This window comes from Pinus tabuliformis, chromosome 9, assembly GCF_031772625.1.
Source record: "Pinus tabuliformis cultivar Carrire ecotype Pingquan chromosome 9, CPIR1, whole genome shotgun sequence".
Lineage (NCBI taxonomy): Eukaryota > Viridiplantae > Streptophyta > Pinopsida > Pinales > Pinaceae > Pinus > Pinus tabuliformis.
Window position 1 is genome coordinate 968,775,809 of NC_142307.1, and position 144,179 is coordinate 968,919,987.

Consider the following 144,179-nt stretch of genomic DNA (forward strand, 5'->3'; position numbering starts at 1 on the left):
GGAGACATAGTGTTATAGGGAAAAGTGTCTATGCAGAACTACTAATCCCACTAAGGCTGGTAGCTACCTTAGAAACAAACAAAGTAAAACTACTTTCGTTTTCCTTTATGAAAGTTAGATGAAAGAAGAATAAAGGAGACCAACCTCTGTCTTGCACTTGGTTCCTTGCTTGATTCCTCTCTCTTCTGATATTCCTTTGCTACTTGTTTTCTTGTATACCCAGCTTCACAGAGTACCTGCAGAATCAAAGCAGCATAACAATATACGAGAACATGGATCTATTATCATAAACAATCTAGGATTAGATGTAAATTGACCATACAAATGCATAAAAACATAAATCACACAAGAGTATGGAGGAAAACTTGAATAGCTTTATTGATAATCAAGAAAGAGCCAAGAGAGTTACAACCAATTGTTCTGACCTAGCATTATCCTCTCAGCAAGTAAGCCCTTCTTCACCTCATGAAAAGCTTAGATCACCCAACACTATGATGTTACCTCAAGAAACCAATAGTCATTCCTTACAAGATGCAAAATTCCCGCCTCTGGATCTCTGGGATGAGGGATCCATATATAGATGTCTGTAAGGGAGATGAATCAGCTTGTGATTTGTTTAGTGTCTTCCCTCTGATAGTTCTTGCTTCCACTTGGAGATTGATGATCTCTTACTCATCCCTGGTCGAATTCAGAGAGGCAAGTGTCACAGGAGAAGTTTCTGGAAGATTCCATGCTTCTCCACCTCGTGAATTGACACTGCCATTTGTCTCTTCTCGCCCATCGCACCCAATAGAAGGGCTTTTTGAAATGCAACGCACCCACTGTGTGTATTTATGCCTGCAGGTGAAGAAGGAATAGTGGATGACCAGATGCCAGATGAACATGTGTTTGCTATCTCAATGCTCTCTCTATGGTTTGCTGATATAGCAAATTACTTGGTCTCAGCACAGTTCCATCCGCATCTATCCTCAAAGGAGAAGAGCATAATTGTAAGGAAAAGTGCCCCATTCACTTGGATCGGGGGAAACCTGTTTAAACTTGGCCCAGATCAGATCTTGAGACGGTTTGTTAGGGAGGAGGAAGTCTTTGACATCCTCCTAACCTGTCATGACGGACCTTGTGGAGGCCACTTTGCAGCAAAAAGGACTACCTTCAAAATTCTACAGGCAGGCTACTATTGGCCTACCCTTCATCAAGATGTCAGAAGATACATCAGCCAGTGTGATTGATTTCAGAGGATGGGGAAACCAACTCCAAGGGATGAAATGCCTCTCCAACCTCAAGTGACCTTCGAGCCATTTGAGAAGTGAGGCATGGATTTTTTGGGTCCTATCAACCCTCCTTCAAAGCAACGGTCTTACATCATTGTGTGCATCGACTATCTGACCAAGTGGGCAGAAACGAAGACAATCAAAGTAGAAATAGAAGAAAAGGTGGCTGAGTTTCTGAGGGAAAATATCTTCTACAAGTATGGCTACCCAAGAGAGTTAGTCACAGATCAAGGAAGCCAGTTCACCTCCAACCTGATTGAAGATTTGCTCTCTCATCACAAGATCAAGCACAAGACTTCCACCCCCTATCATCCTCAAGCAAATGGGCAAGTGGAAGTCACTAATAGAGCATTGGAAGGGAATTTGACTAAGGTTGTGAGCAGCAGCAGAAAGGATTGGGAAGATCACCTGGTTGAGGCCACCTAGGCCTACAACACCACTTGGAAGACCACAACCAGTTTCACACCTTATGAGCTGGTCTACGGGAAGAAAGCTTTGTTGTCCATAGAGTTCGAGTACAATACATTAAGGGTGGCAGCTCAGTTGGACCTAGATCTCAGCCATGCTCAACGTGAAAGATTATTGCATCTAAATGGATTAGATGAACAAAGAATGCAGACCCTCCTCCACTCAGATCTAGTTCAACTCCAGAGGAAGATATGGCATGACCGGCACCTTAATGAAAAGCAATTCCAGCCGGGAGATTGGGCACTGCCGTATGACTCAAGATACAAGGATTTCAAAGGAAAGATGAGGACAAGATGGTTAGGACCATATACAGTGTAGAAATGCAATGAAAATGGTTCAGTCCTTATCAGGACCATTGATGAAGAAGCCATCCCCATGCTTGTCAATGGGCATCGATTGAAAATCTACAAGAAACCCCTTTCAAGGCAGAAGTTCATTGAAATTGTGGCAAAATCAGTGTTGGTAATAGAGCAGGGTTCTGCCTCTGTTCCGCCCACACCTTGATCATCAAAAAAAAAAAAGATCCCTGGACGAAAACCTCTCTGAGGCGGCCAGGGCAGGCAGTGAGGGTGAAAACCTCAGGGAGGCGCCCCTGTTGTCTCTCAGAAAATAACGAATTTGAATAAAAAGATCCTTGGGTGAAAACCTCTCTGAGGCGCCCAGGGCAGATAGTGGGGGGTGAAAACCTCAAGAAGGCGCCCCTGCTATCTTTCAAAAAAAAAAAGAGAGAAAAAGAAAAAGAGGAAAGAGAGAAAAAAGAAAAAAAACAGGTCTAATCTTTGAAGAATTATTGCAGGTTGCAGGGAATGCAGTGCAGATAAAGGAGGTCGCACAAAACAAGGACAAGTGTCCATACCAAGTTACGAGACATGCTCACAAAAGCTCCCTCCATGGCCACTCACTTTTTCCAGGATTTGGACACATTCGGGTCAAGATTCAACCTCCTACAAGAAGTTTCAAGGCTTTCTACGGGAAGTTCTGCATTTCTACAAGAAACATCTTGTAGAACCTTTGGGCAGGCCAAAATTGACTCTGGAGAGGGATTTAAAGCTTGAAATCTGTTGATGAGGCATGCAACCACCCCTTTCTTCCATCCATCACCTGTTTCATCTCTTTCCACCACCATTACAACAATCTAGACCTGTTTCCTGCACAGTCATGCAAAGAGTCCTGTTTTCCTCAGATTGCAATTTTTTTCAAGGGACAAATCAAGTACATGAAGGCTCGCACACTCTACCTGTTAAAGCTTCATCAGGACCCTTCAATCATGAATACATCCCTGCTCATTTCAGCATGCATCCCAAGAGGAGAAACAACTACAGGATGTCCTACAGGAATCCTGTAGCAGCTGATCCGCCTGGAGTACACACTATGGAGTCAATAACAGTTGAAATCAACGCAGGAGGCATGCAACCAGCTTTGCTTGATCGTGAACACCTCCTCGACAACTGAGAAAAGACAGAGCCGTGCATGCAACGTTCACCACCAGTGGATCGGGTCCCGAAGCCTTGCATGCAGCATCAGCCAATGAACGAAGGAATTCCAGCGCCTGTGCACAAAGTAGTAGTGAGAAAAGCCATCGTTCAACGTCCGGAAACCTGCAAAGCACGTCCATGGCCACACAAGTAAGTGCCTAACCTTATTTCATCAAATTTCATGGACTATACTATGAAAATTGCATGTCTGTGAATGGTGCGGATTGAACAAATTCAGTGGCCAGTCAACTGGCCACCCACAGTCAGTCGAATGGCCTCGTGGGATCCAAACGAGCTCGGTTACGCTCAAATCCGCCAAAGGGACATGGATCCAACACGTGGGAAGTGTCCAGTCGAGGAAAATCGGTGGATTTGCAGTGAAATCGGCTAATGGGCAGTGATGATAGTGGGTAATGGCAGAGATAGAAAAATGGCGGTCAGAGACACGCTGGAGAATGATGGCCATGATGTTGGCTAATGGATCGGCCTAGACACCTCACCCCCGTGCCATGAATTGTGCCGTAATTCAAAATCCTTCGGCCATAACACTCACATTAACCACTATCATTTACTATTGCAACCAGTTTTCAGCAACGTACGCGTCCTCCTCCTCTGCAGTTCGTTATCATGAGCTTCTCGACCCGTTTCAAACTCCTCCCGCGTCCCAGGCTTGCTCAGAAGCGCTGTGACGTCTTCCAGAAGCCGGCAAAGCTCTCTACAGGAAGGAGCTCTACAGGAAGCACAGCATAGCCTCCCAGAGCAGAGAAACCCGGATCTTCTGCATCGGAATTGGAGTTTTGAAGAGAGGTAGGCTCGAAAAATGCCATACCCATGCATGATATTTCAAAAGGTGGTAAATTAAACTGTTTGGAGTAGGGAAAGTTAAAACAAGTCTGCCTGTGGGTCAAGAATGGTGGTTTTCTTGTATGATACACGAAATTTCTTTCAAATGATGCTGCGTCACATTCTCCTCCATCCTGTTAACGAATTCCTCCTGTAGAAATGATAAACCTCTATAAGGACTGATCCGTGCATAAAAAATGTGACTTGTATATGGTTGGTGTGAAAATTAAGCTCTGCACTCTGTCTGTGAGAGCCTAATTTCCTTTTGACAGTCAAGTTTTGGGGTAGCAGCAACATTATAACCAGGGAATTGGTGAAAAGGGAGATACAAACATCTGAGAAACCCTATCCTGAGAATCAAAGGAGGAAACCATACACAGAATTCCCCTTCTGATCAGAACACAAGCCAAAACAGAGTATTTTTCACCATGCCAGGAGGGTTTATCAGAAAGGAACCCTCGGATTCCAAGAAATTGCGAGAAACTCCTGAGGTGGTAGACCTATTTACCCGTGCAAATTGGATGACCTTCTATGATAGAATTCAAGGTCATGATGATGAGATAACAGAGGAGTTCCTAAGGTCCCTACAGCCTAAATCCAAGATACTGGCCACTGTAAATTTTCAAGGATGGACCTTAAAACTCACCCCACAACTCATTAGTCGGGTCACTGACTTGCCATTGAGGATACCCTGGGATAAAGAGGAAAGGAAATTGGGCCAGAAGGCAAAAAAGGAATTCTTCCTACCAGAAGAACAATTTTCAGAGGATAAAAATGGGGTCCGGAGAGCTAGCCTACATCCATTTTGGAGCGAGGTTAGCCTTCAGATTATGAAATACATTACCTGTGAGGGGCGATTCAGTATTGTATACAGTTATCACTTCCGACTGCTAACTGAACTCAGACATAAGATGGATTTACCCACAGAACAAAAGCTAAGCATCCCCTACTTCCTCTTACAATAATTGATTGAGTGTGGCACAAAACTGAAGGAAGGGACACCATACCAGCTGGCCCATCATGGGCTTATCAAGCTTCTAGTAGAAGATGCCCTCCATACTTATACTGTCCCTCTCTCCTGGGAGATTTTTCGCAATGTGTCCAAGGATGATGATATCCGAATTCTGGCTAAAGAACTCACTTCATCTAGCAGTGAGGAAAGGGAGCATATTGAGGCAGAGAAGAAAAATGAGGGTAAGGAAACTAAGGGTAAAGAAACCCAGGACAGACCACCACAAGGAGAGCAAGAAGAGAAACGAGAAAAAGGCCAAGCTACTGAGGCCAAAGTTGTGGGTGGAGTAAAATCACAAACACCAAGGGAGAAATGGTTGCAAATCAGGGCAGAAAGGACTGAAAAGGTCCAAGCAAGTGAGGGCACATCCAAGGAAACCACAGCAAAATTGAAGAAGACACCCCCAACCAAGTAGGCCAAAACAGTGAAAACTGTTTCTACAAGAAGCCCAAAAACTGCTTCTATAGGAAGACAGAAAACAGTCAGCACAGGACTTTCTACAGGAAGTCTAAAGACAGAGCAACAGAGGGAAAAATCACCGGAAATTTTAGCTAGGGAGGCAGCAGCTGTGCTGGCCACCCTAAGCACATCTCCCAAGCAGAAGGAAAAGCGAAAGAGGGAGCCTCCCCTGTATTTTAAGGCAAGAAGGAGTGTGAGGATTAAGACTGGCAGACCCCAGCCTCCGTCAAAAGAACCAATCACAATTGTAGACACCCCTACCACACAAAAGGAGAGGTCCCCCTCCAAGGCATCCATCACTTATGAACGGGGAAGCCCGAAGACATCCACCTAGAGGGAGAGAATGAAAATGTTGGACACAAAGGCCTCTCTATAGGATGCTGAGACTATTCTACAGGAAACACTGGCTAGGCTGAAGGAGACCGAAGCAATGGAAGGTGAGGCAGCTAAATCACCACAGGTGGAAGAAAAGGTGGAGAACATTTTGGAACATAGCCCCCAGCCCAGATTGGGCTCCTACTATAACTTCTTGGAGGCCGGAAATATCATTCCTCAAAAATTCGCAGTGCCACTTTTCCTTGCACTAGAAGAAGAGAGAGAGAGGACCCACACTTGGACGAAAATCGCTAAGTCCAAGGGTGTGGCGGATATAAGTCCTCTGGAGGAACAACTCAAAGAGGCAAGGAGGGAATTGGCTATGGTATGACATGTGGAGAGCAGCCAGCGGGTCAAGCTACAGGAAGAAAATGAGATGCTTAGACAGCAACTACAATTACAGGGACAAAGGAAGGAAGACATGCCTCATATCTTGGGAGAACAATAGAAATAGGAGGAGCCCACAATAGCCAAAGATACCCCTGATGAACAACAGAGAAAGGAAGGGATGTAGACAGAAATTGAGACACTGAATCGACAGCTACAGGAAAAAGAATTGGAGACACAGTCTCTGAAACAACAGGTACAAGAAAAGGAGGCCCAATTGGCCTGCATGGCTAGCTGGGCAATGGAAGCTCTGCAGTGTAGGTAGCCTGCCAAATCCTATGCCCTATACCTCAGGGATCAGTGGTTACAGTTTCAGATCAATACCTTGGCTCAAAGGGGCATCACCCCATTCCAAAATTATCATCAGTTTACAGCTTTATGTGGCGGTGGTTCATCTGAGGATAGGGCCAAATTATCAAAGTTCTACTTGCACAACTTCGCCCTTTCAGACATGAACGCATGGGATCCCAACACGGTGATAGGAGATGTCTAGCTTATGGCCATGGCCTCTTGGATGAGCCATGAGGAGAAGAGAGCAACAAAGGTCTGCAGTATCATAGGTAGAGAGCTCAGTGAGCCTCTCATGATCAGAGCAGAGCCGGATGACCCATCAGCAGTGATAAGCACCCACCAGCACTTGGCCAACAGTCCTCAGGAGCTACTGGAATACATTGAGCAACAGGCTCAATCCATTGCCCACTTTGAGGACATGGAGAGACTATTGGGAGAAAACTGCATGCATGCCTGCACAAGGCAGTGGAACACACTGCCTCACAGCCTGAAGATAAAAGAATACCACTCTCCCACCAGGATGAGGGAAGCCTTGGCAAGGGTACCCCTCTACAAACAGTTGATGCAGAATTTGCAGGCCAATTGGATTGGCTTGAAATTCAGTCCTCCTTTACTTTTGGGATTGCTAGAAGGAGTGAAGGAAGAGGAAGAAGGTAGACAATGGGAGGAAGTGGAAAGGAAGGCAGGATTCCACGACCGGGAAGAGGATATCACAGCAGAGGCTTGGGATGTGAGGGAGGTGATCAAAGCCATAAAGGATGATGAGCTAGACTAGTTTCTCAGAGGATGAGCAACCAATTTAGTAGGGGGGTGATGATGAGCCCTGAATTGGGTAACTTATTGGGCTCATTTTGCCTAATTTTCCTTTTTCAATCCTCCATTTTTAGATTATGCATGTTTTTCTAGTATGTTTATGTTATTTGAACGAATAAGGGTGGTCACTCTACCAAGGAGGCTAATACGTGGTCATTTCAGGTTTTTTGGACAAATTTTGGAGCAAAAACCAAGCAATTATGGCCCAGGTGATAGCCAAGCTTGAGGTGAGGATTCGTAGGGAGGTTGTCTGTGGCATTAAATGGCCCTTCCTCGAAATCTCCACCCTCAACTCCGAGCTCAACAGGCCACCAAAACGAGTTCTAAAGGTAGCCAAGCAGCTTTGGGAAGAGTGACTGTCTACTAGCAGTTGGAACAGTCGAGTTCCTTGAATCTAGGAGGGTTGTTAGCCCCCTCGTATTGTATAAATAAGAAGGCCTTAGCCTTCGTACTTTACTTTTGGAACTGTTGGTATTTGCACTATAGTGTTGTCCTTTTTTAGATCGTTTTTCTTAGCTACTGTTGTACAACTTTCTTGTGATGATTATATTTGAGTAATGAGAAGCAGCTTTACCTAGCATCAGATCTAAGTTCTTTATAGGAGCCTACAGCTCTTGGGGTTGGGCCCAACCCAAGTGCTAAGGCCTCCTTTATGTATTGTTATTTGTTCTTCATGCATTTGCAAAATTATTTCTGTTAAGTAGATTAAATCTTGCTGATTAACTAGGTCACTGTTAATGGTTAGAAAGACTTTTGATGCTCAGATTTAGTTGATAGGTTGTTAACAGGGAAAAGCTTCAAAAAAGGGCCATCAAACATCTCTGGTTTCACCTCTCCCTCAGTGGGATCAAGAGCTGGGATCAGGTGACCTTGTTGCCCACAAAAACACTGATTTTGCTTTGCCATGCAATCACTAGTGTTTGATTTTCATGTGTAGAAGTTGGTTACAAGTTCAAAATTTTTCTTGCTTAGTTGCATGAGTTAGTATACATGGTTTCATTGCAGTTCAAACTTTTGTTCATTCTCTTTACTGACAGCTAGATCAGATTAGGTCAACGTAACTAGGTCTTTGATTTTACAAGTCTTCGTTGGTTCAGTTGGAAAAACGACTTGCAGAGCACCTGTACCACTTCTCTACCTGCCCATACTTCATCAAACCCATCTGCTCCATCCCTCAGCTCAGCTTCTAGCCTTACATTTGCCATTTGCTCACATAACCCTAGTTTTTGTGCATCCTTGCTTCAGTCCTCCTTGAACAAATCCAGCCATCTACATCTGTCCTCAACTCCATCCACCAAGTCCTAGACCACCTCCAACCCTTATCCTACCTCCATACCCACTCCTTCATCTTTCTCCATCCATCCATCCTCCAAAATCCCATTTCTAAACATCCTGTAGAAAAATTCCAGACATCTTGTAGAAAATCACAGACATCCTGTAGAACCCCTGCAGACTTCCTGTAGAAGCTCACGAATGAGGTTTCTTGATAGCCAAACTCTGTGAAACTCTCTGGAAGGGTGTTAGGGACCCCTTAGGCCCTCTCTGAACCTTCCCGACCTCATCCAAGCATTTCCTCTCGCCAATCCACCTCTGCACAGTCAAAACAGTCAAATCGCATGCATGATAATTCTGGCAACTTATCCAAAAATACAAAAAGATGTTTTTTTCATATGTTACTATATAAGTAGCTTAGATACATGTATTTACCTTCCTAGAAGTCAATGGAATTTCTTTTAGTAGCTTGCATCCTCTTTCTTGCATCGGTAGGGATAGCTGGTAAAATTAAGGTTTGCTAGGGTTTACGTTTCCTTTCAGCTTTCCAGTTTCTTTCTGCAAGTAGATCAACCTTCTTTGAGTTAGCTTTCTTCCATCAATTAAAAAGCTTCTTCTTAGAGCTCATAGAAGTTGGCTTAAGCCCCTAGCGGACTTGTGCCAGCTGACAAAGTGAAAGTTGCGGCAAGAACTAGTACTTGTGCATACAACACCGTCGCTTCCAAGTTTGATACGAACTACCAGGTTGATAAAAGTAAAGAATGGAGTCCCAGGAGTTGCAGCATTATTGTTGCAATACTGGAGCTCACCAACAACTCATAGCATGCAGGCTGCAGCAATGCGGGAGGCACAAGTGTTTTGCACAGTGCTAGGTGGCACAGAGAGGTGTGCAATGGTGCGAGATGCATGGAGATGTTGAAGTAGCGTAGATGTCAGAGAGGGAGCACTTGTCAGCAGCAGGTAGAGCTTCAGCATCAGAGTATGTTCCTAGCCCAACAGAGTGGTAAGTTGGGAGTGTTTTTGTTCCAAGTGTTGTTGGAGCAAAGTGGACCAGGCAGATGTGTTGCATGCAGAACATTCCAGAGTTACAGGATCGGGTTTGAGAGGAAGCCTTTCTTGTTGAGAGGGAGTGTTGAAAAGTGTGCAACAAGAAATGCTTGTTGATAATGCAACAAGATGATGGAGCTTAGTGAAAAGGAGTCACCTTCACCAAGTGGGCCCGTAGGCAAATTATGGCGCAAAGTCTATTTTTAGACATGTGGATCATGGTCTATGGGTTGCAGGATGTTGTTTAAGGATGATGTTGGGAAAAAATAGATGGACTTCTATTTTTGGATCATAGCAGGAGTGATCAGAGTCTATTTTTAGACTGCTAGTCAAAAATAGAAAAGTCAAATATTATTGTCTCATAATAATATTTGGACTATAAACTTTATCTTATCCTCTTGTAGCACTTCAGTTTGAGCTACAGATGTGGCACATGCAGTTGTCAGAAGGAAATACACTTTCTTTGTGGGTCAGTTGAGCTATTGCATGCAGGACATCAGTTAGAACTCATGTGGTTGAGTTCTGTGGAGTTGGATGTGGAGTTGATGGAGTTGTGTTCAATTTGACTTAGTTGAACTAGTTGTATTTAGTCTAATTGGCCAATAGACTAAGTGATGAGTTGTGTGAATTAGTTATTAATTAATTCACTAATTATTAACTCATAATGCAACTAAAGAATACATCAGTTAACTCAGTGCATGTACAATTCAGTGGAGACAGGTGTTAGAGGTTGAGATTGCTATCAGTTGTGACTATAGTTGTGCATGAGATCTTGCACAATCAAAGGATTGAGTATGCCCATGAGAATTGCATATGCCCAGTGATATAGCCTGTACTCACGTGATTTTTAGTGTGAGTGATTCTCCAAGGTAAATAGAACTTGGAACGAGTCTGGATTCAATTCATTCTCTTGCAGGATTGTGCAGTTGAGGCAGGCAAAGCAGTGGGGGAGATTTGGAGATCAGATCTGAGCTGTATTGTGTGTAACAGGTGGAGATAGTGCTGGATACTTTTGAGGAGTATTGTACTATGTAATGTTACATGTTCTCAATCATTAATATACAGATAGTGTGGGGTTTTCAGCTGTAAGCTTTCCCCGGGATACATATTGTGTTAATGTGTGCATGCTATTGATGTTTCATTGTTTTTAATGCTGCTAAATTGATGATCAACGTAGAGGAGCTTATGTATTGTGCATGTATTCCGCAATAGTGCATAATCAGGATAATCTCTGTTGAATATGTGTTTATTATTCAAAATTTCTACAACCAGGACCTATGTTGTTACACAATATAGAGGTTAGGATTATGCAATCATTAAAGCATGATCGAGACTAATGATAACAATAAAAACAACAATAGTCAAACTTGAATTATAACTGAGAGGAAATCAATCAAAAAACTACAATACCTTCCTAACCAATGATCAATACTAAGAAGGAGGGCCCTTCCTTCCTAGAAGGGGCTGGTAAGCTATACGATAGACAAGCTAGTCAACAGAAAGGTATGGCACCACGAATGATTGAGAAATCATAATAGGAGTAATGGTGGTAGTGGGTAATTACTAATTTAGGACAAGTGTATTGTGCGTTTTCTAGATGGTAATTACCAAATTTGGCTAAAGTCATAGTTTATCGTACAATACATATTGTACACTCCTCCCCCAAACTTAATTAAAAAAGTCATCCTCGGCATGTGTAATAGAAAAATTCATATCCAATTCCATAATGAGGATCAAAATAGGATGTTACATAGGAAGCAAAAAATGAATCTATGAAGGAATCTAAAAAGGAAGCTAAAATGGGCACTAAAAACAATACCATAACTAGGAGCAAAATAGGACGTTACAAAGGAAGCTATACATGGAGCTACATCAGGAGCTAAGGAAGTGGTTAAATAGGATGTCGTGGATAATGCTAAATAGCACCAAATTTAGTGTCGAATATCAGTGTTCGGCGAGAAAACTGCCAAAATTAGCACCATCCCAAAAAATAACGGCAATTTTTTCAAAATGGTGGAGAAAAATACACTAAAACAATCAATGGAAGCAAAAAAAAGGAGCTAAGGAGGAAGCTAATCACATGGATTTGTTGTAGTGATGTGTTTATGTGATGATGGTCTTTATTGATGCAATGTTATATTTAAAATTATGATTAATTTTGAAATTTCTTAAATTGGTTAAACTAGACATTATGCTGATTAACCCCCTCTCTCAGTGTAATCATTATCTTAACATTTTTGTCTCAAAGTAGGTTCCTTCAAAAACAATTAATCACTGGAAGATTGATCATAGGGAACATGTTCAATCTTAGATTCTCAGGTAAGCCTCCTCATTTTGATGTAACAAACTATGCTTTTTGGAAAATAAGAACGGAAAGCTACATCATGTCTTTAGGTATTGGTGAATGGATGATTGTTGAGACTGATTTTCAAGTACTAGAAACTTCTCCCACTAATGCAGATGGTAAAGCTCTCTATACATTTAATGCAATGGAAAAGAATGCCATATTAAGAGGTTTTTTAGATACTGAATTCTTCAAAGTGATGCAATGTGTTGGGAAAAATATTGGGGGGGCGAGGTGAATCAATATTTTAAAACTCACTTAAACCTTTTAATATATTATTCAAATTTCGGTACGCTACTGTCATTAACTAAATCAGTGTATGTGTGTGACTATGATGAAGACAAACAATGTATACCCGGTTAACTAAATTTTCATTTATTTCATCATTTGTTTAACTTGAACTGGTGCATCATTAATTCATTAGACATTAATTAAACATTAACCATGAGTAGTAAGAGTAGAATAAGCCATCACACATAAGCAACACAACAACACATGAGGACACCAGGATTTTAGGTGGAAACCTAATGTGGGAGAAAACCACCACTATCGTTGTCTCTGTCTTCATCTTTTATTATAAAGGAAAACATCTTAGGATCTTGTACTAGCAGAGACTCATATCAGTATGCAGGAACCCACCTGCAAAAGGCTACAACCTTATCTCGTTCTCCATCACCCACTGGAAGGGAGCTCCAACTCCTTGATATCGTTTACTAGCACCCGCCGGAAGGGAGCTCCAACCCCTTGAACAGATTTACTAGCTACCAATGGAAGGAAGCTTTGAATCCCTCACTAATGGCTCCAACCCTCAACACCTCTGTGGACAAAGTTTCATATTATTTCATACTGGATCCACCTGAGTCACAACATCAAACCTGTAGGCCACCTTTCATCATATTTTCATACTAGACCCACTACTGTCATTTAAGCCCAATACCAAATAAAATTTTTGAAACCAATCACTGAACCAACTCACCCAATCACTGAATCAACTGAAACACTATACCATCAACAAACTAATCACTAAATCGCAACCAACCAATATAACAAGAGCAAACCAATTCTTATCAGATCATATCTATGCACAACCACTCATAAGAATACTAGACCATATTACGTTTTTCACAAAAACCAGTTGATATCACTGTAAACCATGATCAAGCATATGTAATAAGGTATACTCTATTGTTGTAAATAATACATGTGATCTACATGCTTCTCCTTAAGAGTACCTACGTACAAATTTCAAAACACTGATAACTAAATCTGAATCATTGTACCACCAAATCAATCACTCAATTGGATATTTAAGCCAACAAAAATCATTGAACCAGGTATGGATCACCACACAGTAGCACCATCACTTAGTCAACTTCTATTTCATAGTCAATTCAACCCAATTAGTACTATCAAACACAAATTATCATAAGAGAGACTTCATTGGGAGATAGTAGCAAACATAACAAAATATATCAATCATCATCAACAACTCATACTGCAAACCCTAGTATGTATATGCGACTATTACAAAGAACATTTGCGTATGTACACACTTCTCATGTTTGACACTTGCGTGCAGATTCTAAACTTTTGTACAATGTATATGCAACTACCTATAAGCAGATCGATGTATGCATTTTCCCTCTTAGAGGAAAACCAATGTACATATATGTACTCACTGAATCATACCTTCGTTGCAACCAAAAATCATACTTCACAATCCTTGCTGTCACATATTCATGTCATTGTATCACTATCACCTCAGATCTATCATTGTTATTCATAATCATAAAAGATCAAGCAAGCATATTCATTAGTCGTTACTATACTTCCAGATTCATGAGATCTGAACCTTCTCCATGCTCCTCAGTGCACACCTATTTTAGATCAAATCATTCATCAATAACCCATCACTTTTACACCCTAACACTTTGATCTCCATCTCCTTATATAGTATGAGCCTTATCCAATACCTTAGGACAATCCCTTAGTAATGTCGATGGTATTCTTTAATGGGGTCAAATATTCATTGTCGCACTCAATACTATGGGAAAATTCCATGGTAAAGACCCATGGTATTCTAATGGTGTTGAATATGTGCGCGACTTTTCTTCACGATACCTGTGTATGTATGCGACCTTTCTTCACAGGACCCACATATACTTTCTCAAAATTTACATTCACCATTCCTCTATCTTTTAACTGATATTCATTTTCCCATTCTCTCTGTCACATGTATAGCAACCTGTGTAATCATCCTGTTACCATAATTTTGACATCTTTATCAAGTAGGTTTCCATCAAGGACAACACATTAGCCATAATGCCAACAATCTCCCCCTTTGGACTTAATGGAAATAATGTTGGTGTTTAATCACCACCATCTATAAATGCCTGCAAATACATTTGTAAGCACACAAATATTTGCTCCAAGCATCCTTCTCCAAACACCAAGCTACTCTCCCCCTTTGACATCAAGGGCAAAGGGCTGACTAACGTTGAATGAATAATTCTCTCTCCCTTTGTAGAGATGAACATTGTACACTGACCATGCTCCCCTAAGCATATGTTGAATCTTCTATAAGATATACAAAGAAGTACATGACTCTATGACTCAACCAAATATGGACTTTCCTACCACCAAGGACTCATGCTTACATCAATCACCCAACACAGTGGGGTTACATATTTTACTCAACATTACAGCAAATTCCCAAAATGGGATTACATACATAATTGACTTGACCCAAATAGTCCAAACATGAATAAATATTACAATTAGTACATCACGGGTCTTTTCATAACCAAAATTGGAGACCTTAATAGTGAGGTAACAAGTCCATGATTTTCATCAACAAACATCAATATATGACCAATGTCTTTCAAGCATTACTAAGCAATTCTTCATCAATGTCAACAAGCAATGTAAAAATATCATAATTTAGCAAGTAGTGCTCAAAATTCGAACAATGTGCTATTAGAAGTATAACATATTTTCCCTGTGAACTTGTGCCCAATATTCTCTCATCAAGTTTATCCATATCCAATTCATTAAGCAGTAATATCATATAATAACTACTTATAAATCGATATCATTTCTAAGTAAAATCTGAGCATCATTAATAGACTGTAACCAATCACTGTCAGAACCAGAAATGATAACTGACTGAAGCATACCAAAGACTTTCCCTGAGTCTGTCCCAATGTTTCTTCATGTCAGAGAAACATACACAACTGTATAGATCAAAGCTTTCGTATATACATGACTGTCCTTCATAAGATCCGCGTACATAAAGTAAAATGTTGAATTTTCATAACCACAAGTCCCCATGATCCTGTATTGTATGTTCCTTTTCATTGTTACTACATCAGAAACATTGTTAGTAATATAAACAACATGAATATCAAAACAACATGGGAATCATCATCAATATATACATATGTATAGCTCCCCCTGATATCATACATCACTGATCCTGATAATATTCTCTTGCTCTTCATGTACCTCACATCACTTCTATAGTCACTATGAGAAGTATTCTTTTAAGAACAATTTACTGCAGTAGATACCATCTTCTTTTAATCTGAGTCTGAAGAAGAGGAACTATCCTTCTCATTCCTGTGAGAATTCATTTCTTTAAGCGTGTATAATTTGTTTGGATTTATGTATCCTCTTGCTATGACCTTTCCAGTTTCTTCATCTATAACCTTGCATTTGGTTGAAGTAAATACAATTACATTTCATTTATCCACCATTTGACCTACACTTAGAATATTATGCTTTAGCCCTTGAACTAATAAAGTATCAACTGCTCTTCTATACTTACTAATTTTGGCTCTACCTTTTCCTAAAACTTTTGTTGGAGCATTATTTCCAAGAATCACCTTACCATCTTTGTTTTTCTTGAGAAATTCAAACTTTTCTTTATTGCCAGTCATGTGATGTTAGCATCCACCATCTATGTACCATTATTTTTCATATTCAAATGAGCAAAGAGAAAGGCTACACCCTTTTTTTCTTCCTCTTTTTGCTTATTACGAGAAATGTTGGTGGATGCACATTTCTTAGATATTTTGACATCAATATTCTTCTTTGATTGCTTGTCATGTTTTCTGTGGTGATCCATTGATTTGTTCCAACATTTTTTTGCTACATACCCAAATTGTTTACAAGCCTAAAATCTTATATGACCATAAAAGGGAGAGGAGGAATCATAATATTTTTGTTTCATATTCCTTCTATTGCAATCAATAGATTTGTGACCAAATATGTTGCAATCAAGACAATATCCCTTAAAGAAATTTGAGTACCTAGGAGCTGATGATCTTCCTGTGAAGCATCTATTTGCTTGAGATTGAAACAATTTGATTCTACAATTGACTGCAACATGTCCATAATTATGACATATAAAATTCAACATTATTGATCAAAGGATAGAATCCATCAATATTTCTATTATTGGGAGCAACTGATTTCTTTTGAAAATTCATCTTCCTTGGATGTTGATCTGGTTGACTTCCTATCTCTTTAACAAGAATTTTACATTTCGTATTGTTATCCTTCAATATCCTTATACAAGTCTGTGAAATAGATTCTCCTTTTATAGTTTCATGAAAACCAAGACCAAATTTAAGAGAAGGAAACATTTGATTACTAAGAATGTTATCCAAAATCTTAGTGATATCTTGAAATCTTAAGTTTTTATCCTTTTCCTCTAATTTACTTTTTAGAATGTTTACCTCAACCTCCATTCTTCGGTATTATTCTTCCTTTACTTGATATTGTTCCTCATTCCTTCTTCAACCTTTCTTCCTTCTTCCAATTTCTCCTTTAATTCGATAATCTCTTTCTTCAACCCATTTTATTGTTCTTGAGATACTTGAATTAACTCTTCTTTTTGCTTGTTTGACTTTTCTAGATCTTCTCTGAGAGAGGCGATGTCAGCTTCAAGTCCTTCAAAATATTGTTTAGATTCTACTACAACATGATTTTTGTTATCATGCCTGCAAATTATCCTTAAGATTAATAATCCTTTTCAAAGCAAGATGAGCTTACTTCTAAGATTAAGAACTTCCTCTAACCTGTCTTCTTCTGAATTAGTAACTCCATCTAGCATGACATACTTATCATTATTTTATTTAGAAAGAAGGTTACCTATTGGTTCTTCTCATGAAAAATCTTCCTTTTTTCTTCCTTCATGGATTTCCTGAAGATTATCCCATACTTCCTTTTCAGTTTCATATTTCATAATCTTTCCTAATGCTAAATCAACTATGTTACAAAATATCTCATTTAATGCACATTATTATTTCATAATTCTTCACTTGATGGAGGAGTTTTAGTGCAACCATTACATACTAAATTCCAAGCATCAGATCCATTCTTGATCATTATTACTACTTAGCATAAACATACCTTTGTTGTCCATTGTTTCTAACTTGCCTTGTTCTTCTGCTTCTAGGGCCATCATTTTTGAATTTGTTTTCTCTTTAGAATGTTTACTTTCAATTTTACCCATGAGAGAAAGTTCAGTTGATTCACTGTCATCTTCACTATCATGATTATTACATAGACAAGGAAATGGACCAAAATTAGAACAAAAACCCATACTTGATAATTCTTTGTTACTGTCTTCTTGATTCTTGATCAATATAAGGTGGGGTGCTCCCAACGCTGAATATTTGCTAACATCTATAATTGTCACTACATCTGATATATCACTATCACTACCATAGTTTTCTGACTCCTTCCTTTGAGCTATCTTCTTCTTTCCCATCATCCTTGATCCACTCCAAGTGGTTAAGCTTCAACTGAAGTGACCTGCTCTAATACCAATTGTTGGGAAAAATACTGAGGGCGGGGGGGAGAGGGGTCAATCAGTGTTTTAAAACTCACTTAAACCTTTCAATTTCTTATTTAGATTTTAGTATGCTACTATCATTAAGTAAACCAAAGTATGTATGTGATTATGATGAAGACAAACAACGTATACCTGGTTAACTAACTTCTCAATTATATCATCATCTATTTAACTTGAACTAATGCATCATTACTTCATTAGACATTAATTAAACATTAACCATGAGCAGTAAGAGAAGAATAAACCATCACACATAAGCAACACAAAAACACATGAGGACACCGGGATTTTAGGTGGAAACCCAATGTGGGAGAAAACCATTGTTGTCGTCGTCTATGTATTCATTTTTTACTATAAAGAAACACATCTTACAATCTTGTACTGGGGCAGACTTGTATTAGTACGCAGGCACCCACCTACAAAAGGCTACAACCTTCTCTCATTCTCCAACACCCACTGGAAGGGAGCTCCAAACCCCCGATCTCATTTACCGACACCCACTAGAAGGGAGCTCTAACCCCCTGAACAGATTTGCCAGCTACCACTGGAAGGAGGATTTGCCTCCCTCACTGAAGGCTCCAAGCCTCAGCACCTTTGTGGTCCTAGATCCACCTAACTCACAACATCAAACTTGCAGGCCACCTTTCGTCATATTTTTAGACTAGACCCATTACTATCATTTAAGCCCAATAACAAATAACAATTCTGAAACCAATCACTGAATCAACTCACCCAATCACTGAACCAACTAAAACAATATACCATCAACAAACCAATCACTGAATCTCAAGAAACCAATGCAACAAGACCAAACCAGTTCATATAAGATCATATCTATGCACAACCACTCATAAGAATACCAAATCATATTATGTTTTTCACATAAACCAGTTGTTGTCACTGCAAACCCTGGTCAAGCACATGTCGGAAGGTATACACTATTGTTCTGAATCATACCCGCGTATGTACGTGATTCACCTTAAGAGTACATGTGTACATATTTCTAAACATTGATAACTGAATATGAATTACTGTACCACTAAATCAATCACTCAATCAGATACTGAAGCCAACACAAATCAGTGAACTGGATATGGATCACCACACAGTAGTATCATCACTTAGTCAACTTCTATTTCATAATAAATTAAACCAAATCAATACTGTCAAACACAGATTATCATAAGAGATACTTCATCAACAGACAACAACAAACATAAAAAAACAGATCAAACATTATCATCAGCGCATACTACAAACCCTAGTATGTATACACGACTATTACAAAGAAAATCCGTGTATGTATGCGCTTCTCATGTTTGATACCTATGTATAGATTCTAAACTTTCACAGAATGCATACGCGACTACCCAGAAGTAGATCCACATATGTATGCACCCTCTTAGAGAAAAAATAGCATACAGATCTGTACTCACTGAATCATACCATCGTTGCAACCAAAAATCCTACTTCACAACCCTTGTTATCACATATTCATGTCAGTGTATCATTATCAACTCAAATCTATCATTATTAGTTGTAATCATAAAATATTAAGCAAGCATATTCATTAGTCTCTACTATACTTTCAGATCCATCAGATGTGAACCTTCCCCACTCTCCTTGGTGCACACCTGTTTTAGATCAAATCATTCATCAATAACCCATCACTTGCACACCCTGATCTCCATCTCCTTATATAGTATGAGCCTTAGCCAATACTTTAAGCCAATCCCTTAGTAATGCCAATGGTATTCTTTGATGGGATCAAATATTCATTATCGCGCTCAATACTATGGGCCAATACCATGGTAAAGACACATGGTATTCCAATTACCATGGTGCATAAAATTTACGTGAATTTTCTTCACCATACCTATGTATGTACACGACCTTTCTTCACAAGACCCATATATACTTTCTCAAACTTTACCTTCATCATTCCTTTGTCTCTGAAATGATATTCCTTTATCCATTCTCTCTTTCACATCTATGCTAGCCCGTGTAATCATCATGTTACCATAATGTTGACATCTTTATCAAGTAGGTTTCCATCAAGGGAAACACATTAGCCATAATTCCAACACATTGCAAGTAAGCTAATGAACTATGGGACAAACTAAAAATTTGTTATGAAGGAGAAAACAAAATAAAGGAGGTCAAGTTGCAAATTATAGAGATCAGTTTGAAAGTTTGAAAATGGAAGAAGATGATAATATTTTTTCATATCTCCTTCAAGTAGATGGTATTGTCAACAGAATTAGAGGTCTTAATGAAGAAGTTAGGGAAGCTGATACTATTCGTAAAATAATGAGATCACTTCCCTCAAGGTTCAATCCTAAAGTATTAGCCATTGAGGAACTATCTTCCTTCAAAATTTAAACATGGATACCCTTCATTGAACTCTTACTGCATATGAAATTAGGATAGAAAAGGATGATACATGATCCAAAGAAGTTGCATTCAAAGCAACCAAGGAAGGAAACAAGAATGGGGCTAAAGAAGAATATATTCATGATTTAGATGAAGAGGAAACCAAATTTGTAAGAAAGATAAAGAAGGGAACTTAAAATTTCAAAGGTAAGATTCCATTTAATTGTTTTGAATGTGGAAGAATAAGACACTATGCATATAAATGTCCTTATGAAAAAGTAAATGAGAGTGATGATGATGTAAAGTTCAAATCTAATTATTATAAAGGAAGATGAAATGCCAAAAGGAGAATCTTGTATTCCAAAGCATAAAAATATCATAACAGCAATGAATGCATATCTTATGATAAAAGAGGAGAATTATAGTTCATAGTCGAAGAAGAGATTGAAGAAGAAGTAGACTATGAAGGAGAACCTATAAGTGCCTTGGAAGAACAAATATATCTAAGAAAGAAGGTATATCAAATAGACTGACAACTACAAGAATATGTAGCTATAGATCATGATGCAAATTCTATCATCTCTCTCAAAAATGAACTCGAAAAAACTAAGTGGATAAAGGATATTATGTCAAAAAAGTTAACAAAAAAGTCCTAGAAAATACTTCAAATCAACATAATTGAAACTTGAATCTCCTTAAATATTCTAAGTCATTAGATCACATCCTCATCCTACTGAGATACCCCCTCATCAAATTAGGCCTTAGTTAGGAAGATTGCGAGACATCCAAAGATGAAGCCCCCTCGAGGACATCAAATGGAAAATAACTTAATACATTCATAGGATCAGTAAACAACACAATTAAAGACTCCAATCAAGGAAAGCATCAACCTAAGCATGTTCACTTTAGCATCTCAAGTAACACTCATAAAGGAACCATGAATTAGTAAGAAAAAACTAACCCAAGCAATGAAAGAAACCAGGTTGAGGGTATAGTAACCACTATAATAGAAAATATTCTCAAGGGATATACAAGAAATAGTGGAATAAAACATCAACAAATAAATGAATCTCTTACAAGGAACAACTTTAGAAGAAATGCTCCATCAATAAAACTTCATTTAGCCAAGTACCAAAATATGTTTTTTGACCATTGTTTCTCGTGCACAAGATTTGAACATAAAGCAAGGGATTGTAGAACCTTTGTCGTGAACGATTATATCTGACATAGAGGATATTATCATACTTCTAGGAAAAAATATATGGGTAATCAAATCAGAGGTTATAAAAACAGGTCATATGGGCCATTCAAGACAATATTTAAGCCTAATACATAATTCTACAAATTCCATAATGAAGGGCATATACCCCATGATTGTAGGATTAATTTGAGATGGTTCAAGGAAGAAGGATTCTATACTAACCCAAGGGAGATCACCAAGGCATGTAGAAGGAAACTGGAAGAGCTAAGGATAGATTTGAACACTCAGATCTAATCCACTAGTCAAAGCTTCTTCAAGTATGTGAATGTTTGAAATGAAACTTGAAGAAGTAATATTATGAAAGATGGATGCAAGAAAAGACAAGATTGAAAGAAATCTTGGGCATAAGGTGTTTAGTCAATTTAGTATGTCCTAATTTGCTACATTAATTATCAATCCGGGAGTTCTAAACTGATGAAGTGTGGCGTGCCATATGTGCAAAGACAACCTCTTTCTTACTTTTTATCAATTTTATCTTGTTTTTGGGGGTTTTATCTTGGTTTGTCTCCTAATGCAAATGATAATCTTATTCCTATGTTTTAAGAATCCTTTAGAAGGCAAGTTTGGGTATAGATTTTAAGGCAATTATGTCCTCTATAATGATTTCCAGAACTTAACACTTTAGAAGGTATTAGAACATACTAGTGATGAAATTAATACTTGAACAAGAATGAAAATGTGCTGCTATTCAAATCAAAAAAATAATGAACTACTGATCATGAAATCATTATATCTGCTGATTATCTAAAGACAGAAAGAAAATTGAGTTAAATACATAAAGAAAACTGAGTTAAGCTACTGCACCCAACAAATCAAAAACTGCAAGCTAATAAAAGTAAAATCAGATCGCATCACTCATAGTTTGATAGCTCGCCAAGTAGTCTAAACTATGGCTTTAGGAGATAACGTCAATGATATGAGTAGTTTGATATCTAATTGCAAAAAAGTAAAACTAAAATCAAATCACATCATTCATAGTCCGATAGCTCGCCAAGTAGTCTAAGCTATGGCTTTAGGAGATAACGTCAATGATATGAGCAATTTGATATCTAATTGCAGAAAAGTAAAACTAAAATCAAATCACATCATTCATAGTCCGATAGCTCGCCAAGTAGTCTAAGCTATGGCTTTAGGAGATAACGTCAATGATATGAGCAATTTGATATCTAAACTAGCTAACAAAGCAAGTGAATAAGACTGAAATCAAAGCATAACTGGAATTAAAAAAACTAAGAAAAGCAAAGTCAGCAGAGAGGCTAATCTCGTGTCACTAGTTATTGCAAAAATTGTATGAAAATGCCCGGGCCTACTCTATCCTGAAACACACACACACTGATCAGTGTTAGCAACAATATACAAAGCTTGAAAAATCATGTACAGGAATGAAATGTTAATACCATAACAAATGAAATATACACAGGTGGATAACTATGAAATATGTGCAATGGAAATCAGGAAACAATACATAAAACTGTACAACAATAAAGAAAACAAAACCTCAGCGTGCAGGGGCCCTCTGCACGGCCTTGGTCAACACGTTATCAGTCTGGAATTACGCTCACACAGTCATATAAAACAAAGTCTTGATATATTGCAAAATAGAGGAAGACTCCTCTCGTTACAACAGCAGGACCAGTTCACGACACAGTACAATGACTAACAACAAAACGACATCAAAAACTAACTAGTTCTATGCGTATGCAAACGCATTATTTATAGGGAAAATTACATAACTGTTTTCTTATGAAACTACTTCAACAGAGGACACGTAAAAGGACAACGTCCATGAGTTTAGCATAATGGTTGCCAAGATTATTCAATCTATCAAAAGTGGTTGTTGGATTCGCATCGTGGGGTAGTCTACAGCTGTCAACATGACCCCAGGGATCTAGGAACGGCCACGAATCCTTCACGTGTTTGAAAACAGAGTCCTGTTGCCGTAGGACTCCCTCGTTGGACCACCATTTGACCACCGTTGACCACGACTTTCCTTAATGAATCTGGCTAAACCAATAGGACCTGATCCATGTCCAGGTCATTCCTGAACTGCCCACGTGTCCTGTTTTTCCTAATGACACTTGCAACCTAGAGTTTAACAAAAACAGCTGCAAAAAGTTGAATCAGCTGTGGAAAGTGGCTGCATTTCGCAACTAATGAGAAAAATCTAATTCAATTAGCAAACACAGAACATAGTTAGAAAACCACTTAAATGCTCTTTTAGAATCAATATGCAATGATCTTTGATAGCTTATGGGGTACTGGTGAGGGGAAAAATTCTAAGAAAATGTATAGGAGAGATGTAGTTTCAGAGCTCAACATAAGGTAAGTAGCTATCAGAAAGAGTAGTTGGGCAGTCCAGGAAAGTTATCTAGTGATCCATCAAGATTGGATGTTGATACACTTGTATTGGAACAATGTTTTATACAAGTGATATGTCAGATGTAAAGGGATTTATGTAGGGGGAGTATAGCCACATGACATGAAGCATTTATAGGAGGAGATTTTATCCACAGGGGGAGAGCTCACTCATAGGGGGATCAGGTCCACAAGTATATATAGGAGTAGTTATAGGAAACACTTAGAAACTTAACATCAATCACATACCCAAGGTCACAAAACAAGTCAAGAAGGCAATTAAAGAGTCCAACATTGATTAAAATTTAAACAAGAGATCAGGGAAAATTTTAAGAACCCCCCCTAAATTTATAAATATAATAAATGGGCGAATCTCCATGGTATATAGGAAAAATGGAAGGCGATTTTATCAATAATATAATATGTATATATAATTTTTTGGCGAATCTCTCACCAGGCATGGTGAATATTTTACTCAATTATAAAATCTTGTAAGATCTTGGCGAGTCTTTCACTAAATAATAAAACTTTGTAAAGTCCTATTGAATCTTAGCATAGGCTACATGCTGGTTTAATTCCCCCATTTAAATAGGCTACATTCCAGGTGAATACCATGGGTCAATACCATGTGCCATTTTGGTGAATACCATGGGTCAATACCATGTGCCATTTTGGTGAATACCATGGGTCAATACCCTATGCCATTTTTATTTTTAATAATTCTAATATTAGGGTTAATAATGGTTTTTTGCATGGTATTAATAACAATCTAGTCCATTGTATTTGTCCCATAGTATTTTGGCCATAGGTTTCACCTAAATATAACCCATTTTTTGAGTGTTCGTAAATATAAGGTGAATTATGGAGTAAATATAAAAAAATGTTTTATTTGTTTACCATACCTCTCGTTTATTTATATTTTTATTAATTTACCATACCTCTTTTACAAATATGGTATTTGGCCCATAGGATTCACTTAAATAAAACCTCTTTCTTGAGCCTTCATAAATAGAACGAGGGTTATAGACTAAATATAAAAAGAGGTTTTATTTATTTACGATACGTCTAGTTTATTTATATTTTTATTTATTTACCATACCTTTTGAGTAAGTATAAAAAGACGTTTTATTTATTTACCATACCTCCACTTTACTTATATTTTTTTTTGTTTACACCCTTACATGTATATAAGGTGACTTATGGAGTAAATATAAAAAATGTTTTATTTATTTACCATACCTCTCATTTATTTATATTTTTATTAATTTACCATACCTCTTTTATAAATATGGTATTTGGCCCATAGGATTCACTTAAATAAAACCTATTCTTGAAAATGGGCGAATGGAAGGTTGTAAGTCCTAATTTCAAGGGCTAAATTTACCTTTTTTACCCTCTCCCTTAAAATAAGGTGGGCTATTTGAGGTGATTTGTAAAAATGTACTATGATACAAAATATTCGCCCACTAAAAATTTAAAACCCCTTAATTTCGCCAAAGGGCGAACATTCGCCCCTAAAATTATCCTTGCAAGAGATTAACTCCTTCCTATGAGGTTATTCCTAGAATATATGGGTTTCCAAAGATTCACAAAGAAGGGACTCCTCTCAGGCCAATAGTTAATACCATTGGATCCCCCACCTATGAATTAGAAAAGTATGTTTCCAATATTCTTAAGCCCCTTGTTGGAAATATTGATTATTTTATTAAATATTCCAATGATTCTGTTAATCTTATAAAAAATTAAAGGGTGGATTGAGATGACATTCTTGTAAGTTTTGATGTGGTGTACTTATTCACCAAAATTCCTTTGGACAAAGTTTTACACATTATTAAAGAGGTTACTGATCCAAAAACAACTAAGCTTGCTGAGATATGTTTTCATTCTACATTTTTTAGTTTCCAAGGAAGTTATTATGAGCAAATATATGGGGTCTCAATGGTATCTCCACTCTCACCAATTGTTGCAAATTTATACATGGATCACTTTGAGAATAAAGCCCTTGAATCCTACCCTTTAAAGACAACTTATTAGAAGAGATTTGTTGATGACACCAACATAAAATGGACTCATGGTAAGGCAAGACTTGATAATTTTTTCAAGCACCTTAATTCCATATCCTTTGCGATTAAGTTTACCATGGAAATAGAGGAGAACATAAGCATACCATTCCTAGATGTTCTTATTACTAGGAAGGAGGATGGTACTCTAGGACATCAAGTCTTCAGGAAGAAAACTCACACAGAAAGTTATCTCCATGTTGAATCATATCATCATCCTTCTCAAAAGTTTGGAGTCCTTAATACTCTTGTTGTTAGGGCCCTTAGAATATCTAACTTTGAACACCTAGATGAAGAGAAGAAGCACTTAATTTATATATTTAAAAGTGTAGGTTATAAGGAAAAGGATATTAAGAAGGCTATAAGAAGAGTTGAAGGAAAGGTAAAATCCCATTGCCCTCAAGCTCGATGTGGTAAGGTATACCTCCCTTACATTCAGGGAGTTACTAATAAGATTGCAAATATTTTGGGTAGGAAAGACATATTCACTCAATTCACAACATGAGGAACGATCAAGCAAAGAATGAGGTTTGTTAAGGATAGTATTGATCAATATCAGTTTAAAGGATTTTACAAAATTGATTGTTCTTGTGGTAAAAGTTATATTGGGGAAATAGGATGCTCCTTGCAAAGAAGACTGAAGGAGCATGGACCTGACATTAAAAATTAAATATCTCGTACTTCAGCCCTTGTTATACACTCCTTGAGTACTAAGCATAATATTTTCTTAGAAAGTGCCAGAATTATTGCTAGGGAAGGACATTATCAGATTAGAAAAATTAGGGAAACCCTTGAGATTATGAAGCATCCACATAATCTCAACAAGGATGGTGGCATTGAGATTAGTGGTAGTTGTATTCCTCCCATAAGACAACTTAGTTCAGCTGACACTTCTCAAGTTTTAATTTCTATCCTTAACTTTTTTTTTTGGGGTCAAGTAAGAAGGAATCTTTATATTAACCACAGTAATAATATTACATATTTTACAAGGTAAACCTTACATTTACCCAAAAAGGTCCTCATGTCCTAACTAAAGCGGAAATGGCTTAAACCTTTTACAAAAAAAGGGAACCAACCCCTTAAACGGGTGAAAGGTCTAAACTCAAAATAATTACATTTTCTACCATGAGAAAACGGCGGGTCCGCAATCCAGTGCATCGCCCTCCCACTGCGCTTACTGAACCTTTTCCCAACAAAATCAGGGATTACCATTTATCGTTGAGATGAAAAATCTCCTCATTTTATCGTTGTGTTGCCATTGATCCATACAGTGATCAATGAACAGACAAACCTGCATCGCTTCCAGAATTGTTCCTCGCGTTGTTGTATCCTTGGTCTTCCTCCTCTAATCTCCACCTTTCCCATTGCTCCATATCTTTGGCAGCCTGACAGAGATAGTCCTCAAACAGTTTTCCTAGGGGTAATAGCTCCCAAACGTGCCGGGTGTCCCTTTCCTTATTAATCACTCCTTCATTTGCCAAATGATCTGCTACCATGTTAGCATTTCTCTTCACATGGACAAAGCTTACAGTCTTTGAGGTTTGCAAGTGGGAGTGAATACGGTGAAAGACTTGCGAGAGCCTCTAGTGTTTTGACACTTTATCCGGTGTTGTACCATTACAAATTTTCTTGGCTGCTCTGATAATCAGTTCCGAATATATTTCAATGATGATATTATGTGAATCTGAATTCACCAATATTTCCAACCATTGCTCTATGGCCATGAGTTCCGCCATGTTATTAGTGGCCTTCCCCAAGTGGCCATGAAAGATTTTCTTTATTTTCCCCTGTTCATCTCTTATAACACCTCCAAAACCAGCTAACACTGGGTTGCCCTTAGATGCTGCATCTATATTGACCTTTAAGAAACCGTGAGGAGGAGGCTTCCAAATGTTTATATCTGAATTTATTTGGCTTGCTCCCTTGGTAATGCCCCATGGGCTTATGGATTGAAGACCCAACTGTAGTAGAATACTTGCATCTTGGGGTAGAGGAGGATCCTTAGGCAGAGCCTTCAGCAAGCTATTGAATGTATCTTTAAGTTGCCTTAAGATTTGGTCAGTTATGTGCTGGGGCTTGATAGCTTTGTTCTTGAAGATCCGACTGTTGTGTTCTTTCCATACATTCCAGATAACAAAGCTTGGAACTAGGGTCTAGGCTCTATTAATAATTTCATTCCCCAAGAAGTTTTTCCTCCATTTCCTTAAAGTTTTGGAGATGCTGAGTCTGTCCCTATCAGTATGTTTAAAGATTGTTTCCACCTAGTCCCACACAGTGGAGGTGAAAGGGCAGAGGTTAAGAAGGTGATTCATCGTCTCCTCTTGAGAGTTGCAAAGGTAGCATTTGGATGGTCCAGTGAAGCCTTTTTTCAGGAGATTTTCCCAAGTTAAGATTTTTCTTTGATGAACTATCCAAATAAATAATTTTATTTTCATCCAATGAGGGCTCCGCCAAAGTTACTTCCAAACTTGATCATGATTGGGATAGTTAAAACCTGTTACTACCTATTTTGCTTCTTTGAGATTAAATTTGCCTTCAGTGTTCTTTCCCCATATTAGTTGGTCAGGCAAGGAGGATACCAGAATCCTTCTATGCTCTAGTTCTTGGGTAAGAGAGTCTGCCTGGGCTCTTAGAGGAATCTCTTCATTGTGGCCTAGATCCTTCCAAGTTCTCCATTTTTCATTGTTCCTTTCCTGGTTCCAGAAGTCTTTCACCATAAGTAGACCTTTGTTGTCTATGTCATTCTTGAGAGCTGCTAATTCATCCTTGTACAAGTTGGGTTCTTGTTGCCAGTTATCCTCCCAAAATTGTGCTAGATTCCCAACTCAAATTTCCCAGAAACTATGTTGCTGAAAAATACTTTTTTTTTCCCAGGCAAGGTGCCAAATATGGGAGCCCTTAATGTCCCTTACATTCTAATGTGATCTTTCTCCTGCCAATTCTTGGTATATTTTTGTTTCCAAAGCTTAGCCCAGGGAGTAGCCGATTCCTTGATCCATCTCCACCAGAGTTTAGCTCCCAAAACCTTGCTGATGGTTTCAAGATCATGAAGCCCCAAGCCACCGTGGCTCTTAGGTTTGCAGATTTTATCCCAGGCTACTAAAGCCCATTTCTTTTTCACTTCTCCTTTGGCCCATAGAAAGTCCCTTTGTATGCTCCTGATCTACTATGTGACTCCTTTAGAAGCAGGAAGAGTAGAAAACATGTAAATGGGAATGGCTTGCAGTACAACCTATGTGAGCACAAGGCGCCCCGCCAAGTTTAAAGATCTGCAAGTCCATTTTCTGATCTTGTCCTGCATTTTATTTATAGTTGGCTCCCACACTTCCTTGCTGAGAGGTTTATCTATGAGAGGTATGCCCAAATACTTGGAAGGTAGCTGGTCCCTTTGAAATCCAAGAATTCTGGTGATATTTCTTTGAATAGCAATGTCAGTGTTAAAGAAAAAAACTTTTGATTTGCTGAGGCTCACCTTTGTGCCAGCAGCCTTAGCAAAGTCATTCAAAATTTGTTTGATCGTTCTGGCCTCCCTGACTATGGGTAAGCCCTGCAGCATTGTGTCATCCACAAATTGCTGATGTGTGTTTGCTGCTCCATCCATGGTGAGTTTGATGCCCTGGATTCTTCCTTCAGCATTAGCTATTTTAATCGCTCTACCAAGCCCTTCCATCATGAGAACAAAGAGGAAGGGTGAGAGTGGATCCCCTTGTCTGAGGCCTCTGGAGGGTGTGAAGAGTCTTGAAGGAGTGCCATTAAGCAGGATGGAGAAACTAGTTGTGGTAACTAGTGCCATCACCCATCTTATCCAGTTTTGGTTGAAGCCATAGGCTTTTAGAACTGCTCTTATATAAGACCAGCTAAGCTTGTCATAGGCTTTCGCTAGATCTAATTGAATGATCATACTAGCTTGTTTTTTGCTTTTGAGCGAGTGTACCACCTCATGAGCTTGGATAATATTATTGAGGATTTGTCTTCCTTCCACATAGCCTATTTGCTCCTCTGAGATGAGAGCTAGTAAGAGTGGCTTGAGTCTGTTGGCTATCACCTTGGAAATAATTTTATACACCACATTACATAGGGCTATGGGTCTGAAGCCATCCGGAGTCACGACATTTTCCTTTTTTGGGATCACAGCTACGAAGGATGCATTGAATGCCTTCAAAACCTTTTTGCATCTTCTTGAGTCTTCCACCACCTCAAGGATGTCTTGTTTAACAGTTTTCCAACATTCTTTGAAGAAGTCTACATTAAAACCATCTAGGCCTGGAGCTTTTCCATTTTGTATTTCATTGATCACCTCACTGACCTCCTCTTCCGACACTGGCCTGTTAAGATTGTGGTTATCTTCTCTGGTGACCAACTGAGGGATGTACTGTGTGAAATGGTTAATGAACCTGGATCTTTCCTCTAGGGGCTCCTCTGCAATACTGAGGAAGGGTTGTACAAGGAGAGATTCCATGTCTTTATGAGAGAAAATTTCCCTCCCTTGAGAGTCTTTGAGCTTTGTAATTCTGTTGTGTGCCCTGTGATCCAAGGTGGATTTGTGGAAGAACTTCGTGTTTCTTTCTCCCTCTTTTATCCACTGTATCCTTGACTTTTGCCTCCAGAAAATCTCCTCTTGTAAGCACCGATCTTCCCATTCTTCCTGAAAAGTTTTAGCTAGCTTTTTCCGCTCCTCGGTAAAGCCCTCTGCGTTGTTGATCCTATTGATTTCCTGAAGTTTTTGTTCAGCTTCTCTTTTGGCTTTGAAGATATTTCCAAATTCCTTTTTGTTCCAACTTTTAAGCTTGGATTTGATATGTTTAAGTTTCTGTTGGAGCATGAACATTTTGGTGCCTTGAGTGTTTAGATCCTCTTTCCACCATTTGTCAATATTACTGTTGAATTTAGGATGAGAGAGCCAGGCGTTCTCAAACCTGAAAGGTTTGTTTTTTGGTATGCCCATAAAAGTGGCTTCCAGCTGAATAGGCCAATGATCTGAACCTCAAAAGGGAAGAATAGAAGTTGTCATGGCCAGGCTTGAGAGAAAGACTTCCTCTGAGATAATAAATCTGTCTAATTTAGAGGCAACTTGTGAAGCCCCTCCCCTCTTGTTGTTCCAAGTGAAGGTCCCATTTATTATTTCTATGTCCACTAACCCCATATTCATTATGAAGTTCTGGAAAGGCGTGGAATCTCTACTTAGCTGCCTGTTGCCCCCTTTTTCCTCTGTAAGAGATTTTATCATATTGAAGTCTTCTGCAATGATCCAGGGCATATTAGGGTATCTTGCTCTTAGTTCCTCAAGGGAGGTAAGAAGCTTGAATTTATCTTCTTGCTTTTAAGGGCCATATACATTAGTAATCATGTCTATCTCCTTATCCCCTAAAGTTTAACATACCAAAGAAAGACAATTCGTAGATGCCTCAACATCTAGTATTCCAATTTTTTGTGGATCCCACAGCATGAGAATCCCCCCCCCCACTGAGTTTTTTGCTTTAACCTCTAGATATTCATACTTGATTAGCCATTTCTTATGTATTTCTCTAATCTTATCCATTGAGCATTTTGTCTCCTGAATAAACACCATATCTGGTTTTTCTTCTTTTATTCTATTACTGAGATTTCTTTGTTTCCTTCTACTTCCTAAGCCTTTAATATTCTAGGTTGTGAGCTTCATTAAGAAATATTAGTAAAGGAGTAGCTGGTAAGCTCTTTCATCTTACCTGAGTTAATCAATAGATTTCCACATTCATTTAACATCTCCTTCTGTCTTTTTCTTCCTCTTTTCCTGCCTGGGTTCTTCGGAGATAGTGCCTGTGTCTCCTCCATCATTTTGACCCCTCTGTATTCCTGGCTTTCATGATTTCTTTTGATTCCATTTCCTTTCGATTGTGATCTCCATAGGAATAGTTGTTGAACCCTGTCATATTCCTCTTTTGGCAGGGAGTCCACTCCTTTAGTCATTCCTTGTTCTAGAAATTTTTCTAGATCTATATTTTCCCTCTCTAGAATCTCCTGCAGTTCATGGTCCTCCATTCTCGCTTCACTTGGAGTCATCTCATGGCCCTTATTTATCTCCATCATGGTTTCTATGATTTCTTCCATGATTTCATCCTTTCTTTCTCACTGATAGTGTTCTCCATTTCCTAGTTCGTTTCTTTGTTTCCGTCTTCTTCTTCTAGGATCTTAAAGCTATTGTGGCTCGATTGTTTTTCCTCATTGATCTTCTTTTGCAGCCTCTTTCCGCCTTTTCCTTTTCCCCCAACCTTGGTGAAACCCTCAGGATTTTTATCCACAGTGGTTTTCACATTTCTCTCAATGTTTTTTGTTGGGAAATCTCTATATAGATGCCCATGCTCATGGAATTTGCGGCACCTAAATGGGATGTGCTCATAGTCTACTGCCTGTACCCATTCTTCATCAAAAACTTCTAAAATTATCACATCTTCCACACAGATTCGGGCGAAGGAGGTGTATTTTCCTTTCAAAGTCACATCTAAAATCTTTAGAAAATGCCCCAGTTTGTTCCATATTGTTTTCAGTGATTCTAGTAACCAATAGTCCAGAGGAAGGGAGTATACTATGATCCATACCAAAACTGATGAAAATGTCTCACGTTCCAGAACAAAGCTCATTATTCAAGGCTGCATGTAGAGACCTGCAGCAGCATAGAAATATGGCCCTCCTTCAAATACTCTATATTTATCATGTAGGCTTGTGAATACTACTGTGAAAAAGCCCTTGGATCCTAGATGAAGGGTAATTTCCCCCTTTCGCTTCTAGTGGCTCCTTATCTAGACATGTAGTACCCTCTCTGTCGGCCATATTCCCATGAATTTGCAGATAATCGCATGTTCCATCATATGATCCCTATTTGCTTGTAGCGCAAGGTCGCTCAAGATGACCAGAGGGATGGTGTCCAACTTAGGTTTGCAAACCCCAGGTGTTCTTACAGAAGTAGGTTTTTGACTGGTATCCCCTTTCTCCTTTTCCTTCCTAGCTTCCTGCTGCTCCTCTGCCTGTTCATGAGGTCTTTTTCCTCCCAAAATGTTCGTGTTACTTTCTCTTGTTGCCTTCTCCAGAGGCTTCTTGAAACAATGCTTTCACGCATCCTTTCTTCTTTCCGTAACTACTTGAATGTAGGAGGGAGCAACACTCCCCCCTATGCGTCCCGCCATGGTGGCCAACGTCAAAACCCTAACCCTAGTTCAAGTTGCAGAGCATTGTAAATAGTTGTGAATAGTTTGTTTAATCGGAGAGTTCATTCCATCATTTTTCATTTCTATCCTTAACTTCAATATCTAAATAGATTATAATATTAATATTAACCCATATAAATAAATAAAACATAAAAAAATATTATCATTATTTGTATTATGAACAAATAATTATAATTATTTATTTATTTATTTATATCAATTTATTTATTGTTATTACTTATTATTTTAGATTAGTGCATTAATATCATTAAGTTTTAATTATTTTATTAATATCATTAAGAGAATCATCTATTTCATTAGATTAATAATTATTTCATTCTATAGTTTACCTTTAGTTTTTATTTTATATATCTTTAGCCGACCTTTATGTTTTTGATTTTTTGTTTCTTTATTATTTATTTATTCCTCCTCCACATGGACCCTTCTTTCCTCATACATTGTCTCGATGATGGATCCTCTTTGGGATTCGAAACCTCGACAAAATTCACATGCCGTTGTGGTAAATATGAACCCTCTCTCTACAAATGAAAACCACATGAGTTTAAAGTCTAGCATAGGAGTAGTTTTGCAACATTGGCTCGACAATAAGCTGTTTCTATACCAACGTCCATTCTCAAAAAGTCCCTTTACCATTGATGTGAAAGGGGGAGAGAAAGTAGCATTGGAAAATGGGAGAGGAAGCAAATTCTAGACCAACAACTTGACAGGGGGAGTTTAGTCCATTTCCATCAATGACCATTAATGTCTGATGGTGTTTCCAACAATGACAAAGGGGGAGATTGTTGGGCATAGTGTTTTCATTGATGACAAATAATGTCATGTCAAGGATGTCAAAGGACATAATATGTTTTGGTTGTCAAAGGAAGGAGATTGCTGGGCATAGTATGTCATGTCATTGATGTCAAAGAAGGTACAATTTTTTGGATGTCAAAGGAAGGAAATTGTTGGGCATAATGGTGTCATGTCAAAGGAAGATCAATGTGCATTTGATTGATACATTGGTGATGTCAAGAAGGTATGATGGATTGAATATTATTGAGAATTTTTGTTGAAGCTATAATGATAAAATGAGTATGTAGATAGTTATGTTTGATTATTCTTTCTAAGACCTTTCCAACGATATATTACACTTGGTCAAATTCCTCCGAAATGAGAAGATAAACAAGTTTGAAAATAACATGGTGAAAAGCACCAATTTTTTTAAAGTTTGTGCATTTTTAGGGAGGATACATGCATTGGTAAGAAATCAATGATAGTTAGCACATGGACACGTGCACTATTTAACAATCTTAAACATTGTGCACCTCAAGGCTGATATGACAATTATGGATGTTATGTATGACAAACGAATGATGGATTGTGTGCAGACCTGAACATAATCTAACAAAGTTGCCACCCCCATTGGATTCCATATGGATATTCTCTAACCAATGAAATGGAGACATGTGGAAGGTTCTAGGTGGTCCTTTAACTGGATGCCACCTAGACCCGTCAGCAACGAGACACATTGATTGATGACGTAGGAGAGTGATGATGTGGAAGCACATTATTGGTGACAAGTAGTAGCACATGTACAAATAGTTGATGACATGGAAGTATGATGTATGGCATGGAAACATGCAAGGTGCCATGTGGCACATCCAATCAACAGTTTTTGGCAACTAATCAAGCCAAATTTGAGTGAAACGTGACACCACTCAGAGAGTTCCAAGTGGAATGATGACATCATATTGATGCCATCATCAAATTTACCAAGGACCCCTAAGCACTAGTTCAAATGGCACGATCATATGGAGGATTGGGAAAGCCATACAGGCTACCCTGGTCATAATATAGGCACCAAATCAGGTCAGACATAAGGTTCTACATTACGATCAATTCAAATTTATGCTGGCCAAAAACTTAAATTAACGTCAGCCCGAGGGCACCCATATGTGTGTGTGTGTGTGTTCATGTTGTGCATAGATTATCAATTGATCGATCGATCAAGTTTGAGACATACATATAATCCCAAAGGCATATTTGGTTTGCATCAAAGTGAATTGATTACATGTGAGATATATGGTGTGGCTCTTGGTACTAGATATATATGACATCACTCTTGGCACTAAAAACTGAAGGAATATTTGGTTTTCTCAATGGTTCATCTGGTTCGATATATATGGTGTGGCTATTACCTTTATGGGGAAGCCCAAAGGCATATTTTGTTCTGTCACAAGTTCATCTAGGTTGAGATATATGGAGTGCACTTGGCACTACGATGAAGCCCAAAGGCGTATTTGGTTCTAAATAGTGTAGATATTAGATATGTGGAGAAGCCCAAAGGTATATTTGGTTTTTTCATGTGGTCTAATATATATCTAGTGTGACTTTTGGTTCAATCACGAAATCAAGTTTAATTGAACCAATGATATCTAAGATACATAGTGTCATTCTTGGCTTTATGGTAAATCCCTAAGGCATATTTGGTTCTGTCACGAGTTTGAATCCAAGTGAATTGGTCTGGTATGAGATATATACATAGTGTGACTCTTTGTTCTATGGTTAATTTTTTAATTCTCTTACTAGTTTGAGTCCAACTGAAACTTTGGCCTATGGCTTGATTCAAGCTAAAGAATTTTTTATGAATGGAAATGAACAAGGAATGTTGAAGTTAAATTAGTAATTGGTTTGGTTATGCGACGAGTTGTCATGGGTTCGAGTCCTATTAGGTTTACCAATTTTTTTTATTTAATTGAAAGTGCATTATGCTGAATCTTTAATCAAATCGGCGTAGTGAATTTTATCGAATGCTCACTAGAAAATTGCATTTTGTAGAATGTGGATTGAAAAGGTGCATTTTGTTGATCAATTCATTTTTATAATGTTTTGTGGGTGATTTTGAGGTGCAAAATAATTTTTGAAAAGGGGGAATTTAAATAATTTGTTTGTAATATGAAAGAGATACATGAAAAGTCACAAAGACAAGTTTATGAGGACAAGAATTTGATTTTTTCCTTTACTTTTGTCAAAAAATTATGGGGCATATAAATATATTTGTACAAGAAATGAAGAAAAGGATGCTATTGATGATTGAAAAACTAGTTGAAGCTATGTTGATATGATCATATTTGGAAGAAGTATTTATTGTGTTGAGCCCATGGATCCAATTTGAAAGATTGTGAAAAGTGGTCTACTAGGTTTTGGTGAAGGAGGTGGGTGCCTCATGTTAAAGCATACAAAAAGTTGGTGCTTGCATATTTCAGAGGTTGGTGTCTCAGTCAAGTTGGAGCATATAACAAGTTGTGCTTGCATATATTTGGGGGTTTGTGCCTCTAGCAATTCGGGGCCTGAAAATAAATTTTTGGGGTTCCTACAAATCTATTTTGGGGGTTGGTGCCTCTAGCAGGTTGGTCCCTGCAAATTTATTTTTGGGGTTGGTGCACAGGGACTTCACTACCACGTGGGTTCATATTGGGGGATATATATTGAGGAAAAAATTACATAATATATTGGGGGGTATATAGGGGTAAAGGGTTTTTATATTGGTAGGTATAAAAAATAGAGCTCAAATGTAATGAAAAAATATAAAGGGTATAAAAAATGTTAATGAAAAATGGATACCTACAATATCTATTGACAATAGAGGTTTTTTAATTGTGAATTTGTATTGGGTTCGTATTGGTAGGTGGTTAAGTAATGTGATTTTTAGTGGTATTTTCCAATATGTAGTAAAATTAGGGGTATTCTTTAGTATGCAACGAACGCACGTGATATGTCATAGATTCATTGAGTAAACCACCAATGGTTTGGTGCCGACAAATTGATGTAATTAAGCATTAAAGAAGATAAAATATTTGTGGTTTTATCCCACAAATGTTTCCACATACATTAGGTGTTTTCATGTGTTTATGTGATGGGGGTCTTTATTGATGTATTGTTATGCTTATAGTTATGATCAATTGTGAAATTGTTTAAATTGGTTAAATTGACAATTACACTTATTCACTCCCCCTCTCATTTTAATAATTATTCTAACATATTGATCAAAATTTCATGCAAGTCAAAAATCCATGTCATTTCTATAGATCATTTTACAGTTTGGATTCTAGCAATAACATCTGACCACATTCTGGTCTAACAATCAAAGTGACATTCATCTTACAAAATATCTACTTCAAAATTAACACCACAAACAAATTGAGCTACACATGCACTTCATGGATAATCTTCTTCAATATTGCATCCTTGGAGTGCTTTATTGTTGAGTATATGATCAAGTTATAGACCCTTATAGAAGCCAAGTTTTCAAAGCTTCGATCTATGTTAGGAGTTTGGGAAGTTTTCTCATTCCTTCTCCCATTGTGTCACCTTTGTAAATCCTTCAATCTTCTCATTGTTGTTCTTAAGGGGGGGTGTTATGGCATTTATATAGTTAGGAGTTATTTAAAATCAACTTAGTCTAATATGACTTTAGGTAAATGTGTTTTTTAGTGTTCTTTTGTAACTAATTGATTCGATAGTCATGATTTTGTTCGAAGAATAAATTGATTTTATTGCTCATCTTCTCCTCAGTATTAATGAAATTTGATCCATAAGTCAACATTTAATTGGTCCATGATCTATATTTAAATACCATGGAGACCCCTTTGTTGATGATCATTTTTGTGAGATATGTTCATGCCATACATTTTGTTTACATTAATATATTGTGTCAATTGATTGTGTTGGATATGGTCATGGATTAGTTCCCTCTTTAATGGTTTCAACCACATAACCAATAGTGTATTGATATATGTATGTGTGTGATGTTGTATTAAAGTTTTTGAACTATGTGGATATAGCCCATTTTTTGAACAATTTTCAATTGGAGAGGAAAACATTATTAATGTGCATATCACAGCTAGAGGTGATAGCCTTATTAACTAGATGAGGTAATCCTAGTTAGAGAGGATACACTCATTAACTATGACCTAGTTGAAGAGGAAAAATCCATTAATTAACTAATTTTGATCAAGGAGGATGACCTCATTAATGAAGGTGTTCTACTAAAATGGGTAAAAAATTCCACAATGACAATGCCATAAAAGCATACATTTTTTTTAAATGTATGGTTCTTTTAATGAATATAGAGTATATGATACAAATCTCAAAAAGTTTGTTTGTTTGTTTGTTTTGTTTTTTTTTGTTACATTATAAGTTAGAAGGATGACCTAACTAATGTGAATTGTTTACATTCAAATTGTATCACAAATGTAATGGATGGTCAGAAGAGAGAGGAAGGCATGTTTATAGGGAAAGCCCAATGCATGTGGAAGTTATGAATGAAGAGAATATCATGCCTAAAGTGGCACTACCTAGTGACCCGTTGAAAGATGAAATCTTACCCAAAAAAACCTATATAGATAAGATCCTGCTCACTATATCCTACCTGTTGAGACATCATGAATGATCTTGAAATTATTTGTAATGGTAATTTGAGAGAATCATACTATCATGCATAATGTGCAAGGTGTGCAACAAGAGAGGAAAAATAACGTAAAGGATGATATGTACCCTCATATGCAATATGAAATATAATAAGAGGTGTAAAATACATGCATGTTCTGTAAAATCATGAGGTTGAATGTTACAACCCCAGGCTAATTCCCCTTCATTGAAAATATATCTCATATATTTAAATTCTAATTAAAAATTCCTAATAATTGGGACATAGATTCTAGATTTGAGGAAGGATATTACTTGGGATTTGAAGGAAGATTGACTTGTTTTATTGAATCCACTAATGGTTGGTAGATATGATTTAAATTGGGTTGATTGTATTAGCTAATGAAGTTGGGCAAGAGGAAAGAGGAACCATGCTTTCCTTGGACAAATACATAAGGTAGAAAGGACAAAATTAAATGGTGAATGGTCTGCATTAGCAGTTCGGGACAGTGAAGTCAACCAATAGGAAGTGGGGAGGAAGGGGAGTTGACATAATAATATCCCCACCCACCACTCAAGATAGAACCATTGTAGATGAGAAGGAAGGGGTGACAACAATGTCTTCCCACACAACCAAAAATGGTTGCAAATGCGTAATGGAGGAGAGATCAACACACTTCACGCATAGGGGGAGGAGAGAATTCATGAAAAAATGAAGCATTCATGAAGAGAGCACTCTCATGCATTGAAATAAGACAAATGTGGATACAAAGAACAATAGAGAACAAAAATGCAGGAGAGAATTTATAAGAAAGAATACAAAGAAACTCTCAGACAAAGGGTTTTAGTAGACATATACAAAGAAGGAAAAAGGAAGCATAGTGCATGAGGAAAAAATGGAGCACATGGATTTGTGTTTCTATTGGAATGCAAGGAGCAGAGAAATAATTTGGTTGAGCCTTGCGAGGTGGTCATAATATCTCTTAGGTAAGGACAATAGTCTCTAGATTCCTTACAAGGTTAAAGGGTGGAGTTTAGTCTCAGGAGAGTTCTTTACCCTCCCCCCCACCCCTTTCTGCTTGTTTTCTAGTTTATACAGTGGGTTTTGGATTCCTAGGATTGGGTGGAACCACTTTGTGAAATAATTGTTGAGGGTGGAGGTGTTAAGACTCTGGATTCCCTCATTTGGTTTAGGGAGGCAGTTAGCCTCTATATTCTCTACTTTCTTGAGGGTGGAGGTGTGAGCCTTTGAATTCCCTTATTTCATTTGAGGGTGGAGGTATAAACCTATAAATTACCTTGTTGATTTGAGGGTGTAGGTACAAGCCTCTGGATTCCATTGTTGATTAGAGAGTGGAGATGAGGGTCTATGGATTCCCTTGTTTGGATAGTGGGTGGAGGTTGTTAGTGTCAGTCTTTGTAGCCTTCCTCCAGTGATCAAACATGCTCTTACAAAGTGGTTTTAAGGTGTCAAGGTCAAATTTTGTCATTTCAGTGAGTCTTCAAGTAAAATTTGATCACTAGGCATTAGGTCTAGGGTTTGCTTTCACTCCTTCCAAAGTCGTCCAAATGTCGGTCTATGTCACTATTCAGCTGAGTCTACCATCATTCAGAGGGTTTTCATCATCATGTCAGGTTCCAATGGGTCATTTTACACCTTGTTCATGCTTCAGTTGCGCCTAGGTAAGGTCATTTCCCTCTCCTAGGGTTTTGAAGGAAATTTCTCTTGGACGGTCAAATCATAGGCAAAACTTGTATCCTGATGTTCATACACCTTCCCCTATCCTTAAAGTACCTTATCAAACACTTCCCATCACTGAGATCCCCCAAATTCCTCATTTTCGCACAAACCCTAGTTTCTTGCTACAACTTGGCAGTTTTCTAGGTTGGGCCTGTGTTTTTCCTTTTTGGACCCCTTCCCCTCACTCAATTTCAGAGATTCCACTTTCCCCTACTTCCTAACATCCCTCCCTACTTTCAAAAATTTCCTCAAGAATTTAGAAGCTCCCTATCCCCTTCATTTCGCTTCAATTCGACAAATCCTTTGTTCCACACATCGGGGTAGGTTTCACTCAAATGATGTTTCTGAGCAATAAAAGATGAATTTAGGAAAAATGAGAGATGTTTTTGTCCAAAACAGACCAAGGAAGAATAAACTCCTTCACTTTTTACACAGGTTTCATGGTTTTAGAGAAATGTCAAAAATACAATTGCCTCGGGAGAATTGATGCACCTCTGAAGTGACCTTGGGAAAATCTAGTTTTCTCCTAGCTAAGTTGTCCAAATAACTTTCTTGATGAGTCAAATGATAACTAGACACAAATATATTTCTAATGAGCTATCATGAGCTCAATTTGGAGTTGAGGAAGGCATTCAAAAGTTGACTGTAACAGCACTCTGCCTTGAGGTAGCCTCACTGGGCACATTTTGACCAGTCTTGGGAGATTTTACTTTTGACAAGGCAAATGAACTCCAAATTGAAAAATTCTGGTTGGGTTAGAAATTAGACTCAAAGGCCTTTCCAACAAGCTATCCTACACCCAATTTGAAATCCAAGAAGGCCTCCAAAAGTTACCTCGAAAAGAGCGCGGTGCACAGAGGGAGCACGACGCACTGGGAGGAAATTTCCAGTGTAAACTTACACAGGCTCGGCGCACAGGGAAAAAAAGGCCTGAAATTGTGCCATTTTGCCTCAAATTTCTTGTGAAGCCCATCAAATTGCAAGGTAGGCTCTATAACATCACTTTTTTATCAAATTTTATGAGTGATATGGTGGTTATATGCCTATGATTGAATGCAACAAATTTCATAAAGACAACCACAAGAAGACACCTATTCAGCAGGAGATAGAGGCTGATTGAGAGATTTGGCTCAAGAGGATCCACGTCCACTTAGAGAAGCTGTTGGCGAAAGCAAACAAGAATAGGTATCACCATCACATCATGAGGCTTCTTTGCATGATGAGGAGCTCATTGAGCATGATTTTGACCTAGTTGACTTGGAGGCACAAGATGAGCATAAATCCATACAACAAGTCATCAAAGAGAAGTATTCTCAGATCATGTAGGTCAAGGACAATTTGATAAGGGCCAAATTTATCATTTCATGCCTTGATCAAGAAAACAATCAGCTTAAAGCACAACATCTACCTATGGAGAAAGAACAATTCAAAGTCAAGAAACAAGAGATGAAGGGAAAGGAATTGGTGGACCATGATAACATTGAGCACCATGAAGAACATGTGGCAAGAAAAAGGCCAAGAACAAGTTTTTCACCATGAGCATCTCAGATGTATATTTCCCTCACCTTGATGGAAGACAAAATCACCATTGCAGGGAATGATTTCATGTTTTCAGTAGATTCCATCTCTCAAGCTACAGGCATACCAAACCATGGTGAAAATTGGTTCAAAGAAATGAACCTAGACCTAGAAGAGTACAAACCCTAATTGAAATCATAATATAAAGAAACTCACTCACATGTTTTCCCATTCATATATTTTTTGGAGATATATGCACCATTAATGAAGGCTGTCATGAAATTATTCACATGTGAGGGAAAATTTTCCAGGTTGCATCAATATCACATAAGGCTGCTCATGCACTTTACAGCAACCAAGTCGTTCAATTTGAGTAGTTACTTGTATAGGAGCTTAACCAAGATGTCTAAAAAGGTGAAATAGAAAGGAAAAGTGCATTATCCCACTCTCTTTAATCATAGCTTGATAAAGGTCATGGTTCTCCATCAGTTAACAAAAAATAACATGACATGGGACACTTTCATTGAGGTAGCTTTGAACATGCATATAACTACTTCACCTAGCCAGCACCAAACTATGTCAGCACAGTGTCAGCACAGTCAATGGAGGTTGGGTCATCAAGAAAGAATGATGAGGTTCCAAGGCACCTAGGACTGAGGTAACCAATACATATCAAAGAGGCAGAAAGATTGTGTTTTCTCCTAAAACGGACGTAAGGAGCCAACGCATGATGAGGGGCATTCAAGAGAGCCATCAGGTGAATGAGAGACCGAGTTCGTTCTCCTTCACGATGATGAGACTGATACAGAGCCAACAAATGTAGAGCTTAGAGAGGTCATCCAGGAATAGAAATCAGAGATTGAGGCCTTGTCCCTTGACTTGGAGAGGGCCAAGTGGAACATGAAGTACCTGGATCTGAGAAACAAGCAACTTGAGGACCAGCAGGCGATCATGGAGCTGCAAAACATTCGAGAGCATCGCCAAGCTGCTCAAAGAAGAAGGGTTGAGCTCACATCTTTGGAGCAAGAAATCAATGAGGATAGGGAGGCCAACCTTGAGAGGGTCAACATGCATTTGGAGAGGCTGCTAGACAAGGCCGAAAAAGACCTTGCTCTGTTGAGACACATGGCATTTCATTACAGGGCACGAAACATGAGCGCCAAGGCCCGAATAAAGAGTTTAAAAGCAAAATTGAGGAAAGCAACAAGGAGGGAAAAAGAGGCAAAAGAGCAAGATAGGCTTAGAATATTGGCTGAGGCTTCCTTGGCTCAGCATGGCACCCCATAGAGAACCTCCAGCCCAAATTTCAAGAAATTTGGGGAATTTTTGGTCACATGGAAATTTTTTGGGCAAAAAACAGGGATTTTCTCCCTGTGCGCTGCGCCACTGGCGCGACCCTAAAATTCTAGAGCTCCAAATGAGGAATGGCTTGCAGTTTTGGATTTAGCATGGAAAATCATGACTACTGGTGTCCGGGCAAGAAATTTGGGCAAGATCTGAGCCTCCTAGAGGTCAAAAACACCCAAAAAATGGCCTCTCTGCCACTTTTTTGACACACAGAAAGCAGTCTTGGGAGAATGGAGATTTGGAGGGGCAAATGAGCACCAAATTCAAAAATTCCAGTTGGGTTAGAAAGTAGACAGGATAGGATTTCCAACAATCCTACTTGGGTACATTCTGGACACATACAAGTGCCCCAAAACAGGACCCAAAGTAGTGCGATGCACAGAGAAAATGGCGTGGCGCATAGAGGAAAAATTGCCAATTTGCTTCCGTTTCGCGACTTCTCCAAGTGGGTCCGCTCATCTACACTTCGGTTTTTTGGCACTAAAGGCATAATTTAAAGTGTTTTTTCTCCAGATTGGCTTCTATCCAAGTGGCGAAGGAAGGCAAATGGTCACCCAAGCCAAATGTCATGTTTGTAGCACTACACCTGTAACTGATGGTTGGCTCTCCATCTCCATTTTGCAATGATTCGAGTAACTCCCCAACCCTTGGGCATTCTATCTCTTCCTCACACATTCTATATATTGTATGCAAGTTATTTGCAAAGGGTTGGTTGGCTTGTAACTTCTAGGAGACTGTGGGAAAGAAACTTTGTTTCTTCACTGTGTATTTTTGACAGAGAATTAATGAAAGGCAACGGCTCTGTTTCATGAGATTCTTGTGGTTGTGAGTGTAACAAATGTGTCTCTTATGTTTTCATATGTATTTTGTTATGTTTCATAAATCGATTCATGTTCATTTCTAGTGAAATTTTCTGAGTGAGAATAGGTAGAATTCAATTTTATTGCTCTGCCTGTGGGAAAATTTCATGTTCAGTGTTATTCTTCTGTTGAAAAGGATTCATGTCACTATGCCCTTTTCACTTTCTTCAACAATCTATTCATGTCGTGGTACCTCAAACTAAATTTTTACATTTTCCGCCTACCTTGCCTCACGGAATAATCTGTGCCTTTTGTATTAAATTCTCTGTTCTTTGCTGAGCGTCGGTCCCATAACATCCCAGAAGCTCAGTCATTCATAAATTTGTTTCCAGAATCCCCATTCACTTACTAGCCTAAGGTAAATATTTCATTGTAAGTCATCTCAGACCATTTTCGATTATCTATTCACTGAGCGTGACTCGGAGAGAGCCCTCTCCTGCTCTGGTAGGGCTAGCTACCAGACTGAGCGTGGTTTGTGGTTACCCTAATTTTTTCCTTCCTTCAGCCTGAGGCAGATTTAGGTGCTAACATAGTGGCGACTCTGCTGGGGAACGAAAATGGTTTGCTTGAAGATTGTTTTGCCCCAGTACATATCTCAAGTTCATAGCTGATTGTTGATGGTGTACAACGATCAGACATAAGAAGGCTGAAATCATTCACCTGGTGACTCCATTCACTGAAGAATCCAGCAATCAATCCTTCATGGCGACTCCTTTCACTGAAGAATCCAGCAACCAGTGCTTCATGGTGACTCCACTGCAGAGAGATCAGTAGCTTTGAGATTTTCAAAATGGAGCAGATTGCAAGAAGATACGCTCCCATGAGCCAAGATCACATCCTAGGTTTTCCAAATAAAATTCCGAAGGTAGATTGGTCAAGGAATCTGCCTACGTTTAAAGATGATGGTAAGAAGGATGTTGCTTTACATCTAGTTCGATTTCACATGAATATTCGCAAGTTGAAGGTTGATTTTCTGGAAGATTGCTTGATGAAGATATTCCTGGCCACTCTGGAAGGTGAAGCCCAATCTTGGTATGAAAGTTTGCCGCCTGCTTTTCTTTACTATTTAAAGGATTTTCATGCCCTGTTCATTGAAAGATATCAAGAATCTTATCCATCATTAAACCTAGTTCATGACTGTTGCAAACATGCTTCTACTTTTATTGAAAGCCTTGAAAAATACTATGAGGATGATAATTTTATGGATGATGAGATCATGGAAGCCCTGGATGAAAATCCCTTTCAGCAGCGTAAAGACGATCATGAAAATTTGCAGCATGATCAAGATTGTAGTAAGGTGGAAGAGGAAAAATTTTTGCATCTTGACAGTCAACAGGAATTACATGAAATGGATCATCAGTATGAGGAATATTTATATACACCTTCATTTGAAATTAATGAGGAAAATCACTGTTTGAGCGAAAGGAAACAAAAGGTCTTATCTCCTTTGTCTGAAGACGAGATAGGTCAACTCTTGCACGGTTATGTTCCAGCTCAAGCTAAAGCGGATTTGAAGTGCACACATGGTCAAGAAAGTGTTGGTGAAACTTCTTCCTCTTTTGAAAAGGATGACAATCCGGTGAACAACTTTATAGATCAGCAGGCTGAAGATTTCCATATGGCTGGAAATGATGAAAGAAGAAGTTTTGTTTCAGATCTGGTGGAAATAAAACATGATATGCAAGAAAATGATGTTCCAATCTCAGATAATGGGGATGATAAATCAGATCAAGAGACAGATGGTGAGGAGGAAAAAGAGAGTTGCATGGTTGAGGCTGCCTCAAATGAAGAAAACGGAGGTACAGACCTAACTGACCTTATCTCACTAGAACTAGACCTTCATGAGGAGGTAGCTCATTCCCTCTATGAACAGCGAGATGAGATCTTTGTTCAAGTAAGTGAAAAAGCTCTGGGTGAATTTATGGTAGATGATATAAATGATTGTGTTGGGTTTCAAGAATCATTCGAAGTTTCTTTTCTCATGATTGATGAATGCAAAGACAATCTCTCTGTCATATCATATGAAGGTGACCTACAATACATTCTGGTTACCAAAGAACAGAACATTCAAGATTGCCTTTCAGACTCTTCCTCATATGTTTCATGTTCTGAAATGTTCTTTGAAGAGGAAATTTGCTCATCTACTTGTTCAGAATTGTTTGAAGACCATGAACCTACTATTATTTATGAAAATAGATCAGCATCACAAGAAAACGACACCTTGTTCCTTCAGCAAAGGGAAATACCTTATGTTCTTCATGATCTAATGGCAGTTTTGTTGCAAACAGCAGTGAAGGTAATTATTGCAGTATTCAGTGACGAAGGAGATCATGGTCAACTGTGTTTTTGGAGGCCCAATTACCAATATCTGTTGTTGAACAGAATATCTGATCTGGAGAATCAATCAAGGAGGCATCTACTTGATTGGTTACATTGGAAGACACATTACACATGACTGTACATATTGCATTAGTACGTAGGTGGCTGTCATCATGATTTGAAACCCTCGAATCTTGATGGACTGCTGCCATTGAATAAGTTTTGTTAGTTCTTGTTCTAGTTAAGTCAGTCATGAGTCATTTCCTTTTCCATAGAGTCAAGTTTTTTAGTCATTTCAGTTCGCATTGAGTCAATTTGAGTCAAGTTTCAGTCAATAAATTGAGTCATGTTGGTTTGTTGGACTAATGGACTCCATAGCCCAATGGACGAAGGCACTATCTGCTCACCCAAAGATCTGCAGTTCTTGGCACCTCGAAGGAGCTGCCATCCCTATTGGAGCCAATTTTAGTGACAGTCTTTGCAGCCTTCCTCCAGTGATCAAACATGCTCTTACAAAGTGGTTTTAAGGTGTCAAGGTCAAATTTTGTCATTTCAGTGAGTCTTCAAGTAAAATTTGATCATTAGGCATTAGGTCTAGGGTTTGCTTTCACTCCTTCCAAAGTCGTCCAAATGTCAGTCTATGTCACTATTCAGCTGATTCTACCATCATTCAGAGGGTTTTCATCGTCATGTCAGGTTCCAATGGGTCATTTTACACCTTGTTCATGCTTCAGTTGCGCCTAGGTAAGGTCATTTCCCTCTCCTAGGGTTTTGAAGGCAATTTCTCTTGGACGGTCAAATCATAGGCAAAACTTGTATCCTAATGTTCATACACCTTCCCCTATCCTTAAAGTACCTTATCAAACACTTCCCATCATTGAGATCCCCCAAATTCCTCATTTTCGCACAAACCCTAGTTTCTTGCTACAACTTGGCAGTTTTCTAGGTTGGGCCTGTGTTTTGCCTTTTTTGACCCCTTCCCCTCACTCAATTTCAGAGATTCCACTTTCCCCTACTTCCTAACATCCCTCCCTACTTCCAAAAATTTCCTCAAGAATTTAGAAGCTCCCTATCCCCTTCATTTCGCTTCATTTCGACAAATCCTTTGTTCCACACATTGGGGTAGGTTTCACTCAAATGATGTTTCTGAGAAATAAAAGATGAATTTAGGAAAAATGAGAGAGGTTTTTGTTCAACATAGGCCAAGGAATAAAACCCTCCTTCACTTTTTACACAAGTGTTATGGTTTTAGATAAATGTCAAAAATACAATTGCCTCAGGAGAATTGATGCACCTCTGAAGTGACCTTGGGAAAATCAAGTTTTCTCCTAGCTAAGTTGGCCAAATGACTTTCTTGATGAGTCAAATGATAACTAGACACAAATAGATTTCCAATGAGCTATCATGAGCTCAATTTGGAGTTGAGGAAGGCATTCCAAAGTTGACTGTAACAACACTCTGCCTTGAGGTAGCCTCACTGGGCACATTTTGACCAGTCTTGGACGATTTGACTTTTGATAGGGCAAATGAACTCCAAATTGAAAAATTCTAGTTGGGTTGGAAAGAAGACTCAAATACCTTTCCAAAAACATATCCTGCACCCAATTTGGACACTAGGAAGGCCTCCAAAAGTCACTTGGAAAAGAGAACGGCGCACTGGGAGGAAATTTCTAGTGTAAATTTACACTAGCGCGGCGCCCAGGGAAACAAAGGCCTGAAATTGTGCCATTTTGCCTCAAATTTCTTGTGAATCCCATCAAATTGCAAGGTAGGCTCTATAAAATCACTTGTTTATCAAATTTTATGAGTGATATGGTGGTTATACGCCTATGATTGAATGCAACAAATTTCATAAAGACAACCACAAGAAGACACCTATTCAGCAGGAGATAGAGGCTGATTGAGAGATTTGGCTCAGAGGATCCACATCCACTTAGAGAAGCTGTTGGCGAAAGAAAACAAGAACAGGTATCACCATCACATCATGAGGCTTCTTTGCATGATGAGGATCTCATTGAGCATGATTTTGACCTAGTTGACTTGGAGGCACAAGATGAGCATAAATCCATACAACAAGTCATCAAAGAGAAGTATTCTCAGATCATGTAGGTCAAGGACAATTTGATAAGGGCCAAATTTACCATTTCATGCCTTGATCAAGAAAATAGTCAACTTAAAGCACAACATCTACCTATGGAGAAAGAACAATTCAAAGTCAAGAAACAAGAGATGAAGGGAAAGGAATTGGTGGACCATGATAACATTGAGCACCATGAAGAACATGTGGCAAGAAAAAGGCCAAGAACAAGTTTTTCACCATGAGCATCTCAGATGTATATTTCCCTCACCTTGATGGAAGACAAAATCACCATTGCAGGGAATGATTTCATGTTTTCAGTAGATTCCATCTCTCAAGCTACATGCATACCAAACCATGGTGAAAATTGGTTCAAAGACATGAACCTAGACCTATAAGAGTACAAACCCTAACTGAAATCATAATATAAAGAAATTCACTCACATGTTTTCCCATTCAGATATTTTTTGGAGACATATGCACCATTAATGAAGGTTGTCATGAAATTCTTCACATGTGAGGGAAAATTTTCCAGGTTGCATCAATATCACATAAGGTTGCTCATGCACTTTACAGCAACCAAGTCGCTCAATTTGAGTAGTTACTTGTATAGGAGCTTAACCAAGATGTCTAAAAAGGTGAAATTGAAAGGAAAAGTGAATTATCCTACTCTCTTTAATCATAGCTTGATAAAGGGTATGGTTCTCCATCAGTTGACAAAAAATAACATGACATGGGACACTTTCATTGAGGCAGCTTTGAACATGCATATAACTACTTCACCAAGCCAGCACCAAACTATGTCAGCACAGTCAATGGAGGTTGGGTCATCAAGAAAGAATGATGAGGTTCCAAGGCACCTAGGACTGAGGTGACCAATACATATCAAAGAGGCAGAAGGATTGTGTTTTCTCCTAAAACAAAGGTAAGGATCCAGCGCATGATGAGGGGTCTTCAGGAGAGCCATCAGGTGAACGAGAGACCGAGTTCGTTCTCCTTCACGATGATGCGACCGATACAGAGCTAACAAATGTAGAGATTAGAGAGGTCATCCAGGAATAGCAATCAAATATTGAGGCCTTGTCCCTTGACTTGGAGAGGGCCAAGTGGAACATGAATTACGTGGATCTGAGAAACAAGTAACTTGAGGACCAACAGGCGATCATGGAGTTGCAAAACATTCGAGAGCATCGCCAAGCTGCTCAAAGAAGAAGGGTTGAGCTCACATCTTTGGAGCAAGAAATCAATGAGGATAGGGAGGCCAACCTTGAGAGGGTCAACATGCATTTGGAGAGGCTGCTAGACAAGGCCGACAAAGACCTTGCTCTGTTGAGACACATGGCATTTCATTATAGGGCACGAAACATGAGCGCCAAGGCCCGAATAAAGAGTTTAAAAGCAAAATTGAGGAAAGCAACAAGGAGGGAAAAAGAGGCAAAAGAGCAAGATAGGCTTAGAATCTTGGCTGAGGCTTCCTTGGCTTAGTATGGCACCCCATAGAGAACCTCCAGCCCAAATTTCAAGAAATTTGGGGAATTTTTGGTCACATGGAAATTTTTTGGGCAAAAAACAGGGATTTTCTCCCTGTGCGCTGCGCCACTGGCGCGACCCTAAAATTCTAGAGCTGCAAATGAGGAATGGCTTGCAGTTTTGGATTTAACATGGAAAATCACAACTACTGGTGTCCAGGCAAGAAATTTGGGCAAGATCTGAGCCTCCTAGAGGTCAAAAACACCCAAAAAATGGCCTCTCTGCCACTTTTTTGACACACAGAAAGCAGTCTTGGGAGAATGGAGATTTAGAGGGGCAAATGAGCACCAAATTAAAAAATTCCAGTTGGGTTAGAAAGTAGACAGGACGGGCTTTCCGACAAGCCCACTTGGGCACATTCTGGACACCTACAAGTGCCCCAAAACAGGCCCCAAAGTAGCGCAATGCACAGAGAAAATGATGCGGCGCACAGAGGAAAAATTGCCAATTTCCTTCCGTTTCGCGAAATTTCAGTTCGCGACTTCTCCAAGTGGGCCCGCTCATCTACACTTCAGTTTTTTGGCACCAAAGGCGGAATTTAAAGTGTTTTTTCTCCAGATTGGCTTCTATCCAAGTGGCGAAGGAAGGAAAATGGTCACCCAAGCCAAATGTCATGTTTGTAGCGCTGCACCTGTAGCTGATGGTTGGCTCTCCATCTCCATTTTGCAATGATTCGAGTAACTCCCCAACCCTTGGGCGTTCTATATATTCCTCACACATTCTATATATTGTATGCAAGTTATTTGCAAAGGGTTGGTTGGCTTGTAACTTCTGGGAGACTGTGGGAAAGAAACTTTGTTTCTTCACTGTGTATTTTTGACAAAGAATTAATGAAAGGCAGCGGCTCTGTTTCATGAGATTCTTGTGGTTGTGAGTGTAACAAATGTGTCTCTTATGTTTTCATATGTATTTCGTTATGTTTCATAATTTGATTCATGTTCATTTCCAGTGAAATTTTCTGAGTGAGATTAGGTAGAATTCAATTTTATTGCTCTGCCTGTGGAAAAATTTCATGTTCAGTGTTATTCTTCTGTTGAAAAGGATTCATGCCACTATGCCCTTTTCACTTTCTTTAGCAATCTATTCATGCCGCGGTACCTCAAACTAAATTGTTACATTTTCCGCCTACCTTGCCTCACAGAATAATCTGTGCCTTCTTTATTAAATTCTCTGTTCTTTGTTGAGCACCAGTCCCATAACATCCCAGAAGCTCGGTCATTCATAAAATTGTTTCTAGAATCCATATTCACTTACTATCCTAAGGTAAATATTTCATTGTAAGTCATCTCAGACCGTTTTCAATTATCTATTCACTAAGCGTGACTCGGAGAGAGCCCTCTCCTGCTCTGGTAGGGCTAGCTACCAGACTGAGCGTGGTTTGTGGTTACCCTAATTTTTGCCTGCCTTCAGCCTCAGGCAGATTTAGGTGCTAACAGGGGTGACCTATGCATTCCTTGTTTTGGCTCATGATGGACCTAGAGATACAATTATTAATGAGGTAGTTGAAGGGTGGAGGTGATGGATCTCTGGATTCCCTATGAGAAATTGACTGCACTAACTAGTTGGTGGGTGGAGGTGGATGGTCCCCTAGAGTCCATATTTTAGTTGGAAGCATTGGTTTAATCCCTTAAGCACTTATCCTCAAGCTCTAGAATTTGGCTCAGGGATGACTACTAGAGGAAAGGATTTGTTGAAGTGTGTCCAAGGTTAGGTGGAGAGTTGAAGTCCTAATCTCAGTTGCCAAACCTTTCAAATTCTAAGATAAGTGATACTCAATATTTGCACCTTGAATGTTTAAGATTTGTTTAATGTGTTGCCTTAAGGAATGTATTGATCTTGATTCAATATGCGGTTTAACACTTGTGGTAATGTTATGAAATGTAATTTTCTACTTGTTTGCTGAATGTTGATTTCCTATGTATTTCCTAAGTAAATGAGTGGATTCTTGCATGCATCCGTGAGATTTTTTTCTTATCATTAGCCAAAGAGACATGTAGGTTTTGAATTCTTATGAGTTTAAAATTTTTCTGATGGGCCTCAGTGAGAATGAAAGGAAAAATATTTGTTGTATGTGATATGAAATAAAAAAGAATTGGCTATTAAGCCTTGTTTAAACATTACTAAGCTTAGGAAGGATAGCTTTTATATATATATATATATATATATATATATATATATATATATATATAATATATATATATATATATATATATATATATATATATATATATATATATATATATATATATATATATATATATATATATATATATATATATATATATATATATATATATATATTGAATGGGCTACACTGAGATTTGTTGAAAGATCAAGAGAAATATATGCAATACATATATATTTTCATAATTGCATGGAGTTTAACCTTAAGACATTAAGGGTTCGACCCTTGAATCATAATAGGCCATATAAAACAAAACCACCATGATTGAGTTCTGAGGGCAGTGAAAAACCCCAAACATTCACATATTCACATATGTTGCAGTTGGGAGTTTAAGGCCTAGAGGAACAATAAGGTTTAGAGTTACGTGTCATACAATATGGTGCCACGATAAATTTATAGGAGGTTTCGGAAATGGATGTGAGGCAAATTTTTTAAGTAATAAGAAATTTTTCGTCTTGGAAGAATTTTACCAGAGAATTCAAGTGGAGGTACACTCAATCTCATCAAGATTTAAACATCAAGACAACATGGTATAGTGGGGGCCTCCCAATCTTATCTCAGTCATTGAACTGGGTATGCACTACCTATCATTGGATGGACCTCAATGAAAATTTCCTAGAGGTTTCAAAGGGATTTTGGGACAAAACTCCTAGGATTTAAGTTTCGAGACAATGTGACACAATGGGGTTAGTTGCCTCACATTCAATGAACCAATGTAGGACCCCATATAATATTTTATAAATTGAAAATTCATTTTATCCCATAGTGAAGGACTAGTGGGACCCATGGCCAGTGTGGTAGGCGATGAGGCCTTAAGGTGGTGTGGCGACTAGAAGGCAGGAAATGTGTCAGTGATATTTTGGGGTTTTGTGGGGCCATGTGGTTGGTAAATGGATGACATTTCGGACATCTAAAGGGAAGCCACATGGAGGTTCATGTCACGCTGGAAGAAAGGGTTGTTGATGTCACCCTGACACCTTATCCGCTATAATTTCTTGTGGATTTGGGTGCAATCCCACCAGGAGTTAATCCTCAGGGTGATGTGGTTGTGGTGGATCCCACGTGCACACAGTGGCAAGTAAAGGGAGATGTAGTATGTCGGAGTAGACCTCCACAATGGAGGCATGACCCCACACTATTGGTTGGAGCACAATGCCTGATAGTTGATGTGATAGTATAATGTGGCATGTCCATGTAACCCTGGTGATTTCTTGAGGTGTGTGATATAATTATGTTGGGATTCTATCCCTGGAGTGATGTAGTAGAAGGGGGTTGACACAATACATATGTATTATTAGAAAAGGTTTAACCATTATATTATATCATATATCTATGTTTGTGGGCCACAAAAATGACATAACATAACATTGGTCGTGAACGGGTCGACAACTACCACATGGGGGTGACATGGCGTATGACTTGGACAACCACATGGGCACCATGTGCTAGGTTAGATAACGTGGTGAGACCATATAAGCCAGACTTTGCATGGCCATATATTTTGATCTAGGAGCTAGTTTGAGGCAAATTTTATATTGTTGGAAAGGTCTCAATGAGACAGACGCAACAATGTTATTTGGTTTAAGTTTTGAGAAAGTTTAAAAAGGTGGAAAAATTTAGACCCCATTTCCATAACTAGACTTTAGAGGTCGGGTCATTAGATTAATTTCCTCCTTCTACCCTTAGTATGGGTTAGGAATAGTATGGGGTATATTACAGAGTGGTATTAAAGATTCCAAGCTCAACACTTAGACTAGATGGGCTCTATTGTAGATGAGAGGAAGATGAGGTTCAACTCTAGACCTTAAGAGATCAGATAAGGCCATAGCACATGTGATATGTGTCAAACTTGGTTGTTTTAAGGATGAATGTGTGTGCTTTTTGGTGTGTCTTCATTGTGATATACATATGCATGTAGCATGATGCTAATGATTGGATATGATTTTATTGATACTAATGTGCTAACTGAGGTGTAATGTTGCAACTAGCTTTACACCAACAAATTTCCAACAACAAGCCAAGGTGATAATCTCTATTATGCATTTGAATTTTGTTAAAATCTAACAATTATGTGTGTATATGACAACACATAAAATACATTAAGGTTCAACAATATGGGTACAGGAATGGTGCAATATAGCTCTAATCAGTCACAACACAGATATGAAGAATAAAGGATAGTTGAAGAGGAAATATTAGTTGTACAGTGAGGGGAGGTAGACTCTCCTGATTGGATGGATAGTCTGAGAAGCTTAAGAGATGAAATAATGAGTTTTAAAGCTGATCATGAGAGGCTTGTTGAGGCATAAGAAAGGCTTGTCAGAGAAAAAGAAAGAAAAGTATAAGTGAATGTTGTCATATTGCATAGGCTCTCAGACTTGCAAAGGAAAGAGAATCATGAATTGGGAGCTAGTCAAAGAAATAGGCAAATCCATTTGGGATAAGAAAAAATAACCAATAGGGAAGATGGCAGTGGATCCAAGAAAAGGCACAAGTTTTCAAGTGAAAACATTGTGAAAGGAGGCACTCTATTGGATACTCCTGAAAGGAGGGCAAGCACCCATAAACAACAATATGAAAATATTCACAGAAGACCACATCATCATCATCACCAGCAGCACCATGAAGAAAGGAACGAAAAAGGTTGTATGTAGAAGATTTTAGGAAGGCAAAGCCTCATACATTTGATGGTGAAGTGAAGAAATTGAAAGATGTTGAGGCATGGCCCCTTGGGATGAATAAGTTCTTAAGGCTTCATATCTATTCAAAGAACATGAAAGCAAGGATATCCACATTCAGCTTGAAGGGTATGGCTGACATATGGTGGGAATATTTAAGGAATGTAAAAAGCATAAAGAACAAGAGTTGTCCTGGAAGGTATTTTAGGAACATTTTAGGAACAACTATCTGTCTGAGAGATACTTTGACAGCAAGGCTAAGGAGTTATATGAGCTCAAATTGGGATAAATGTTAGATGATGAGTATACCACCAAAGTATTAGAGTTTCTAAGGTATGATCCATGCCTTAAGAAAGAAAAGAAAAGATTTGAAGGCATATCAGTAAGCTACAAAAATCCTTCAAGGATAGAATTGAGTTCGATGAGACTAAGACATTAGAGGATGTAATTCAGAAACTAAACTGTTGAGAAATCCATTAGGTCAGTATTATGGTTTCTTATTAACTTGATTTCTCTTTTACTTGACAAATTCTTGTGATTAGTTATTAATTTTTCTTCTTTGTTATTATATTATCATCATCAAGACAATTTCCAAAACTACGAAGATTACAAAAATAGGAGAACACAAGATGTAGGAACTCAACCAGGGTATATCCCCTATGAGGGGAAAACCCAATAAAACTCTTCCACTAGTAGATTCGAATCAAATGAGACACTCCAAGACCTTTGAATCAACCTCCTCCAATTATCAATTTAACTTCTTATTTCAGCACAATCCACCATAACTCAACATTGGTCTTCCCCAATGGTTAGCAATGGTTTTGGTCTGCTTACAATTTTGATGTTTACACAATATATTTAGTCCTTCAATATTTGTTGACCTATTTTAGATCCTTTCCTCAAGCTCGTACTTCATCTTTTATTCCTGCAATCTTTGTCAACGCATTACAGATCCTTTCCTCAAGCTCATGCTTCATATCTTAGTTATGAAATATTAGTTGGCCCATTGAAAACCATTTCCTTTAGACGTGTGACAAAGAAAGTACATTTTTTTGTCTTTGTTGATCTTATTACTTCATGACAAGCTCTCCGCACTTCTCTTTTTATTCTCAACTGCAAATCAAATACATCTTTTTTTCTATCAAACTAGGTCGAAATCATTTTCTATATAGAGTGGTTTGTGATTGTACTTTTGAGGCCAATGTGATCATTAGTTAAGTTGAATTGATAGTGGAGGAATAAATGACTCAATAATTTCATTTATTTGATACAAAAAATCCCAATAAGGGTCTAGAATATAATGATAATGATAATGAATCAAGACATATACCTAGAATCCTACAATGGAGGATTTGACTTATTAACCAATGACCCAAGCATGAAACCCATGCTTTAATAAGCCAATTTTTTTACAATAAAATGTCTTTTTGAAAATACAATTATGAATATTGACACTAGGTACATTCTTCAACATAAAGCACTGGTATGAATAGTCAAAGTGTAGGACAAAATTCAAGAGGGATTAGAAGGTGAAAGGAAACTTGAAATATAAAGAGAAGGGGCATAAGAAATGTTGGACATCCCAAACCGTAGGCAAGAGAGAAAATATAACTTCAACTAGTCAAGGTTGACCTTAGCAGAGAGAGAACAAGATAGATATAGGTTGTGCTAATCACCCCATGTTAGGACAGAATAAGGGCAATACACGGGAGTCATTGAAATGTTAGAATTGTGGAGAAAATCACTGCAAAACAGAGTATCTGCAAAAAAGAAATTTTGGGCCATGCATGTACAATGCTTAAGAAGCCCAGACAGTGGGAGACATGGCTCATAGTTTGCCCAGAATATATGTAGTAATGGACAACAGGTAGTGTGACCACTAGGCTTTCATAATCGAAATGGAAGGTAAGTTTTGAAATCAAGTTATTTCTATTTTGATTGAACCTATATCAAATTATAGTTATGTAAGCCTATTACTCGTAGAGTAGTGTCAATTGGCTAAGGAGGCACATGAAGAATCATGGTTGGTTTAATTGGATATAGGTACAAGGAGAAGAGTTTAATATTGGCTGAGAAATTTCCTAATTGAATTGAATGGCATGTGTACATTTGCAAATATTAATGTGCTACCATCAAGAGTGTATATCGTACTATTGGGTATGGAATAGTTTTACATGCATTGCACTAAGGTAGATTGATTTGAAAAGGATATCGAGTGCTTAAATGAGTGTGAGGAAAGAAGGATATTGCATGGAAAGAGAAATACCATATTAATAAGATTAGTTACAACAATGCAATCCAAGAGAAGTTATAGGAAGAGATGCACCCTATTTTCTATGAAAAGTCTTAGTAGTGCTAAAGCTAACAATAGTGTTGGGTAGAGATATAGTGTTGTTCAGTCAAAATATACCCATTTGAAATAGTTCCAAGTTGTCTTTATAAAAGAGATACCAGGGTTTCCTCCTCATAAAGAGGTGGATTTATCTATTGAATTAACTCCAGGAGCAGCTCTAGCATCCAAGGCTCCATATAGAATGAGAACTTTGGAATTAGTTGAGTTGAAGCTAGATCTCAAGGATATGTTTGACAAAGTCTACATAAGGCCAAGTGTGTCCCCATGAGGAGAAATAGTTCTTTTCATGAAGAAAAATAATGGTATACTTAGGCAGTACATTTATTATAGATAACTGAATAAGGTGACCATCACGAGCAAGTATTCCTTGCCACAAATTGATGATCTATTCAATCAATTAAGGGGAACAACATTCTTCTCTAAGATTGATAGGAGATCAGGTTATCATTAAGTGCCCATTAAGGATGAGGATATCCATAAAACAACCTTAAGAATAAGCTAGGTGCATTAGGATTTTGTGGTAGTTCCATTTGGGCTTATTAATGCCCCTGCAACTTTTATGTGCCTTATGAACAATGTTTTGTGCCCTTACTTGGATAAATTTGTAGTAGTTTTTGTTGATGATATTTTGGTCTATTTAGAGACTTGTTGATTGTGTTGGACCCACCAACAAAGGGGATCTCCCTGCTATGAAGTCCCAACTAGAACTCACATCATTTGGTGTAGGATTCCCATCCGATATGGTGGCCCAGTTTCCATTTACTTATAGATTTTCCTTGGCTCTGCCTGTTAGCACATGAGAGTGTTACGCTGATATCTTCAAACAACAAGATACGTGTACCTAGTGAGTGCGTAATGTAATTGTGTCAAGGTTCTCTTACAATAAAGGGGGAGAGCAAAGTGAGCTTCTAAGTGAGAGGTAGTAGTACCACTCAGGAGGAGACACACGCAAACCAAAAAGGTTTGTCCAACACCTAATGGAATAGTCCACAACAGATACAACAATCATTAAAACCAAGGTGAAGGGGAAAAATGTAAACCACCTAGCAGTCCACATGGATGTGACAATAATTATAACCAGAAAACAACTATGGTCTGTTGAGTATCCCACGAAGTAGTGCACAAGGACATGACAGCAATGGTAGCCAATACACAAAGGTGGTCTGTCGAGCATCTCGCAGAGTAGTCCATAGGGATGAGAAAATGGTGATAAACAATACAACACATCTTCAACAATGTAAGTACTAAAATAACCAAAGTAGTTCATCTATCTTAGTACAAGTTAAGCAAACATGCATTACAAATGTTTAAATAGTAGTCTTATAAGCATCTACAAAACATGCGTGAAAACGTGCTGGCCTTAGCAAGCTTTTGAATTAAGAAAAAGTCCCAAGACATATTTGTACACCATACATCACTAGTCCCAGTAGTGGGACATTGGAGCCACTCCTCACTCCTTAAAGAACATAGTACAGACCCTCAAGACAATGTGGGAAGAGCCAAGGTGAAAATTCCTTGCTTAGACAATGGGATGGGTATATATAGCCTAGGGTGATGCTTGACCCTTGTGACTCTTGGACTACACTCATGACCATTCAACTTCAAATGACTTTTCAAATGACACGACTCTTCAACTTCTTGTGTGCGTGCATTGGACTTCACTTTACATTACATTGAGTTACATTGGATACAACCCATAGTGGCGATGTGGCCAAGACAACTCATGACACAACCGACATCACAATGTTGACATGTACTGGCTAAATATGGTGTCTGTGTCAAGATGTTGCACTGCTAAGTGATGGATGTACTCTTTATGTGCTTTGTCTTCTCCTCCGCATGGAATAATGTTGCGGGGCCTTCGATGGTGTTGGTCTTGCTTGATGGTTCCATGCATGTGTTCCTTTTGCTTGTTGCTTGATATACTTGGTATGTTCGTCCAGATGCAAGCAAGTCTTCTAGCATGTGCACTCCTTCATCTCGTTCTTCGTCTCACCATGATCTATCAGTGTACCTATTCTTGCAATTCACTGATGACAAGACGAAATCAAATCCAAAACCTCCTAGTCTAGCATGATGCATTGTTCTTGTGTTCCGGGTGACAGGGAGGGAGGAAAACTCATTGAAACATTGCAAAGTGCAACTCAAGATGGAATGAGGAACTACGAGAGGATAGTTTGCACTTTCAGGAAAAATTATGCAGTGAAGGACACCAGTGGAAATTGCAAGGTGGGACCCTGAGGGGGGGACTTCTACACAGTCCCTAGAAGGAAGACAAAACAGGATTGTAAGGGACCTGTTGGGCAGTTCTACGCAATTTATGAGAGCGTTGCAGGACATGAAGTAGAGGGTTAGCTTGGCATGTCTACTTATTTTTGGAGAAAAGTGCAGGACAAGTAGCAGAGGGTCAGCTGAGCATGTCTATGCATTTTTGGAGAACAATGCAAAGCAATACAGTAGAGAACTTGCTAGAAATGATTGTGCAATTTTCAAGAGCAAGGCATGAGAGGGCTGCAAGGGACCTGCTGGGCGTGACTGCGCAATTTTGGAGAACAATGCAGGATAGGAAGTAGAGGGCCTGCTAGACATGTTTGTGTAGCTTTTGAAGGTAGTGCAGAGAAAGGCATCAGAGGACCAACTGGGCATATCTGTGTAGTTTTGGAGCACAGTACAGACCCAGGTTTCAGAGCAATACAGGCTTCCAACGAACAAGAGGGATGAATGATGACTGTGCTTGAGAAATGTGCAATTCATTTTGGACATGGAGGCAACCTTCTACACAGTTCTCGGAGACAAACATGATGATCACTTCTGGGATTGTGCACTAAAACTGACCTAGAGGATAGCCTCAATAAGTGCGTAGTTTCGGGCAGTAGAGCAAGGTCACTGAGGGCTAAAACTGCACAGTGCAGCTTAGTCAGGGTATGGTGGAAGAGGGTTGCCCGGTCAAACAAATTTTCAAGAAAACATCTAAGTGTTGAAATAAAGTGAACTTGTGCAGACTTGACATCGTGATCACACACTTAGAAATCTTTGATGAAAAGACACCATATCCCACTAGGACAACAAGAGAAAAACATGCCCTCAGTGAGACTGTCTTAGAGCTGAGAGTGACAAGCACAACTCTTGAGATAGACCTTCAGACGACCATGACAACACTTGTGCAACAGTGCTTAAAACTTTGTGTGTGAGTGTGATGGATGTTTACATAGTAAATACAACCGAAACACACAAATGCAAACATTCAAAACCCCTAGAACAAGATCACAAGCTTGACAAAGAAATTAATATGCCAAAAGACGATCGTTGGTCAAACGAGAAAAAGGGGTGAAAAGACTTCACAAGGGCTCATGGGGTGAGCTCTAGTGTTTGCAACCATCAAAGGAAAACCAAGCAAGGCTCCAAAATTTGGATGCAAGCCAAAAAATTTTAGGGTATTACAACTGCTACAACGCTTGGTGACACACTGGTTGATACCAAATTCTCTATTTTGATTCATTTATAGTGCAGGGCCTTGGAATTTTAGGGAGTATTGATTCATTGTGTGGATCAGTTTGGCTTCCCCACCTACCCCGTGGACAGACACAGTTCACCTTGTACTGACTCAGTTGAACACAACACAAAATTCATTGAGATCATAGTGTTTCAAATCAAGAAGGGTAATTTGGCTCACAAGCTTAAGATATTCATAGTATAGTTTTTCATCTCTGGTATTGCTCCACTTCCATCAGGCCTGGACATTAACCCAATAGAGTCACGTAGGAATACAAGCTTTGCTCCACTACCAGTGAGCCTAAAAAATATCCCAGTGGAGTTGCATGCTTCACCTCTTTGTGTAGGAAGCCTTTCTCTTCTTTCACCTTTGTTATTTTTTGTTGAAAGAGAACTGTGCATAGGCACTTATTTATTTTTGTGGTTGAAGAGGAATCCCGAATTATTGAGATCTGGAGAGTTTGTTCCTTCAGAGAAGCATATAAAGACCTCTAATTCAGGTTTTCTTGTTTAGATTTTCCCCTCCTATTTTTCTACTAGTTGGATAAGCTTGAACACACCAGAGAAAAAACCTGAGTATAAGAATGAGGTTTCCTAGACTGGACATGGGCTCATGGTTTAACAAAAATTTTCCTTACAGATTGATCATATTTTCCATCAAGACTTCAATGACTAGAAGTTACAACCAAACACAAAGAAGACGCACATAGGACTGGCCAAGTGTTGCAGTGTCACAATACTCTTTGAACTTCAACCACATACCCATTCAAAAACCAGAACACAGTGCAGGCACAACACTTATTCACGTAGTGCAAACAAACATAAAACTCAACATTAAATGAAAAAAAAGACGAGAGGAAATGCGTACACAACAAGGAAACAAAACCAAAAGACAAGAAAGAAAAATGACTAAAGAAATAGAATGTAAAATAAGAAAACCATGACGAACTATGAGTGCAAGATGAGTGCAAGGAAGGGAAAATTGAGATGCAACTAATCCTACTCCTATCCTAATAGCTAAATAGTTGGGGTTACGTGAAATGAAATTTCTAGTGAAGCCATGGTAGTCGCTCCTGACATGAATCCATAAAGATACAAGCGATTAAAATAGATAAACAGTAGTGTGTAACAGAAAATACAAAAATTTGAACAAGTTGCACATGGAAAGGAAGGTCTTTCATGTGGGAAGAAAGATGTGTCACAACCACCCAATACACATGCTTACCTCTTTGATGGATACCCTTTCTAAACAAACCTCGAAAACTTCTTGCGGGTGTGTCCTCATCTGCACCGAGCTTCTCAGCAAGCACAAGGAAGGATTGAAGCTTGTTTCCTGCAACATGGCTTGCCAAGTAAGATTGTTCCAACCATTATGCAATTGGATCATAAAATTCGTGATGGTTGTTTGGAAAGCCTTGTGATCTTTGAAAAGATAGATTTATGATTTGAGAAATGGGATCACGATGGAAATATGGGAAGGAAAGATAGATCCGATCATTCTCAGTAGTCATGCCAAGATAGTGAGGACCTGCCATAACCATCAGTGAAGGCTAAAGTGCCTCACTTGCTTGACAGAAGTATGAATACAAAGATGGTAAATAATGAAGATTAGAGTGCGAGAGGCAACTGTCATCAGGTGTGATCAAGGGAAAATGATAAGTTGAATGACAGTCACCCAAGATAGAGAAATGATCATATGAGATGGTTGATACGTTAGATTCCCAGTTTGAAATGAATAAAGAAAAAATCATTTGAAAATTCTTGTGAACGCTCTGAAGAATGGAACCAAGTTTATTGTGACCTAGACATGACAGACCACCTTCTTGCAACTGGTAAAAATTGTGCAAGCATCATGGTCATCATAGGAATTTAAGAAAGGATCCCAACACTATGAATGTGTGAAACCAATTAGGGAGAGGAAATTGATTCATGTAATAGCTCGTGCGTGCATCATCACACATGGGGATTGCTTTTGTGATGAGTGGGCAAATTCGTAGTACAAGATTCACAAGAAGACATAGGAGTTGATCATGAGAGGGAAAATTTGATAAGTATGATTATGGGAAAAGATAGTCTTTGAGATGATTAACTTCACAATTCCATGATTTCATGAGAGACGAACATTCCCAACCCGAGTTTGATGTAAGAGATGTGCATGAAGGCAGATGTGTTATAACAAATTCGTGGATTTGGTCATAAGTAAAATTTTGAAAATTTGAAATATCACATTCGAAATACAAAAAATTTTTACACGAGGATCCACACTGAATGAAACCATGCAGATAGACATATTATGCATGAGAAACTAGATCTGACTTAGTTCGAGGGGCTTACCAAAGTCGCGAGGTCCTGATACAACCATCAACAGACTTTGAAGTGCCTCAACTCCCTGGTATGTCCTAGAACTTTCCAGAATTGCAAAATCATATTTTGAAGCATGAACCAGATCATGCATGAATTGAGGATGGCTATTGTTTTTTATTTCAAAACTTATCTCAAGATGGTAGCCATCTTTGTCACAGGTTTCACCATATTTTTCAACTTCAGCAAGTTGATTTGAAGAGTTGTCTTCATGCACACAAAGAGATTACAGGGAATGGGAAGTATGCTCTGTGATTAGATTGTTTTCGACTTCATCATGGACCACCTCACCGCCTTGTGCCAATTGAGGAGATAACTCATCAGATAAATAAAAACGAGAACGTGGAGTATCTCCAACGCATGTGGATGCATTTTGAATGGTAAGACACACAAGCAAGTGAGATGAAGAGGAGGTTTCAATATGAATGTCTTCTTTGACCAGAGCACATTCTAAATCTGAGTTAGATTCTTCATGAGAAAACAAAAGATCACATGATGTGCTTGGGCTTTCCTCATGACACATGGAAGCATGGGAGTGATGACTTCGGGGGTTGAATGAAAGAATTGATTGTATAGGATGTTCTGCCAAGATTAAATGATTGATAACTGTTCAAGAATGGAAGCTCATTATTTTGATGCATACAATTTTATAGAGAGGGAAGCTTGATAATGCCCTCACATTTCTACTCCTCTACCCGTGTAATGTGGTTGCCTTGCACCTGATCGCAATTTGAGCTAGCAGTTGGAGAATCAAGAGAATGTGAATAGCTGGCTGGTGAAGAGGATTTATCAAGTGATTCATGGTACAAGGAGTCATGGCTTGTAGATTATGGAGGATAGCAGAGATGCATATCATATTCGAGACTTCATTTATGAGCAATGAAATCCTCTTGTGGAATGGAGGATTGAGTCCTCGTTATAAGATTCCTAAGCCATTCTGGAACTTCCTCCATAGAAGTAGGAGACAGATGAGAAGATGGGTTGGAGACATTCTGTTCAGATTTCTCAACTTTGTAATCACCGCAAGGGGGCACCCACATCGGGACTAGAAAAGGAGGACAAGGAACAAATGGGGTGTTGGGCTCCTCCTCTGCAGTTTGAGGTGCCTCATGATCCGCAAGAGTTGGGGAGGAAGGGAAATCAATAGGTTCACTATATTGAGAACTATGAACCAATCAATTAAACTCTTCTCTCAAGAAGTCAAAGTTCACAAGATGTTAAGGAATTTCGTAAAAAATATGAAGGAAGTGATCAACAAAGTCCTCAACTGATTCGTCAAGCTCCATACTTAAACAACAGATTTTTTCATGGAAATCTCAGTGGCTATACTCATCGAACATTTTAATCATCATTTCGGCAAGCTGACCAAATGAATCGATAGAGGCAAAGGGTAATGTGTAACACCAACGTTGAGCATGACCTTTGAATGTGAGGGTGAGTAATACAGTCCAGACATCTTTGTACTCTATCTTGTGGCGTAGGCAAAAGTTTATAACTTGGCACACATGCACATGAAAATATGGTTCACCCTCACCACTGAACTTTAACTTGGATAGGTCATGGATAACTTCCGTGGGGATGGTACATTCGAACTTTGTAGAAAGACATCCTAGGATTATGATGTCAGGAAGAGACATTTTTAAATAAGAGATTCAAACTAGACTCTGGGCACAACCTGTCGCCTGGCCCTCCTTCCAGCACCATTTTGTTGGCAGTGTTGGACCCACCAACAAAGGGGATCTCCCCGATATGAATTCCTAACTAGACCTCACACCATTTGGTGTAGGAGTCCCATCCGATATGATGGCCCAGTTTCCATTTACTTAGAGATTTTCCTTGGCTCTAACTGTCAGCACATGAGAGTGTTACGTTGGTATCTTCAAACAACAAGGTACGTGTGCCTGGTGAGTGCATAATGTAACTGTGTCAAGGTTCTCTTACTACAAAGGGGGAGAGTAAAGTGAGCCTCTAAGTGAGAGGTAGTAGTACCACCCAAGAAGATACACACGTGAACCAGAAAGGTCTATCCAACACCCAATGGAATAGTCCACAATGGATACGACAATCGTTAAAACCGAGTTAAAGGGGTCAACAAGTACAATACCCAACAGATTATTCCACATGGATGTGTCATTTGTTATAACTAGAAAACAAAGATGGTTTGTTGAGTATCCCACAGAGTAGTCCATAAGGATGTGAAATTGGTGATAGCCAATACAAAAAGGTGGTCTATCGAGTATCCCATGGAGTAGTCCACAGGGATGAGACAATGGTGATAAGAAATACAACACATATTCATCAATGTAAGTACTAAAATAACCAAAGTAGTTCAAATATCTTAGTACAGGTTAAGAAAATATGCATTACAAATGTTTAAAGAGTAGCCTTACAAACATCTACAAAACATGCATGAAAACATGTTGGCCTTAACAGGCTTCTGAATTAAGAAAAAGTCCCAAGATACCTCTGTAAACCATACATCACTAGTCCTAGTAGTGGGATACTAGGGCCACTCCTCGCTCCTCAAAGAACATTCTATGGACTCTCAAGGTTATGTGGGAGGAGCCAAGATGAAAAGTACTTGCTCATACAATGGGAGGGGTATATATAGCCTAGGGTGATGCTTGACCCTTATGACTCTTGGAATACACTCATGACCATTCAACTTCCAATGACTTTTCAACTGACATGACTATTCAACTTCTTGTTTGCATCCATTAGACTTCACTTTACATTATATTGAGTTACAATGAATATGGCCCATAGTGGTGATGTGGCCAAGACAAATCATGACACAACCAACATGATACTACTGACGTGTACTGGCTGACTGTGGTGTCTGTGTCAATCTGTTGCACTATTGAGTGATGGATGTACTCTTGGTGTGCTTTGTCTTCTCCTATGCATGGCATAGTGCTGGAGGGTCTTCGATGGTATTGGTCTTGCTTGGTGGTTCCATGCATGTGTTCCTTTTGCTTGTTTCTTGATATGCTTGGTATGTCTATCCAACTGCAAGCAAGTCTTCTAGCATATGTGCTCCTTCTTCATCTAGTTCTTCATTTAATCATGATCTATCAGTGTACCTATTCTTGCAATTCACTCATGACGAGACGCCATCAAATCCAAAACCTCCTAGTCTAGCATGATGCATTGTTCTTGTGTTTTGGGTGACAAGAGAAGGAGGACAAATCACTAAGGCAAAAAATAGCGCAGTTCAAGCTGGAATGAGGAAATATGGGAGGACAACCCGCACTGTCGGGAATACCTGCGCAGTGACCACTGGGAGACAAAATTGTGCATTTAAGGACAATAGTGGCAGCTGTATGGTGGGACCCTAAGGGTGAAACTTCTGTGCAGTGCTTGAAGGGAAGACAAAACAGGGCTACAAGGGACTTGCTGGGAAGTTCTGCACAATTTCTGAGAGTACAGGATAGGTAGCAAAGGGTCAGTTGGACATGTCTGCATAGTTTTGGAGAACAGTGCAGGACAGACAATAGAGGTTCAGCTGGATATGTCTGCGCAATTTTGGAGAAAAATGCAGAGAAAGACAACAGAGGACTTTCTAGACATTATTGCACAGTTTTCAAGAGCAAGGCATGATAGGGTTGCAAGGGAGCTACTAGGCATGACTGCATAATTTTGGAGAATAGTGCAGGACAGACAGCAAATGGCATGCTAGACATGTTTGCGTAATTTCTGAAGGAAGTGCAGAGCAAGGCATCAGAGGACTAGCTGGGCATGTCTATGCAATTTTGGAGGATAGTGCAGGCCCAAGTCTCAGATCAGTGCAAGATTCCAATGGACAAGAGGGAGGCATGATGATTGTGCTTGAGAAATGTGCAGTTCTGGGAGACAAAAAGGTTGCTCACTTCCAAGACTGTGTAGTGTAGCTAACTTGGAGGATAGTCTCAAGCACTGCATAGTTCCGAGCAGCAGAGCAGGGTCACTAAGGGTTGGTACTGTGCAGTGCATCTCAGTGGGGGTCTGGTGGAAGAGGGTTGTCTGGTCAGAAAAATTTTCAGGAAAATGGTTGTGTTGAAATCTAGTGAACTTGTGCAGAATTCACATCGTGATCACACACTTAGAAAACTTTGATGATGAGACAACATAGACCACAAGGACAATAAGAAAAAACATGCCCTTAGTGAGACTGTCTTAGAGCTGAGAGTGACAAGCGTGACACTTGAGATAGACCTTCGGACGACTATGATGACACTTGTGCGACAGTGCTTACGACTTTTTGTGTGAGTACGACAGATGTTTACATAGCAAAGACAACCCAAACACACAGAGGAAAACCTTCAAAATCACCAGAACAAGATCGAAAGCTTGAAAAAGCAATTAATATTCCAAAATACGACCACTAGTGAAACAAGCAAAAGGAGTGAAAAAACTTCATAAGAGCTCATGGGGTGAGCTCGAGTGTTTGCAACCATCAAAGAAAAAACCAAGGAAGGCTTTGAAATTTAGATGCAAGCCAAAATTTTGGAGGGTGTTGCAGCCGCTGCAACAAGACCAAGGAAGAACATGAAGAGAATTTGGCTATAGTACTATAGTTACTAAGAGAACATAAGAATTATTCAAAGCTTAATAAATGTGTTTCTTTTTGTTATCACCCTAATATTTTTTTATTTTTTTTTAACTTTGGAAAGTTTGCCTTGTCTCTAGTCATGGTATTATAATAAGTTTTGAGTCATCGCGTGCTTAAAGGGGTAAGTGATAGGATTAGAGTCTCAATAGTGTCATTCTCATTTCCAAACCCTTCTTCTAGTCATGGTGTTAAAGGGTTAGGTCATAGGGTTAGAAGTCTTTAAGGTCATATTTCATTTCCAAACAAAGTTTGACAACCTTATTCCATGTCTTAGAAGTCTCACCTTGTGTTTAGAAGTCATACCTCAAGTAATTTTGAAGAAATTTTGAAATTAGCTATGAATCCACGTTTTCGTAGTGCAGACAGTGTAAAAAGCCTATTTTGCACTACGAAATCACTGAAGCAGCCTTTTTCAGCAGAAAAATTGTTTTAAGTAGTCAACTTCCAAGGGGTTTCTTGAGCAACTGAAAGAATATTTTGGAAAACGGAAAGAGGTTTTTCTTCCTAACATACCTATCTAAAAAACCCTCTTTCAGTTTCTTCAAATTCATTATGAGCTGGGAGAAGATGTTGACTCAACATACACAGTGGTTTCGTAGCGCACTACGAAACTGCTATAGGTGCAGTTTGTTCTTTTTGGTTAACCTTTAAAAGAATGAAGGGGCTATTTTTGGAGAAGGATGTTGCTGCAGAAATGTAAGGAGATAATTTGAAGAGGTTTAAAGCCTAAGTAAAGAAAAACTCAAGGAATGAAGGATATATGCAAGAATTAAGCCTTGCACTACAAAAATAATAGTTATTTCGTAGCGCATCTAGTTTGACTTTCTTCAGGCAACTTCAAGGAGTTTAGTTTTGGCACAAGTGTAAGAGAAAGGTTCTATGACTAATTCAACATGTGTTATATGATTAAAGGGGCTAGTTTGGTCAGCAGAAGGATTCGAAGACAAGCATAAGGATGAAACTCTAAAAAGGAGGAACTCTGTCTCCTTGTTTTTAGCAGTCAACTTCCAAGGGGATTCCTGAGCAATTGAAAACTCATCTATGAAAAGTGAAAGAGGTTTTTATTCCTAACATATTGAACTACAAAAAAATCTTTCAGTTTCTTCAAATTCATTACGAGCTGGGATAAGTTGATGACTCAACTTTCACTATGAAACTATTGTAGGAGCAATTTTTCAGAAATTAGAATTTTCCAGTTTACACCTGATATTCAAAGAATGTTTCTAGGAAGTAGGAAAGGTATTGCAAAAAAAAAGAGAGTTTTATATTTAGAACCAAGTGGTCTACAACAACCTCCTTTAGTTTTGCAAAATACATTTTTTATGAGGAGATAAAAGCTCTGTCCCAACACCTATTTTTCATCCAAAACAGAGCAGGGGACAGTTGCCTAGTTTTCAGGACAATCAAAGAAGAAGTGATTGAAGGCCAGCATGAGGGTTATGGACATCACCAAGGTTGAAGTTAAGGAGGAGCATCTATCAAGAGTTGAATTTAATTCCTATATTATGTTGTTATTATCATAATAAGGAGTTGTACTCCTAATTGTATTAGGACTCTAAGACAGTCAGTTAGTTGTCACTTGTATTTAATAGTCTGTTTAATGGTTAGAATAGGTGTGAATCATAGAAATTAGAATTATCTTGATGAGGGATGATGGAATCCTTATTGTAAAAGATATTTATGAAGCAAGAGATGAAATTAGAAAGGGTTGGAAAATGTTATAGAAAAAACTACTTTTGTAAATGTTGTGCAGGGACTAATATATACAAAAGAAGTTGGACTTTTCTAAAGCTGAGATTCTTAGTGTACTTTAGTGAGCCTTATCTTTTATCTTTGATATATTTTAATTCCATAGTATTAATGCTTGTTACTCAAAATTCATGGAGGAACATGCTCTGACTTCCTTTAAGTGTTAAACTATGGTGAATTGAGTTCTTGGGTCCTACCTTTGGATGATTTTCTTCATTTTTTAATACTTATTACTCAGAATTCATGGTTACTCATGCTCTAACTTCCTTTAGGTATTAAAATCTAATCAATCACTTTAAATTCTTTCCTTTTGAATACCTTGATGTATCATTACTCAGAATTCATGCCCACATACTCTGACTCCTATGAACTTCAAGTTATTGAGACTTTCCTGAATGTGTCACTCTCTCACTGAAGTATATACAAGCCTCAACTTTTTAAGAAGAGCTATTTGTTATCCTTATCTCTGTCACTGACTCCATAGCCCAATGGTAGCAAGTCTCCATATTTCAACCTATGAACATATAAAATCACAAACCATAGAGTTAGCCATCTATCCATATCTTTAATCAATATCATTAACCCTTTGAGAGAGCCCTCTCAGGCTGAGGAGGCTAAGCCTTAGCTAAAATATTGGTTCGAAATAGTTACACTGAGATAGTTTGATCAACAGCCTATCAGGGTCCTATTTTGGTGATAACACTTTTAATCATGAATCCACTATTTGGGCCACATTATCTCAAAAGAGGGAGTAGCAATTGATCCAGAGAATGTTAAGGCCATCATGGAATGGTCGACACCTAAGAATGTGGTTGAAATATTGTCCTTTATGGGACTAGCTAGCTATTATAGGAGTCTCATTAATAACTTCTTGAAGATTTACTATCTAATCACTACATTACAAAAGAAGGGAAATAATTTTGAATGGACAACTAATTGTGTTGCAAGCTTTCATCAGCTAAAACAATTGTTAACTAATGCACTAATGCTAACAATAGCAGATCCCGAGAAAAATTTCATTGGATGCACAGATGCATGCAAGGAGGGACTCTATAGAATATTGATGTAGGAAGGCCAAGTTGTTTGTTACAAATCTCAAAAAATAAATGAACATGACCATAACTATGTAACTCATGACCTAGAATTGGTTGCCATCATCCATGCATTGAAAATGTGGAGACACTACCTTCTTGGAAGAAGGTTTACTCTAATGATTGATCATGGAGGGCTTAAATATTTGTTTGATCAACCTAAATTAAATGCAAGGGAATCTATATGGTTATCCACTCTCAACGAATTGTATTTCAAGATCAAATGCATTAAATGCAAAGAGAACATAGTGGTCAATTCACTTAGAAGGAGAGTGTAAATGAACCATATATTAGCCATAAGTACCTATGGAGCTGATATTGATGAAAGGATCAAATATGTTGGGAAACAAGATGAAAAATATCATTAATTAAAGGAGAAATTGTAGCAAGAGTCTGAAGATGAACAGAACAAGGAATATTGCCTCTTAGAAAATGGGTTGACTAGATTCAAGAATAGAATCTATGTGCCAAGTGAGGGAAATCTAAAGAATTTGATATTGAAGGAATTTCATGCTAAACCATATTCAGGTCACTTGGGTTACTGAAAGACTTTTACAACCATGAAGAAAATTTTACTATTGGCCCGATTTGAAAAGGCAGGTGGATGATTTCATCTCCAAGTGCATAGAGTTCTAGCAAGTAAAGGTTGAGCGCAAGCACCCAACTGTCTTATTGAAAGATATTCCCATTATGGAATGTAACTAGGAAGTGATTTCTATGGACTTTCTTATAGGGTTGCCAAATACTTTGAAGCAACATGATGCAATCATGGTAGTGGTTGACAAGTTGAGGAAAACAAATCACTTTGTAGTTGTTAAGTCTACAAATTCAACTAGTGAAGTGGCTCAAATTTTCATAGAGGAGCATGGATTCCCAAGAAAATCATCTTAGATAGAGATGTCAATTTTACTTCAAAATTTTGCAAATAACTATTTGCAGGATTGGGAACAAAGTTGGCCATTAGTACATCATACCATCCTTAAATTGATGGTAAAATAGAGAGGAGAAAATAGGATCCTTGAGAACATGTTAAGGATGTACGTGATGCACCAACCAAAAAAGTGGGAAGAATACCTTCTACTTGTAGAATTTGCATATAATAATGGGTGTTAAGAATCTTTGAATATGAGTCCATTTGAAGCACTTTATGAGAGGAGTTATAATACTCCTATCAGGTAGAGTGATATAGTGAAAAGGGTCCTAATTGGGCCTTATGTGTTAAGGGATATGGAACAAGAAATGAAAACCATCAGAGAAAATTTGAAAGTGGAATAAGAAAGGAAAAAGAGCCATGTAGACCAGCATAGAGTACACAAAGAGTTCCAAGATGCGAAAGGTTTTTACCTGAGAGTTAGACCCAAGAAGAGCTCCTTGAAAGTTGGGCCATGTGACAAGTTGTTGCAATTTTACATCTCTGGGAGAAATTCCCTCCTCAGTAGAGCCATTCTCACCCTCAGGAGATCCTACTAGCCCTTGGAAGAATTTAATTTTCAAATGGGAAAATATTATTTTTAATGTGAAACCATGACATCACAAAAAATTTAAGTCAACTTGGAAGAGGAAATTCGTCCACCTCAACCACATATAAATAAACATCACTTGGGATCACTTAGAGGCATCATCAAAAATTCATCTCTTATTCTCTTGGTTCGATTTGGTCTAAAATTATAGGGTCTAAGTTCACATGTGCGAAGGAGAGAGAAGGCAATTTTGTTGACCAGGTTTGACTTATGTTTTGGGACTGTTTGACTCACGTTGAGTTGGGGAATTTTCACTTCGGTTTTGGGTATTTTCTTGGAGGTTGAATCTAGGAGAGAGAAGGCAACTTTTTTTTGGGAACTTTGACTACATTTGATTGCAGGTTTGAGGCAACCTTGATTGCAGGGTTGATTTTGAATTTGACTGATTTCTAAGGCATATTTTGTGATTATTTTGACCAATTTTGACTAAGGGAAGTAGAATGCATCCTTTGATTGGTTGACCAAACTTTTTGAAGTTTATTTGACAGTTAACTAAGGACTCGTTAGGGATGCATGGATTGTTGTTGACATTGACTAAAAAATTGCAGAATTGAAGTTTGAGCATATTTGACTTTAGTGCTCAAAATTGATTGGATATTGGTTGGTTGACCATGTTGGTCAAGGCTTTGACATTTTAACAGTTGTTGATGTACTTGGACTATGTATCTCTCTACTGAACATTTGATGATAATTTAATAGAAGAATTTGGAAAGGGTTTTCCCCCTTGTGGGGTTTTTCCTTGGTCTTTGGCCAAATCTCTGTGTCTCCATTGTTCTATTTGTCTTCTATTATGCATTTGGCTTACTATTCTATCTACAATTTCTTACTTTTATTGGAAGAATTAATATATACTAGATAATTGATTTTTATTAGAAGAAGATTTGTTATAAGTGATTGTTACAACATAGAACATTGAAAATTTAACACAAGTTGACACCACAATTTTGTGGGCCATTTGAAGTGCTTGAAAGGATAGGGTCAGTGGCCTATAGGCTGGCCTTGCCACCATCAGTGAAATTTCATGATGTAGTTTCATGTTTCATTGCTTAAAAGATATGTATACGATGTTATTCATGTAAATGATTGGTATGTGTTGTAGGTAGAACCAAAGGAAGTGTTCCAACCAGAACCTCTATGCATCTTGGATCAAAGGAAGCTCATGCTCTAGAATTGAGAAATAGAGCAAGTGTGCATTGGAGGAACTTTGGGTCCAAGGAAGCCACGTGGGAAATGGCTAACTAGATGTGGGTAGTGTATCCTTTTTTGTTTATTGGTTGAGGAAAATGTAAATAAATATGGTAAGTGTTGTATAGAACTATGCATATAAAGCTCCAAATCAATTGTGCATGGTTTTAAAGCATGTTTCTATTTTGTTTTTGGTTATAGAACACCGAGGGTGGTGTTCCTCTAAGAGGGAGGGGTTTGTGACAGCCCCAGGCTAATTCCCCTTCACTGTAAATATATCTCATATGTTTAGATTTTAATTAAAAATTCATGAGAATTGCGACATGGATTCCATAGTTTGAGGAAGGAGGTTGCTTGGGATTTGAAGGAAGATTGACTTTTTTTATTATAGCCATGAATAGATGGCATATATTATTTAAATTGGGATGCCCATATTAGTTAATGAATCTAGGCAAGAGGCCAGAGGAACCATGCCTACCTTGGATAAATCCACAAGTCAGAAAGGAAAAAATTAAATAGATAATGGGTTGCATTGGTAGTTGAGGACAGTGAAACCAACCAACAAGAAGGGGAGTTGACACAATGACATACCCCACCACTGCTCAGGATAGAACCATTGTAACCGAGAAGGAAGGGGTGACAACAATGTCTACCCAAACAACCAAAAGAGATTGCAACTGCATAATGGAAGAGAGATTGACACACTTCATGTGCAAGGGAAGGAGATAATTTAGAAAAAAATAAGAATTTGTGAAGAGGGCACTCTCACACATTGAGGGAAGATGAATGTAGATATAGAGAAAAATAGATAACAAAAAGCAAGAGAGAATTGCTGAGGAAGAATATGAAGAAACTCTCAGATAGAGGGTTGTAGCAAACATAGTTGCTCCATAGAGAAGGAAAAATGAAGTGTAGTGCAAGAGGGAAAAAAAGGAGCACATAGCTCTGTGTTTCTATTGGAATGCAAGGAGAATAGAAATAATTCAGTTGAGCAATTGGAGGTGGTAATAATATCTCTCAAGTGAGGATAATAGTCTTTGGATTCCCTGCAAGGTTGGAGGCTTTCTCTTGATTCCCTTTATAGCTTGGGTGGAGGCATATTCCTTATATTCCTGTTAAGGAGAGTTTTTTAACCCAACCACCCCCCCCCCCCCCTCCTCTGCTTGTTTTTGGGTTTATACAATGGATTATGTATTCCTAGGATTGGGTGGAACCATTTTGTGATAGAATTGTTGAGGATGGAGGTGTTAAGCCTCTGGATTCCGCCATTTGGTTTAGGGTGGAGGTGATTTGGATTTCCTGCTATCTTGACAATGGATGTGTGAGCCTCTAGATTCCCTTATTTGATATTAGGGTGGAGGTATAAGCCTTTGGATTCCCCTGTTGATTTGAGGGCAGAGGTACAAGACTCTAGATTCCCCTGTTGATTTGAGGGCGGAGGTAAAAGACTCTAGATTCCCTTGTTGATTTGAGGGTGGAATCAAGAGCCTCTAGATTTGTTTGTTTGGCTGGTGGTTAGAGGTGAGCCTCTAGATTCCTTGTTTCATCTGGTGATGCTAGAGCTATAATTATTAATGAGGTACTTGAAGGGTAGAGTTGGTGGACATTTGGATTCCTTCTGGGAAATTGGCTGCACTAAGTAGCTGGTGGGTGGAGGTGGATGATCTGCTGGAGTCCCTCTTTCACCTAGTGGCATTGGTTTAATCCCCTATGAAATCATACTCAAGCTCTGGAATCTGGCTCGGGGATGACTATTGCAAGAAAGGCTTGTCGTAGTGTGTCTAAGGTTGGGTGGAGATTTGAAGTCCCAATCTTAGTTTCCATACCTTTCAATTCTAAGATAATTGATACTCAAGCTTTGCACCCTGAGTGTTCAAAATGTGGGTTCAACACTTGTGGTAATGTTATGAAATGCAATTTTCTACTTGCTTGAGGAATGTCGATTTCCTCTATATTCCCTAAGTAAATGAATGCATTCCTGCATGTATCCATGAGCTTATTGTTTTCTTATCATTAGCCTAAGAGGCATATAGATTTTGATTTGTTATGAGATTGAATTTTTTCTGATGGGCCTCAGTGAGAATGTATGAAAAAATATTTGTTGTGTATGTTATGAAATAAAAAATAACTGGCAATTAAGCCCCATTTAAAAGCTCAAGAAGAATAACTTAATATATGTGTGTGTGTGTGTGTGTGTGTTGAATGGGCTAGGTCGAGCCATGTTGAAATCTCAAGAGAGATATACACAATACATACGTACATGCATATATATATATATATATATATATATATATATATATATATATATATATATATAGATATATATATATATATATATATATATATATATATATATATATATAGATGTGAGGCTAAACCTTAAGGCATTAAGGGCCCAACCGTCAAATCATAATAGGCCATATAAAATAGAATGGCCATGACCGAGCGCTGAGGGTGAGGAGAATCCCCAAACATTCACAAATTCACATATGCCACATGTAATAGCCCTGATGAAAATTCCATGTAATAAAAGTAAATAAAGGCAAAAATAAGACCACGGGTAAGGGACATGTATTCCAAGATGAATGTTGGGAAAATATATCCTAATGGGCATCACTAGATGTGTTTATGGCTAAAGGAAATTAGCCAAGGCAAAGACAAAGGCATAGAAAGGAAAAAAGGCATTTTTGGCACATTTATTTACGAGAATAAAATAAATTAGGAGAAAATTAATGTGAAAGGTCACAAGTTGCAAGTGAGTAGGAAAATGAAGGAAAATAATGGAAAATGAAGAAAATAGTGGCCACATTAATAAAAAGGCTTCTGAGGATCAGTTGGTAACTTTTGTCAGTTTAGTTTTGGAGGTCTCTCTTATTCTCTCTCTCTCTCTCTCTCTTCTCTTGGACACTTAGAGTTTTCTTGGAGCTCTTTAGCTTGGAGCAAGGAAGGAAAATCAAGCAAAGGGGAAGGAAGGAAAGCAAGGATCAAGGAAGGAAGAGCATAATCAAGTAGCTTCAATAGGAATACTTGCAGGTAATATACTCCATGTGTGATTTCCTAGCTAGTTCTTACATGCATGGTTTTGCATGTTGGTGTATGGTTCTCTTGTTGTCGGTGGCATGGTTTTTCGAGGTTATGACAGTGGTTTTCAGCCTAGCCTTTCCTTTTTCAGATGCCATAGTGTGTTGGGATGTTTATCTCAGTTTTGAGCTTTGGAATTGTCGGATGGATTTCAAAATCCGGAGTGGAGGTGGTCTCAAGGTTCATTCCCAAAGGCCTAGGAATCCCTTGAATGATTTTGGTGGGATACACCGTAAAGCCGGAGGGAGGAGTCTCAATTTAGGGCCTAGTGATCTAGTGTGGATGCGGTAAAGCCTGAAAGGCTGGTGTCTCATTTTAAGGCTTAGTGATCCAGGATTTGATTGTGGTAAAGCTTGAGATCCAGGATTGGATTGTGGTAAAGCTTGAGATACAAGGAGATGGAAAATTCCTCAACGATAGTGATGGATTCCGGATAGAATTCCAAGTTCGGTTCGGTTTTGTGATCAGAGTACTAGTTTTGGTGTGATCATGGTTTTTTGAGGGTGGAGGTGGTTTAACCTCTGGATTCCCTTGGTTGTCTTTGGATTGGTTTATCCATGAGATCCCACATTCATGCTTGGAATATGGCATGAGGGTGATTGGTTGAAAGAAAGATTTGGTTCAGCCATATCTACGGTCAGGTGGTACGTGGAAATCCTGAAACTGTTTGGATTTTCCTATGGTTAATAAAAGCTAAGTTCCCTTTCTTTTGTACTTGTTTATATGTGGATTTAGTGGTTTTTATCTCACTGTTATTTCCATGATTTTATGTTGGTTATAAGCATGGTTAATTGACTGGTTCATGTCATGGTTACTTCATGTATTTACTTATAATGGTTAAAATGATGGATGCAATACATAATTGATGTCATAATAGTTCAAGGGAGAAGGTGGTTATCCTTCTTGTAATGTTTCATAAGCGTTTTCAATCATTCATGTTTTGTCTTGTATCCTAGACCTGTAGATTGCATTGATGCCAAGTGTTTGACAAAATGTCAGTCCCGGTTGGGGAAGGTCAGGCCCAGTCTCGAAGTTGATTTTTGGTTTATTAGTTTTTTCATCACGTGTTTAATGGGTTCTGGAAGTTACGGCAAGTTCTAAGGAGTGGCCAGAATTTCAGACTAGAAAAGTCCCTTAAATTCCGTGGACACTGACACAAGTCCGCTGGGAAAAATCCATAGATACAAGCTTGTGGGAGCATCCAGAGGTCCTTAGACACTGGCATGCCCATAGCATGAGAGCGTCCAGAGGTCACAAGGTCTAAAATCTCAGTTGGACCTAGGGGTAGGATTCCTAAGTGGTTGGGTTTCCTCTTGCGAGTGTTGTTGCCAATGTGGAAGGTATGGTTAATGTGTTTCCGTCAATTCCATTTTCTTAAGGTCATCAAGGAGGTTGAATCCTATCATAGTAGCCTCTCGTTACATGTTTACCCTGCTTGGTTGGTTACTTGGGTAGATGTGGGAGGAGGGTGGTTACACCACAGACTGGGAGTTCAGGGCCCAGAGGAGCAAGGAGGTTGAGAGTTATGCGCGATGTGTTTAGGCATCGTGACTAAGTGCTAAGAGATCTTGACAATGAATGAGAGGAAAAGTCATCAAGCAACTAGAAACTTGTTGTCCTGAAATAATTTCTGAAGAGAATTCATGTGGAGGAATGCTCAATTTGATCTTGGCCATTGAATTGGGTACATACTCCTCGTCGTTGGATGGACCCCGAAAAAAATTTCTTGGAGGTTTCATAGGGAGGCTAAGACGAACTACCAATAATTAATCATTGAGATGATGTCACGTAGTGGGTCCAGTTACCCGACATTCGACGATCAATAAAGGACTCGTATAATATTTTATAATGTGAAAATTCATTTTAACCCACAGTGAAGGACTGGTGGGACCCATAGCCAGTGTGGTAGGTGATTAAGGCCTCAAGGCCACACGGCGATTAGAAGGCAAGACACATGTCATCGAATTTGGGGGTTTTGTGGGGCCAAATGGTTGGTAAATGGGTGAAATGTGGAACACCTGGAGGGAAGCCAAGTGGAGGGTGATGTCACCCCAACAGAAAGGGTCATTGATATCACCCTAATGCCTTGTCCCTGACAATTTCTTGTGGATTTGGCTGCAATATCATCCTGAATTAATCCCTCAGCAGATGTGGCTATCATGGAGCCCATACGCATACAATGGTGAGTAAATGGTGGTGTAACATGTTATAGGAGAGGTCAATCATGGAGACATGACCCCATGCCATTTATTGGAGCACAATTCTTGGCAGTTGAGGTGGCATTATGGCGTGCCATGTCCATGTAACCCTGATGCCTTGTCCCCAGCGATATCTTGAGGTTTTCAATGCAATTTCGTCGGTATTCTATCTTCGAGGTGAGGTGGCAGGAGGGGGCCTTCATGATATATATGTATGGTTGGAAGGGGTTTAACCTTTATATTATATCATATACACATGCTTTTGGGCCATGGAAAAGGCATAACATAACACTAGTCATGAACATGTCAGTGACTGCCACATGGAGGTGACATGGCATATTACTTGGGCAAATACATGGTTGCCATGTGGGGACCACGTGGTAGGTTAGATGATGTGGTGAGACTAGATAAGCCAAAATTTTAACGGCCATATCTTTTGATCTGGGAGTCAGATTGAGGAAAATTTTATGTCGTTGGAAAGGTTTTGATGAGACAGACACAAAGATATCCTATGTTTTAAGTTTTTAGGCAGTTGAAAAAGGTGGAAAAATTTAGACCCCATTTCCATAATTGGACTTTGGATGTTGGGTCATCAGAGTAATTGTCTCCTTCTACCCTTAGTAGGGAATAGGGATAGTAGGGGGTACATAACATTGAGAAAGGAAAATGAAACAAATTCCAATTTAAACGTTTCAAGAAAATTATCAAGTACGAAATTAGATAACGTTTTACCATATAAATGATTATCAATGATTTTATTAGAAGTCTTGACATTGAAAGTGAATTTATGTTGAAAAAATATGTGAATAATATGGAAATGTTGTAGAATGTGAACAATGTTAAACAATTTTGCGACTTGTCATATATTGTAAAACATTAATAAATAATATTTCCCATATTGGTAACTCATTGAGTATATAATAAAAGATGATTCATTCCATTGGATTCAAGTCCATAAAACTTGAAACTATTAAGTAATAATTGACCTTAAGCATTTTAGAATCTCTACTGTTATTTTCATGACACAATTTCCTTGCATTTCAAGTACTAATGAATTGGTGGAATCCCCCCTTATCTCATTCTAGACATTAAAAGATGACTATTTTTTAAAATGACCACATTGATTTACAAGTGCATTTTTTCATGCAAGGAAAAAAAAAAGAGCTAAAACAGATAAGACAATGGATAATATGGAAAATTTACACTATATTCACTTTAGGAGAGTTTTAAATAACCTCATGATATGATCAATCTCCACTTTACTAGAAATTAAACACATGAAAAGTCTATCAACAAAACATTAAGCATTTTCCTATTAAATTAGAAAAACTTCCCAAAGCTATTGAACTAGTTTCAACACACATTAAAACACAAATACTTTATAATATAAAACCATAAGTATTTGGGAAAGTTCATTCAAATTACTTTAAAACAAAATAATGCAACAATGCTTGTTAATTACTAGGGTTAGCCCATGACAAGGTACCAAAGCAAACTTTCCAAGACTTCAAAATTTAAGGTATCAAATTGGAGCCAACTTCTAAGTAAGATCAATTGTTAATAGAGAAAACATATAAATTAAGGCTTAACTACACAACATGTAAGATTATTGGATAATATTGACCAATTTCTTGAATATATATGTGCCTTATAGTTTGTTGTAATCCATATTCCTTTCCCACTATAATTCATCGTCCATGTTAATGTCTATATGATTTTGCATGAAAATCGAATGTCATCTAGCATGAAAGACTTTTGATGTTAATTATGTTTTCTTTGTCATCTACAACAAGAGTTTCCTTTAGCATGGGCACAACTACACAAATCGTGATTTTTACAAACCTTAATCCAACTAATTTAACTGTGTAGAACCCAACGATCTATTTAGAAATGTTTGTCTAAAACCTATCTTACACCCCTAATGAAACAAAATGTATGAGAAGTATCCATCCTGAAAGAAGTTGGAAAGGCCATTTCTTGTCAAAAAATCGAACCACAACTTAAGCTCCTAGTGTGAAAGGGACCAAAGAACAAAAGTAAAATGAAATTTAAAAACCAATCATGAGTAGGTTTTAAAATTATTATTAACAAACATTAACAAAATAAAATTAAAAAAAAAGGAAAAATCACCTTTATCAACATACATTTCAGGGATGGTAGGAGGGGTAGGGATTCTTTGCAATCTCGAAGGAGTAATTGTTGAAAAGTATGCTTGGGGATTGGGTAGGAAATCCAATAATTAGGTTGAGGTGTACAAAATCTACTTGGGACTACTATTAGCCCAACAATATGTAAAATACATCTTCATCTTGGGAGACTCCTTCCTTGTTATCTGATACTTAAGAAAAAACACTTCTCCCAAGGACAATGTGTTAAGATTGATGCTACAACACGTCAAGGGTAGTCTCCATTCCTTCTTCAATTCCCCTTCCTTCCATGTTCTCAAGAACCTCAACATTGATATTGATCTATTGGACAATAAGGCTTTCCTATTGGAAGAAGGAAAAACCGACATAAATGGGGTTGTAGTATATGCCATTATGCCTTGATGAAAATCATGAAAAATCCCAATATCCCCCCTTCTTATTATGCTTCCTATCCTAAATTAGAGCCCAAGTATAATCCCTCACACTTGTTAATTCACTCGTTCCCCATCTCCAATCTGTATCCCTCTCTCACACATATCAAACCCCATAAAAATGTTACTCATTACTCTATTATGGATTCTCTCCTCATGATGGCGTTAAGGGAAAACTGTTAGCTCAACGTGGCATCCCATTGGCACAGAATGCTTGAAAGCGTGTTGAATTTAATTCCTTCCTCTTAGACCAAGTTTTACCTTAGGGAAAATAAAATGTATCTCATGTGAAGTCCCTTAACCAGTGTGTTGTATTTATTAGCTCCAGAAAGGATTAGACTTTTAATCCATATGAAGACCAGGCCAAATGAGGAAGGATTCATCTCAAGTTGTAGGACGATGATTGCATTTCCTTGGTACCCTAGTAGATCTGAATTATCATTTTAGCCTTGCATGTGTCATCTAAGGGATGAAATGAATAAATTGGTAATGAGTTGCATAATTCTCTCCATTCCTATGGCTAGGGAAAATCTTGATCTCAGGAAGAAGGGAATGCAGTGCTGGGTATTCAGGCCATTAACTGTGGAGCGCATCGAGTGGAATAAGTTTGATTCCAGAGAGACCCATTAGTTTTTTCTCAACAACGCTCACTCTCTTGGTACGCTTGGCTCATGAGTAGGATCGAAGATAACTCTTTCAACTCTCATTCTATGCTCATAAAAGAAAATTAGGGAGAGTGCCAACTCTCTTGGAGTGTCAAAGCGCAATCCCTCCCCCTTTTGAGTTTATTGTCATTATCCCTGGCGTGCTCCTTTCATCATGGCATCGACCTCTAGGGTCATCATTAACAACTCTCTAGTCGTGTGGAGAGACGGGACTACAAGAATTTAAACATAGAGGGAGCTCTCCATATTTGGATACCTCAACCTCCACTTTCTTTGAGAAATGCAGTAAGGAGCATGCAGAACTGAAGGCAGAGATTTATGATTTGTAGAAGATTATTCATCAACAGAGCATCTTAGAATGCAACACTTTGGAAACTATTGAAAATCAAAAGGAGATAATTTTTCATTTAGAGGATGAAGTGGAGGTTCTTCGAAATATAGTTGTGGATCTCCAAGTGAAAAACGTCAACTTGAACAACCCTCCAAAAGAAATGAGCCATGATATAGATCTAAATTTCCCAATTGATCCTACTACCTAAGATGATTATGTCATGACTAGTTTCCATTGCATATTCCTCTTGTCTCAATTTTTTCATGTCTATACTACTAGAAGAATAAGAGTATTGTCGGATTTTGTAGTTTTTGTTGTTATCTGGGCATGGGTAGATAACCTTCATATGTCAGTCATGATGTCCAAAGATTCACTTGCAATGTAAATATCTCGGGTATTTTCCAGATCGAGCACAGATTTAATGAAAAAGTACTCATTTTATTTCATCTAAGATACTCATTCAGAAGGTTGAGGGTGGGAAGGAACTTGTATACAAAATCACCACTTAGCTTTGACTTTCATGCAATTTCCATTTATAGCAATAGTGTGTGTGTGTTATTTATTTGTGATCTAGTAATTATTTACATTTACTATTTTCCCATATGGGGTTATAGCAAAGTGGATTGCTATCCTATTTGGGTCAGATTAGTTTCCTTTCTTACATTTCCTATTTTTTCTAGATGAGGGTTACAACAAAGAGGCTTCCTATGCCAACTAGACTAGAGTAGTTTGCTTTATTGTCATTTATGTTTCATCCAACTTGGGGTTATAATAAATAGTCTTCTTATGCTAGTTGGATTAGTCATTTATCATAGTAAAAACAATTTAGTGTGGTGACCGTACTAAAAGTGTCCTAAAACCCCTTCCTCATTATTAATATTTCCTGCTACAACTTCATTATTGGGATAATAGTTGAATATATTTCCCTAGCATATACAATGCATGAAAATTCACAAGTTCCTTATGAGCCTTGGGTTGACAATTAAATGAAAAAATTTATAGTTGCTTTTATAATCAATTATAAAGGTAATTAAAAGACCCGTCATTTTGGCATCATTGCCAAGGAACTATCAATAGTGCAAACTTATTTTGTTACTATCCCTAGTATTTAAAGATGTGTTTTTTTTCTTCCTATGTGATTATTTCTTATATACCTAGTGTGTTTACTTTTCAACCTATTTTTGTTTAAATTAGTGTATTTGTTTTTGCATATTTTGTTTGAGAACTTTTATTTTCAATAATGTGCCTTAGAATGATGGAGAATACATAGTGGTAATATGAGAGATAAAGAATCAATGCATCATCACATACCTCTTGTGTTGAGCTTTTATTCTCCTAACTTCTAAGGCATGTAGGTAGAATATATTATAAATCAGAATGTTCTCAAGACTAATATTGAAAATAAATATAGACTTTGAAGGCATATTTAGCGATTCTACAAAGAATCCCCAATTTACTAACACTACAGGAAAAACAACTAGAGGAGAGAAATCCAACCAACCAAAATATTTAACTCCTATATCGAGATCATTGGACAAGAAATAACATTCAATATCAATTATTCCTAGAGAAGAACCATCCTCAATATAGGTAGAATACATCTTCCCTAGAGGAAGCATTAGTACTTCAATAGATGAGAAACTAGGATACCACTTCCCTCAGATAACAACTCAAGAGCCATATGGTCAACTTGCAGAACAAATAGGTGATAAATTTCACATAGAAATGGTAGAAGAAGTTAACAACTAAGATGTGAAGGAAAATACCTCCACTTTTGTGTTCCTTATTTGTAACACTAAAGGTGTCACCAAGATGAAGAAAATTACCCAATCTACCCTACCCAACTTTAATGGTTTAGGAATTTAAGATCCAAACACATTCCTCTTTCACTTTCATGTTCTTTGTAGGCGCTACAATTATGAATCTAATGCACAGAAGCTAAAACTATTCCATGCCACAATGAAAGGAACTGTACTAATATAGTTCATAGGGCTTCAATGACATAGTATCAGTTTGTGGACAAAGCTGAAGACAAAATTCCTTAAGAAATACCAATATTATTGCAAAGACAGGGATCAGAAGAAAGATATTTTTCCGTTGACGCTAAGGGAGGAAGAAATCTTGGAGGAATACATAGAATGCTTCAAATACGTTTTGCAACGATCGAGGTAGAATCAGTTTGATGACAACACATTGAAGGTTTTATTTTCTAGGGAATTGAAGGTGAATGTATTTATATCCTCAACTTAATGAGAAATGGTAATATATCTCAACATAATTATTATGATATTTGTGAATTGTGTCAAAGGCACTCTAGAGGTACATCATGAGTAGGAATTGTTGGATTTTGAGCTTGATTATCTTCTGGGGTGTCTAAAGGTTTTTGTTTCAGTAATGTTGGATCTCTCTTCGTAATAGGGCAGAAACTTCACCCATTTAATTGTCGTCAGGGGGGTCTAAGGGGGGCGATGACAAATTTTATGAGCCCCCCTGTCGGGGGTTCAGGGGAAACGCCCACGAAGCTAAAAATAGATGAAAATTTTCCTTGTAAAATATTATAATCTCATAGTCAATTTGGTTCGTTCATTACACAAATGATATGACGAGAAAATTTATGTTAATTTATGGTTTTTTTCCCTAGAAGGTACCCCCTCGGTTTATATAAGGGAATTGTATTGCGATTATGGATTATTATTCTGAGTGAGAGAGAGAGGAGGTCATGTGAGAGCGAAGAGAAAATTACAATGGATTTTTTTAGGTTGTATCTCTTCAATTTGATGGATAATATAAAAGGAAGGACTGGTTGTTTCTTTATAGACATAGCCCAAATTGGGTGAACCACGTATATCTGTGTCTCTCTTATTTTATGTGTTTCTGTATTTTTTTTTCCACAATATTTTATGTATTTCATTACTTTGTTAATTAATTTCTAATAATTGTTATCAGAGCCGAAGGTCTATTTGACTGATAAAATTGTAGGAGAGAAGGGTCCCTATTTTGAGTGGGAGTAATGGCAGAAGATGGTAAGTTTAGGGTCAAAAAATTTAATGGCCAAAACTTCCAATTGTCGAAAATGCATATGGAAGATTATATGTATCAGAGTATTTGTACCTACAATTGAGTGGAAAATCAAAGAAGTGAACGAGTATAACAGATGCAAAATGGGAGATTCTTGATAGAAAGGCACTAGGAACAATGCGATTGTGTCTTCCAATGCTAGTGGCATTTAATATTTCAAAGGAAATGGCAATATAAGGTTTAATGACGACATTGACCAAACTATATGAAAAACCCTCGACCTCAAATAAGGTATTTCTTATGAAGTGTCTATTTAACATGAAGATGTCAAATAACGGATCTATTGCTGATCATTTAAATGAATTTAACATGGTTACTAGTCAGTTAAGTTTTGTAGGGGTAAATTTTGATGATGAAGTCAGGGCTCTGTTATTTCTGTGCTCATTTCCAGAAACTTGGAATGGATTAGTTATGTAACTCAATCTCTGGATCTAGTACTTTAAAGCTTGATGATGTTGTTGGTGCCATCCTGTTTGGTCAATTTAGTGTCCTAAATTGCTCTACATAAATTATCAATCCGGATATCGTAAACTGATGAAGTGTAGTGCATTGTTTGTGCTAGATAACCCTTCTTACTTCATTGTTTTTGTGTTTTATGTTGTTTTGGGGGTTTTTGGTCTTTTAATTCCTAATGATTTACAATGTATTAAAGAGAGATTCCATACAGGCTGGCAGAATGATTTTTGTTAATGGAAAACCTGTGAGCAATTTATGAAACCGACGTTTGCTAGTCCGAAACGTCTGTTTCATAAATTGCTCACAGGTTTTCCATTAACAAAAATCGATTTACAATGTAATTATCAAAAACTGAAGTCAAACTTTTGTAAAGACTGTTCAAAATCTAAAAAAGGAAAACAAAGCTTTAAAAAAGAATGAAAATAGAGCTCAGAAAGACTTGGAAGCAAAGCTTAAGCAGGAAATGAAAACAAAGTTTCTATTCCTGTTTTACCATTATTTACAAATCATGAATTAAAACTGAAAGTGAAATTTGCAACTAATGTCTAAATATTTACAGAAATAAAACTAAATGAAATAATTAGTTACTATGCCTCTAAATTTTGTGAGAAAGTCTCCATGGGATGACATTTGAGGAATTTTGTACTTCATTAATCTAAGAGAAAACAAATACAGAGATGCAGCAAAGACTCATTCCATAAATGAAATGCTCAACCACTTAGTTTAGGATGAATTATCAACTTGAAGGGTTTTTTTTTCAGAAACATTCATTAACACCATGAGTTAGTAAACTAAAAATAGAAGACAGTAAATGGCACTGATCAGTATAACTGTGAATTTAAAGACTAGTAAAACAGCGAATGAAGTAAACTAGATTACATTACTGAGTTTCACCTTCTAATTACTGATAAAAACTAAAAAGAGATCAAGAAAATGGAATCTACCTTGAATTATTAACACCATTAATAAGAAAATGATGAAAATTGTATTATACACATGGTTAGCAAGAAAATGGTTATAAACACTGTGAAAGGAAATGATGAATTTATAGTTAGTAGGACGAAGAGAAATAAAATGAAATGAAACCTTTTTCAATGTAGGGGACCTCTGCAACTGAGTAGGATACACTGGCTCAATCAACTCCAAGAAAACTCCTTCAGACTTTCATAAAACATGCGGTCTTCATATTAAAAACAGGGACAAAAATTCTCAGAAATTACAGAGTTTAGAATTTTGATTACATAATAGAACTATCACTATATCTACTAACTTCCTCGGTTCATTACACAGGTATTTGTAAGAAAACCATACAATTGTTTGTGGAGAAAAATATGCTACAGCCAAAACACGTAGAAGACAGGTACACAAAATTTCTTCCTCGGCTGCTGGTGACATAAATCCAAGATGGTGGCTGTTGGATTCAATTGCACAGGTGGCCGTTGGAGTTCGTAGGTTCAGGTAGATGTTTCAGATAACACTTCCCATCACTGTGAAATGTGTCAGTTAACCATGAAATAGAGTCATGTTACCTTCGGTCTCTGCGTTTGACTTCTCCATTGACCGTAGTCTTATACCAACTTCCTTGTCGACCTAGGCTAGGTGAATAGGATAGGGTCCATGTCACGATGATTTCCAAGCTACCCATGTAGTTAGTTTCTCCTTCTAACACCTGGAACCTATTAAAGCATGAAGGTAGCTATGGAACAGTCGATTAGCTGCAGAATAGGCTGTGTTCGGTAGCTAATATACAAAAATTTATTCAAACAACAAAACATAAAACTATAATATGTAAATCACTAAATGTCCTCCTTAAGACGGTATATACTAATCATTGGTGATGAGAATGCATCTTTCTCATAGAAAAAAAAAAAGAAAAGGAATGAGAAGAGTTGCCAGGGAGAGAGTAATTTTGAGACTCAACATACCCCCACTGCAAAATTATTGCATATCCCCATGCAATCTTGCCAAAACTGTGAACTCTTTTTATTACATCTGCTCATAAACTTCTGCCAGTACATCTAACTTCCTTCTCTTGCTCTTCTTTGAAGTGACATCCATCCTTGGTTTCTTCGTGAGAAGTCTGTATTTGAGGTTGATCACTGTCTTTTTCAAGTCCATATTCTTCCTCTTTAACTTCCTATTTTTCTTGTACCATAGACCTAGGTGCAGTATGGTATTGTCATGAATGGCCTTATCCAATTTGCTTTGTTCCTTTAGGGCTTCATTTTCTTTCTTAATGTGCCTGTTCAATATCTCCAACTCATAGATTTCATGTTTGAGTGTGTCAGTTAGAGGTTCTTTTGGATTGACAGTTTGTTCTAGATTGGATGAGGAACCTAGATCCTTTGAGGCATTTTTCTTTTCTAGTGATTCTATGTAATCATAAATTTGTTGGTGAATTGGATCTATGCCTAGGGATCCTCTACTAGGGCTGCCTTCAAAATAATGTCTAGGAGAGTTTTGAGGATTATATGTAGGTGGAATATTTTTAGGAGATGATGCTGGGGTTTCTCCTTCTAGATTGATGAACTCTATTTTCTTTGATGACACCTTCTTTACCATTCCTTTGAGCCTAGAGCTTCTTCTAAGGGGTTTTATGTTCTCCTCCTTTGCACCCTTTTTCTCTTTTCCTGTTTTTTTCTTTCCCTTGATTTGTCTCTTAATCTCTGTCAATTTTTCAGGTGTTTTCTTAGTAATTCCACGAGCTTGCTATTTGATCTTCTTCCTCTACTTGATTTGCTTTCTGATCTCTGTTAATTTTTCAAAGATTGGCTCTTATTCATCATTTTTTTGTAGTGGAGGCTCAAGGTTATTTTGAATGGTGCGATTAGTCTTCTTTCTCTTACTCTTCCTGACACTATCTTTTTCAGGATATTCTGGTGCCTCTTGGAAATGGTTTCTTATCAGAAAGTTTTCCTAAGTGTCCCCTACTTTCTTGAGATGATATTCAACCAGGATCTTTACCAATCTGTGGTGATACATGGTTGTTTCCAAAGATTCTATTTTCTTCTATACATTTGAAGTCATTCTCCTTAGACTATTTAGGAGGAAGAAAGGGAGGTTGATGTCCCTATTGTCTAGAAAGTTCATCAATAAATGTATATGATAAACATACATACATCCAAATATTCCCTCATAGGTAATAAATTTTTGCAATATCAAAAGCATGCTTCTCCATTTATTTTTGAGTGCTGAAATAGGGATTCCTTTCCTAAACACAGTGACATCCATACCTGGGTTCTTGAGGAATACCTTCCATGATTCACTGTGGAATTCTTTATTTTTGAACCACCTCTCACCAAGTCTTGGTAGTTTTGTAGCCTTTACTATGTAGGATTCTGTTATTGCAAACTTGATGTCCTTAATCTCTACTTCTGTACCATCAAAGGATCTAGCGAAATATTTCGTGATCTCCTTATGATATCCATCAAAATTTTCAACGAACTTGAGCCATCTAGTCTTTTGCAGCATCTCCTTAAGTTGGGGATATCCTTCCATGAATTTTTCCCCTACGGGTTCTACCCTGACGATGAGTCCCATGGTCTTTGTTTTGTAGAATTTATTGATCTCAAAATTACTCTACTATCTATGGAACAAGTGCTTTTTAGGAAGTAGAATGACTATGTGTATGGAAACAGAATGATTGTGTATATGAAATGGCTACGTGAATATGAGAGAAAAACTTAAGAGTTGGCATGTAATAAATAGACAATCAAGGTTTAGAGAGTCGTATATAGGTAGGTCACGTCGTTATCTTGACCATTAACAAGTGTAGCAAGTGCAGTTATGGAGTTTGAAGTGGAGATTGGTTATGAAAGAATCATTGAGACCGTTTGTCATTAAAGGCAGAAGATATGGCAGAGACATCGTGGTGGTCAAATCAAATGATGGTTAATTAAGGAGACATGTGACCATACATGTTATACAAGCTTATGTTTTCAAATTTCTTTTTGAAATAAATTTTTGCATTTACCTTTGGAACCTTTACCTTTTGCTTGCTAAAATTTTCCTTTGACGTTGAACCACAGGTGCCTTGAGCATGATTTTTCTTCAAAATTTGATTTTTCCTTCAATTCCCTGCATTCAAGATTTTATTATGAATTGTACACTTGTCCCTGAACTATTAAACAAATTGTAGCTGCAAAATTAGATTAGCTGCAAAACAAAATCAATTGCAGAATAGAATTAGATGCAGAATGTGAAACAAAAAGTGAAATATGGCTTATGGATCATGAATGAAATGGAAATGGCTATGTAAGTGAAATGAAATGAGATGCAAGACAACATTATAAATGAAATGGAGATGGAATGAATATTGAGAAAGGAGAAATTTATTGATGGAATATGAAAATGGGATGAAGTGAAACTGTAAAAATAAAATGGAGTGGGGTGAGATGAGATGATGACTTTTCAAAATCTAAACTACAGAGTGATTGTGGCTTTTTGTCACTAATTACAAGAAGAAAATGGAAAATATAGAGTGTCAAAAACTTCTCATTTTTTCCCTGTATTTTCTATATAAGTATGCCAATCAATGATTGGTTTTCAACCTTATACAATTTATTACTTCTTTTTTTTAATTTTTTATTTTTATAAGAAAAATAAAGACTAAGTTAGTGGAGAAGAAGGATTCTTCTTCACTAACTCCATTTCAGAATTGTCTTAAAAAAATTTGATGAACTCCTCTTTTGAAACTGGTTTCTGATATATCTTTAATCTATGACCATTCACTAGAAGAGGAGTTTTACTTTCATCTATTGTTCTAATCCTCACTGCTCCATTACTAAAGAATTTTTCAATCTCATATGGCCCAAGCCAATGAGTTTGAAACTTCCCTTGAAAATCTTTAAACTTTGAATCAAATAACAACGCCCAATCTCCCACTTGAAACCTCTTGTCCTTGATGTATTTGTCATTCCATTTAGCCCTCTGTTGTTGGACTACACCAGTCCTTTGAACTGCATCTTACCTGATTTCATCAAGTTCATTTAATTGCTCCAGCCTACGCTTTTGTACCTCTGATAAATCTAGTCCCAGTTGGACTTCCATCTTGAAAGTTTTGACTTGGAACTCTATAGGGAGTAGGACTTGTTTCCCATAAACAAGTTCATAGGGTTTATGTCCCATTGTGTTCCTCCATGTAGTCCTATAGGCCCATAACGCTTCAGGAAGCCTTTCTACCCAATCTCTTCTATGCAGATGCACTGTCTTGGTGAGGATTCCTTCAATCACTTTATTTGTAAATTCTACTTGACCATTTGCTTGTGGATGATAGGGAGTAGATTTCCGATGCTTGATCTTGTATTCTTCCACAAGCCTTTCCACCATGTTAGATGAAAATTGAGATCCCTGATCTATCACAATTTCTCTTGGAACACCAAAACGAGTGAAGATGTCCTCAAAAAGAAAATTAATTACATATTTTTCATTAGCAAAAGGTAATGCTTTGGCTTCTACCCATTTAGTGACATAATAAGTGCATACCAATATATACTTTTTCTGCTTAGATGGAGGATTAATTGGTCCAATAAAATCTAAGGCCCACTTTTCAAAGGGTTCGATGAGTACCTGAATTTGTAATGGAATTTCATTTGAGCGGGTAAGTTTCCCTACCCTTTGGCAGCTGTCACATCTCCTGACATATTCTTTAGCATCTTTGAAGATGGATGGCCAATAATATCCTAAAGAAAGGATTTTATATGTTTTCCTCTTGTCAGCAAAGTGTCCACCACATGGTTCATCATGACATGCCTTAAGAATCTCGGGCATTTCATCTTCCTTGACACACCTTCTGATCATAAGATCTGGCCCTGTTTTATACAATTCGTTAGTGATCCATGAATATCTTGCAATTTCTTGAATAATTTTTCTTTTCTCTCTAGGAAACAAATGTGAAGGTAACTTCCTTGTGACCAAGTAGTTAGCAACATCTACAAACCAAGGAGTTTAAGTAGTTACTACAAAAAGATATTCATCAGGAAACATATCTTCAACTGGAGAATCTTCTTTGATATTCTGAATCTTGGACAAGAAATCAGCAACTGTGTTTTGTTTTCCAGGTCTATCTAACACAGTAACGTTGAATTATTGCAAAAGTGAAATCCATATTGTAACTCTGCCATTAGTAATAGGTTTATTCATCAAATATCTAATTGCAGAGTGATCTGTATGAACAAAGGTTTCATAGCCTGTTATATAGTGTCTGAACTTGCTAATCGCATGAACAACGGCTAAAAATTCCTTTTCAGTCACGGTATAATTCAACTCAGTGGGAGTCAAATTCTTACTTGTATAGTAAATGGCATAAGGAATCAAATCTTTTTGTCCCAATACAGCTCCCATAGCTGTATCTAAAGCATCTATGGAAATATGGAAAGGGAGTTTCCAGTTTGAACCTCTTAAAATGGGTGCTTCGGAAATTTTTGCTTTCAAGGTTTCAAATGCAAACTGGAAATCAGAATTCCAATTGAATTCACAATCTTGGTAAGCAATTTAAAGAGTGGGGATGCTATTTTAGTGAAGTTTTCTATAAATCTTCTATAGTACCCTGTAAATCCCAGAAAACTTCTAACATTCTTTTGGCAATTTGGAATTGATAATTTAGAGATGACTTCAACTTTAGATTTGTCAACTTTAATCCCATCTCCTGAAATGTGATGTCCTAAAACAATACCTTCTATAAACATCATAAAACATTTTTCATGGCTTAGTGAAAGGTTTGTTTCCTTACATCTTTTAAGAACTTTTTCCAAATTTTCCAAGGTTTATTCAAATGTATTTCCATAGACTATAAAATCATCCATATATACCTCTATACAATCATGTATCAGATCAAAAAAAATTCCTAGTACTGCTCTTTGGAATGTTGTAGGTGAATTACATAACCCAAAAGGAAGTACTCGGTAGGCATAAGTTCCCCATGGACAAGTAAATGCGGTCTTATCCTGATCTTCAGGTGCTACCTGAATTTGATTATAACCACTAAAACCATCCAAGAATGAGAAATACTTCTTACCTGCTAATGTATCTAACACTTGATCTATAAAAGGAAAAGGAAAATAATATTTAAGGGTTGCTTTATTGGATTCTCAGTAATCAATGCACACCCTCCATTTACCATTGTTTTTAGGCACAATTACCAAAGGAGAAACCCATTGGCTATCTAAAATTGGGTAAATGAAATTGACATTCAGTAATTTTTGCAGCTCTTCTTTCACAATCTCTCTAAGATTTGGATTCATCCTTCTCTGAGGCTATCTAATAGGTATACAATTGTCCTCAATATGGATGCGATGGATACAAGTCTTAGGATCAATACCTTTCATGTCAGTGTATTCCCATGCAAATGCAACAGAATGTTTTTGTAATGTTTTAATTAGCTCTTCTTGTTGTAGTTTCTCCAAGATTTTGTTTATGTTCAATGTCCTACCTGGAAAAATTTCAATTGTATAGCTACCAAACTCTTCCATAGAATAGAGAGACATCTGCCTAGATGACAAATATTCAACATTAGATTTTTCTTCAAATTGCTCATGGTCATATTCTAAAGATGATTCAAAATTTTCCAATGTATTCAAAATTTGACTATCTTCACTAATTTATGAAATAGTAAAGAGAGGTTGAATATCATCTTCATCATCAATACATTCTTTGTCATCTATTTCTGTAATTGCTTTTGTTGGAGGATATAGAGTAAATTTCTTTGTTGAATTACCATAAGAAATATACATGTCACCAGATCTATAGCTAATAAAAGCATCAACTGTGGCCAGCTAAGGTCTTCCTAATATGAGTGGATGTCCTCCTAGACTATTCTTGGGGGTTAAGGTCATAAAATCAACAGGATATTCCCAAGAATCTATGGATACTGAAATATCTTCTAGCACACCATCTGGTTTGATTACTGATCTATCTGATAGTTGCAGTAAGGTAGGTGTGTAAAGAAGATTAGGAAGTTTAATCCACTCCATAGTTTTTTTACTCATGATGTTTATTACTGCCCCTAATTAAATCAATGTATTTGGAATTTCAATTCCATTGATATGTGTTTTCACAATTGGATTTCCTGGATCCACATATTTTTGTATGGAAATTTTTCCCATCATTATGTCTGCTATTTTTCCTACCAGGTGAATTCTTTTTGTTTCTTTTGATTTTCTTCCTGATTTTTTTATGCTCAGCTCCTTTATTGTTTTGGCTAGAATTGGAATTTCCCTAATGGCTTGTAGCAAAGGAATTTTGATACAGACATTCTTCAATTCATCTAGGAAATCATAGTTGGGCAACAACATCTATTTTTCTACCCCTTTATCAATTTGTAGTCTTTCAAAAAAAGGAGGTGTAGAAGTAGATGCTGGCTACTCAATGATAGGAATTGTGTTCACTGATTCTTTTTGTTTTTCTTTTTCGATGTTTTGGTTTTGGGGACATGCTCCCTCAAAAACTTTTATTGACCTTTAGAGAATATTCCTCAAAACTATCCTATTCCTGAATAACTACAGAAGATCTTTCATTTTCTAATATCCTTCCAGATCTTAGTTCAACATCATTAAGATCTAGAGGGGTAATCGTGTAAGTTGGAAATTGTTGTCCTTCTACCATGTAGGCATTCTGAGGGTTTTTATTGTCGGGGTTTGGTAATGGTTGGGCAGGTAGCTAATTTGGTTTCTGCTGAAATGGCGGTAAGAGTTAAGAATTTTGGTTTTGTTATGGAGGTTGTTGTGGAAATGGCAATGAAAGTTGAGGGTTCTAATTTTGAAGTTGTGGCTTCTAATTTTGTTGTGAAATGTGTGGGGGAGGATAATTCTGATATGATGGAGGATATTGGTAATATTGAGAAAATCTTCCATAAGGATTTTGTACTCCTTGTGCCCATGGTTGAGATTGAGACTGAGATTGAGGTTGAGGCTAAGGTTGCTGCCAAGAATTCCAATTTGGTGAGGGCCAAAGATACATTTGATTGTTAAATCCCTAATTTTGTGGCCCCTGCCAAGGTCTTCTAACAACAAAACAAAGAGGTTCTATAGAATTTGGGACTGTTTCCTCTTGAAAGACAGCCTTAAGACCTGGGATTGAAGGACAACCCTTGGTCTCATGATTTTCTGAGCAAATCATACAAGTTTCTACAATTTTTGCAACTAAAGGGCATTCCCTTAGAGCATGTTTTTTTCTGCATTTTGGACAAAAAATGGCTAAAGCATCAGCCTCAGTTTTCTGCTTGTTTGTATTTTAAGGGTGTCTAATTGCTCACTAAGGCTCCCTAGAATGTCAGTTTTAAATTCATCAATCATATTACCAATTTTTGCTTACTTACAGATCCCATTGCAGATTTTTTTACTCTAACAAGAGAAGGATCTCTTGGCCCTTTCCCTGTTTTAGATTCCCCCCTTGAGAGATGAACACACAATTCTCCTATATCATTAATGGGAGTTGAGAGATATCTCCCTTCCCCATCATGTTAAGGATATCTATCTATTCATCTCTGATGGCTTTTAATAAAAGAGCTTTCAATGTTTCTTCATCTAAATTGTTCATATTTGCTCTTTTCAAATTATAGTTGAATCTCTCAATCAAATCTTCTAAGTTTTCATCCTCTCTTTGCATCATTTTGAATACTTCATCTTTGTGATTGGTAGGCACGCAATAATCCAAGTACCTATCCAAAAACGTTTTTTTTCATGTCATTCCATGTTCTAATGGACTGAGTGATTAACCCCATGAACCATTTAAAAGCAACTCCCTTCATTGTTGAAGGAAACAATTTAAGTTTTTGAGAGTCTTCAAGGTAGTCATAAGTTCTGCACAAGACTTCAAACTCAAACAAAAATGTTTCAGGATCCTCACTTTTCAACCCATAGAAGTTTGGGAGGACAGAAGGTGAGATGTTTTTCATTGTGGCATTTGTTTCCTCATCCACTATAGGGAATCCAAAAGAATTATATATTTCCCTATTTCCTCTACCTTCTCCATTATTTCCTCTACATCCTCCATTATTTCCTCTACCTCTCCCTCTACCCCCTCCTCCAAACAGTCAAAATTCTCCATCTTGTTCTTCTTCTGCCATTATAGTTTCTTCAGAGTCAGTGTAGGGCTCAACCTGCAAGGTTACTTCCTCCTCCTCTGGCTCTTCTATTAATAGAATATGGGAGAGAAGTTCTACTTCTTCCTCACCAAGTATTCCTAATTCCTCAATTACAATTTGTTCCCCTGTGGAGGTGAAGAAGGCTATTCCTGTTGTTGGAGATTCAAAAAATTTCTCCCCTAGGACTGACTTGGTAGATGAAGTAGGAGATTCTTTTGATTGGATTTCTGCCCTTAGAATTCCAGGAGTCCTATGGTTGGGAGTATGACTTTGGGATGGAGATGTGTCTTTTCTTGTTCGTGGTGAAGTAGATGGTGTTATAGGAATTGAACTTTTGCCCCTAGCTATAAATCTACCCCTAGAGTCTCTTTCTCTATGCATATTATTTTATTTTATTTTGAATGTAAGAGATAAGGCTACCTAGTTACACTTCCCCGGCAACGGCACCAAAATGTTTGGTCAATTTAGTGTCCTAAATTTCTCTACATAAATTATCAATCTGGGTATCGTAAACTGATGAAGTCTAGTGCAGTGTTTGTGCTAGATAACCCTTCTTACTTCATTTTTTTTGTGTTTTATGTTGTTTTGGGGGTTTTTGGTCTTTTAATTCCTAATGATTTACAATGTAATTATCAAAAACTTAAGTCAAAATTTCATAAAGACTGTTCAAAATCTAAAAATGGAAAATAGAGCTTAAAAAAAAGAATGAAAACAGAGCTTAGAAAAACTTGGAAGCAAAGCTTAAGCAGGAAATGAAAACAAAGTTTCTATTCCCATTTTACCATTATTTCCAAATCATGAATTAAAACTAAAAGTGAAATTTGCAACTGATGTCTAAATAATTACAGAAATAAAATTAAATGAAATACTTAGTTACTCTGCCTCTCAATTTTGGGAGTAAGTCTCCTTGGGATGACATTTAAGGAATTCTGTACTTCATTAATCTAAAGGAAAACAAATACAAAGATGCGGCAAAGACTCAATGCATAAATGAAATGCTCAACCACTTAGTTTAGGATGAATTATCAACTTGAAGGTTTTTTTCAGAAACATTCATTAACACCATGAATTAGTAAACTAAAAATAGAAGACAGTAAATGGCACTGATCAGTCTAACTGAGAATTTAAAGACTATTAAAATAGTGAATGAAGTAAACTAGATTACATTACTGAGTTTCAACTTCTAATCACTGATAAAAACTAAAAAGAGATGAAGCAAATGGAAGCTACCCCGAATTATGAACACCATTAATAAGAAAATGATGAAAATTGTATTATAAACATGGTTAGCAAGGAAATGGTTATAAACATTGTGAAAGGAAATGATGAATTTACAGTTAGCAGGAAGAAGAGAAATAAAATAAAATGAAACCTTCTTCAATGCAGGGGTCCTCTGCAACTGAGTAGGCTACACTGGCTCAATCAACTCCAAGAAAACTCCTTTAGATTTTCATAAAACATGCAGTCTTCATATTAAAAACAGGGAAAAAAATGCCTAGAAATTACAGAGTTTAGAATTTTGATTACATAATAAAACTATCACTATATCTACTAACTTCCTCAGTTCTTTACACAAGTATTTATAAGAAAACCATTCAACTGTTTGTGGAGAAAAATATGCTATAGTCAAAACACGTAGAAGATAGGTACGCGGAATTTCTTTCTTGGCTGCTGGAGACATAAATCCAAGATGGTGGCTGTTGGAGTCCGTAGGTTCAGGTAGATGTTTTGGATAACACTTCTCATCACTATGAAACGTGTTAGTTAACCACGAAACAGAGTCATGTTACCTTCAGTCTCTGTGTTTGACTTCTCCATTGATCGTAGTCTTATACCAACTTCCTTATCGACCTAGGCTAGGTGAATAGGACAGGGTCCATGTCACAATGATTTCCAAGCTTCCCATGTAGTTAGTTTCTCCTTCTGACACTTGGAACCTGTTAAATCATGAAGGTAGCTGTGGAATAGCCAATTAGTTGCAGAATAGGCTGTGTTATATAGCTAATAGACAAAAATTTATTCAAACAACAAAACATAAAAGCATAATATGTAAATCACTAAATTTCCTCCTTAAGGCAATATATACTGATCATTGGTGTTGAGAATGCATCTTTCTCATGAAAAACCAAAAAAAAAAAGAATGAGAAGAGGTGCTAGGGAGAGAGTAATTTTGAGACTCAACACATCCTTAGCAAGGAAATGCGACAGGAAAGCTCTGGTGATACATCAGGTAATGCTTTGAAAACAAAGACCAGGGGAAGAAAAATGGAAAGAGGGAGGAGCCTAGGAAATCATAGTAAGTAAAGAAAAGACATAACCAAATCCAGATCAAGGATAGTGTGTTGGAAATGTGGGAAGAAAAGACACCTGAATAAAGACTGAAAATATTGGAAAGGAAAAGAAGGAGATGGACAACAAGAGAAAAATCATGAAGTGAATGTGATAGGTGATGTGTTGCAAGATGATTTGATTCTTTCATTAGAAATATTAGTGATGCCTAGGTGGTTGATTCAGGGGATTCATCCCATGCTACACCTAATAGGAAACATTTTCATGGCTATGTTCAAGGAGAGTTTGGACATGTTCGTTTGGGTGATGAAAAACCTTGTAAAATCAATATGGGTAAGGTTTTTATAAAGCAAAAAAATGGAAACCAATGGTTATTGAAGGAGGTAATGCATGTTCCAGATCTGAAGAAAAATATAATTTCAATAGGGAAGTTAGGTGGTGAATATGGTGTAACTACATTCACAGGAAAAACCTAGAAGGTCACTAAAGGAGCCCTGGTAATAGAAAAAGGAGAAAAGGTTGGTACATTGTATTTATGCAATGGTATTTCTTATTCTATTAATGCTTTGACCTCCATAGGAGCTAATATGGCATTGTGGCATCATAGGCTTGGGAACATGAGTGATAAAGGGATGTAGATTATTTACTCAAGGGATTTGTTGCCAAGTTTGAAGCATGTTGATTTGGATTTCTGTGAAAATTGTGTTTATGGGAAATAGAAGAGAGTCAAATTTACCAGCGTTGGGAAGGAAAAGAAGAGCAAAAAAATAGATCTTGTGCATAAATATGTATAGGGACCTACTCAAGTATCATCTCTTAGTGGATCTTGCTATTATGTCACTTTTATTTGATGATGCGACTAGAGAAACTTGGATTTATTGCATTTCGAATAAATCTGATGTATTTGATACTTTCAAGAAATGGAAAGATTTGGTTGAGAATGAGATAGGAAAGAAGTTGAAATGTCTTGGATCAGACAATGGAGGTGAATAATAAAACAAAGAGTTTGATAACTATTATTCAGAGCATGTGATTCGTAGAGAGAAGACAGTTCCAGGAACACCACAGGAAAATGGTGTGTCAGGAAGGATGACTATGACAATCATGGAGCATGCATGGTGCATGAGATTGTATGTAGGATTGCCCTTACAATTTTGGGTAGATGTTGAAGACACTATTGTTTATTTAATAAATATAGGACCTTCAAGTTCCTTGGATGGTGGTATTCTAGAGGAGGCATGGACAGGTAAACGGGTAAACTATTCACTTTTAAAGACTTTCGGTTGTGAAGCTTTTGTTCACATTAATAAATAAAATAGAACAAAGCTTGAGGAAAAAACAAAGAAATGTACCTTTATTGGATATGGTGTTAATGAATTTGGTTATCGTTTATATGATTATTAAAAACAAAAAATCATTAGGAGCAGAGATGTCATATTCAATGAAAAGGCCTTGTATAAGGATCAGATGCAGGGAAAGAAACAAGGAAAAGCAAACAAATAATACACAGTTCTTGATGAGATCACATAAAAAGTAAAGATGCTTGAAACTCATAATGATTAGCAGCCACAAAAACAACCACAATAACAAAAAGCACCTCAAACACCTGAAAGTGGTGTTAGAAGATATACTAGGATAAGTAGACCCCCTGAATGATACTCTCCTTCATTATATTATGTGTTGTTAACTGATTCTGCTGAACCAGAAAGCTATAAAGAAGCAATGCTGCTAGAAACCAGGAAGAAGCGGGAGCAAGCCATGGAAGAAGAGATGGACTCCTTGATGCATAACCAAAATTGGAACTTAGTCAAGTTGCATGTAGGTAAAACAACATTGCAGAATAATTGGGTTTACAGGTTGAAGGAAGAATATGGAGGTAAACAAAGGTATAAGGCTAGACTTGTGGTGAAGGGGTTTGCACAAAAGAAAAGTATAGACTTTGATGAATTTTTTTGTCTTGTTGTTAAAATGACTTCAATAATAAGTATTTTAAGCCTAGTGGTAGCAAAAAATTTGCATCTTGAGCAATTAGATGTAAAGACAACATTTCTCCATGGGGATTTGGAGGAAGAAATATTAACAACCACAAGGGTATGAGTTCAAAGGTAAGGATAAACTAGTGTGTAGGTTAAATAAAATCTTGTATGGCCAAAATAGGCTCCAAGGCAATGGTCTCTAAAATTTTACAGGTTTATGTTTGAACAAGGTTATACTAGATGTCATTTTGATCATTGTGTTTATCTTAAGAAACAAAATGATGAAAAATATATTATATTTCTATTGTATGTAGATGACATGCTTGTTGTAGGGTCTAACATGCAGGAAATAAATTTGCTCAAGGAAAAATTGGAAAATTCATTTGCAATGAAGGATTTGGGTGTTGCAAAACAAATCCTTAGTATGAGAATAACTAGAGACAGGAAAAATCTCAAATTAACATTGTCACAGAGTGAGTACATAGAAAATGTGTTGGAAATATTTAATATGCAGAATGCAAAACCAGTTAGTACACCTTTGGCTATCCATTTGAAACTAAGAAAGGATATGTCCCAAGACTCTGGAAGAGATGGATTATATGTGTAAAGTTCCATATGCATCAACAATTGGAAGCTTAATGTATCCAATGGTCTACACAAGGCTTGATATTACACATGCAGCGTGAGTTGTAAGAAAGAATATAAAAAATCCGGGAAAAGAGCATTGGATGGAACTGAAGTGGATTCTCAGGTATTTGAGAGGTACCACAAATCAAGCATTATATTTTGGTGGTTCAAACATTGCTCTACAGGGATATGTTGATGCAAATATGTCAGGTGATAGAGATATCAAGAGGAGCACCACAGGGTATGTGTTTACTGTAGTTTGAACAACTGTCAATTAGGTTTCAAAGTTGCAAAACATTATTTCACTTTCAACAACGAATGCAAAGTATGTTGCTACTACATAGGCTAGTAAAGAAATGATTTGGTTACAAAGGTTTATGGATGAGTTGGGAAAGAAGCAGGAGATGGGAAAGTTATACAGTGACAACCAGAGTACCATTAATCTTGCAAAGAACTCAACATTTCATTCCAAGACTAAACATATACAACTCAAGTACCATTTCATATGGTCAGTTTTGGAATATGGACTGTTGAAGTTGGAAAAGGTACACACTATCCAGAATCCTACAGACATGTTAACAAAAGTTGTAACTAGGGAGAAATTGAGATCCAACACAATTTAAACTGGCCTTCAAGTTTGATGATGAAGATGAGAAACAACCAGGTCCAAAGTGGAATAATTTTCCAACAAGTGAAGCAATGGTGGAGTTGTTATAATTAGTCTCCAAGTGGGAGATTGTTGGGTGTGGAGCTTGATTATCTTCCTGATTGTTCAAAGGTTTTTGTTTCATTTGTGTTGGATCCCTACTCTGAACGGGGAAGAAATGTCATCCATTAAATTATTGTTAGGGGGCTGACGACAACTTTTATAAGCCCCCTCCCCGGTGGGGGTTCAGGGACGATGCCCCTGAAGATAAAAATAGATGAAAATTTTCCTTGTCAAATATTGTAATATCTTAGTCAATCTGAGTCGTTCATTAGGAGGATGATATGACGATAGAAGTCATGTTAATTTAGGTTTTTTTTCTTAGAAAGAACCCCCTCAGTTTATATGAGGGAATTGTATTACGGTTGTTGATTATTATTCTGAGTGTGGGAGAGAGTGAGGAGAGTATGTGAGAGTGAACAAGAGATTACAACAGATCTATTGTAAGTTGTATCTCTTCATTTTTATGTATAATGTGAAAGGAAGGACTGATTGTTTGTCTATGGACATAGCCCAGATTGGGTGAACCACGTATATTTGTGCCTCTCTTGTTTTATGTGTTTTTGTATTTGTGTTTCTATTATATTTTGTGTATTTCATTGCTCTATTAATTAATTTCTAACAGGAAAAGGCCCATGCAATAAATTTTTCTAAAATCAACAAACCCATCGGAGGAGGAATCTGTTAGTGTCGGTCTTGAAGCCCTCCATCAGTGATCAAAGCTCTTTGCATTTGCATAGGTAGGTGTCTCATCAGTGTTAAGTTTTGCATCCCGTTAGGCATGCCATAACCCTGATGGAGGAGCTGGTTTATTTATACCCCTCTTGGTTTTGCTGGATCAGGTCATATCAGTTCTCTTTCAAGCTTGTCTTGTTTTGTCTTGAGGTCAAAGGTCCTAGGTCTAGGGTTTTGGTCATTTATCTCTGCAAGGTCATGTCTTTGAAAGTCCTTGAGTGCCCAGCAAGCCAGAGGGAGGATTGTAAACATGTTTCTTTGATATTTTCATCATGTACAGTTCATTTTTAACCTTGGATTTAAAAACTCTATTTTTAAAGCCAAGGTCATGTTAAATTTTTTGTAAAAAGAATGAAATTCCAAAAAGTCTTCAAAAGGGCAGCAGTAACCCTGGTCCCCTTGCCAAAGTCCCTCAGATGATCTACCTGCAAAAAGAATCAAGTCAAAGCACTCAATGAGTCAAATTCAGGATAAAGGAAACCAAAAATCAGTGTTATAAAGTGTCAAAAGAAAAAACATTAGAAAGTGGGTTTGTAAATGAAATTTTTTCAAATGAGACTTATAAAAGCCCAAATTCCCTCCTTTCACTCTCATTGTGCATTCTAACGCTTGCAAGAGAGATAGAGAGAGTGATTGAGAGAAAGGAGCGAAAGAGGAGCAATTTCGGGCAGCAGAGAGGGGCGCGACCCGTCGAACCAGGTGCGCGACCCGTTGAGAGCTCTTCCGCAGTTCAGAAAAGCAACGTGCACGACCCGTTGGGAGGGGCGCGACCCGTTGGGCGGCCTGCGCGACCCGTTGAACTGTTTTGCTGCAAACTTCAAACAAAATTACCCAATCTTTCTCCAAGCCACAAATTTGTTTGAGGTAGGTGGTCTAATCTTAAAAAAGCTTCTTGGTTATGAATGGTGGATGTCTTGAAAATGTTTGAATGATCAAATCATGCAAGTGAAAAGACATTATATGGCTGCAATGTTAATGAGCAAACTGTGCTAGGGTTTATGTTGTTTCAAGTTATTTTTCCCTTTGGTTTGTTTCCCTCCTTTCCCTTTCACTCACCCTTATATGTTCATCTCCTTTCCCATATTATTTTACAAATGAAATGCAAATCTTTCCCCATCCTTAATGACTAAAAATGTAAACCCTACCCCTTTCCCAAAGCATACAAAACCCTAATTTCCCTCTACCATATACATGTGTAAACAAAGGAAAAATTCATGTGAAAACAAAAGAAAATGTTGATGAATATATCAGCAGGTTTTGTGTATGGTTTCCCTATTTCCCCTATTAATACATGTATGCCTATTCCCATGTTCACTTTCATACATGTTTTTTCCCATATGTAATGATCTTTGCAAATGATTTCCCAATTACAAATATGTGTTCCTATATGCATAATGATTTGCAAAATTCCCCTTAAAAATTCCCTGTAATATTTATATATTCCCATTCCTTGTTAAAAGATCCCTCCCCTAACATTTCCCTCATGTCTTTTTCCCCTTGAAACAGCATAGAGTTCAGCACTTTTTGCAGGTAGAGACAGCAGTTCAGTTTGTCCACTTTGCTCCTAAACCATGTCCGAAAATGAAACCTATGAGCAAAGTGATGACTAGGCATCAGCTTCAGAGATTGAGATGTAGAGGAAGAGCCCGGCACAGCAGTACAGGAGCCTTTACCATTATGGTTTGATTCAGCTAGTGGTATTGCATCAGTTGACTCAGCAGGGCATCTCATGGGAGGAGTTCATTTCCCGTGAGTTTTTCATAGCACCACCCCAGCCACATCCAGAGGTCATTCAGGAGGAGGGAGGACCATCTCAGCAGCCTGACATTCCGGTCACTCGACATGTTAGTTCTTCACCTCAGCTCACTTATCAGAGAGGCCAGAGGGCCTTATTTGCAGCAGCCAGGCGAGTACTATCTCCACAGCAGGTGGAAGGGGTCTCACCTTCATCATCAGCACAGCGAGTGTTATCTCCACATCAGGTGGAAGGGGCCTCGCTTTCTTCACCAGCACAGGTACCACATAGGGGCAAATAGCCCATGATCCATTCAGGAGTCCCAGACACCGAGGTCATTGATCTTGAGGCCAGTTCTCCTAGCCGAGAGGCAAAGGAGATCATTCAGCATCTCAGGGCTGAAAATGATGTTTTGCAGAGGAGACTTGAAGGTGCCCAATGGACTATCACTTACCTGGAGCAGCGGAACAAACAGTTGGAGGAGGAGAAAGTACTTGATGAGTTATGGAGGATTCGTAGTGACCGAGTCTTGAACCGAAGAAGACCCGGTGATCCATTGCCTGCTGACCGAGAGTCTATGCTCATCCAGGTGAATGCACACTTAGAGAGGCTGTTGGCTAAGGCCAACCAAGAGAAAAAGCTGCTGAGGAATATGAAAAATCATTATTGGGCAAGGATGCATGTATGCAAAGCCAAAATGAAAGTGTTTCAAAGGAGGTTGACCGAGGCTCAAAAACGGAGAAAGAAGCCAAATCCCCTCCGTATCTTGGCTGAGGCTTCACTCAAGGATCATGGCACTCATTAGCCTAGCCACAGCTCAAATCCCAAAAAATTCTGAAAATTTTGGGTAATTTTGGCAATTTTTGGAAATTTACAGGTTTTGGCTCCTCAACGGGTCTCACCCCCGGTGAGACCCTTTGTCATGGCAACTCCTTTTTGCAAAAACTCAGCATTTCTAGATTTTTCATGCAAAATTACATATGCCTATGGATGGACTTGAGTTTTTATGGAGTTTTGGGCCCCCAAAAGGTCAAAATACATGCAAAATTTGACTTTCTGCCCCTTTTTTGAGTTGTAGAAACCAGTCTTTGGAGAATTAAGTTTTGACAGGGCATATGACCTCCAAATCCAAAAATTCTAGTTGGGTTGGAAAGTAGACTCACAGACCTTTCCAATGAACTATCCTGCACCCAATTCTGACACCTTCAAGTGCCTCAAACAGAGCTCCAAAGGGGCGCGACCCGTTGAGCAGGGGGGCGCGACCCGTTGAGCAGATTTTGCCAGAATTGACTTGTTCAGCCCAGAAAACGCAGATTTGACTCTTTTTGACTTTTTGAGGTTAATGATGGTCCTCTTGGATGTAATTGTGATACTTTTTAGATACTTTTACTCTTGTTTAACACTTCTAGAAGATTTATTCATGTAAAGGGTAAAAATTGAATGTATGAACTGGTTTCCAAGTTTATAGAGGCAAGTTGTTTTGACTGCCTATTTTGTAGTGCTTAGTTTAGAGGTGGTTGAAACAGCTCCTAGGATAGTGAGCTCGACCCATGGAGGCAGAGAAAGAGGTTAGATCATCTATATTATGTACTTTCTTGCTCATTTTCATGGTTGGACTCTTGAGGGAAAAGCTATCATTGTATATTTTCACTGTATCTCTGCAATTTTTGGCTAAGGAAGACCAGGGTTTTGCAGTCATATTTGGGATTCTTGTGGACTCATGTGTTGATGGTGTGTTTCTCAATGTTCTTGTAAGCTTTGTTATGTGATTCATTTCCTTTCTTTACTGCTGCACATTAAACAAATGAAGTGTTAAAGTATGAATTCATGCTAGCCATGCTTTGCTTTTAAATTTGTTTAATTTCCATGTTTTCTACTGTCTAAAGGGAATTCAAAGTTATTGTTTGCTCTCTTTAGCTCCTCATCTTTCATTCCTGATCATCCATCTCAAGTTAAGGCATCAATACTGTTTCCTACCTCGCCCCAAGGAACCCCCTGCAGAAACTGTGTCCAATCCCCGCACCCAAAATTGCAATTCCTCAATTTGCCACCAAAACCCCAAATCAACCTTTCTAATCAGTTTACTAGCCTAATATCAGTGTTACCTTGTTGGTCATCTCATCCCATTGAAGATCTACCGAGATTGACCGGAGAGAGCCTTCTCCTGCCCCGTAGGGCTAGCTACGAGGCTAAATGGTTTGATGTAGCCTTGAGGTTTACCTTTCTCAGCCTGAGGTGAAATTTCAAGTGCTAACAAAATCAACAAAGTATAAATTGGAAAATTTTGGGAAGACCTTAAGACATACATACCTAGATTTATAATCTCCTATCCATATATACTATAAATGAAAAATAATGGAGAGGAAGAAGAATTGGCATTGGAAATATTTTTTTGAAAATGTAGGAGGAAGCACCCATTGAAGGAGTGTCTACTAAATTAAGTAAATACTTTAGGAATATGTGAATAGGATCATGCTACTACAAGCTATCCATCCCTACTAGGGTTAAAGGCAGTCTATCAAGAAGGATTTGGTGAAGCAGAGTAGTTGTGTTTTATCCCACAAGAACATAGGTGGCAACCATGACCTTAAGGTATGATTCCTGATCAGTATAAATATTCTAATTCGTATTGGATAAACCTTCAATGTAGTAATCTCCTTCATAATGGTGCCCTCCAAACTCTCAATGGATGTATCCTCCACCCCAAATCCATAATTGGAAATAAGGATGGAGCAAACCATCTTTTGGAGAACCTCAAAAATCTCCATCATAACCACATATTCCATTAAGTCTATCACATTCATAAATATAGACATCAACCTTAGCCCCTCCTAGACCACAATTTCTTATACAACCAGTTCCCAACCTTAACAAAAATAAGCTAACCCACCTGGAACATGCCACTTTCCTTACTACTTACCCCACTTACTCTATATCTTCCCTATAATTTCAAGGCACAAGCTATATAAGAGAATAATATAAATAAAGGGTTTCCTTTGGTGAGATTTGAAGAATATGAAGAGGAAGTTACCAACAAATCATCACATGAAAAATATCATGAAATCCATATCATACTTGAACAACCTAATAGGGAGCCACTAATTCCTCCATATCTAGAGATACTAAATGTACAAAAGCATAATACCCAGCTAGTGTTCAATTTTCTAGGAGAGCTCAAGAATGTGTGTGTTAAAATACAAGTCTTCTTAGATATTAAAGATGCTCATATCTACTCCAAGATAGTTAAAGAAATATTTTTGTAAAGTCTAGGTAGGAAGAGGAAGTATCCTCAAGCAATTTATGTGATCAGGAAGCTAGCAGACCTAATGTTTTTTTTAGGGTGGGGGGACGGGGTGATTCTCAATCAAATACTCATAACTTGGTAGGCAGTCATCAATGTGCAAATTATTAATACAATTTTTCTTAACAAATTGATAGATTTGGGAGAATTCATTAATGTCATGACTCGAGAGACTATTGAAGCATTAGGATTGCTGGGCCTTAAATAGACCCCCATTATGTTATAACTTGCTCACCGATCTATCATAAAACAAGAGGGAATCTTGGAAGACATTGTTATATATGTATATTATTAGGATTTCCCTACTGATTTTGAATTCTTACAACCCAAATATAATTTTTGTGGATATTCCTTAATCATAGGCCTACCATGGCTCACAACCGTTGATGCCTACATTAGTTGTAGGTCTAGAAACATGGCCATCTCTAATGGTAATTCTACTAAGAAAATTACACTATACCCCTAGTTCAATCCAATATTGATTCCAAAGTTCCATGTTGGGTAGATGGGGAGAAAAGTGATGAGGAGGAATTTTCTCACCAATTCCTTATAGTAAATCAATATCTTTCCATCTGGGATAAAATTGAGGATGAAGATATTGGTGACTTTATAGCCTCAACTTCCCCTCCAACACAACACAATCTAAACCAAATACTAGAACTTGATGTTAGCTTATATCTTAGAAAATATACATCACTAATAGAGCATGGTTCATCCTCTAAAGAGAACCCTAAATCAACTATTGAGCTTGTGGAGGTTAACACTAGGAAATTTTTAAACGTTAATCAAGGGTTCTCCAAATCTCGAAAGGAACTATTAATCAAAGTCTTGAAAAAGAAAAAAGATTCCTTTTCTTGGGATAGTACTAACATTAAAAGAATAAATCATAAGCTAAGTACTCAACATATCTATATTAAGGAGGATTCTCGACCCATCTGCTAGCTGCAACTATGAATGAACTCAACACTAAAGGAGATAGTGAAGTGGGAGTTATAAAAGTTGCTTTCCATAAAGTTCATTTAAGCCATCTTTGATAGCCAATGGTTCTTTCCACTTGTCATTGTACCCAATACAAATGGTAAATGGATAATTTTTGTAGATTACCAAGAATTAAACAAAGCCAACCATAAGGACCACTTCCTCCTACCATTCACTAACCTAGGTACATTGACTATAAGAAATACTTGTTAGTGGCCACAATCAAATTTAAATCACTCTAGAATATTAAGGAATGAATACATTTACCCATTTGTAGGGAACTTTTGCCTAACGAGTGTTATTATTTGGGCCTTCAATGCTCTAGCTACCTTCTAATGTCCAAGTTAGGAATATGTGTTTATTTAATTCATGATTGTGGAAGTGTATATGGATGATTTTACAGCTTTTTGATGTAGCTTTTGAGAATTTGGAGGAACTATTGGAAATATGCAAAGCAATGTGGCCCTCAATAATGAAAAATGTGCAATGATGTTGATTAAGGGTGTTGTATTTAGAAACACAAAAAGTGTTACATAGCTTTCTAGGGTATGTTGGTCATTATAGACATTTTGTTGAAATTTTTTTCTAGAATAGCACATCCATTTTTTTCATCTCTCTAAGAGTGTTAATTTTCAATGGAAAGATAACAACCGACATGCTTTTGAAGAACTAAACAACAAGGTATTTGAAGCACTTGTCTTAAGAGGACCAAATTCATATCTCTACAAATGCATCAGGCACTACCATTGGAACTATATTAGGACAACAACAAGGGAAAAAATCCTATGCCATATATTCTATCAGAAAAAATCTTAATCCCATTGAATTGAAATATACACTCATGGAGAAAGAATTTATTGTTGTATTTCATGCTATTTATAAATTTTGGAATTACATAATTATGTACTTTGTGATTTTTCACACTGGCCACTTTGCAATTGAATATTTAATGAATAAATTTATTACTAATGATAGAGTGACTAGGTGGTTATTATTGTTACAAAATTTTGATGTTACCATCACAGATAAGTTAGGAAAAGACAATGTAGTAGCTGATTTCTTATCCATGGTTACCGCAAATGGAAATTCAATTCAAGTAGAGGATACTTTTCCCAATGAGTGCCTTTTCGCAATATTTACTAAGACATTATGGTTTGTAGATATTGCTAACTATTTGGTTGCAGGGAAGCTTCCATTCACAATTGTCACCAAAGGAGAAACAAAGAGTCATCAAATAGAGTGAGAGGTTTCGCTAGATACAAGGGTGCCTTTTCCACATAGGACTAGCCCTCATTATTTGACATTTTGAGAGGGAAGATGAGATCTATGATATCCTAAAGCATGTTGTGATGGACCTTATGGATGGAATTTTTCTAACAAGAGGGTAGGCCATAAAGTAATCCATCTTGGGTTCCATCAACCAACTATCTTCTATGATTCCAAAGAGGACGTAAGAAAGTGTGACAATTTCCAAAGGATGTGATGTCCAATATAATCAAATGAAATGCTTATACAAATACAACTAGTGGTAAGGCGCTTCAAAAAGTTGGGCCTTGGTTTTTATGGGGCTTATTGATCCTCCATCATGACATTTTGGTTTGCATAGACTATGTTACAAAATGGATGGAAATAAAGGCACTCCCGGTAGCCATAGAGAAAGTCATTGTAGGTTTTCTCTATGGAGAAATATTTACTAGATATGGGGTACTTCAAAAGGTCATCATGAATGGAAAAGCTAAATTTAGCTCAAGGTACACTAGAACTATTACAAAGCTCTACAATATAAGGAATAGGATAACTACACCATACCACCCACCATCCAATAGATAGGTAGAAGAAACAAACAAAATCCATGAGACCATTATAATAAAAACAATACATCTTCATCTCAAGGATTAAGCTGATAGGATTTTCGAAGCCTTGTGGAATATAGGACCACATGGTGCAATCCATATGGGTGTGTGTATCGTAAAATATATCTTAATAATAGAAACATATGTGAATATTTTGATAATTTCATTGCAATTAGGCATGGACTATCTAAAGCACAACACTAAACACTAAAGACTCCAAAAGGCTCAATGTGTTTTATGAACTTCATTATGATGTCATATCATACATATATTATTCAACAACAAAGGGATAAGTGGAATGACAAATTTATAAAGAGGAAGGAATTTTCAATTGGAGACTAGGCCTTGTGATTTGACTCCAAGTTCAAAGGCTTCAAAGGAAAGTTCCACACCAAATGGTTAGGACACTATGAGATTGACATTGTGAATTACAATGGGTTAGTAAAAATTAGAATCATTGATGAGGCCAAGACTCCATTAATGGATAATGGACATCAACTTCAACTTCTTAATTTTTTTTAATCCAAAGAGGCCTTCTTTAAGAGCATTAGTAATGGTTGTTTCAAAAATGACCTTGAGATCGTCATATCTATGAGGATCCCTGTCATCATAATATATATAAACAAATCAATAAATATATGATTTCTCTAATTCTTTCTAATTTATAGGGATTCTAAGCACCATTAACATGATGACATCGAGACTTAGAGACTCATTGTAACATCTAGATAATACAGGAACACATTTTGTTTTTGCAACACCACCTATTACTATAACACCGCACGATGTTGATGTCGCAACACCTATGAAGATTTGATAACACTAAAGTTGAAACACCTTGGGTGTTTCCCTTAGTACTGTTGAAGTCATAACACCCATGCATTGTCAAATATATAACACCCCCATAGTTGTGACATGTCAATGTTGTAACAACCCCATAGTTGTGACATGGTGATGTTGTAGGACCACCATATTTGTGACATGTTGAGGTTGTAACACCCCCATAGTTGCGACACAACAATGTTGCAATAACATTTGTTGACATGGATGCAACATCATGTGGAGTTATCATACCATTACAACGATGGGAGATGAATCATATTTCCAATGCATAGGCATAATGCAACTCCACAACCACCAACTAGGATCCAAAAAGAATTTATTTCGCAAATGGTAAGCATTTAAAAGGTAAGTAATTTCCCTTCCACGCGACATATGGTTTTCTAATTGAAATAATTAATGACTTTCCTAATTGTCACCTCATCACCTGCTATGTTCATTGGTCATTAATCCAATGGGGAGATCCATAATAATGTAGCCCCTTCACCATTGCCACAAACTAGCCACAATCCTACCATGATCACCTAACACCAGGAGCATTAATTCCAATTGTAACCTCAACTAACACACCTTTTTCATTTATAAAATATGGTAACTGATATAGTTTCCATTATTCACCCATTGTATAAGCATTGTATACCCTCATTACAACCAAGTCAGTCAAATTGTCAAATCCTTGTTACCATGTCTCGTTGAGAAGCCATGGGCACATCATAAAACCACATATTTAGTTCTCTTATAAGCATATAATGATATTTGGAGGATCTTCCAAGCCATGGGATGGTTTCTTTATTCTGAGAGGATACATGGAGTTCAATGATGAGGTCACTTGGGAGTTCTCATTCAACTTTAGGGTAACAAAAAAACAGTGGGAGGACACAGTTTTCAACAAAAGGAAATACTATAGCCAAGACCAAAAAACCCACTAATTCAATGGATAAAAGTGCAAACCATACTGTAACACAAGAAATAGCAAGGGGAAAGGAAAGAAAGGTGAGAAAGATAAGAGAAATACCCCTTTTGCAACAAAATAACCATTATGGGAACATGATAAAGAAACTAAATAAAATCCCCTTGTTGTAACATAAGAGCTAGTAAGGGAACAAGAAAAAGGAGAGGAGAAAACCTCTGCTGAGACATAAGAACAAATAGGGGGATCAGATAAACAAACTAAAGAATTTAATTTTTTCCTACTATAACACAATAACTACTAGGGGAAGAATATAAAGTAGGAGAAGATAAGACCCATGCTAAGACACAAGAACCAATAGGAGGCACCCCAGTTATAACATTAGAATCAATACGAAAATAGGAAAGCTACAAGTTGGTCAAACATGGGAAGGCTCGGAATGCCTTACCTAGGTAGTTGAGCTCACTACTATAAATTTTGAAGAAATGATAAAAGGAAAAACTTGTTAATGCAGTCCCTGAAACTAAGGGTGTAGATAAATGTGATAGAGGGACATAAACATAGGAAACCATTGTAAAGGAAAAATGGGTTAAGAAGAATGTCAAATAGCCTAAAATATAGACTATGTCCATTCAAAAAAAAAATATTGTGACTAAGGATGAGGTTGTTCATATGGATGAAATTCAACCTACAGTGCAGGAGGAGGCCACACAAATAAAATCTAAGGGTGGCACTTGGGTGGAGGCCCAGTTTTCTAAAGTGAAAGTTGTGGTTGCATCTAATGGAGAAGGGATAATATCCTGAAGGAACACTACCAAGTTATAAAAATATCTAGAGAAATAGGGGAATAACACGTGGAGTTCCAAAAGTCCAAGTGAGAATAGTGGAAATAGGGGTTAAAGAAAGAGGTAGAGAATACCTCTAAATTTCAAAACCAAGTGAAATCCTTAGAGGCAGAAAAGAAACAAATTGGCCAATTAATGGAATCCATCCTTAGTTGCAGGGAACCTTCCCCTATGTATGCAATGTTTCCTAAATGAGAAATATATGGTGTTTCAATAAAGGAATTTGTTGAGAAGAAGCCCCAAAAGGTGACCTCTCCAAAACCTTTCTAGAAGCATATTACGAGTGCAACAATGAGGATAAAAACTTGTTGTGTGAATTGTATCAACACAATATGTTGTTGCATCATGATCCTAAGAGGAATGTCAACCATTTTGTGGATGATGCTCAACTTAGAGCTTTCACTTATTTCCTAAACAATCATTACAATGGAAAATTGTGTTATTTGTCATTTAGAAGAATCAAGACGATAACCTCTAGATCCAAGGTGGATTTTATTAGCCAAGATTTATCCTTCAATGACATTATCAATTCGATAATTCTTCCTTGCATGCAGAGTCCATGGCCCTTACAAGAAGGGAACCAATGCACTGGGAAAATAGAATTTTTGAAGGTAAAGGCCTTGGATAGATGTTAACAAAGATTGCAACAGACTACTAAGGATATGAGGAGGAGAAATTCATTTAATTTTATGAACCTCAAGATATCCATCTATAGGGTAAACAAGTATGTTCTCTGTGTAAGGAGATGTAGAAATAAGTGGATTGGGATTGTGTTCCATTTTCCCTTGATTGGGCTTTCTTCATTATACCAGAATGATTACAACATGGAGGTAAGAAGGGAGGGCATCTGCTTGTAGGGGTGAATTTCACATGAAGTTTCTACATAGGGTATGACTATGGTCAAGATGATTATAGTATCAACAACCTCTATGCTAGGCACTCTTACTCAGATTTAGATTCAGATTGACTACTTGGTTGTATGAGGAAATTAAACAATTTTAGTTGGGAGGAGATGATGGGCACCTAAAGCACAATATTTTCCACACATATTTACTACCTTTTTTACCATTTTTTATAATCATAATATTATTCTAAAGCCTAGCTTTACCAATAATGATACATTTTGTCACAAGGTATGTTTTCCCATGAATTATATCGTTTAAGTAATTATAAGAGTGTGTTTAGGGAAGAACTAGCCTTTTATGCTTACTAACAAGAACACTTGTGAGAAATTGTTCCAAACATGCTACTACAAGTACTATTATAGGCACTGGAATTTCTACAATGGCTATCACATATACTAGTATAGTTGTTGTAACACCCCTCAATGCTACATTACTACGACACCCATCAGTTATGTAGTTGTAACACTTGTGTCGCAATTGATATAACACTTGTATCACAATTGTTGTGACACATGTTATGCTAACAATTGTTACTGCAACACCCATTGTTGTAATGCCTATTCTAATTACTGTAAAACATCTCGTTGTTATTGTAACACCTGCAGTCACCATTGTTGTTACATTGCCACATGACACAACTTTCACCACTAATCCTCATTGTTGTTAAATCGATATCTTGTTAAACCTATAGATAATGATATAGTAAGTGAATGGTGCACTGTTTGAAAAAGGACAAGACTATTAATATAGGATAACTCGACCACACCAGTTGACCAAAACCATTCAAACACCATTTTGTCAATATTTTGACTAGTTGATGTTGAAACTATGTCATCTGTTGTCATCATTGTATATCCTTAACAAATTATTGTAATGGGGGAGAGACATCTTAAGAATAATAAATTCTCATGGATGTCCTCAACTCCTTGTGCTAAGATAAGACATTAGAGGAAAGGTATAAAGAAATTTTTCTATTCTACCAGACGAGAGAGAAGATTGTGAATGTAACTTTGATAGGGTATTTCTTATTAATTAGAAGACTTTGTTTTTGTTCTCACATTCTCTATTTCTATGAATGAATGTTGATTTAAGTTTGACTTGATCCTATAACTCTTTCCCAATACCTCACCTAAGGAGGTAGGGACCCCTCCTTATTTAGGTACTATTGTACTTAAATTAGGTTAGTTTCTATTTATTTTACCGAAGATTCTTGTGTGTGTGTGTGTACTTCTTATTCATTTATTTCTATAGCAGTATGATTAAATATCTGTTAAAAAAGAAAATGATTATGTGCTTTATTTCCTGTTTATGTTTTGGTTCAACTAAATTCACAGTTTCATTTGTAGTTGTGTTATTCTTTGAATTTACATTAGCCCAAATTTTATTAATATGAACTATATGGGTAGTTGGAATTTATTCATAGGGTTTAGCGTTGGAAGGCACTTATAAACAAGATCACCACCTATATTTTACTCTCATGCAATTTCCATTTCCAACAATAGTGTTCTCATGTGTTATTTCCTTTCTACAATCTATCTACTCTTTACATTTTTTGTTTTCCTAGATGGGGGTTATAGTATAGATGATTCCTATGCCAATTGGGTTAGATTAGTTTCGTTTCTTGCATTTCCTATTTTGTCCAGTTGGGGTTACCACAGAGAGGTTTCCAATTCCAACTGGACTAAAATAGTTTTATTTCTTGTTATTTCTATTTCATCTAATTATGGGTTATAACATAAAGGCTTCCTGTGCTAGTTGGATTCATTAGTTTAGTGTGTCGACTATGTCAAAATTGTCCTAAAACCCCTGCCTCATATTAATACTTCTTTCTATGACTTCATCATTGAGACAATAGTTGAATAGGTTTCCCTGGCATATGCAGTGCATGACAATTCACAGGTTCCATATGGGCCCCAAGTTGAAAATTAAATAAACAATCTTCTAGTTGTATTTTTGAGTGATTAGAAAGGTGATTAAAATCCCCCTCGCAGTGCTTAGTTTAAATTCCATTAGGTGAGATGCACTAGCCTATGTCGATGGGTTTCTAGTAATCCTTTTACTTTTATTTCTAGTTAACGAGTAGGGTTCAGGCAACTAATAGGTTTTGATTTGCCTTAGGTAGGTAACACAATGCTACTAAATAGTTTTTCTTTGAATTTTGAAATAATATCTAGGAAGGTAACTAGAATAAGAAGGTTGGTTATTGGATGGGTAAGGGACCTAGAAAGAAATAGAATGTTTTTAATAGATAAAAATATGTGATACAACCTATAACATGATAGTTGGTTCCATTCCAATCCATTTATACCTATAGATTGCATCATGGATCTATAGACCATTCAATATATTTAGATGTTGTATTTGTGAGTTGCTATGGAAGAAATAAACTGACTAGATCTTCATAAATTCACATTAGGGGGAAGTAATACATTAAAACCTAGTTCGGTCATGCCCTACATTCATGTATTTGCTTTCACATCATTGGGATGTCTTCCAAAAATGTGGAGAAGCATCACTTTAGTTTCCTTGCTCAATTGGTTCAAAATGATGATTTCCAAGATGAAATCCTTTGAGATTCATGGATTCGAGCTTGGTATAGTCACTATAATTTAGGATTACATGTTGTACTATAGTGGTATTTACCTTGGATACCAACACAATATATGAGGTAACACCTACAGGTTTCCCTTAAGGACATTGACCATGGAGTGTATAAACACACACACAAACACACTCGCATGTGCATGTGAAAATTAGGTCAAGGGGTTAGCTCAAAAAATTCTCACCATGTTGTTGGGTATCGAACTAGTTATTTGCTAACAAGTGTCTAGTTTGAATCCTTCTAAGTGAGATACACTAGCTTACATTGACACATTTACTAAGGATATCATGCATGAATGTGCCAAAGCATCCCTTGGATATCTCTACAAGGTTTTCCTTGGAACGTAGTGTGAAATTTAATCCTTTATTTCAACTTAGACCTAAGAATTAATCATATCATAATTTTACATTTGAACATAGTGATGAGCCTCATAAATGGGTAATTATATGGGATCATTTTACCTCCCAACCTAGTTAAATCAACCATTCTCTTAGCTTATTGTATGATTTTCTGATTATAGTTATCCTTATAGAGTGAGTTGAGTTAGTTGTGATGCCATGTGGTCTAACATGTATTTAATGCAGATTATTGCTGGATTTCGAGGACAAAGTCAAGGACCCAATGGTCAAATCACAGAAATAACTTGAAGTAGATAGAGGAGAGCACTTATAGGAGGGAATCCCCCTCATTTATTACTCCTCACTTCGAATTCCCCTTCATTCAACTCGAAGTACAAGCAGTTGAATCATGCATTAGGAGGTAGCCGAGCAAGTGGAGGATGACTGATAGTTATCTCGAGTTTTGGGAGCCAAGCCTCCCTGATTTTAAGGAAGCTATTGATAGCTTCAGATGTATAAGTATAGAGACCTAGGGCCTCACTAGGGTCGGATTTTTTGCTTATGTAAACTCCGCTCAAATTTCGAGTTTACTATTTTGTGACAGTTTTATGTAAACTTGTTGTTTTGATAATGAAAATGGAATCCTTTTTGAGCTAGCACTAAGTTACCTCAGAGGGCTGAAGCTCTTGGGTTAGGGCCCAATCCAAGCAGCCAAGCTTCTCTTTACTTGTATTTGTATGCTTTACTTTAGTTTGTAGATTAATTTTTTTTTAGATGTATTTCTTTTATGGTTAAGAATAGGTTGCTTTTGATGATTTAGTAGTTTGCTTCCATTTATGCTTTCTGTAGCAGGTTAAGCAGCAATTAGAAAAGATTTAAAAGGCTAGAAATAGTGCCTTGGCCTCTCTTCCTCCCTCTGGGACCATGATTTGAGGCAAAGACTCTCTTGCTGCCCCAAAAACACAGATTTTCCTCATTCATAAGACTTCTAGTGTTTGCAGCTCTTTAGTAGGTTAATAGTCCAGTTTTTCTTTGCTTCAGATCTCCTTTATCATGTTCATTTCCTAATTTGCAATAGTCCTCTTTCATGTTTTCCTTTCTTGTAGTATTTCTCAGCATTTCCTTTCATAGATCATAGTTTAGACCACTTTAATGCAAAACTCTGTTTTTCTAGATACACTCATTTCATTGTTTGCTTGATCTTCTTGGTTAACTGTTAGTTTCTATGCAGCAGATTTCTTCCAGCAGTAGGCCAGCTTGTCAGCAATCAAATGCCCCATCTGATCCATGCCCTGCAGGTCTCCCAAACCTCACCTCAATTATGCCTTAGTTTCTTTCATTTTTTTCATATAACTTCTTCCTCTCTCCTTGAGCAAACCAAATCATCTTTCTCTCTCCTGGTGATTTATGGTAGACCTTAGGCACCCTAACACCTCATTCCAAATTTCATCCACCTCTTCCACCCATTCTCACACCCTCAAAATAGCGGAAATTTCTCTCAGCCTCCTCCTGTAGACCTCTTGTAGTTTCCTTGTTTTCCTGCTGTAGTTTCCCTGTGTCCTCCTGTAGTTTTTCCTGTAGGCTTTCTTTGGAAGGCCAAGTTTGGGAAAAGCCTCCAGAAGGCCACCTAAGACCTCCTAGGACCCATCCACACCATCTTACATCCTCCCAAGCTCCAAAACTTCCCTTTAACACCACCTATTTGATGCCACACTCACACACAATAAATTAGATGCATGTCAAATTCACATAAAAACACATAAAAATCCAAAAATATGTTTTTTGCTTATTTATTTCCAGAAATAGCATGGTTAGATATTGTTTAATTTCTTGAGTAGGTAATGGCATTCCTTTCACGGTTTTCATAGTGTTTTTGGTAAAAGTAGAATTAGCTTGCTAATTAGGGTTTACTAGGTCTTGCTTTACATTATAGTCTTTTTCCTTTCTGCAATTAGAATAGCTTCTATAGAGTAATCTTTCTTTCTTTAATCACACATAGAGAGATCTATAGAATTTGGCTTGAGCTCCTAGTGATATTGCGCCGGCTGACCAAGTGACAACCTGCAGTGAGAACTAGTACTTGTGCATATAGCACCGACGCTTCCAATTTTGTTACGAACTACTGAGTTGATAAAAGTAAAGTTGGCAGTTGAGGAGTTGCATCATTCTTGCTGCAATACTGGTGCTCACCACTTTTTGGCGTCGTTTCCAGGGAAGTGTTAGAGTATTTTGTGATTACTACTTTCTTCTATTTCCTATTGCAACATTCTGCTAATAGTTTATTTCGACAAAAGTAGACTAGTCATTTCTTTTCTTTCAAGTTCTGCATTTCTTTGCTTTCCTTTCCAATTCTGCAAATTTCATTTCAGCAAAAGTAGACTAGTCATTTCTTTTCTTTCAGTTCTGCATTTCCTTGCTTTCCTTTTCAATTCTGCAAATTTCCATTCAGCAAGTTCATTTCAGCTAGTTGCAATTTGTTTTATCAATTTCAGTTTCTGCAAGTACTATCAATGTGGGGAAAAGAAACAAAAAAAACCCAACCAAAAATATTTCCTTTCATGCCTCATAGGAATAGAGATAACTCAGGAAAATTTTTGCCCAACACCCCCACTGTTTCACATAGCCAACCTTCTCTCTTATTCGGTGGCTGCGATCAAGAAGAACCCTTAGATGAACAACCAGACATATTTGAGAACCTATAGGGGAAGAAGAAGAAGAAAACATTCCTCTGGAGCCAATGGCTGAAAACAGAAATGCTAGGGGGAATGGACAGAGAATAGAAGGTACTTTTCCCATTTGGGAGACCAATGGGGACACAAAAATGAAGAATATAAGCCCTTCAGCCCTACCTAATTTCCATGGTCTAACTACAAAAGATCCTGACACCTTCTTATTCGAGTTGTTTTTCATCTATCGAACTTATGACTATGCAGAAGACGAGAAAAAGTTGAAACTCTTCCCTTCTACTCTCAAGGATGCAACACTGCTCTGGTTCATGGGATTACCTGGCAATATCATCACAACTTGGGCTCAGATGTAGCAAGCCTTTAATAACAAGTATCGAGACTATTGTAGGTCAAAAGATACTAAAGAATAAATCTTCCGAATGACCATGGGAAGTGATGAGTCCATGAAATACTATGAAGAGAGGTTCCAGCTTAATTACAAAAGGGTTGGGTGTACACTTGACCCTAAATCTCTGAAGTTGGTCCTGCTCAGGGGAATTCGTGAAGACCTTTTAGACACCCTCCATCTACTGGCCAGGAGAGACATCTACCAACTATCCTATGAGGACATAAATAATGTTTTTAAAAACCATTCTAGAGCATCCAAAAAGAAAGGTAGGGGGAGTCAACCCATAGCCAGTGCCTCTTATTCCAATTCATCCATTAAAGGTGAAATTGGAAACATGCTGGAAGATTTCAAGAGTGAGATGCTGCAGACTCTTGCCATGCAAATGGATACCTTACATATTAAAAGAAGACAAGAGGAAGCAGAGAGGGCTTTGGCCATTTTTTGCCCTAAATGCACCAGGAAGCATCCTAGGAATGAATTCCCATTGAAATCTATAGAGGCTTGTTCAGTCTATGAAGAAAATCATTCTACAGATAAGTACCCTTCCTTGCCCAGACTTAAAGCTATGTACCAAGGGGCGGAAGGAGTCACTGAACAGATCTATTACATAAACCAAAGGAGGCTGCATGGACCTAGACCATACTAGCAGGGGATGTAAGGGACATCTCAGGCATACTACAACCTCAACCAAGTCCCCTCCATACCTTCTTGGGGCCCCCCTACTCATCCTTCCTGGTCCATGCCTCCTCCTTGGTCCTTCACATATCAATATCATGCCCAACCAGCCACCCATTCATTTCAATCCTATGCTCAGCCGCAACCTCGGTGGAATGCACCTTATCAGGGATGGAGGCCCCAATACAACTCTCCTCCCGCTCTTCTGCCTCCACCACCTTCCCAACCACAACTGTTACCTTCTACTCCACCAAGGCAACCCCAAATGCCTACCCAGCCAAATTCAAACCCGAACAATAGACAAGCTCAGCAAGTGTATAGTGGGGAACCATCATGCCCAACTTATGATGTGGAGATTCAAGAAATTAACTTGCGATCTGGGAAAGTTCTCCCAGATAGCCAACCTCCACCCAGGGAGGTTGAGGCTGATAAAGAGGAAAGCAAACCTAAAGCAAATCCACCCTTTCCTAAGAGACTATCCATAACAATCCAGCCTACCATAGAAAATTTTAGGGGCGAATGTTCGCCCTTTGGCAAAATTAAGGGGTTTTAAATTTTTAGTGGGCGAATATTTTGTATCATAGTACATTTTTACAAATCACCTCAAATAGCCCACCTTATTTTAAGGGAGAGGGTAAAAAAGGTAAACTTAGCCCTTGAAATTAGGAATTACAACCTTCCATTCGCCCATTTTCAAGAATAGGTTTTACTTAAGTGAATCCATTCACCCATTTTCAAGAATAGGTTTTATTTAAGTAAATCCTATGGGCCAAAGGCCCATATACCATATTTATAAAAGAGGTATTGTAAATTAATAAAAATATAAATAAATGAGAGGTATGGTAAATAAATAAAACATTTTTTATATTTACTCCATAAGTCACCTTATATACACATCAAAGGGTGTAAACAAATAAAAATATAAGTAAAGTGGAGGTATGGTAAATAAATAAAACGTCTTTTTATACTTACTCAAAAGGTATGGTAAATAAATAAAAATATAAATAAACTAGACGCATGGTAAATGAATAAAACCTCTTTTTATATTTAGTCCATAACCCTCGTTCTATTTATGAAGGCTCAAGAAAGAGGTTTTATTTAAGTGAATCCTATGGGCCAAATACCATATTTGTAAAAGAGGTATGGTAAATTAATAAAAATATAAAAAAAACGAGAGGTATGGTAAGCAAATAAAACATTTTTTTATATTTACTCCATAAGTCACCTTATATTTACGAACACTTATATTTAGGTGAAATCTATGGGCAAAATACTATGGGACAAATACCATGGACTAGATTGTTATTAATACCATGCAAAAAAATATTATTAACCCTAATATTAGTATTAATAAAAATAAAAATGGCACATGGTATTGACCCATGGTATTCACCAAAATGGCACATGGTATTGACCCAGGGTTTTCACCTAGAATGTAACCTATTTAAATGGGGGAATTAAACCAACATAGATCCATCTTTACTCTGGATCTACTAACCCCTGAAAGGTATCAAATATCGTGATATGAAAACTAGCATAGAGTGAAAAAATATTTGATTTGATCAAGAGTAAAAATGGATGTTGTAATTTAATGTATATTAAACATTTTAGATTGGTAAAAATAAAAAATAAAATAAAAATCAACTATTAATTTTATTAATTTTTATAAATTAATAATAGTAATTTTTAAGCTCCAGGTTTATGATAACCCATGGTATTGACCCATGGTAATATCATGGTATTCATGTGAGCATAGACTATTTAAAGGGGAAATTCTATCATCTTAGATCCATCTTAATTCTGGGTCTGCCAAGTGCTCAGATGGATAAATAGATTTCATCCCCCTAAGAGTGGTAGATGGGGAGTTAAGATGGATATAAGTTGGTTTTTATGATAATGAAGATACTAAATAGACTTAGGAAATTATATTGTAAAAACATCTTAAGGGGAATGGTTAAAGCATAGACATTGGACAAGTATATTTGTATACTTCTGTTTTAAACTGAAACAAATCTAGGGCTAAAAGGAATGGATTGATTGCACTAGTCATCCTTCTCTAACTTTCCAACATATGCTGGAGTGAACAGATTGTAATTTGGGTCATTTTTCTAATTGCAAACAAGAACCAAATCCAGGGCTAAAATGAATGGATTGATTGCACTAGTCATCCTTCTCTAACTTTCCAACATATGCTGGAGTAAACAGATTGTAATTTGGGTAATTTTTCTAATTGCAAACAGGAACATATTTGTGTATTGGCAGGGTGGTTACGAGGTCCCTAGAAGTGATGAATTTGAATTTTTCTTGGTTTTATATATAGTATTAGGTTTTTTCTCATGCTTTCTATGAATGGCACGGGTGAATTTTATCCTACACCCACTAGGTTATCGATATGTAATTTCGGTAATTTTGATTTCAAAAGATATTTTAAAGAAATGCAATTATTTCATTTGTGTATTCAATAAACACAAGATTTTATAATTGAGTAAAATATTCGCCATGTTTGGTGAGAGATTCGCCACAAAATTATATATACATATCATATTATTGATAAATTCACCTTCCACTTTTCCTATATACCATGGAGATTCACCCATTTATTATACATGTAAATTTGGGGGGGTTCTTAAAATTTTCCCTGCAACCTACCCCAGAAGAGACTGAAGTCCAGGGAGAATTGAAACATTTATGTGTGAAGATACCACTTATCCAAGCCATAAAAGATGTGCCTATCTACAAGTGCTTTAGGCATCTAGGAAGGCGCAAGAGAGATACCCCAACCATCAATTTCATGGGACAATTGTCCGACCTAAAGTTGGGGCAGATAATCTGTCCAAAATATCTGGACCCTGGGAACCCAGTAGTTGATGTCCACATCAATGACACAATGGTCCCACATACCTTGATTGATCTAGGAGGTGCCATTAATGTGATGACAAAGGACACAATGCTCAAACTTAATCTCCAGGGCTCCTTGAGGAAGACCATGACAGTTCTACAGTTAGCAGACCGCTCCATCGTGACCCCTGAGGGGATAGTGGAAGAAGTGATGGTCTCCATTGATTCTTGGGAGTACCCTATTGATTTCTTAGTTCTCCAACCAAAGGAAAAGCTCACTGGGTATCCTCTCATCCTGGGAAGACCCTGGTTGGCTACAACTGATGCCTACATTAGCTGCTGAGCTGGGAACATGACCATAAAGAATGGACACATGTCCAAGCAATTAACCCTATATCCTCCTTCTCTACCCTTGCTAGAACATGATCTACCTCTGTGGTTGGAGGAGGAGGAGGAGGATGAAGTTTATTCTGCACCGCTTTGTGCATTGGAAATTGCCATGGGAGGAAAACCACAGATGAGGATGATATGATTGAAAATTTAATTCAGAATCTGTCTCCCAGTGTATCACCATTAGAAGACATAGAAAGAGAAACCAAAAACAACCCCTCAACTGATCTCTGTGTGGCTGACCCTACTTCTCTCTGTGTCAAAAATATAGAGTTCAACCCAGAAAGAACATTGAAAATCAATCCATCCCTATCTACTTCCCAGGAGAAGGAGCTATGCAGCCTACTGAGAAAACGTCTAGATGCCCTCGCCTGGAGTTATAAGGAGATGAAGGGAGTGCACCCTTCAGTATGTACTCATCATATATACATCAAGGAATATTGCAAGCCAGTCAGGCGGCCTCAAAGGAGGATGAATCCAACACTTAAAGATATTATTAAGGAAGAACTGCAAAAATTGTTGGATGCAGGATCCATCTATCCCATCTCTGACAGTGAATGGGTCTCTCCTTTGGTGCTAGTGCCAAAGAAAAATGGTAAGTGGGGAATCTGTTTCGACTATTGGGAATTGAACAAAGCCACTAAAAAGGACCACTTTCCTTTACCTTTCATAGATCAAGTGTTAGATGGTCTGGCAGGGAAAAAGCTTTTCTCCTTCCTAGATGGGTTTAACGGGTACAATCAGATTTAAATCAGCCCAGAAGACCAAGATAAGACCACTTTCACTTGTCCTTGGGGTACCTATGCATACTGGGTCCTTCCTTTTAGTTTGTGCAACACTCCAGCCACTTTCCAAAGAGCAGTATTGAGTATATTTTCTGAACTGGTTCATGATGCAATAGAAATATACATGGATGATTTTACTCCTTATGGCTCTGACTTTCAGGAAGCCTTATCTAACCTAGGAAAAGTTCTAAATAAGTGTATTGAGATGAACCTGTCCCTCAGTCTGTAAAAATGTGAATTTTTTATGAGTGAGGGGACCGTACTAGGTCATGCAATATCTCAACAAGGACTGCAGGTGGACCCCAACAAAATTGCCATCATCCAAAGGGTCCCACATCCTCAAAAGGTAAGAGATGTAAGAAGCTTCCTAAACTTAGCCGGATATTACAAGAGATTCATTAAAGACTTCAGCAAGATAGCCTCTCCTTTGTTTGGCCACTTAGGCAAAGATGTTGAAATCATATGGTTGGAAAACTATCAAGAAGCCCTAGATACCTTAAAGAACAAGCTAGTGACTGCCCCAATTCTCAGAGGCCCAAACTAGGCCCTACCATTTCACATTCACATAGATGCTTCGAAAAAAGCGATAGGAGCGTCCTTAGGACAAATTGATGAAAAGTTACCTTATGCCATATACTTTATAAGCAAAAACTTGTCAAAGGCAGAGTTAAACTATACAGTGACTGAGAAGGAACTCCTAGCTATCGTGCATTCCTTAAACAAATTCAGACATTATATCATAGGCTATCAAACCTTTGTGCACACTGATCATGCTGCAATTAGATATTTAATGAACAAACCAAATGTAAATTCTCGCATTATTAGATGGTTTCTTTTACTGTAGCAGTTTGATTTGACCATTATTGATAAGCCTGGTAAAGAGAATGTTGTTGCTGAATTTTTGTCTATAGTAAATTTGCCTGCAGGTGAAGAAGGAATGGTGGATGACCAAATGCCAGATGAACACCTATTTTCTATTGTTAAGATAGTCTTCGGCAAAATCACATAACCAATCTTTTGTCGACGCGTTTCGAACCAACCAGTGTGGTTCATCGTCAGGACAAGTTGAAGAACTAATCCAGCTTAGTTCGATTAAATAGAGTGTGCAGAGACTCCAACAGCTATAATGCTAACGGCTAATTTGACCTAATGAACCTAGTCAAACTACTCAAATATTTAATTAATATTTCTAGAAATAGTTAAAATAGGTAAATAAAGGAGTTTATTTGTTAATTTAAGGATAATATTAATATTTTAATTATAATGGTCATAATATATATTCAATGATTTAATACTATTCAATTATTATAAAATAATAATAAATTAATTTAAAATTAGATATATTAATAATATTATTTCGAATATTAAGAGAATCTATTAATATTTTAATTATAATGGTCATTATATAGTATATAAATGATTTATTATTATTTAATTATATTACTAAATAATTATTATTAATAATATATTTATTTAATAATAAAAAGATATATAATTGAATTCATTTGTTAGTTAAAAATAGATATATTATTAATAATATTTCAATTATTAAGAGAACCTATAGTATCATATTAATAATGGTCATTATATAATATATATTAAATGATTTATTATTATTCAATTGCTATCTAATTATTATGTAATAAATCACTACTATTTTTTTTTTTTTTTTTTTTAATTTAGTTACATTAGGAAATTATGTAATAATTTCTTAATGGTCCATTGGTAAGTTAGTTCTTTATTATTTAAATATAATGGTCATTAAAATAATAATATATGTTTATTGCCCCGAGGGATAGCTCAAATGATCGAGTTCCCGCTGATAGTACTCTCCCGGTTTGAGAGGTCACGGGGTCAAATCTCCTCGACGCCCTCGGGGGTAGGCCTGATGGCCGTGCCTGTCTACGTGGACGTAGCGGCCCACCTCCGGTGCCCCGTGAACCACATCGAAAAAAAAAATATATATATATATATGTTTATTGAATAATCTATAACTACTAACTAATTAAACAAATTGTTAAAACATTATTCTTCCTAGAGTTTTGTTATCCTAGGTAAATGCCATAATTAAGGGTAAGGTCCAAGTTAATTCATTGAATGATTATTCCTAAGAATATAACTAAAATCATTGGTCAATCATAATTTATCCTTAAAACCTAAGGTTAAGATTCTATTCGTTTTAGACATTAGTTAAAGGGAAACTCAATTAATCATAGAAATAATTATCAAGGTATAATTAAAAAATTAAAAAAAAAATAGTAATAAATGCCTAATAGGAAAAGGTTAATACACTGATAAGCCCGAGACTGAATCCTAACTTATTAAAACCCCAAAATAATCGGACAAACTACTAAAAGAAAATAAAAGGGAGGGGAAGATAGAAACTCTAAGACCAAAAGACAGGGGAATGAGGAGGCTAGGAAGATAAGGCTGGGACCCAGCAACTGCTAATCTTCCAGCCATCATCCCTATTAAGATTGATTGGCCTTTTCTCGATCTCCAGGGCCTCTCTGAATTTACGATGGTGAAACTGCGCAACTTTGGCAATGACTTGAGCCTCCTCTATACATACATGATGCATAGTCTTCCCAGCATGCTCAGCCAGGGCCGAGGACTTGGTCCTACCATGTCTTAAATCCGCCGAATGCTCGCTGATACGTTGATTGATAGAGCGACCAGTCTCACCAATATAAGGGGTCCCACAGGAACAAGGAATGACATAGACGCCCTTCATGTCCTTAGGGTCAATCGGGTCTTTCACAGACCTGAGGGAGCCACGGTAGTATCAGTACTCTCTCCATGGTTTGCAGCAGGATAGTACAGTTCCCACCACACCTGTCCTTAAAATAGAAGAGCAGGATAGTAAGGAAAAACACCCCTTTCATGTGGATTGGAGGCAATCTCTTCAAACTGGGCCCAGATCAGATCTTGAGAAGATGTGTCAGGGAGGAGGAAGTCTTTGACATCCTCCTGACCTGTCATGATGAGCCTTGTGGAGGTCATTTTGCAGCAAAAAGAACCACCTTCAAGATATTGCAAGCAGGCTACTACTGGCCCACTCTTCATCAGGATGTGAGGAGATACACGAGCCAGTGTGATCAGTGTCAGAGGATGGGGAAACCCACTCCAAAGGATGAAATGCCCATGCAACCTCAAGTGACCTTTGAGCCATTTGAGAAGTGGGGCATGGACTTTGTGGGGCCTATCAACCCCCCTTCAAAGAAGAAGTAGTACATCATTGTGTGCACCAACTACCTGACAAAGTGGGAAGAGACAAAAGCAATCAATGCAACAACAGAAGGAAAGATAGCTGAGCTTTTGAGAGAAAACATATTCTACAAGTTTGGGTATCCGAGAGAGTTGGTCACAGACCAAGGCAATCAGTTCACTTCCAACCTGATTGAAGACCTGCCCACACATCATAAGATCAAGCACAAGACTCCCACACCTTACCATCCACAAGCCAATGGAAAAGTGGAGGTCACTAATAGAGCATTAGAAGGGATCCTAACCAAGGTAGTGAGCAGTAGTAGAAAACACTGGGCGAACAGATTAGTTGAGGCCACTTGGGCCTACAACACAACATGGAAGACCACCACCGGGTTTACACCCTATGAACTGGTCTATTGGAAGAAGGCTTTGTTGTCAATAGAGTTTGAATTCAATACCTTAAGGATGGCCGCTCAGCTAGATCTATACCTCATCCATGCGCAGAAGGAGAGATTACTTCAGCTCAAAGGATTGGATGAATACAAATTGCAAGCCCTTCTCCATACAGAGGTAGTTCAGCTTCAGAGAAAGATATGGCATGACAAAAATATCAAGGAGAAGCAATTCCAAGAGGGAGATTGGGCACTACTCTATGATTCAAGATACAAAGATTTCAAAGGAAAGCTGAGGACAATATGGTTGGGACCCTACACTGTGGATAAATGCAATGACAATGGTTCAGTTCTGATTAGAACCATTGATGATGAAGCCATCCCCATGCTTGTCAATGGACATTGGTTGAAAGTCTACAAGAAACCCCTCTCCAAGTGAGAATTTATTGAAGATTTGAATAAAACAGTGATGGTAGTGAAGCATGTCTTAGCTTCCACTTCACCCACTCACTGAAGAAAAGAAAAAAAGTAAAAAATAAGAAGGACTCAAGTGAAAACCTCCATGAGGCACTTGAGTCCCATAATTGGGTTGAAAACCTCTTCTGAGGCAGCCAAGTGATGTCAAAAAAAAAAAGAGAAAAAAGAATAAGATCCCTGGGTGAAAACCTCTTTTGGAGGCGCCGAGGGTAGGAAATTAAGGTGAAAGCCGCTCTGAGGCACCCTAGTTGTTTTCAAAAAAAAAAGAGAAAGAAAAAAATGGATTTTTGTTGCATTACAGGTTTGCAGGAGGACTACAGGGAGTAGAAGAAGGTGCCAAGGGAACCCTGACATTCATACCAGCACCCATCTCATCTTCTCCACACCTTCCTCCATCATTTTTGGCATCTCTTTCACCCCACTGCACCTTTTTCTTCCAACACTGTGTTTTCTACAGGAGGCTCCTGTAGGAATTACAGAGTGCCAAAAGTGTCTTAAGAAGGTGGTTTGAGGGACAAAAAAGCTTCATGAGGAACCTATAATCCATCCTACCATCTTCAAACCTCCTTACCATCATTTCCAAGCCTGCATGGCACCCCACATCATTATTTTTTTCCCTGTCTAAGAAAAAACATAGAAAAATAGTTTCTAGGTTTTGAAAAAAAAAACAAAAATAAAAAGAGGAAAAGGCACCAATAACCTTACATGAAGCTTACCTATTATCCCTCCATCATTCATGACACCTTTGGCATTACTCTCGAGCTCCAAGCACAAGGAAAAGCTGAAGTTTCCACGGGAGAAGCAGCTACAGAAGCTCCTGTAGGAATTCCTATAGTCGTTGATCCCATATAAGTCCAGCACCAGCAACAAGAGAGTGCACATATGAAGGTTGGAAAGGCACAGGCAGCTCAGCTCCAGCAAAGAAGAACCTGCACAATCACACAACCACACATTAACAAGCAGAGACAACATGCATAAAGGGAAATGGAGGCATGCAGCAGAGAAAGCCACAACACCTCACAGCAAATACACTCGGATCACAGGTAAGTAACTAAGTCACTCCTCTATTTTCATTTGTGTAATTAGAGATCATACGAAAGCAACGAGATGGTTGATACTGAACAAGGGAAAGGTGGCCAATTAACGTGGCCACCTTCATTTAGTTGACTCCACTCATCTGAGATGTCACCCACACGTGTGCACAATCAACTCAAGCATAAGATGCCAAGGACAGGTAGTGGGAGGAAGTGTGAACTCCGATGCAATAATGAGGGATGATTACGAGGAAGGGCCATGATGACAAGGCAGGTGGGGACCAACAGTCTGAATATGGCCAACGTACACCTTGCCAGCTCAACACTCATAACCGAAAATATCCATAAAGGGTAATGAGCACTCCTCCCCACGTATTCTCACCACCTTTTCTTCATTTCCTCCTCGTAACTCAGCCACAACAGTCCTCTTGTGCCCCCACAGCCTCGTAACCACCATCCTCCATCAATTTCCTCCATATTCTTGCTCTCAACGTTGTCTACAGAAGCACCTATAGGAAATCTACAGGAGGAACAGTGGGCTTCTACAGGAGGGGCAGTGAGCCATTTTGAAGGGAGAAAACACGGTTTTTGAACAAATTTCAATCTAAAGAGGTAGGGTTCATGCATGCCCCCTATTGAATATCAATATATGAAAGAAGTGATCTCAATGTGAGGATGAAATAAGTCTTTAGGAGGGCAGAAGATACATACATACATACATACATACGTACATACATACATACATACATACATACATACATACATACATACATACATACATACATACATACATACATACATACATACATATATATATATATATATATATATATATATGTTTATTTAAAAAAACACAGTCTCCTCTGTTTTTTATTTTTCTCAAAACTCTCTATCTCCACCTCCATAATTGGTTTAAAAAAAGCACAGGCAGTATGAAAGGAGGGTTTATGATAAAGGAGCCCACTAACTCCACTAGGCTCCATGCACATCCTCAAGTAGTAGACATATTCACAAGGGCAAACTAGATGAATTTCTTTTAGAAATTATGAGGGTTTGATGAGGAGATTGCCCAAGAATTTTCTCTCTCTCTGTGCCCTCACACAAGAGCACATTCCACTGTAACCGTTAGAGGCCTCTCCATCGAAATAACCCCTGAATTCATCAGTAGGGTCACTACCCTTCCTCTTGGGCCGCCTTGGAGCAAAGATGAGAAACCAATTGGCCAAGATGCCAAGAAGAAATTTTTCCAAAATAATGAAACCCTTGTCTAAGATAAAAATGGAATTAGAAGGGCTAGTATACCATATCCCTGGCATGAGGTTAGCTACCAAGTAATCAAATACGTTTCTTGTGAGGGGAGGCACAACATTGTCTATGGTTATCATTTCATAATCCTCCATGACTTGAGGTATGGCATGGATACCCCAGCACCTCAGAAGCTCGATATCCCTTATTTTCTCCTTCAGTCCCTCATTGACTCCAGCACTAAGGTACAAGCAGGAAATTCAGGGCAGTTAGCTCACCATGGCTTAATCAAAATCCTAGTAGAGGAAGCCCTCCATACCTTTACACTCCCTATAGCATGGGAAGTTTTCCGAAATATGATAGTTGAGGATGACATAAAATCATTAACCTATGATGTTAGTTCTACTGGAAATGAGGAGGAAGAACAATAAGGAGGAGAAGATGAAGCTAGTGGCTACACAACAGAGCAAGAAAGGAAAGAGGAAGGAAAAGAAACAGAGGAGGGAAAATTTGAGAAGACAGAGAAAGAGACAAAAGAAGGAGAAAAGGAGGCAGAGAAGGTAGAGCAAGGAGAAGAGTCCCCTGAGACGCTGGAAAGAGAAGCAGCAGCTGCCCTCAGTACACTAGTCAAGCCAAAGAAGAACAGGAAAAGGCAGACCTCCATGTATTTCAGGGCAAGGAAGAGCACAAGAATTAAAACAGGAAAACCTCAACCCTCTTCAAAAGTTCCCATTACCATTGAAGATTCACCATCTGCCAAGGTGAAAGAATCTCCTTCCAAGACACCTATAACATATGAAAGGGGGACTCCAAGATCTTCTACATGGAAGGGAAAGGCAGTACTATAGGACCCAAAACCAGACCTACAGGAGGCTCAAACAGTTCTATAGGAGACACTGTCCCAACTACAAGAGACCCAAAAGCTTGAGAAAAAGGTAGGAGGACAACTAGAGATGAAAGAGGAAGCACAGGAGCTACAAGAACCTAACCCCCAGCCTAGTCTTGCCTCCTATTACAATCTACTTGAGGGAGGTAGGATAATCCCCCAGAAATTTTCAATTCCACTATTTTTCGAATTGGAGAAAGAAAGAGTGAGAACACATAGGTGGATGTAGATAGCCAAATCCAAAGGAGTTGAGGATGTTGGCCATATGGAAAACAAACTCAGGGAAATGGGCAGAGAATTGAGTGCTCTCAGAGACAGAGAAGCCATCACAAGAAGCCACCTTGAAAATGAGAATGAAATCTTAAGGAGGTAGCTACAAGAGAAAGAGACTCAACTAGCATACATGGCCAGCTTATCCATGGAAGCATTACAATGCAGAACACCAGCCAAATCTTATGGCCTCTATCTGAAGGACCAATGGCTTCAATTCCAAATAAAGAATTTGGCACAGAGAGGCACAATGCCTTTCCAAGACTACAGGCAGTTCATGGACCTGTGTGACCAAATCACCTCAGAGGATAAAACAAAGATGGCAGAGTTCTACCAACACAATATGGCCCTCATAGACATGAATGTGTGGGACCCCAATGCCAAGCTAGGGGATCTGCAGTTAATGGGCATGGCCTCATGGATGAACCATGAATAATTGAGGGCATCATAAATGAAAAGATTGATGATACAAGAGCAGAATGAGCCATTAATGATAAGAGTTGAGCCATCAGATCCTATGACACTCATCAACACACTCAGCCTGCTTGCTAATGACCCTCAGATTGCCCCTAGATATCTAGCCAATCAGGCACAAGCAATTGCACACTTTGAAGATATGCAAAGGCTACTTGAAGATGATTGTGTGCATGCCTGCATGAGAAGATGGAACACCCTACCCCACATCTTGCAAATCAAAGAATACCATTTACCAATGAGGTTGAGGGAAGCATTGAAAAGAGTACCAATGTACAAGCACTCCATGCAAAGGCTGAAGGTCAACTGGATTGGCCTCACACTGAGTTCCCCCACTCCTATTAGATATGCTGGAAGGAAAAAGGGAAGAAGAAGAGGAGGAGCAGTGGAAGGACATAGACATAACAACAGGATTTTATGACCAACATGAGCAGACCACATCAGAAGCTTGGGATGCTAGGGAGGCCACCAGGGCCATAAAAGATGAGGAGATTGACTAAGTTGCTCAAAGGATGAGAAACACCTTCAGTAGGGCGGTGATGATGAGCCTCATAAATGGGTAATTATATGGGCTCATTTTACCTCCTAACCTAGTCAAATCAACCATTCTCTTAGCTTATTGTATGATTTTCTGATTATATTTATGCTTATAGAGTGAGTTGAGTTAGTTATGATGCCATGTGGTCTAACATGTATTTAATGCAGATTATTGATGGATTTCGAGGACAAAGTCAAGGATCCAATGGTCAAATGGTAGCAATAACTCGAAGTAGACAGAGGAGAGGACTTATAGGAGGGAATCCCCCTCATTTATTACTCCTCACTTCGAATTCCCCTTCATTTAGCTCGAAGTACAAGCAGCTGAATCATGCACTAGGAGGTAGCCAAGCAAGTGGAGGATGACTGATAGTTATCTCGAGTTTTGGGAGCCAAGCCTCCCTGATTTTAAGGAAGTTTTTGGTAGCTTTAGATGTATAAGTAGAGAGGCCTAGGGCCTCACTAGGGTCAGATTTTTTTCTTATGTAAACTCTGCTCAAATTTCGAGCTTACTATTTTGTGACAGTTTTATGTAATCTTGCTATGTTTTGATAATGAAGATGGAATCCTTTTTGAGTTAGCACTAAGTTACCTCAGAGGGCTGAAGCTCTTGGGTTAGGGCCAAATCCAAGCAACCAAGATTCTCTTTACTTGTATTTGTATGCTTTACTTCAGTTTGTAGATTAATTTGTTGTTAGATGTATTTCTTTTATGGTTAAGAATAGGTTGCTTTTGATGATTTAGTAGTTTGCTTCCATTTGTGCTTTCTGTAGCAGGTTAAGTAGCGATCAAAAAAGATTCAAAAGGCTAGCAATAGTGCCTTGGCCTCTCTTCCTCCCTCTGGGACCATGATTTGAGGCAAAGACTCTCTTGCTGCCCCAAGGACTTCTAGTGTTTGCAGCTCTTTAGTAGGTTAATAGTCCAGTTTTGCTTTGCTTTAGATCTCCTTTATCATGTTCACTTCCTGATTTGCAATAGTCCTCTTTCATGCTTTCCTTTCTTGTAGCATTTCTCAGCATTTCCTTTCATAGATCATAGTTTAGACCACTTTAATTCAAAACTCTATTTTTCTAGATACACTCATTTCATTGCTTGCTTGATCTTCTTGGTTAATTGTTAGTTTCTATGAAACATATTTCTTCCAATAGTAGGCCAGCTTGTTAGCAATCACATCCCCCATCTTATCCATTCCCGCAGGTCTCCCAAACCTCACCTCAATTCTGCCTTAGTTTCCTTCATTTTTTTCATAGAAATTCTTCCTCTCTCCTTGAGCAAACCCAATCATCTTTCTCTCTCTTGGTGATTTATGGTAGACCTTAGGTGCCCTAATACCTCATTCCAACCTTCATCCACCTCTTCCACCCACTCTCACACCCTCAAAATAGAGGAAATTGCTCTCGGCCTCCTCTTGTAGGCCTCCTGTAGTTTCCTTGTTTTCCTCCTGTAGTTTCCCTGTGTCCTCCTGTAGGCTTTCTTTCGAAGGACGAGTTTGGTAAAAGCCTCCAGAAGGCCACCTAAGACCTCCTAGAACCCATCCACACCATCTTACATCCTCCCAAGCTCCAAAACCTCCCTTTAACGCCACCTGTTCGATGCCACACTCACACACAATGAGTTAGATGCATGTCAAATTCACATAAGAACACATTCCAAAAATATGTTTTTTGCTTATTTATTTCTAGAAATGGCATGGTTAGATATTGTTTACTTTCTTGAGTAGGTAATGGCATTTCTTTCATGGTTTTCATAGTGTTTTTGGCAAAAGTAGAATTAGCTTGCTGATTAGGGTTTACTAGGTCTTGCTTTACATTACAATCTTTTTCCTTTCTGCAATTAGAATAGCTTCTGTAGAGTAATATTTCTTTATTTCATCACACATAGAGCTTCTTCTGAGATCTATAGAAGTTGGCTTGAGCTCCTAGTGATCTTGCGCCGGCTGACCAAGTGACAACCTGCAGTGAGAACTAGTACTTGTGTATATATCACCGACACTTCCAAGTTTGTTACGAACTACCGGGTTGATAAAAGTAAAGTTGGAAACCCAAGAGTTGTAGCATTCTTGCTACAATACTGGCGCTCACCAGATATTTTCACCATTAAAATCAAGATATAATATTAAATGTTACTAAAATTAAGGTTATAAACATAATTTACATGCAAATAGATTTAAAGAATCTAATTACATATATTTATCATATATTTTAGAGTTAAGTGATATTTTTCTTCAACCACCCAAAAAGAATGGTCATAAAAAAGAATAAGGACCTCATGAAGAAGGAAAGGTAATGAAAATAAAGATTAAATAAGAGAGGGAATGTCCTAATCTAAGGGATGAGCTTAGGGTATCTATTCATGAAAAGATATATCAACATGGTACATCTCAAAATGGAAAATTTGGTAGATTTTCTTGATAAAGATAGAAATACTACTTGATGAGAACTATGTTATGGATAAATGGCCAATAAAAGCAAAAAAATCTGATTTAGTAATGTTATGCCTCGAGTATGAAAAGTAAATTGATATCAATGTCACCTCAAAGGGAAAACCTCCTTTACATCATATGTTTTCAAATTACTCATCTTTAGGAGGGAAAGGGTATGATTATAAAAAAAGGGGTAATTAGTATTGACAATAATAATATAAAAATATCAATGTAATGGTCTAATACCTAGTCAATTAACATTCCATACTCTTTAAAACAAAAATTTCCCTCAATTATTGATTAGAAGCATATGCTTCTATAAAGAAATCATCCTTTCAAGTTGCATTTTCTATTAGTAAATTCTTCAAAATGATGAGGCAATCCATAACTATTCTTGGCACGCTTTTCCATTTTTTCTTTCTCCTAAAAAGCTAATGTTGTCTCTTTCCATGATTGTTGTAACCCTAGAAAACAACCCCTGGTTGAGTAGAGGTCAATGCCTAGGACATCCATACAAAAAGATAGTGAATTTTATTTGTTTTCCCATTATGATAGTTCAGAAGTGTGTTTCACAGGTAATTTTAAGGGAACCTTCTAGGATAAAAACACCTTTCAATATGGCCTCATTGGTAATGAAAATGATTCAAAGTTGTAGCAGGGTGATGGAAAGAAATGATAAAAGGTCTAAAACAAAAGGCTACTTACTGCAGAATATTTTGTCTCAAACCTTAGCAGAAAATATGAAAGATAGAAAAATGAGCTTATAGAAAAGAGGAGTGCATATTAAGGTTATTTAATTTAAATATTACAAGTAATGTGAGTTTAGTAAATCCGTATTATCAAAACAACCAATAACTTCATTACTCTTTTCCAGAGAAGAAAGAACAATAAATGACTTACAATGAACAAGAACACATATCAATTTCAAATACTGCTTGGAATCACCTTGAAAATATTTATTTAATCTCCAAAAAAATTAGAAACATTACACAAAAAATTTCACTTCTGAAGTCAAAATTCGGAACCCCAAATGGTTCTCCAAAGTCTCTTTTGTAGTTGCATTACAATGGTGACAGTTATAAAAATTGTTAACTGTCACAAACTTCTAAAACTACCTTAAAAACTACTTTAAGTCATATTCGGTCCTTCTGAGGACTTAGAATTTTTATAAAATTAACAACAAAATTGTGTCAATATTACAAATACAATATCTTGAATATTTCATAAAATAAAACAGGTGCCCATTTTTCACTGGATAACTTGTGATCCTTGTGCAGGCTCGCTTGTCGCAGACCCTCAGTGGCATCCCCTTACCATTCACAAGAGCACCCATGGTGGTAAGAATAACAATCTAAGGGTGATACTGTAATAGATCTACATCGTTGATTACAAGTCAGTGGTTTAATTTTGACTTCTTTACATGGGCACCCGCAATAATAAACTCTTCGCTTGTTGTGATGTCAGGTTTCTTCTATCAGGAAGACCCGACATCTCCATTGAGACTGCACACCAAACGTGCCTGACCGTTAAACCTTCAACCTTTTGGAATCCCTCTGGGCCCCTCCAATAATAAACACTATTTAATCCTACACTGTCTCAGTCTAAAATCAATCCTCCTCTATTATTCTTTGAAAACAAAGTATCATCCTAAGTAATTTTGATTTTTTCTTTATGAGATTTTTTTTTTGAAATATATATTTTTTCTTTTTGACATTTTGAACATAATGAAAACAAGCTACAACAATGATAATGGTCCTTTTTTTTTAATTCCTTCTTTTAACCCCTTTTGAATCACCAGAAACTAAGCTTCCAATCAAAAGCTATTTGAGGTTTTCTCTATTAGTTGATCTTGTGCCAACTACAAATTCCCCCAATTGTAATATTCTATCACTAAAAATTTTACAAGAAATATGATGTATTTTCTTTGGGTTCCCACTAATCTTGTGCATATTGGGCCTTACAAGTAGAATTTATGGTGGAAATATCTAAACCTATTGTTTTTTTCCCAATTCAAGAGAGCAAACCTATATGGCTTGTCACTTTATATCTATAGTAATTCAAGATATGAAAACTTGACCTTCAATATCGTAATCCACCCTCTTTCATGTCTCTAGTATTACCTTAATTGGACATATGAATATATAAATATGACTATTTCTTTTTTAACTAGATGTTTAAGCCTAATTTGACAACTAGACAAAAATCCTAACTTGTAAAAAATTTAACTCCAAAAATATGGAGAAAAAGACTCAATTTTTAATCCAATGTAGTTCACACTTTCTTATATCAAATTTCATGCACTTTCAATGATCCCAAAAAAAATTATAGTAAAAATGGTAAGACGACTTGTTTAAAGGAGTTGAACGAAGGATTACTCACTATAATACCAAATGTTATAGACCAAATACTCAAATATGCATTAAAAAGACCCAATGTATTTATATCATGCCTTGAAAATGATGAAAAGTGAATAAATAACAATGTCACTTCAAGTTGCATCTTCTATTGGAATGTTCTTCTAATTGATGAGGCATTCAATAATTACCCTTGTCATATTTTTCCACTTTGTTGCTTTGTTGATGGTGCTAGAAACCTGTCAACTAAGGGGGTCTGCCCAGTATGAAGTCCCAACTAGACTTCACACCATTTGGAGTGGGAGCCCCAACTGGGAAATAAGGTTGATCACCATTGTTCTTAGGAATTTTCCTTGGCTACCATTATCAACATAAGAGATTATGCAAACAATATTTGAAGCAAGAAAGTTGACACTGTGAGGCATATAATTGCAATGTATATAAGATACTTTCACATAATTGAAAAGAGAGAGTGAGCCTCTAGAATAAAATTAATATTATTATCCTAAAAGGGATACACAAGAGAATGGAAATAATTTTTAGTTAACCTGCAAAGTAGTTCACAAGATAACAACGATCATAAAAGAAAGTAACAATGCGCATTCAAGAATATGCATACCAAAGCCAACGAAATGGTTCATTTTCCTTAGCATGTGTAAACATAAACATACACCATAAACAATGAAAGAATAGTCTCACAATCATTCACGACATATGCATGAAAGTGTGTTGCCTCGGAGAACTTTATATATTAAGTGAAAGTCTCAAGATATGCCATTATAACACTGCCACACTAGCCCAAATAATGGGACATTAAGTTTCCACGTGCTCCACCAAAGAAAGATCTTCTTTCCTATGCCAAACTAGAGAATCCAAGGTGAAAATTTCCAAAGTCATTTCTCTTCAAATATGAGGGTTTATTTATAAGACATGAGGTGAATCTCCACCTCCATTGTGACTTTTGACCTCCTCATGACTCTTGAGCTTCTACTATGAATTTTCAAATTCCTATGTGTCATTTAAACTTCTACATGACTTTAGAACTTTCTAGTGAATTTTCACATTCCATGCAGGACCCTTGGGCTTCCACACATTTACATTTTTTCTTTTTGGAAAATTACATAATTACATCCACAAATGATGTGGAAAAATACAATGACACATAAGACTCCTATAGTGACACTTGGAGAAATCATGACTTGGCAATGATGACATGGAACTTCATTGTGATGTGTCAATGTCAAGCTTTCCTCCTTGCTGCCATCATTGTGTCTTCATGATATATTTTGAAAGTGCTTCATCTTCATCCTCCAAGGGGTTAGTTGATATTGAGTCTTCTATGTGAACTTGATCTTCAATCTTTTATCGTGATCCAGTGTCCCTTCATATCCTTGCTTGATGATCTCTTCATGATTTCAACTATACAAGTGTCTGCTTACATGATCTCCTTAGTATCCTCCTTGAACATCATCCTATCATGTTAAGATAATAGCACCTATAAATGGAATTCACTCATGACAAAACAACATCAATCCCAAAATCTCCTAACCTATCTTGTTTCTTATGCAACACACTGATTGGGTCAGGATAGTGTATAGGATTGGGGAGGAGGCTCATGAATTGCACAATGAGAAGAAACAAAAGATAGTGATGAGGGTCTAGTCACTAGAACTGTGTAATGCGCAAAAACTGAGGGACAGGAAGGAAAGATTGTGCAATTGAAGGAGTCAGGGATGTAGTGAGGCAGACTTGCTCACTATGATTGCACAATGCACAGTTATAGAAGGATTGAGACGGTTGATTACATATTTCAGTAAGTCAAGGACTTAGATAGGGCCTAATTTCTGACTGAGAATGTGCAGTGCATAGTGGATTCCTAACTAGGAAAATATTGGGTAGTGAGCAAGTGCAAGAGGCAAGTACTGGACACTAAGATTGCACAATGTATAGTTCTTGGAGGCAGTGACTGCGTAGTGTGTAGTTCCAGGAGGAAAGAATGGCTGACTAAGGCTTATAACTCTGTAATGCACGGTTCAAGAAGGTAAGAGGATGGGTGGTTGGTCGGGCAAGCTGCAAAGGCAAGAAAACTAAATAATTGACTAAGTGTGGGATCAGTGAAGTAAAAGGATGAGACCGAAGAATGAACAAGTGTTAAACATGATAACACACTCATAAACGATCAACCACATGATAATGAAACACTTAACACTCAAAATAAACATGCATCCATTGAGATGACAAAAAACGACACTCACCTACAAGTGTGACACTTGAAACATAGCTTTACGAAACTTGGAACACATGTGTTGACTACAACCAGAAAGTGCACTATGTTGTGGGAGAGTGTCTTGCACATATTATTATGATATATAAGATTAACTAATGCATAAGAGTGTGGTAGATCTACCTCTAGTGGTGCGCTAAGATGCAACACATTTAGGAGTGAAAATAATTAAAAACGACATTTGTGACAATAACAAAAATAGAAAACAACACTTACAAAAGCTAAAGAAAGTGAACAACACATGCGAGAGCTAAAGGAAGAAAAAGTGACACTTGCGAAAGTGAAAGCAAGCAAAAACAAAAATTGTGAAAGTGAAAGTGACACTTATGAAAGCAAAAGTGCACATTAGTGACAGTTGAGAAAACTCATTGGGATGATGGTACATTTACAACTAAGAGTGAGTGAGACTGTCAATTAAAATTGCAAAGTCAATGTCCTTGTTAGCTATGCAAGCACTGTTATCAGGGATTGCACAATGTTTGACAAACGCGCAATGTCTTCCACTAAAGACTGCACAATCACCATAACTAGGGTCTGCACAGACACTATTTATAGAGATTGTCCAAGCACTATTCCCAAGGATTGCGCAATGCCTGAATTCAAGGGTAAAATTAACTATTGCGCTTGCTAGAGGAAGATGTACTTGAGAATGCATCAAAAGGCTAAGCATGTGTAAGAAAGTTGCTTCAACACTTAGATTATCAGAAGAAGACTTTATCACTTAGAAAAACACCAACTAATCATGAAATGGCTATGAACATCTTGAAACGACAGATCATAAGATCACAACAAGGCTCCAAAATTCAAGTGTAGGCAAAATTTTGGAGGGTGTTTGTCACAACGACAACATGCTCCTACAAAGACAATCATTCTTTCTCTCCATGACAAAGGCCATTTTTTTGAACTCACTATCAAATGTTATCATAACAAATGCCCATATATTCTCCTCTAATTCCTCCTAAACCCTTTTGAATCACAAAAAATGGAGCTTCCCAATCAAAACCTACAATAATTTTAATTTAACACACCTTGTAAAGCCATGATTTAGGGTTTTCTCTTGTCACTAGCCTTGCATCAGTTACAACTTCACCAATTCTTATTTTTCTTCTTCTTTTTCCATCCAATGTTGATAAAGTAACATTCTTTTTTTCTTCTCTTTTCATGGGTGCTTTCTTTTTCTTTTAAAGATGACATAATAGCTCCATTTTTTTTGTCAACTAATTTTATTTTTGTTTTTTATTGATTATGTTATAGCCATGTTTCCCTAATGATTGTACTAAGATTATTATATATATATATATGAATCCAACAACCCGCCTGACACGTAGCTACCAATAAAGCCCTGGGGGGTTACAATATGTCCTCCTTCCCATAGCCTGAGTCACAATAGGGTGGATTTGAACCTGGGTCTTTCGGGTCTCAATGATTTAACATTTCTCAAATTAACCAATTGAGCTACCCCTGGGACAAAGATTCATATAATTTTTAACAAAGAATGATAAATTCATTAAATCTTACGTTAATTTCCTTATTTCTACTCAATTAAATTAAAAGTATACATTAATGTTATAAAATTAAAAGAAATCTTTACAAATTTAAAAATTGTAAAACTAAGAAGTTGATTTCCTTTATTTTAACAAAATTTTGCAAAAATAAGGGAAATTCAATAAAAATTAAGATATTTTTTGAGAAATTTCATGTATGGTGGGAGGAGGGACATGTTGAGAATTGCCCATGTCCTTTAATTCTTAATATTTAAAACATTTAGAGGAATTTGGTCAAATTTGGCCAATATTTTCCAAATTTCATGTCTGCAAAGGAGTTAACCACCCCTACCACCCACTTATGATGGTTCATGGCATTATGCACACTCCTGCCTACCACACCACCCCCACCCCCACCCCCCCCCCCCCCCCCCCCCCCCCCCGCGCCCCGTCCAACCCCAAGTAAAATTTGATGCATAAAAGAAGGATTTCAATAACTCATAATTTTTTGAAATTAGTCAAACTTTGGCCAAGTCTCTCGAAAGCTTTATAAAGCATAATTATGGAGGGAGAAGGGGTGATGAGCATATTTGGCTCCCTCCTTTCACGCTTGAATTTTGGCCAAATTTTATGTAATTTTGCACATAGATAAAGTGGGGGAGAGGGGGGGTGATTCTATTCATTTACCATTGGAGGGGTGGGAGGAAGGTGATTCTCATTATAACCCTTCAACATTTCATGCATGAAATTTGGCAATATTTTGCATATTTTGGCAAATTACTCTTAAAAAAAAATCAAGCATGGAGGAGGTAGAGGGTAGAGTTGGAATTCGAAATCCAACCCACTTGTCAATTTCAGTGTGAAAGAAGTAATTTATATAAAACATTTAATATTGTAAATTAAGTGGGGATATTAAAATAAGTTTTTAAAATGATAGAATTGTAAATACTAACATATTAAAATGGAGATTTAAGAAATTTGAAAATTACATTGTTTATATTATTAATAATACTAGTAATGTATAAAAGGACGACTGAACAATATTGAAGGACAAAAATGGAAGGGTAGTAGATTTCTCTATTCTCTTGGTCTTTTTTTAGAAAAATCAAATATTATGAAACTTTGATGAGACAACTAGAGGAACGCCTGGGTTTATAGGGGAGGGGCTACAAGGGCTAAATCTTTATATCTTTCTAGAAGTTCTGAAGGAAACAACTAACAATAGAATTAATGTTTGAAACCCTTCTGAAAGGGAATAAAAAAATTCCTCATTTTACAATTCGATAACCATGTAGAAAGGAATTCCAAACTTTTCATTCATACCATCTCTAATACAACAAATATTTCCCATGGTATCATTAATATAAAAACTTGATTGGATTAGACATACCACCTATATTGTAATATAAACATGATCCATAAAAACATCAAAAGGATTAATAAAAAGGTTGCAAATTGAATTGTCAACATTGTTATTGATAAAAGGAAGACCTCAATGCATTGGAACTTGGGGTGAAATCAAAGAGATTAGGGGATGAAATGTTTGTTCGACCATTTTTTTTTAAATCATAGTTAATTTTATTCTTTACTCCCCTTTCCCACTTTCCTCTTACCCTTGAAGTCCTTGAAATCATACCCACAATTATGATAGATGTAATAGCTAATTGATATTTGGGAGGCCATGAAGTAGATTGGTGATCCTTCCAAGAAAACAAAATTGTGTGGCATTGAGTCAACAAGGTGGCAAAGTAGTGAAAAAATCGTCAACACTTGAAAGTAGAGTTTCTTATAATTTACTCTCCATTCAAGAAGACAAAATGCAGAGCATGAGTTAGAAAAAAATGGAGATCATTGAGAAACCATGCATTATGGAAGAAGGAAAGTGATTTGCCTGATAATTGGGTAATTATATGGGCCTTAATTCACCTCCTAGCTTAGTCAAACCAACTATTCTCACAACATATTGCATACTTTTGAATATATTTTGTTTATGAGATGAGTTAGAGTTGGACATTTTACTTTGTGGTCTAATGTGCATTTAATGCAAGATTAAAGGATAAATGCAAGGAATTTTGGCAAAGACCTTGGTCAAAACTCGAATGGGACAAGGGAGAGGAATTATAGGAGGTAAATCCTCCTCATTTACTACCCCCCCATTCAAATATTCCTCCATCAGCTCGAAGTGCAAACAGCCAAATCATGAGGAATAGAAGGCAGCTGAGCAAGTGAAAGTCAAAGCACCAGTTTATCTTGAGTTTGGGAGCCGAGCCTCCCTAATTTTAAGGAATTAATTGGAGACTTTAGACGTATAAGTATAGAGGCCTAGGACCTCAGTAGGATTCAAATTTTTTATTGTAAAACTCTACTCTATTTTTGAGCCGCAAAACTTGTGATAGTTTGTGATGTAATCCATTGTTTTGATAATAAGAATGAGTTTTGTTTTGAGCCAACATTGAGTTGACTTAGAGGGCTGAAGCTCTTGGGTTAGGGCCCAAACATAGTAGCTAAGGCTCCTCTTTATTGTACATGTATGCTAGCGTAGATTCATGGTTTAATCGTTCATTTTCTTAAGTAGCTGCATTTCCATTACAACAATGTAGCAAGGAGAAAAATATCACCATAAGGTTGTCAGCAGGTTTCTCAGCCTCACCTCCTCCCTCTCGAACCATGATTTGAGGAAGAGACCCTTCAGCAACCCCCAAAAACACAGATTTCTAGTTCTTGCATGAGCTTTGGTGTTTTTCGTCTTGATTCAGTACATGGTTCATTTCATCGTTATATTTTTACATCACTCTCTTTATGTAATAAGATCTCACTCATATTCTCATTTCCTTCAGCACTTTCTTCATTCATAATATATGCGGAAGCTAATAAATCACGTCTTAATCAGATTATACTTGTATATTTCCTTGCCGTCCGATCCACAACAACCCTGACCAATTTCCGTCAACCGCGTGTCACATATTAATTCCAACATTTGACTTTAGGCGCTCCAAATCTCCATCATCGATCTATTTTTCTTGATCCAATGACTATCGTGTCACTCGCTCGCCAACTAGCTTGTCCGA